Here is a 144179-nt window from a genome sequence, read left to right as displayed (position 1 = left end):
CCATTTTTTTATTGACCGAGTCACTGGAGCTTCCTGCAGGAACCAGGAGGATAGAATTATGGTCAGATTTACCAAATGGAGGGTGAGGGAGAGCTTTGTACCCATCTCTGTGTGTGGAGTAAAGGTGGTCTAGAGTTTTTTTCCCCTCTGGTTGCACATTTAACATGCTGGTAGAAATCAGGTAAAACGGATTTAAGTTTCTCTGCATTAAAGTCCCCGGCCACTAGGAACGCCGCCTCTGGATGAGAGTTTTCCTGTGTGCTTATGGCCGTATACAGCTCATTGAGTGCGGTCCTAGTGCCAGCATAATTTTTTGGGTGGTAAATAGACAGCTACGAAGAATATAGATAAAAACTCTTGGTCAATAGAGTATCTCATTTTTTATTTTACCTTTATTTAACTAGGCAAGTCAGTTAAGAACAAATTCCTATTTACAATGACGGCCTACCAAAAGGCCAAAGCCCTCCTGCATGGACAGGGGCCTGGGATTAAATTATTATACAATATAAATAAAAGGACAAAACACACATCACAACGAAACACACAATACTACATAAAGAGAGACCTAAGACAACATAAGGCAGCAACACCGCATGATAGCAGCACAAAAACATGTTACAAACATTGGGCAAAGTCAACAGCGCAAAGGTCAAGAAGGTAGAGACAACAATACATCATGCAAAGCAGACACAACCGTCAGTAAGAGTGTCCATGATTGGGTCTTTAAATGAAGAGATTGAGATAAAACTGTCCAGTTTGAGTGTTTGCTGCAACTCGTTCCAGTCGCTAGCTGCAGCGAACTGAAAAGTACAGCGACCCAGGGATGTGTGTGCTTTGGGGCCCTTTAACAGAATGTGACTGGCAGAACAGGTGTTGTATGTGGAGAATGAGGGCTGCAGTAGAATTCTAGGGGGAGTTTTTATAAATAAGCATCGACCAGTGGGTCTCGCGACAGGTATACAGAGATGACCAGTTTACAGCGGAGTATAGAGTGCAGTGATGTGTCCTATAAGGAGCATTGGTGGCAAATCTGGTAGCCGAATGGTAAAGAACATCTAGCCGCTCGACAGCACCCTTACCTACCGATCTATAAATTATGTCTCCGTAATCTAGCATGGTCATCTGAATCAGGGTTAGTTTGGCAGCTAGGGTGAAAGATGAGCGATTACGATAGTCTAGATTTAACTTTAGCCTGCAGCTTTGGTATGTGCTGAGAGAAGGACAGTGTACTGTCTAGCCATACTCCCAAGTACTTGTACGAGGTGACTACCTCAAGCTCTAAACCCTCAGAGGTAGTAATAACACCTGTGGGAAGAGGGGCATATTCTTCTTACCAAACCACATGACCTTTGTTTTGGAGGTGTTCAGAACAAGGTTAAGGGTAGAGAAAGCTTGTTGGACACTAAGAAAGCTTTGTTGTAGAGCATTTAACACAAGATCCGGGCAGGGGCCAGCGGAGTATAAGACTATCATCTGCATATAAAATGGATGACAGAGCTTCCTACTGCCTAAGCTATGTTGTTGATGTAAATTGAGAAGAGCGTGGGGCCAAGGATTGAGCCTTGGGGTACTCCCTTGGTGACAGGCAGTGGCTAAAACAGCAGATTTTCGGACTTTATACACTGCACTCTTTGGAGAAAGGTAGTTAGCAGACCAGGCTCATGACAAGCTGTAGACCACACTACCTCAGGTGAGCAAAACCTCAAGACTTTCTTAGATAATAGGCACCAGCTGCTGTTTACAAATATACAGACCACCACCCCTTGTCTTACCAGAGGCTGCTGTTCCATCCTGCCGATACAGTGTGTAACCCACTGTAACTATTCATGTCGTTGTTCAGCCACGACTCGGTGAAACATAAGATATTACAGTTTTTAATGTCCCATTGGTAGGATATATGTGCTTATAGTTTGTCCACTTTATTATCCAGCGATTGTACATTGGCCAATAGTAATGATGGCAAATGCAGATTAGCCACTAGTCGCCAGATCCTTACAAGGCACCCCGATCTCCTTCCGCGATATCTCCGTCTTTTTCTCCTGCGAATGACGGGGATGATGGCCTCGTCGTGTGTCTGGAGTAAATCCCTCTCGTCCGACTCAAAATTCTTTGTGCAGTTCAAGGTGGGTAATCACTGTTCTGATGTCCAGAAGCTCTTTTCGGTCATAAGAGACGGTAGCAGCAACATTATGTACAAAATAAGTTACAAACAATGCAAAAAAACAGCACGTTTGGTTAAGAGCCTATAAAAATGGCAACCATCCCCTCTGGCGCCATTACATTTATGGGGGTATAGGTTGTCTGAGGCCCTTTACGCATGAGGCAGCTGGTCATCGTTGTCTCTAATTGGAGATCATACTTAAGTAGTTGTTTTTCCCACCTGGGTTTGTGGGAGATTGTATTTTGAGTAAGTGCATGTTGCACCTCTTCGTCACTGTTTGTTGTTTTGTTCATTAGTTTATTTGTATGTCTTGCTTAGTTTCACATTTATATTAAAATGTGGAACGATACACACGCTGGGCTTTGGTCCCATTCTTCAGACAACCGTGACACTCAACCTGTACAGTACCCCTACCCCCTTAGATCACTGAGAGCCTAGTGTGCTTGATAGTGCAGGGGAGGTGGTTGGGGCTTGTGAGCGCCAAGGTACAGCCCAAAAAAGCATTTCACTCCGTCACCCCTGAGAGCAACTGCCACCAAACACTGATGTCATCATGGCAAACAGCAGGCTGAAGTGACCTTGCTGAGAACATGCTGGCTTGTTTTCAATGTCTGCTCAGCTGGAGTAAGACAATATAGATACCCTCACAGTTTATAGAGCTTCATCACAAAGACAGCGGCGATGATGAACAGGAATATTATCAGCATTGGTAGAATTTATAGCTACATCATCATGAACCTCAAATTTTAAAACCATTTTGTTTTGTTATCCAGTCATGAGAACACAGCACAAGAACTTAGATTATCATCAGATGGTCAAATTTTGTACACAATTGACAAGCATGGATTAATCTTTTTACCATAACGTATGGTAATATCTTGATCCAGTAGCCAGCACAAGAAAACTACATCATGCAGATGGTCACCTGCAGTTTAGTGGCCAGGTTGTGAGTTCTTGGTTGGTCATTTTAAAAGGTCACTCTCCCATTAGAAGGCAACACTGGCTGACATGCCCTCCAGACTCCTGTGTGTGTGTGCTCAGAGAGGAGAGGCCATGCGCAGTGACAGAATAGTGTGTAAGATACAACACAGTGTGGAAGGATGTGGTCATCTATATAGGGCCGGGACCATACAAGTATCGCAATATTTTTTCCATGTCAAAAAGGAAAACACTAAGCAGTCCAAAACTCTTTGGACCTTTAAAAACCTGCTGTTTCTAAAAATATTCTGTGCTAACTGCTAAAAACTAACTGGGAAAAATTGAAATGTTTTAATAATTTCCTTTTTTATATTTGTATTTTCAGTGTCATGTTTAACTCAGGCATTTTCATTAGGGGAGCAATGTTAAAACATAAGACAACTTTTATGGACTGTTGCAGTAATGAGAATTTTGTAGAAATTGTGGTAAAATACATGATAGCTGATTTCAAAAACATGATAAAATAGATAAATACAAATGCTAATCTCAGTGATCCAAGAGGAAATTCTGTGGAAAATGACACTTGAGATTTTGTTGGTCAAACGTCCGTTGTGAGAATGACCCAGTTGCACACTACCGTAACTAAACATGTTTAGCTGGCTAGCTAGCATTGCTAACTGTGCGGTGAAGTACATCCATATGAAATAAGTTAATAGCTCAGTGATTAAATCAGATGCGCTACCAGATCACCTTAGTTTTGTTACCAAATGCAAAGCCGTCTCCAAAACGGCAAGGTGTCTCTACAGTAATAAACCTAGCTGCCAAAAGGAATGTGCTTGTTGGCCAATGTGATACAAAATGCTGCAAAGTAATATGAAAACTACAATTCAGGTCATAATTATATTAGTGCTAATAGCAAGTGAAATTAGTTAATCCTTCAATTTTGCACTTCTGTATTTAGTAGAGTAACATTTTGTCCTCTCTTAATATTGTAGTTGCCTATACAGTGGGGAGAACAAGTATTTGATACACTGCCGATTTTGCAGGTTTTCCTACTTACAAAGCATGTAGAGGTCTGTAATTTCTATCATAGGTACACTTCAACTGTGAGAGACGGAATCTAAAACAAAAATCCAGAAAATCACATTGTATGATTTTTAAGTAATTAATTTGCATTTTATTGCATGTCATAAGTATTTGATCACCTACCAACCAGTAAGTATTCCGGCTCTCACAGACCTGTTCATTTTTCTTTAAGAAGCCCTCCTGTTCTCCACTCATTACCTGTATTAACTGCACCTGTTTGAACTCGTTACCTGTATAAAAGACACCTGTCCACACACTCAATCAAACAGACTACAACCTCTCCACAATGGCCAAGACCAGAGAGCTGTGTAAGGACATCAGGGATAAAATTGTAGACCTGCACAAGGCTGGGATGGGCTACAGGACAATAGGCAAGCAGCTTGGTGAGAAGGCAACAACTTTTGGCGCAATTATTAGAAAATGGAAGAAGTTCAAGATGACGGTCAATCACCTTCGGTCTGGGGCTCCATGCAAGATCTCACCTCGTGGGGCATCAATGATCATGAGGAAGGGGAGGGATCAGCCCAGAACTACACGGCAGGACCTGGTCAATGACCTGAAGAGAGCTGGGACCACAGTCTCAAAGAAAACCATTAGTAACACACTACGCCGTCATGGATTAAAATCCTGCAGCGCAAGCAAGGTCCCCCTGCTCAAGACTGTGCATGTCCAGACCCATCTGAAGTTTGCCAATGACCATCTGGACGATCCAGAGGAGGAATGGGAGAAGGTCATGTAGTCTGATGAGACAAAAATAGAGCTTTTTGGTCTAAACTCCACTCGCCGTGTTTGGAGGAAGAAGAAGGATGAGTACAACCCCAAGAACACCATCCCAACCGTGAAGCATGGAGGTGGAAAAATCATTTTTTGGGGACGCTTTTCTGCAAAGGGGACAGGACGACTGCACCGTATTGAGGAGAGGATGGATGGGGCCATGTATCACGAGATCTTGGCCAACAACCTCCTTCCCTCAGTAAGAGCATTGAAGATGGGTCGTGGCTGGGTCTTCCAGCATGACAACGACCCGAAACACACAGCCAGGATAACTAAGGAGTGGCTCCGTAAGAAGCATCTCAAGGTCCTGGAGTGGCCTAGCCAGTCTCCAGACCTGAACCCAATAGAAAATCTTTGGAGGGAGCTGAAAGTCCGTATTGCCCAGCGCCAGCCCCGAAACCTGAAGGATCTGGAGAAGGTCTGTGTGGAGGAGTGGGCCAAAATCCCTGCTGCAGTGTGTGCAAACCTGGTCAAGAACTACAGGAAACGTATGATCTCTGTAATTGCAAACAAAGGTTTCTGTACCAAATATTAAGTTCTGCTTTTCTGATGTATCAAATACTTATGTCATGCAATAAAATGCAAATTAATTACTTAAAAATCATACAATGTGATTTTCTGGATTTTTGTTCTAGATTCCATCTCACAGTTGAAGTGTACCTATGATAAAAATGACAGACCTCTACATGCTTTGTAAGTAGGAAAACTTGCAAAATTGGCAGTGTATCACATACTTGTTCTCCCCACTGTATGCCATTTTAAAGCTACCCATCCCAGCCCCCCTCTACTCTGCATAGCCACAGAAGTTAAACCACGGCCAGATAGATACAGGCAATTCCACAGTAACAGCGTGATGCTGAGACTCAGATTTTTCACTTTAAAATGTCAAACCAAAACCAATGATTGCAAAGTAAAACAAACCATACAACTCTATGCACTAGGACTACTTAATTTCCACAGAAAATGTTACAAAAACACATTTACTTGAAGAAAAGTGCAGATTAACAATTTAGACGCAAAGTTTGCAAGTAAATGTGTTTTTGGATATAACCTATATTATAGTATACACATTCTGTTACAGGAACACTTGTGTTATTATTTGGAGAATACAAGCCAACTAGTCACTTTGTACTCCATAAACATCAATAGTGTAATATCTGGATGAAGTAAATAATAAGGAACATACATTGTATACATATCACATGATGTGTATACATTGTAACATGTTTATTGATAGGCAATGCCTCTGGTACAGAGTCTGATTCATGATTTGACCAAGTAACAGCCTTATCCGAACCGGCTCATCAAAAACAAATGTGCAAGAAATTGGGCTATTGTATTATTATCTAGCTATAAAAATATTTGTCCACATTCCAGATATTGCCTGAATCAGTGATGGACACTAGTTGCTTTTCTTGGCTCCCTACAAAAACATTTAGGGCCAGCTAGTTGGGATACTTGTAAACATTACAGCTAGGTCGTTCCAGCTGTTGTTTCGTTAGCTAGCCAGGTAGCTGCTGCAGATGGCTAACAAGCTACTTTTCAAGTACAGTAGCTAGCTAGTATTAACGCTAAGCTCTGTATTCATCCTTGATCATTTAATTATGTTGCAGAAGAGGGAGAAAGAGATTGGATGGTCCTCTGCCTAGTTGTTAGCTGTGCCCCATAGTGATTAGCGAAGCTACCCTGATCCAGGGGTGTATTTATTACACGATTGTTACAAAATATTGTGGGTTGCAAAACATTTTGCAACAGAAACAGTTTACTCCAAACAGAAACAGTTTTGCAATTAAAACAGAGTTTATTGGACAAATTCAGGTAGGTCCCGCACCGTTCTGTTTGCTCTTGTTTGGTTCTTAAAAGATAAATGTTTTCCATTGCAAGACGTAATGAATATATCCCTGGCTTTTTGGTTTGTTTACAAATCGTGGAGTGTAGGCTGCCAGAGACCATATGGGCTGTGCACACGGAGGAAGATTGAGATGTGCACGGCAGGTTAATCAATAATAAGGAGAAATACATTCGTTTTCTGAGTTTGTAAACTAAACAAGCATTTCCACACTAGGACAAGAATTACGTCGAAAGAGTGGCAGAAAATTCCTCTGGATGGGTCCTTTAAGGCTTCGTAGAGTGTATCCCGCAAGGCTTTGCACTTTAAAGCAAACACTCCCACTCAAATGAGAGGATTTAAAGGAAAGTTCTCAGAGCTCTGAAAATTCTCTCGCCAAAGCCTTTGTTTTATCTGTTTGTGTACAGAACTTCAAAAATCACAGAGAAAGTTCCCTCTTGTACAATAATTATTGTGGACCTGTGGTGTTGAAGTGCTGCTGTGCTTGCAGCCTTGTGCCTCAGCTCTGAAATTATTCATTTCATCATAATTGGAACAGATGGTCTTCCCACCTATTTTCCCAAGTGTGAATAATGATGAACCATTTGCAGTGCACCTCAAAGTATAAGGTTCTCACCTAGGAAAGCAAGTGAAACTCATTCAAGTGTTAAACCATTAAGAGACTGTTAGAGCTTGAGTTGTTTGCCAAACTGTTATTTTCAACTATCAGACACCATTTGTAGCTCATCCTGATGTGCTCACATGGTGTGACAGCCTACTGCATCTGTCCAAATGGGCATCGTATTTCACTCTGTTCATCTGTCCTAAAACCCCCTCTGTGGGGTATGGATCACCTCCCTCTGCAGTCAGGACACCATCATTATCCATCATGTCTGAGGATTACCCACAAGGCCTGTCAGGAGGCTCTCGCGCACACACACACACACACACACACACACACACACAGTTCCACAGTCCACACATGTAATTTGACAAGCAGGAAACATGACTGGCTAGTGATTCATAATTTAGCTCAACAACTAAAGCCTTGAGTATACTAGCTACATCCTGAAATAAATATTGTGCACTTAAAATAGATATTTCTTCATGCAAGTTCATACTGCTTGATTGAAACATAAGATACGATTTATGAGCTAATCCAGTTACAGCATTGCTGATACGATTTAATTTCTCTTATAAAAGAGATCAGGAAAATGTAATTGCTCAGAGAGTGACTTCCTGGAAAGCTGTGGTAGAGCGAGACAGTACTACTGTGCTGCAATTATCTGACACATAATACGAACAATACATTCTCTCACATTCATGACTTTAAGCATGTAAGTTCATTGTAACAATCTCCCCCTTATTATGAATTATCTTCATTGTCCAATTCTGGTAATTTTGTTTATTTTGAAGAATTAGGTGGGTGTTACCTGGATAAGGGGGTACATATGTCTAAGGCAAGAGTGTGAAACTTATTTTTCCCCACAGGCCGAATCCGGTCTTCACCAGTTCGGAGTACCGCACTTAAAATTGATTATATTTCCTCGCCAAAAAATGTCTCTCCGTCGCTTTTGGAATTTCCGATGCTCCCTGACTGTCTAGCTTATGTTTTGATAACTGTTAGCAAGCTGGATATAGCGAAGAGACTAGAAATGTAGTTCCATTATCATTTCTCCACAGTTTCGATTTGGGTTAAGTCATTTCTAAGTACATATATTTTTTGTACTCAAACCACCTGCGGGCCGGATTGAATGGGCCGTACGTGGTTTGACGGGTCATAATTAAGAATTGTTACTAGTTCTGTAAAAACGTCCTTTAAAACACAAAAATGATCTTGATGATATAGACCTGACTGCACAGATGAATCTGCTGTGATATCAAGATAATTAAGTTGAGAGGTCTTATAAAACACTAGGACTAATTAATGCATGTCATCACATGACCTTTCATTACGGTCATTCTGATAGTCTCTGTCTATGCAAACCTATATCCTTTCAATTAAATATTAATCTGAGTGTTGTGGAGTTTGAATATTCAGTGAAACCGATTGAAATGTTTTCCTGAGAACAAGACATTTGCAGTCACACTTCTGCTCACAATATGCTTGACTTCTGCTCCTAATCAGGAAAACAGGGCACAAGTTTAGGAAACATATGGCCCCTGAGCGAGAGGAAAATCACCAAGTATTCACAAGACCAATTACCCCACAGCTGGAGAGCAATATGAGAAAAGTGCTACGCTGATGCCTTTGTTCAAACCACTCCCAGTCAAAGTTGCACCTGCTCGCATCTCCTACTGTACAATTACAACCACTGCATTTAACAGAGCCAAGTGAGCTAGAAACAATCATTAAAATATTTAATATTAAAATATCATGGACTTAGTTTGAAAGCAAGGTAGTGTCTGAATTTTATTTCAAATTAAATAAACATTAATTACATAACACAACCAGCCAGTATGCCTAAATTAAGATGATGTTTTTCTTTAGACTTCAAGATAGGTAGCCTAATGGTTAAAGCGTTGGGCCAGTAACTGAACAGTTGCTAGTTTTAAGCCCCGAGCCGACAAGGTGACAAATCTGTTGATGTGCCCTTGAGCAAGGCACTTAACCCTAAATGCTCCAGGCTCGCCGTTAATAAATGGCAGACCATGGCCGTGACCCCACTCTCTGAGGGTCTCAGGGGGAGTTGGGATATGCAAAAAAAACAAAACATTTCAAATCACAAATGTATATAATACACGTACGTATAACGTATACATCGTCCTGAAATAGGACAAATGAGCAATAATATACTGCTCAAAAAAAATAAAGGGAACACTTAAAGAACACATCCTAGATCTGAATGAAAGAAATAATCTTATTAAATACTTTTTTCTTTACATAGTTGAATGTGCTGACAACAAAATCACACAAAAATAATCAATGGAAATCCAATTTATCAACCCATGGAGGTCTGGATTTGGAGTCACACTCAAAATTAAAGTGGAAAATCACACTACAGGCTGACCCAACTTTGATGTAATGTCCTTAAAACAAGTCAAAATGAGGCTCAGTAGTGTGTGTGGCCTCCACGTGCCTGTCTGACCTCCCTACAACGCCTGGGAATGCTCCTGATGAGGTGGCGGATGATCTCCTGAGGGATCTCCTTCCAGACCTGGACTAAAGCATCCGCCAACTCCTGGACAGTCTGTGGTGCAACGTGGCGTTGGTGGATGGAGCGAGACATGATGTCCCAGATGTGCTCAATTGGATTCAGGTCTGGGGAACGGGCGGGCCAGTCCATAGCATCAATGCCTTCCTCTTGCAGGAACTGCTGACACACTCCAGCCACATGAGGTCTAGCATTGTCTTGCATTAGGAGGAACCCAGGGCCAACCGCACCAGCATATTGTCTCACAAGGGGTCTGAGGATCTCATCTCGGTACCTAATGGCAGTCAGGCTACCTCTGGCGAGCACATGGAGGGCTGTGCGGGCCCCCCCCAAAGAAATGCCACCCCACACCATGACTGACCCACCGCCAAACCGGTCATGCTGGAGGATGTTGCAGGCAGCAGAACGTTCTCCACGGCATCTCCAGACTCTGTCACGTCTGTCACATGTGCTCAGTGTGAACCTGCTTTCATCTGTGAAGAGCACAGGGCGCCAGTGGCGAATTTGCCAATCTTGGTGTTCTCTGGCAAATGCCAAACGTCCTGCACGGTGTTGGGCTGTAAGCGCAACCCCCACCTGTGGACGTCGGGCCCTCATACCACCCTCATGGAGTCTGTTTCTGACCGTTTGAGCAGACACATGCACATTTGTGGCCTGCTGAAGGTCATTTTGCAGGGCTCTGGCAGTGCTTCTCCTACTCCTCCTTGCACAAAGGCGGAGGTAGCGGTCCTGCTGCTGGGTTGTTGCCCTCCTACGGCCTCCTCCACGTCTCCTGATGTACTGGCCTGTCTCCTGGTAGCGCCTCCATGCTCTGGACACTTCGCTGACAGACACAGCAAACCTTCTTGCCACAGCTCGCATTGATGTGCCATCCTGGATGACCTGCACTACCTGAGCCACTTGTGTGGGTTGTAGACTCCGTCTCATGCTACCACCAGAGTGAAAGCCCCGCCAGCATTCAAAAGTGACCAAAACATCAGCCAGGAAGCATAGGAACTGAGAAGTGGTCTGTGGTCAACACCTGCAGAACCACTCCTTTATTGGGGGTGTCTTGCTAATTGCCTATAATTTCCACCTGTTGTCTATTCCATTTGCACAACAGCATGTGAAATGTATTGTCAATCAGTGTTGCTTTCTAAGTGGACAGTTTGATTTCACAGAAGTGTGATTGACTTGGAGTTACATTGTGTTGTTTAAGTGTTCCCTTTATTTTTTTGAGCAGTGTATTATTATTTAAGTGTTATTGTGTGTTGTAGAGTTTGTATAATTTCCCCCCTTTACAGGTCCAGTTCCCCATATCTCAGACAGTGTGAATGAAATGAATCATAATCCTAAATGTGCTTCCTCCCACTAAAACAGACTGTGTCTCAAGGAACCATGGGCCTGAAGGGAAACCGCTTGAAGGAAGAAAAAGGCCTCGTTCAAGTCCCATCCGTCACACCTGGGACAAAGGTTGACTGGGGGAATAGCAAGAGCGCTAAGAACTTTTGTTAGCGAATACATCATGAATACCAGGGCTACACAAGCTCCATGTTGAGTTTATGGGCATGCAGCACAGTATGGATGTATGTTTACCCTTGTAATGTAATGACACTTAGGTCAAAACCACTGCAATGATATTAAAGAATTTAATAATATGACAACCTGAGGGAAGCCAGTCGACGGAAACGGAAAACGTGCCCTGACAGACTAAATACAACATTTGCACATATTCGCCCTGCCACCTCCCTGCCAGAGAGGCTTATGGGAACAGACTCACGTATCCTGGGAAATATATTTTATTCATTTCTTGCATATGCACATTTACTGAAGCTCTCACAGGGGACGAGGGCCTTTCACTGAGAGGCTGGGATGGGCTGTCATATGCTGGGCTGGAGGACTATGCACAGGAGATTCAGACCTAGGGCTGAATGGCATGTGCCCAGTTCTGGCTGACCATGTGCCTGACCAGCCAGGGGAGGCGTGGCAGAGTGCCACCTCTCTGGGACGGGAGGGCAGTTGTAATTCTCTGTGCCCTCTAAGCCCTACAATTAGCAATCTGTTTACCATGCATGTAGGGAAGCATTTACATAAATGGAGACCAGGAATTCAAAACGTACAAGAGGTTATTAGCTACTTTAAAACAATCTCTTTAAAAAAGGTGGTTGTTGCGGATGTTGACCTACTACTGCTGTTTACTTTGCACATCCATGTCATCTCGTTGAGTCCTTTACCTTTAAGAACTTTAAGTGCTAATACTCCCAGAGTGTGTCCTCCTCATCCCGGTCACAGATGCATGTCACCCTGGAGTGTCTGCTCTGTACATCCCTCAGTACCAGTCTGGTTAGATGTGTAGGATTCTAATCTGACAGTGAGGAGCGAGAGCCACGTCCAATCAGCTCAGTCACCAGGCATTATGCAAGTGTCTGCCTGCTGTCCCTGACCTCTGGGTGGTGCCACCCACAGCAGTAGGCGGGAACACGTCCCAGCCATCACTTTCAGTCAATTCGTTTAAAAAGAGACAAAATCGGGGACAGCTGACAAACTGGTGGAAATCTGCATTGCACCATTACCTACTGTTGGGACAGCTTTAACTAAGTGTTCGGCGGAAAACAAGGTTATATTTTGAACCTTTCCCAAATCGCCTACACAATAGAAACGCCTAGAAATAATGCAGGTGTGTAGTGTAAGGGATTTATACACATACACACACACAGTGGGAGGAAAAGAGTATTTGATCCCCTGCTGATTTTGTACGTTTGCCCACTTACAAAGAAATTATCAGTCTATAATTTTAATGGTAGGTTTATATGAACAGTGAGAGACAGAATACATTTTTTTTTTTTTTTAAACGCATGTCAAAAATGTTATAAATTGATTTGCATTTTAATGAGGGAAATAAGTATTTGACCCCTCTGCAAAACATGACTTAGTACTTGGTTGCAAAACCCTTGTTGGCAATCAGAGGTCAGACGTTTTTTGTAGTTGGCCACCAGGTTTGCACACATCTCAGGAGGGATTTTGTCCCACTCCTCTTTGCAGATCTTCTCCAAGTCATTAAGGTTTTGAGGCTGACGTTTGGCAACTCGAACCTTCAGCTCCCTCCACAGATTTTCTATGGGATTAAGGTCTGGAGACTGGCTAGGCCACTGCAGGACCTTAATGTGCTTCTTCTTGAGCTACTCCTTTGTTGCCTTGGCCATGTGTTTTGGGTCATTGTCATGCTGGAATACCCATCCACGACCCATTTTCAATGCCCTTGCTGAGGAAAGGAGGTTCTCACCCAAGATTTGACAGTACACGGCCCCGTCAAATGATGCAGTGAAGTTGTCCTGTCCCCTTAGCAGAAAAACACCCCCAAAGCATAATGTTTCCACCTCCATGTTTGACGGTGGAGATGGTGTTCTTGGGGTCATAGGCAGCATTCCTCCTCCTCCAAACACAGCGAGTTGAGTTGATGCCAAAGAGCTCCATTTTGGTCTCATCTGACCACAACACTTTTACCCAGTTGTCCTCTGAATCATTCAGATGTTCATTGGCAAACTTCAGACGGGCATGTATATGTATTCTTGAGCAAGGGGACCTTGCGGGTGCTGCAGGATTTCAGTCCTTCACGGCGTAGTGTGCTACTAATTGTTTTCTTGGTGACAATGGTCCCAGCTGCCTTGAGATCATTGACAAGATCCTCCCGTGTAGTTCTGGGCTGATTCCTCACCGTTCTCATGATCATTGCAACCCCACGAGGTGAAATCTTGCATGGAGCCCCAGGCCGAGGGATATTGACAGTTCTTTTGCGTTTCTTCCATTTGCGAATAATCGCACCAAATGTTGTCACCTTCTCACCAAGCTGCTTGGCGATGGTCTTGTAGCCCATTCCAGCCTTGTGTTGATCTACAATCTTGTCCCTGACATCCTTGGAGAGCTCTTTGGTCTTGGCCATGGTGGAGAGTTTGGAATCTGATTGATTGATTGCTTGCTTCTGTGGACAGGTGTCTTTTTTACAGGTAAGAAGCTGAGATTAGGAGCACACTCTTAAAAACCTCTTGGGGCTAGGGGGCAGTATTGAGAATTTTGAAAAATATATGTGCCCATTTTTAACTGCCTCCTACACCAACTCAGAAGCAAGAATATGCATATTATTGTTCAGGTTTGGATAGAAAACACTGAATTTTCTAAAACTGTTTGAATGGTGTCTGTAAGTATAACAGAACTCATATGGCAGTCAAAACCCTGAGACAAATTCTGACAGGAAGTGGATACCTGATGTGTTGAATTACCTTTAAGCCTATGCCATTGAAACACACAGGGGCTTATTAATTTTTGAGCACTTCCTATGGCTTCCACTAGATGTCACCAGTCTTTAGAAAGTGTTTTGAGTCTTATACTGTGAGAACTGACCGAACAAGAGCCTTGGAACGGTGGTGGCCAATTAGGCTCTGGCGCGCGAGTTCATGTTTGGTACTCTCGTTCCAAAATGTTTTAAAAGAGAATGCAAACGTCCGCCTTGAATATTATTCATGTTCTGGTTAAAAAAGGCATTAATGATTTATGCTATACAACGTTTGACATGTTTGAACGAACGTAAATCTATTTTTTCCCCCTCGTTCATGAAGACAAGTCCGGCAAGCATAGATCATGTGCTAACAACACAGAGCTTTTTGGACATAAATTATGAGCTTTTTCGAACAAAACTACATTCGTTATGGACCTGGGATTCCTGGAAGTGACATCTGATGAAGAGAATCAAAGGTAATGGATTATTTACATAGTATTTTCGATTTTAGATCTCTCCAACATGGCGGTTAGTCTGTATCGCAAAGCGTATGTTTCTGGGCGCAGTGCTCAGATTATTGCAAAGTGTGATTTCCCAGTAAGGTTATTTTTAAATCTGGCAATCCGGTTGCGTTCAAGAGATGTAAATGTATAATTCTTTGAATGACAATATAATATTTTACCAATGTTTTCGAATAGTAATTATTTAATTTGTTGTGCTGCTTGACTGGCGGTTATTGGAGGGAAACGATTTCCTCAACGCCATAGTAAAACGCTGTTTTTGGATATAAATATGAACTTGATAGAACAAAAAATGCATGCATTGTCTAACATAATGTCCTAGGAGTGTCATCTGATGGAGATTGTCAAAGGTTAGTGCATCATTTTAGCTGGTTTTCTGCTTCTGGTGACGCCCGTCTTTGAATTGACAAAACATTACACAGCTATTGTCAATGTACTCTCCTAACATAATCTAACTTTATGCTTTTGCCGTAAAGCCTTTTTGAAAATCGGACAACGTGGTTAGATTAAGGAGATGTTTATCTTTCAAAGGGTGTAAGATAGTTGTATGTTTGAGAAATTTTAATTATGACATTACATTTTTTTCAAATTTGGCGGTCTTGATATTTCACCTGTTGTTGATTGGGTGTACCAGGGGTGGGACGCTTGCGTCCCACATAGCCCATAGAGGTTAAAGGGAGTGCTCCTAATCTCAGCTCGTTACCTGTATAAAAGACACCTGGGAGCCAGAAATCTTTCTGACTGAGAGGGGGTCAAATACTTAATTCCCCTCATTAAAATGCAAATCAATTTATAACATTTTTGACATGCATTTTTTCTGGATATTTTGGTTGTTATTCTGTCTCTCACTGTTCAAATAAACCTACCATTAAAATTATAGACTGATCATTTCTTTATCAGTGGGCAAACGTACAAAATCAGCAGGGGATCAAATACTTTTTTCGTCTGTCTGTCTATATTTACACACACACACACACACACACACACACAGCTCAAACAAATAAAGGGAACACTTAAACACGTCCTAGATCTGAATGAAATAAATTCTTATTAAATACTTTTTTCTTTACATAGTTGAATGTGCTGACAACCAAATCACACAAAAATAATCAATGGAAATCCAATTTATCAACCCATGGAGGTCTGGATTTGGAGTCACACTCAAAATTAAAGTGGAAAACCACACTACAGGCTGATCCAACTTTGATGTAATGTCCTTAAAACAAGTCAAAATGAGGCTCAGTAGTGTGTGTGGCCTCCACGTGCCTGTATGACCTCCAATGCCTGGGCATGCTCCTGATGAGGTGGCGGATGGTCTCCTGAGGGATCTCCTCCCAGACCTGGACTAAAGCATCCGCCAACTCCTGGACAGTCTGTGGTGCAACGTGGCGTTGGTGGATGGAGCGAGACATGATGTCCCAGATGTGCTCAATTGGATTCAGGTCTGGGGAACGGGCGGGCCAGTCCATAGCATCAATGCCTTCCTCTTGCAGGAACTGCTGACACACTCCAGCCACATAAGGTCTAGCATTGACTTGCATTAGGAGGAACCCAGGGCCAACCGCACCAGCATATGGTCTCACAAGGGGTCTGAGGATCTCATCTCGGTACCTAATGGCAGTCAGGCTACCTCTGTCGAGCACATGGAGGGCTGTGCGGCCCTCCAAAGAAATGCCACCCCACACCATGACTGACGCACCGCCAAACCGGTCATGCTGGAGGATGTTGCAGGCAGCAGAACGTTCTCCACGGCGTCTCCAGACTCTGTCACGTGCTCAGTGTGAACCTGCTTTCATCTGTGAAGGGCACAGGGCGCCAGTGGTGAATTTGCCAATCTTGGTGTTCTCTGGCAAATGCCAAATGTCCTGCACGGTGTTGGGCTGTAAGCACAACCCCCACCTGTGGACGTCGGGCCCTCATACCACCCTCATGGAGTCTGTTTCTGACAGTTTGAGCAGACACATGCACATATGTGGCCTGCTGGAGGTCATTTTGCAGGACTCTGGCAGTGCTCCTCCTGCTCCTCCTTGCACAAAGGCGGAGGTAGCGGTCCTGCTGCTGGGTTGTTGCCCTCCTACGGCCTCCTCCACGTCTCCTGATGTACTGGCCTGTCTCCTGGTAGCGCCTCCATGCTCTGGACACTTCGCTGACAGACACAGCAAACCTTCTTGCCACAGCTCGCATTGATGTGCCATCCTGGATGACCTGCACTACCTGAGCCACTTGTGTGGGTTGTAGACTCCGTCTCATGCTACCACCAGAGTGAAAGCCCCGCCAGCATTCAAAAGTGACCAAAACATCAGCCAGGAAGCATAGGAACTGAGAAGTGGTCTGTGGTCAACACCTGCAGAACCACTCCTTTATTGGGGGTGTCTTGCTAATTGCCTATAATTTCCACCTGTTGTCTATTCCATTTGCACAACAGCATGTGACATTTATTGTCAATCAGTGTTGCTTCCTAAGTGGACAGTTTGATTTCACAGAAGTGTGATTGACTTGGAGTTACATTGTGTTGTTTAACCTGTTAGGGCTAGGGGGCAGTATTGACACGGCCGGATAAAAAACGTACCCGATTTAATCTGGTTACTACTCCTGCCCAGTAACTAGAATATGCATATAATTATTGTCTTTGGATAGAAAACACCCTAAAGTTTCTAAAACAGTTTGAATGGTGTCTGTGAGTATAACAGAACTCAAATGGCAGGCCAAAACCTGAGAAGATTCCATGCAGGAAGTGGCCTGTCTGACAAGTTGTGTTTCATCTTGTCTCTGTTTATTGAAGACTGAGGATCTTTGCTCTAACGTGACACTTCCTACGGCTCCCATAGGCTCTCAGAGCCCGGGAAAAAGCTGAACGATATCGAGGCAGCCTCTGGCTGAAACACATTATCGCTTTTGGCAAGTGGCCGATCAGAGTACTGTGGGCTTAGGCGCGTGCCCGAGTCGACCGAATGATTTATTTTCTTTCGTCTGTTTACCTAAACGCAGATTCCCGGTCGGAATATTATTGCTTTTTTATGAGAAAAATGGCATAAAAATTAATTTTAAACAGCGGTTGACATGCTTCGAAGTACGGTAATGGAATATTTAGAATTTTTTTGTCACAAATTGCGCCATGCTCGCCACCCTTATTTACCCTTTAGGATAGTGTCTAGAACGCACGAACAAAACGCCGCTGTTTGGATATAACGATGGATTATTTTGGACCAAACCAACATTTGTTATTGAAGTAGAAGTCCTGGGAGTGCATTCTGACGAAGACAACAAAGGTAATAACATTTTTCTTATAGTAAATCTGACTTTGATGAGTGCTAAACTTGCTGGGTGTCTAAATAGCTAGCCCTGTGATGCCGGGCTATCTACTGAGAATATTGCAAAATGTGCTTTCACCGAAAAGCTATTTTAAAATCGGACATAGAGTGCATAGAGGAGTTCTGTATCTATAATTCTTAAAATAATTGTTATGCTTTTTGTGAACGTTTATCGTGAGTAATTTAGTAAATTCACCGGCAGTGTTCGGTGGGAATGCTAGTCACATGCTAGTCACATGCTAATGTAAAAAGCTGGTTTTTGATATAAATATGAACTTGATTGAACAAAACATGCATGTATTGTATAACATAATGTCCTAGGAGTGTCATCTGATGAAGATCATCAAAGGTTAGTGCTGCATTTAGCTGTGGTTTGGGTTTATGTGACATTATATGCTAGCTTGAAAAATGGGTGTCTGATTATTTCTGGCTGGGTACTCTGCTGACATAATCTAATGTTTTGCTTTCGTTGTAAAGCCTTTTTGAAATCGGACAGTGTGGTTAGATTAACGAGAGTCTTGTCTTTAAAATGGTGTAAAATAGTCATATGTTTGAAAAATTGAAGTTTTTGAAGTTTTTGAATAACGCGCCACGGGATTACACTGGCTGTTACGTAGGTGGGACGATTTGGTGCCACCTACCCTAGAGAGGTTAAGTGTTCCCTTTATTTTTTTGAGCAGTATATATATATATATATATATATATATATATATATACATATATACACATACACATACACACACACACACATATATACATATACTGCTCTAATAATATATAGGTAAATACATATACCTCTCTAGAGGTATATATATATATGTATATATATATATGTATATATATATATATATATATATATATATATATATATATATATATAAAATTTGAAGGCCAGAGCAGTTGATCACATCGTCCCTTGAGTTTGCAAGCTGTTTGAGATCCATAAACTACAGTGGAATATTCAGGAGGTTCCTGAAACCCAGGAAATCGAATGTGCGGGTGGCACTGTTATCAAAGTGCAAAACCCCCACACGTCAAAAAGAAACGGAAACACTTCTGAACTTCACACTAGTGAGCGTGCTCCACTCCTCTATGTGACAAATGGAAAAATAACAAGAGGTGTCAGAGTGGCGCAGTGGTCTGAGGCACTGCATCTCAGTGCAAGAGGTGTCACTCCAGTCCCTGGTTTGAATCCAGGCTGTATCACATCTGGCCGTGATTGTGTGTCCCATAGGGCGGCGCACAATTGCCCCAGCGTCGTCCGGGTTTGGCCAGGGTAGGCCGTCATCGTAAATAATTTGTTCTTAACCGACTTGCCTAGTTAAATAAAAGGTTAAAAATCCCCAAAAGCTCCCATTCCATCAATCATCTGCAAAGTTTCAAATATATAGTGTCACCAACTCTCAACCATGAGCTAACTCCACCTAGCCCACAGCATGAGGTATCTGGCAAAACTCATGGGCACTCCGACTCTCAGAGACCTACTCAGATGCCCACCGCTGCTTCTATGCCCATTGCACAGTCATGCCCCAGGACAGTTGGCACAGCTAGGACAGTATGTCGGTGGATCAATGTGGGGCTTAGGGTGATTAATCAGATTAGTGCATATGGCTGCATCAGTAGGTTACTGGAATATAATCAATCACAACCCTGGTGGTTTACTTAGGCAGATGTCTGTGGCAGTGGCGGCCACAGATTGGCTGAATACTCGAGGTAGTTGGAGTTGTCAACAAAGCAGCATGACAGAAATATGATGCCAAGTTTTTGAACTACAGGTAGTTTCTTTGAGAAGATACACTACACAACCAAAAGTATGTGGACACCTGCTTATCAAACATCACATTCCAAAATCATGGGCATTAATATGGAGTTGGTCCCCCCTTTGCTGCTATAACAGCCTCCACTCTTCTGGAAAGGATCTTCATTTGATATTGGAACATTGCTGTGGGGACTTGCTTCCATTCAGCCACAAGAGCATTAGTGAGGTCGGGCACTGATGTTGGGCGTTTAGGCAGTTGGCGTTCCAATTCATCCCAACAGTGTTAGATGGGGTTGAGGTCAGGGCTCTGTACAGGCCAGTCAAGTTCTTCCACACCGATCGACAAACCATTTCTGTATGGAACTCGCTTTACACATGGGGATTTGTCATGCTGAAATAGGAAATGGCCTTCCCACAAGTTCTATAAAAGGTTAAGCAAAAAAATTCATAATAATAATCCCAAAACTGTTGCCACGAAGTTGGAAGTACAGAATCGTCTAGAATGTTATTGTATGCTGTAGCATTGAGATTTCCCTTCACTGGAACTAAGGGGCCTCATCCACAAAACTTTAGTTGGAACTATTCATTCGGGCAGGTAGCATTCTCCGGGAATACGCCAAACCCAGATTCGCTGGCGGACTGCCAGATGGTGAAACGTGATTCATCACTCCAGAGAACGCATTTCCACTGCTCCAGAGTCCAAACACCACTTCAGCCAACGTTTGGCATTGTGCATGGTGATCTTAGGCTTGTGTGCGGCTGCTCGGCCATGGATACCCATTTCATAAAGCTCCCAGCGAACAGGTCTTGTCCTGAGACAGTTTGAAACTCGGTAGTGAGTGTTGCAACCGTGGACAGACGATTTTTACGCGCTATGCGCTTCAGCACTAGGCGGCCTCGTTCTGTGAGCTTGTGTGGCCTACCACTTCGCAGCTGAGCCGTTGTTGCTCCTAGACGTTTCCATTTCACAATAACAGCCCTTACAGTTGACCGGGTCAGCTCTAGCAGGGCAGAAATTTGACAAACTGACTTGTTGGAAAGGTGGCATCCTATGACGGTGCCACGTTGAAAGTCACTGAGCTCTTCAGTATGGGCCATTCTACTGACAAATGTTTGTTCTTTGGAGACTGCATGGCTGTGCTCTTGATTTTATATATAGCGATCTGTGCATTTTGAACAACAGCATAAATACACCTATTTAACTTTTGCATGTCAAAAACCGAATGACCACTGCTACACATGCTGCCGGCGAGGGAGGGCTTTGTATGCATTGCGGAAGTTAGAGTAGCAATGATCCAGAATGCTACCAGCTCGCATTCGATATGCTGATAGAGTTTAGGAAGTCTTGTTCTCAAGTTAGCTTTGTTAAAATCCCCAGATACAATAAATGCAGCCTCAGGATGTATGGTTTCCAGTTTACATAGAGTCCAGTAAAGTTCTTTCAGGGCCGGCGAGGTATCTGCTTAGGGTGGGGATATACACGGCTGTGACTATAATCGAAGACAATTCTCTTGGAAGATAATGTTGGCGGCATTTGATTGTAAGGAATTCTAGGTCAGGTGACCGAAAGGACTTAAATTCCTGTATGTTGTTGTGATTACACCATGAGTCGTTAATCATTAGGCATACACCCCCGCCCTTCTTACCAGAGAGATGTTTGTTTCTGTCGGCGCGATGCAAGAAGAAACCGGGTGGCTGTACCGACTCTGACAACATATCCCGAGTGAGCCATGTTCCGTGAAACAGAGAATGTTACAATCCCTGATGTCTCTCTGGAACGCAACTCGTGCCCTAATTTCGTCCACCTTGTTATCTAGAGATTGGACATTGGTGAGTAATATGCTCGGAAGCGGTGGATGGTGTGCTCGCCTTTGAGTCTGACCAGTAGGCCGCTCCGTCTGCCTCTCCTGTGGAGACCGCTTTGTTTTTGGTCGGCCTCTGGGATAAGATCCCATGTCCAGGGTGGAGGTCTGAACAAAGGATCCACTTCGGGAAAGACGTATTCCTGGTCGCAATGTTGGTAAGTTGATATCGCTTTTATATCCAATAGTTCTTCCCGGCTGTATGTAATATCACTTGAGATTTCCTTGGCTAACAATGTAAGAAATAATACAATAAAAAAACTAAACTGCATAGTTTTCTATGGAAGTGAGGCGACCATCTGTCGGCGCCATCTTACTAAGATGGTAAAGTACAGATAGATTATACTATTTAGCTGTGGTGTAAAGTATTTAAGTAAAAATACTTTAAAGTACTAGTCGTTTTCTGGGGTATATGTACTTTACCATTTATATTTTTGACAACTTTTACTTCACTACATTCCTAAAGACAATTATGTACTTTTTACTCCATACATTTTTCCTGACCCTCAAAATAGCTAATTAAAAAAATGTTTATGCTTAGCAGGACAGGAAAATTGTCCAATTCACACACTAATCAATAGAACATCCCTGGTAATCCCTATTGCCTCTGGCGAACTCACAAAACATAAATTCTTCATTTGTAAATTGTGTCTGAGTGTTGGAGTGTGCCCCTGGCTATCTGTCAATTAAAAAGGTTTGCTTAATATAAGGAATTTGAAAGAATTTATACTTAAGTATATTTCAGCAATTAATGTAACTTTTAATACATAAATCTAATTTTATTTGTCACATGCATATGGTTAGGAGATGTTAATGCTAGTGTAGCGAAATTCTTGTGCTTCTAGTTCCGACCATGCAGTAATATCTAACAAGTAATCTAACAATTTCACAACAACTACCTTACACACACACACACACGTGTAAAGGAATGAATAAGAATATGTACATAAAAATATATGGATGAGCGATGGCCGAACGGCATAGGCAAGATGCAGTAGATGGTATAGAGTACAGTATATACATATGAGATGAGTAATGTAGGATATGTAAACATTATATAAAGTGGCATTGTTTAAAGTGGCTAGTGATACATTTATTACATCCAATTTGTAATTATTACATCCAATTTGTAATTATTAAAGTGTCTAGAGATGAGTCAGTATGTTGGCAGCAGCCACTCAATGTTAGTGATGTCTATGTAACAGTCTGATGGCCTTGAGATAGAAGCTGTTTTTCAGTCTCTCGGTCCCAGCTTTGATGCACCTGTACTGACCTCGCCTTCTAGATAATAGTGGGGGTGAACAGGCAGTGGCTCAGGTGGTTGTATATTTAAAACCAAAGACTTTTAGATTCCTACTCATGTAGTATTTTACTAGGTGACTCACTTTTATTTGAGTCATTTTCTATTAAAAAAGGTATCTTTACTTTTACTCAAGTATGACAATTGGGTACTTTTTCAACCACTGCCATTTAGATCGAGAAGCCAGCTCATCAACGAACGCACCAGGGACAATGCAACAAGCATGCTGAAACAAGTGAACACACATGATCTAACTGGGCTTGCTAGCTAACATAATGTCACAAACTATGATGCGCTAGCCAGTTAACTTTCATTCTGAAATTACTTCATATTTATAAGTTAGTCAGATATTAGTTTAGAAATACTTAAAATTGGCATGGGAGCTAATTAGCTATCAAACTAACAGCTAACTATACCATGCCAAAGTCAACTTGCAGGCACCTGACTCGCCACAAGGAGTCGCTAGAGCGCGATGGAACAAGGAAAAACGGCCAAACCTTCCCCTAACCCAGACGATGCTGGGCCAAATTGTTCTGCCGGTCACGGCCGGCTGTGACACTGCCTGGGATCGAACCTGGGGCTGTAGTGACGCCTCAAGCACTGCAAGGCAGGGCCTTAGACTGCTGCGCCACTCAGGAGGGTACATTTCCCTCACTTTTACGAGCATTTAAAAAATATATTAAAAAATAATAATTTCTACAAATCACAAGTGGGGTGCCACCCCTAACGCACTATTGGGCAGGCAGCCACTGGTGTCTGTGGTTGATTGATGCTATATTCTAGCCTTAAACGGATGTTTCAAAGCACTGTGTACTACTCACTTTAACAGACAATTCATAACATTAATTAATCCACTGCTTCATTCACACAACAGTGTAAGTGATCTAGGATAAAAAGCAGTGACATTCAGATGACGATGAGGAGTGTGCTAGCGGAATAGATCCCCAATTAACTTAATCGTATGGCTTCGTGGAGAGGCCCAGGAGTTATAATAATCCCACCGGAGAGCAGCCTGTGCTGGGCATATGGCAGCTCACACACCCCTGAGGAGGACGAAGGGGGTTGCAGGTGCTACTGGCAACAGGACTGGAGGAAATTAAGATGGCTAACAACTCAAGCCTGAACATGGTAACTCTGCTGTTTCTACTGAACACTTTAAAGCAGGGGTGTCAAACTAATTTTTCCCGCAGGCAGCATTTGGTCTTCACGGAGGTTCAGTGAGCTGCACTTAGAATCCGAAAAATAAATAAAACAATTAAATTGTCCTCTATCCATTGCTTTTGGAATTTGATGTTCCCTGACTGTCAAGCTTTTTTTCCAATGACTGCTAGCAAGCTGGACATAGTCAAGATACTATAAATGTGGGTCTATTATCATTTCTATAGAGTTTCGATTTGGTTTAAAATCATTTCAATGTTGATCGAGATTTTTTTTATAAATGAAATAATATACTCAAATGGGCTCGCGGGCTGGATCCGGCTAACGGCCTCGAGTTTGACACATGCTTTAAAGAGAAGTCAGGTGCTTTTATGGACTTTTAAAAAGTTTAGTTGAAGCTGACTAGAGGAAGTCTGTAGTGCATTACGGAATTTTTGTTTGGCGGTATGGCAAAAGAGTGAAGAGCTGGTGTTCAATTGAAAGTCTCAAAATTGGAATGGGACCTCTTCTGTTACAGCATGGAATCATATATTGGAATACTGTCAAGCTAGATACAATGTCTCCAAAAAGTCTTGAACCAATTTTGCTGCCTTAACATTTTATATAAAAAGGTTGACATTTGTTTTTCCCCCTACAGATCTACACAACCTACTCCACATTTTCGAAGTGAAAGAAAGTTATAGAACATTTTCCAAATTAAAAAAAATATAAGCTGAAATATCATAATTGGATAAGTCTCCACCCCCGAGTTAATACTTGGTGGAAGCACCCATCACAGCTGTGAATCATTTTTGTTAAGATTCTACCAACTTTGCACCTCTTAGGGCAACATATATCCATAATTTTTGTCACAATTGCTCAGGCTCAGTGAATTTAGTTGGGGCTCATTGATGGAAAGGGATACTTTGTATTTTCAAGTATTGGGGTGCTAGCATCAAGTTACAGAGATGCTTGTCGTCGGCAGGGACTGGCGAGTTTGTCAGGATCAAAATAAATATGAAAAGAGCAAAGCCCAAGTCTTCTGAAAACATAAATACAACTTAATTCCAGGGTTTTCATCAAGACAATTGCAAAAAAATGTATGCTGAAGACTCACCAAAATGGGTTTCCAAGAGGTGTTAAAAGTTCCTGAGTAGTCTAGTCTGTCTGTCTTAACTGAAATTTGCTTGAAAATCAGAGACAAGGTTTGAATATTGCTGTCCATCAATGACTCCCAACCAAATGTTCTGAGTCTTATTAATTTTGACAAAAATGATGCATATACTGTGTGTACAAAACATTAGGAACTGCTCTTTTCATGACATAGCTTTCACTTGGATTCACCTGGTCGGTCTATGATCCCTTATTGATGTCACCTGTTAAATCCACTTCAAAAATCAGTGTAGATGAAGGGGAGGTTTTTTTAAGCCTTGAGACATGTGTGCCATTCAGAGGGTGAAGACAAAATATTTATGTGCCTTTGAATGGGGTATGGTAGTAGGTGCCGGGACACACCAGTTTGAGTATGTCAAGAACATGTTTCTACATCTGCATTGCTTGCTGTTTGGGGTTTTAGGCTGGGTGTCTGTATAAGCACTTAGTGACATCTGCTAATGTAAAAAGGACTTATAAATACATTTAATTGAATAACTGCAACGCTGCTGTGTTTTTCATGCTCAACAATTTCCCGTGTGTATTAAGAATGGTGTCAACATGCTTCCCACATTCGACACCTTGTAGAGTCCATGCCCCAACAAATTCAAGCTGTTCCGAGGGCAAAATTGTGCGCAACTCAATATTAGGAAGCTGTTCCTAATGTTTTGTACACTCAGTGTACTGTATGTTGCCCTAAGAGTTGTGCAAAGTTGGTAGAATCTTAATAAAAATGATTCACAGCTGTAATGGCTGCCAAATGGTGCTTCCAAAGTATTAAGCTCAGGGGGGTTGGAGACTTAGCTTCCATGTCTCTTAATTTCACCAATGTTTTGTAACATTTTCACTTTGAAAATATGGAGTAGGTTGTGTAGATCTGTAGGAAAAAAATTTAATCCTTTTTAGACTTAATTGTAAGGCAGCAAAAATGTAGATAATAGGCAGAATCTACCGCACACCCAAAGCTGATTTGTGAAGGTGCTGGAGCCAAAAATTGGGGACAAAAATAATAATTATACAATTTTTTTTTTTTTTTTATTCTCCGCACACTTCCCGTTTCTTCAAGGCAGCAAAATGTGAAAAAAGTTCAAGGGGGTCTGTACTTTCTATGCATTTTCTTGTGGTTAGAGGAATCTTAGCCTTAACAGGGTAAAGGCTGACTCAAGCCACTCCAGGGACAAATACAATTCTGCAGCAATTCAAAACATGTCACAGGCAATTATTTATTCATTTGTAGAGGGCAAATAGGGTCTCTTGAAGGCATCGGGCAGAATTTTATTTGATTCCAGTAAGACAAATTAAATTAGCATAAATGTCAACAACAAAAAATGTACTCATTATCTTGTCGAAATACACTGTATGGGAGCAGTACGCAGCATAGAATACAGTATTCTGGATGTTGCTCCTAAGGCGCGCTATCACCACTGTATACATAGAGTAGTGATAGCGCCTTTGGGATTCTCTCGGTAGGAAATCAAACCGCACAATCTTGTCATGCTATGAGCCATGTCTCATTGGAAGCTACTGGAAAACAAAACAAATCTACAAAAACATGTCTGAAAATGTAATGGAAAATAATCCTTCTTTGGCTATTAGCCTATAGTAGGCACTCGTACTTGACCAAGGACATATCGTTCTCTCTGTGCTATATCCTGTGTAGAACAGAGTAGCTCTCGAACTCATCTATTCACCGACGGCTCTACTAACCTGGTTCCATTTCCATCCGTTACAGAAAAATAAGCTGTCAAAGCTACCTCGTAATATATTGCAATGTGTTCTCAGGGTAATTTGTATTATTCTGTATGTAAATCTGTGACCCTCCATTTAGTATGACATATTACATTATATTATGAATGGAATAGCAGTCGTACAAAATCAATCATAGTGTCATACATCTAACCCAGTCGTACAATAGCATATTAATTGGATGATTTAACTGATTATACATATTGGAGGATGTATAGTATTATACATCTTTCTCTGAAACAAGGTTGCTTGTTGCGCCGTTACAACAAAGGAGAATTACGGGGAGAATTTACACTACCGTTCAAAAGTTTGGGGTCACTTAGAAATGTCCTTGTTTATGAAAGATTTTTTTTGTTGTCCATTAAAACATCAAATTGATCAGAAATACAGTGTAGACATTGTTAATGTTGTAAACGACTATTGTAGCTGGAAATGGCAGATTTTTAATGGAATATCTACATAGGCGTACAGAGGCCCATTATCAGCAACCATCACTCCTGTGTTCAAATGGCATGTTGTGTTAGCTAATCCAAGTTTATCATTTTAAAAGGCTAATTGACCATTAGAAAACCCTTTTGCAATTACGTTAGCACAGCTGAAAGCTGTTGTACCGATTAAAGAAGCAATAGAACTGGCCTTTAGACTAGTTGAGTATCTGGAGCATCAGTATTTGCGGGTTCGATTACAGCCTCAAAATGGCTAGAAACAAATAACTTTCTTCTGAAACTCGTCAGTCTGTTCTTGTTCTGAGAAATGAAGGCTATTCCATGCGAGAAATTGCCAAGAAACTGAAAATCTCGTACAACACTGTACTACTCCCTTCACAGAACAGTGCAAACTGGCTCTAACCAGAAGAGGAGTGGGAGGCCCCGATGCACAACTGACCAAGAGGACAAGTACATGCGAGTCTCTAGTTTGAGAAACAGACGCCTCACAAGTCCTCAACTGGCAGCTTCATTAAATAGTACCCACAAAACACCAGTCTCAACGTCAACAGTAAAGAGGCGACTCCGGGATTCTGGCCTTCTAGGCAGAGTTCCTCTGTCCAGTGTCTGTGTTCTTTTGCCCATCTTAATCTTTTATTTTTATTGGCCAGTCTGAGATATGGCTTTTTCTTTGCAACTCTGCCTAGAAGGCCAGCATCCCGGAGTCGCCTCTTCACTGTTGACGTTAAGACTGGTGTGGGCGAGAGTAGGTAGGCATGTGGGTGTGTGCATGTTTAGTCGTTTGCTTTGTTCCTCTCGACTTTATCCCGGTCTGTACGCTGCTACTTATCCCTGATGAGTCTTAGAGATGAGAGAACTCTCCCGCTTCTCACTGGTTTATCTAGCACTCCACACAGGCTCTCTGTTTGCCTAATTAATCTGGAGTTACATCCCATTGCTTCTAATTACAAGGTTAATACTATAATCCAGGAGAGAATATGGTAATTATTATTGCCCTGTGCTGCTTGGGCTTCATCTGTGAACCATATATAATAGCAGTTTCACCCTCACAATCTGTGGTAGTAGTCATGACAGCAGGAGGAGCAGGACTGTGTGTTCATGAGACTCAGATGATTCATCTGGCTTTCTCAGAATAAAGTGGAATTTTCTTTTCATACACAGAAATTACTCTTTTTCCAACCACGCTGAACTTGACTTATGGTGGGATGCTGAGTGAGCCAAAACAGACCTCTCCACCTCATATTGTCAATGTGCTTACTGTCACAGTTTGACAGTCACAGGCTGGTTTTTCTGAGCTCAGAAGAGACCTGACATACAGGAACAAGTACGAAGCACCATACAACATTGCTCGTGTCAAATGGAAGGCACAATTGACCACCTAAGATCAATGAACTAACTAATCAATTAAGTTAAAGCTTTACAGATGGATATTCAAACCTAAAACAATAATACCATTCAAAGAAACCATAAACTATACACAATGTCCGTTTGTTTGGCAGATCTAACATCATAATCTACTAATTCCACACAGCACAGTCTGCCACAGCAGTGACTTTGGAGCCCAACCCCCAAGGAGAGGCTCAGAACAAGGAAAGGTTGTCATCATCAAGGAGCTGCCATGAGTCAATAGATAATCTGACCATCCTGTCCCCATGGTACTCATTCAGCAGCGAGAGAGACTGCTATTAACAGTCTGTTGAGCTGGAAACTTGGATTCTTCACAATTTACAGAATGACTTCTCAGAAAACGCTCCACATATTTGGACATAACAATCACCTACTGTCTCTGGCTGTGAAACATCAAGTAAAATGATTATTTTTTTAACTATGGGGATTAACGTCAATCAGTGCAGTACAGATGGGTGGACAGGCAGATTTATCCAGTACACTGCAAAGAGAAAAGCCTTAGCTTCAGCGCTAGAGAGAGCATGTGAGAGCTTAGAGCAGAAGCACAACACCCATTAAAAACCTCCTCCTGGTTCATTTGCCATTCACGGTTAGAATATAATAAAACCATGGGGAGTTACAAGCACTAACAACAGCTTCAATGGAATCAAATGGTTCATGACCTAGTTCTCTTTCAAATCAAGCAACATTCACAGTTGACAGGCTGGGGGCATCTATAGCAAAGCCTCCCTTGCTGCGCACATCTGCATCTCACGGACAGATTACCCCAACATAATCTACTGTGAAATCCATCAAGTCAAAAATGACACGTGTTTTATGATCTTTTGATTGTGCATATTCAGCAGTATATCCAGCTGTGAGAAAGCCTAATTTGATCACTGACCTCTCAAGGAGAACGGAATTTTAATGTACACATCAATGGAGGAAATGAACAGTTCCCTTATAACCTTAACTTCTCAAATCCCATTACAAGGCATTTCATATTTGTAATGAGTGAAAAACTTTGCTAGAAAACAAGATTGAACTTTACATTTCTCCTAGTTGTTTGTAATCACTGGATTCAGTCGGATCGGTGTCAACCTTAATGTGGAGGGATGCACTCGCATCATAATCTATATAATCATAGACCAATCAAGCAAGATTAACAGGGAGCCGCCTTGATATCCCACTCTTCCTTTGTCTTTCCTGTTGCCTACAAGTGGAAAACATATCGTATCATCTGGTCTCACATTCTAACAAACCCCCTCTCCTCATTAACAGCTGGGAATGAGGTAATCTAAGTCCTAGCTCAATAGGAAATACAGATCTATTCATGGGCAATACCACACCAGAAGGAGCAGAAAATATTTTTGGTATCTCAGATTGTTCTGGCAATTCTCACATAGAAATTTAAAAAGGGAGGAACAATGTTTGAAACGTTTTTTACATTTGTATCACAAACTATTTGGAGAAAATCCCGACCTAGACATAGCTTTTGCGATCTACCTATGATCTGTGAAACGTAAATGATACAGAAAACATATTGGTATCATTATACTCCTTAGTGTGCTATAAAATAAGTATGCAATAAACTTTACAAGTATATCAAATGGGCTATCTGCTAATTCTGAAGGTGTGATACATTTTATGAGCACCACCAACACAGTGAATGGGAAAATGGAATCAAAGGGAGCATCCTCTGCTTGTCACTTGCTGAATGCGCAATCCTAAAGGATTTCTATGTACATATATAAAAATGGGTCATATCATTAAAAGTACCAAATAAAATGTTATTTGTCACATGCGCCGAATACAACAGGTATTTACAAGCCTGGCCGTGCAAGCCTGGTTGTGCCTGGCCGTGCAGTCATGAGTGAACAGGGAGTACAGGAGGGGACTGTGTTGAGGATCAGCGTGGTGGATGTATTGCTACCTACCCTTACCACCTGGGGGCAACCCGTCAGGAAGTCCAAGATCCAGTTGCAGAGGGAGGTGTTTAGTCCCAGGGTCCTTAGCTTAGTGATGAGCTTTGAGGGCACTATGGTGTTGAACGCTGAGCTGTAGTCAATGAATAGCATTCTCACGAAGGTGTTCCTTTTGTCCAGGTGGGAAAGGGCAGTGTGGAGTACAATAGAAATAGCATGATCTGTGGATCTGTTAGGACGGTATGCAAATTGGAGTGGGTTTAAGGTTTCTGGGATAATGGTGTTAATGTGAGCCATGACCAGCCTTTCAAAGCATTTCATGGCTGCAGACGTGAGTGCTACGCGTCGGTAGTCATTTAGGCAGGTTACCTTAGTGTTCTTGGGCACAGGGACTATGGTGGTGTGCTTGAAACATGTTGGTATTACAGACTCAGACAGGGAGAGTGTCAGTGAAGACACTTGCCAGTTGGTCAGCACATGCTTGAAGTACACATCCTGGTAATCCTTCTCACCCTGCGGCCTTGTGAATTTTGACCTGTTTAAAGGTCTTACATCGGCTACGGAGAGCGTGATCACACAGTCGTCCGGAACAGCTTATGTTCTCATGCATGTTTCAGTGTTACTTGCCTCGAAGCAGGCATAAAGTAATTTAGCTCGTCTGGTAGGCTTGTGTCACTGGGCAGCTCGTGGCTGCGCTTCCCTTTGTAGTTTAATAGTTTGCAAGCCCTGTCACATCCGACGAGCGTCAAAGCCGGTGTAGTACGATTTCTTTTTAGTCCTGTGTTGACGCTTTGCCTGTTTGATGGTTCGTCGGAGGGCATAGCGGAATTTCCTATAACGTTCTGGGTTAGAGTCCCGCTCCTTGAAAGCGGCAGCTCTACCCTTTAGCTCAGTGTGGATGTTGCCTGTAATCCGTGGCTTCTGGATGTACGTACAGTCACTGTGGACGATGTCATCGATGCACTTATTGATGAGCCAGTAACTTATGTGATGTACTCCTCAATGCCATCGGAAGAATTGCGGAACCTATTCCAGTCTGTGCTAACAAAACAGTCCTATAGCTTTTTGTTGACCGAGTCACTGGTGCTTCCGGCTTTAGTTTGTTTGTAAGCAGGAAGATTGAAATCTGGCCATAATTCTCTTTGTGGTGGTAAAAAGACAGCCACGAAGAATATAAACTCAGCAAATAAAGAAACGCCCTCTCATTGTCAACTGCGTTTATTTTCTGCAAACATAATGTGTAAATATTTGTATGAACATAAGATTCAACAACTGAGACAAATTGAACAAGTTACACAGACATGTGACTAACAGAAATAGAGTGTGTGGGGGGGGAATCAAAAAGTAACAGTCAGTATTTGGTGTGGCCACCAGCTGCATTAAGTACTGCAGTCCTCCTCCTTATGGACTGCACAAGATTTTCCATTTCTTGCTGTGAAATGTTACCCCACTCTTTCACCAAGGCACTTCCGGACATTTCTGGGGGGAATGGCCCTCTGATCCAACATGTCCAAGACGTGCTCAATGGGCTTGAGATCCGGGCTCTTTGCTGGCCATGACAGAACACTGACATTCCTGAGCTTGCAGGAAACCACGCACAGAACGAGCAATATGGCTGGTGGCATTGTCATGCTGGAGGGTCATGTCAGGATGAGTCTGCTGGAAGGGTACCACACGAGGGAGCAGGATGTCTTCCCTGTAACGCACAGGGTAGAGATTGCCTGCAATAACAACAAGCTCAGTCCAATGATGCTGTGACACACCGCCCCAGACCATGACGGACCCTCCACCTCCAAATTGATCCCGCTCCAGAGTAGAGGTCGGCCGATTATGATTTTTGAGACGCCGATACCAATACCGATTATTGGATGGCCAAAAACCCGCTGCCGATTAATCTGCCGATTTTTTAAATTATTTGTAATGATGACAATTACAACAATACTGAATGAACACTTATTTTAACTTAATATAATACAGCAATAAAATCAATTTAGCCTCAAATAAATAATGAAACATGTTCAATTTGGTTTAAATAATGCAAAAACAAAGTGTTGGAGCAGAAAGTAAAAGTGCAATATGTGCCAAGTAAGAAAGCTAACGTTTAAGTGCCTTGCTCAGAACATGGGAACATATGAAAGCTGGTGGTTCCTTTTAACATGAGTCTACAATATTCCCAGGTAAGAAGTTTTAGGTTGTAGTTATTATAGGACTCTCTCTCTCCATATACATACACACATAATATATATATTATGTATGTATGTATGTATGTATGTATGTATATATATATATATACACATATATATATATATATATATATATATATATATATATATATATATATATATATATATATATATATACACATATATATATATACACACACACACACACACATATATACACACACACACACACACACACACACATATATACATATACACACACACACACACATATATATATATACACACACATATATATATACATATACACACACACACACACACACACACATATATACATATATATACATATACACATATATATACATATACACATATATATACATATACACATATATATACATATACACATATATATACATATACATATACACATATATATACATACATACATATACACATATATATACATATACACATATATATATACACATATATATACATATACACACATATATATACACATATATATACATATACACACACACACACACACATATATATACATACACACACACACATACATACACATATATATATATATATATATATACACATACATACATACATACACACACACATATATATATATATATACATACACATACATATATATATATACATACACACACACACGTCTAAATATTCCTGTTACATTGCACAACCTTCAATGGTATGTCATAATTACATAAAATTCTAGCAAATTAGTTCGCAACGAGCCAGGCAATGAACGCAAGAGCAGTGACACAATTAGCAGGCAATATTAACTAAATATGCAGGTTTAAAAATATATACTTGTGTATTGATTTTAAAAAATGGCATTGATGTTTATGGTTAGGTACATCCCAGTCCCGTGTGGCTCAGTTGGTAGAGCATGGTGTTTGCAACGCCAGGGTTGTGGGTTCGATTCCCACGGGGGACCAGTACGGATAATTTTTTTTAATGAAATGTATGCATTCACTACTGTAAGTCGCTCTGGATAAGAGCGTCTGCTAAATGACTAAAATGTAAATATATGTACATTGGTGCAACGACAGTGCTTTTTTCGCAAATGCGCTTGTTAAATCACCCGTTTGTCGAAGTAGGCTGTGATTCGATGAGAAATTAACAGGCACCGCATCGATTATATGCAACCATGTGTAGTTAACTAGTGATTATGTTAAGATTGATATCTTATAAAAAACTAAGTTTAATGCTAGCTAGCAACTTACCTTGGCTTCTTGCTGCCCTTGCGTAACAGGTAGTCAGCCTGCCATGCAGTCTCCTTGTGGAGTGCAATGTAAGGCAGTTGGTTAGAGCGTTGGACTAGTAACCAGAAGGTTGCAAAAACAAATCCCCCCTGAACAAGGCAGTTAACCCCCGTTCCTAGGCCGTCATTGAAAATAACAATGTGTTCTTAATCTGACTTGCCTAGTTTAATAAAAGGTGTTTAAAAATAAAATAAAAAAATAAACAAATTATAAGAGGAAAAAAAGAGAAAAAATAATTATAAAAAGAAAAAATAAATTAATTTTATTTTTTTTTCTTTTTAAATAGGTGGCCAAATATACCGATTACCGATTGTTATGAAAACTTTAAAATCGGCCCCATTTAAAAATCGGCCATTCTGATTAATCGGTCGACCTCTACTCCAGAGTACAGGACTCGACGATAAATGCGAATCCGACCATCACCCCTGGTGAGACAAAACCACGACTCGTCAGTGAAGAGCACTTTTGCCAGTCCTGTCTGGTCCAGTGACGGTGGGTTTGTGCCCATAGGCGACGTTGTTGCCTGTGATGTCTGGTGAGGACCTGCCTTACAACAGGTCTACAAGCCCTCAGTCCAGTCTCTCTCTGCCTATTGCAGACAGTCTGCGCACTAGATGGAGGGATTGTGCGTTCCTGGTGTAACTCGGGCAGCTGTTGTTGCCATCCTGTACCTGTCCCACAGGTGTGATGTTCAGATGTACCGATCCTGTGCGGGTGTTGTTACACGTGGTCTGCCACTGCGAGGACGATCAGCTGTCCGTCCTGTCTCCCTCTAGTGCCGTCTTAGGCGTCTCACTGTATGGACATTGCAATTTATTGCCCTGCAGTCTGCAGTCCTCATGCCTCCTTGCAGCATGCCTAAGGCACGTTCACACAGATGAGCAGGGACACTGGGCATCTTCCTTTTGGCGTTTTTCCAGAGTCAGTAGAAAGGCCTCTTTAGTGTCCAAAGTTTTCATAACTGTGACCTTAATTGACTACCGTCTGTAAGCTCTTAGGTGCATGTTCATTAATTGTTTATGGTTCATTGAACAAGCATTGGAAACAGTGTTTAAACCCTTTACAATGAAGATCTGGGAAGTTACTTGGATTTTTACGAATCATCTTTAAAAGACAGGATCCTAAAAAAGGGACGTTTCTTAGAAAGTTTAGATAAACTCTTGGTAGATAGAGCATCTCATGATATGCTGTAGACCACACTACCTCAGGCGAGCAAAACCTAGAGACTTCCTTAGATATCGCGTACCAGCTGTTGTTTACAAATATACATAGACCACCACCCCTTGTCTTACCAGAGGCTGCTGTTCTATTCTCCCGATACAGTGCATAACCAGCCAGTTGTAGTTCATCCACTTTATTATCTCACGATTGTACGTTGGCCAATAGTACCAATGGCAAAGGCAGATTACCCACTCGTCGCCGGATCCTTACAAGGTACCCGATCTCCTTCCGCGATATCTCCGTCTCTTTCTCCTGCGAATGACAAGGATAAGGGCCTTGTCAGGTGTCTGGAGTAAATCCCTCTCGTCCGACTCAATTCTTTATACAGTTCAAGGTGGGTAATCGCTGTCCTGATGTCCAGAAGCTCTTTTCGGTCATAAGAGATGGTAGCAGCAACATTATGTACAAAACAAGTTACAAACAATGCGGAAAAAAAAACTAAATAGCACAGTTGGCGCCATCTATCAACAGATAGCCCATTCTGGAAATTGTGTTTAAAGAGTATATTGTTCCAAACAAAAAAAATAAGCAAAATCAAAAAGGGTAGTTGAGATATTAATGTTGAATAAATGGATGTGAATAATGTTATTTAAAAATCTACACACACTTCATATTTTAGAGCAGCACACTATAAGGAGTATAATGACACCAAGATGTCTATCATACACGGTTCACAGATCATAGGGTCTAACAGGAGGCATGTATACAATGCATTTCAATAAGTATTCAGACCCCTTGACTTTCATTTTGTTACGTTACAGCCCATTTCTAAAATGGATTAAATTATTCCCTCAATCTACACACAATACCCCATAATGACAAAGCAAAAAGTTTATTTTTGAAAATGTTTAAAAAACGAAATCTCACATTTACATAAGTATTCAGACCCTTTACTCAGTACTTGATGAAGCACCTTTGCCAGCGATTACAGCCTCGAGTCTTGTTGGGTATGACGCTACAAGCTTGGCACACCTGTATTTAGGAAGTTTCTCCCATTCTTCCCTGCAGATCCTCTCAAGCTCTGTCAGGTTGGATGGGGAGCGTAGCTGCACAGCTATTTTCAGGTCTCTCCAGAGATATTCGATCAGGTTCACGTCCGGGCTCTGGCTGGGCCACTCAAGGACATTCAGAGACTTGTCCCGAAGCTACTCCTACGTTGTCTTGGCTGTGTGCTTAGGGCCGCTGTCCTGTTGGAAGGTGAACCTTCACCCCAGTCTGAGGTCCTGAGCGCTCTGGAGCAAATTTTCATCAAGGATTTATCTGTACTTTGCTCCATTTAGCTTTCCCCTCAATCCTGACTAGTCTCCCAGTCCCTGCCGCTGAAAATCATCCCCACAGCATGATCCTGCCACCACCAAACTTCACAGTAGGGATGGTGCCAGGTTTCCTCAAGATGTGATGCTTTGCATTTTGGCCAAAGTGTTCAATCAGACCAGAGAATCTTGTTTCTCATGGTCTGAGAGTCCTTTAGGTGCCTTTTGGCAAACTCCAGGCGAGCTGTCATGTGCCTTTTACTGAGGAGTGGCTTCCGTCTAGCCACTACCATAAAGGCCTGATTGGTAGAGTGCTGCAAAGATGGTTGTCCTTCTGGAAGATTCTCCCATTTCCACAGAGGAACGCTAGAGCTCTGTTAGAGTGACCGTTGGGTTCATGGTCACCTCTCTGACCAAGGCCCTTCTCCCCCGATTGCCGTTTGGCCGGGCGGCCAGCTCTAGGAAGAGTCTTGGTGGTTCCAAACATCTTCCATTTAATAATGATGGAGGCCACTGTGTTCTTGGGGACCTTCAATGCTGCAGACATTTTTGGTACCCTTCCCCAGATCTGTGCCTCAACACAATCCTGTCTCGAGCTCTACGGACAATTCCTTCGACCTCATGGCTTGTTTTTTTGCTCTTACATGCACTGTCAACTGTGGGACCTTTATATAGACAAGGGTATGCCTTTCCAAATCATGTCCTATCAATTCAAGTCAGGTGGACTCCAAGTTGTACAAACATCTCAAAGATGATGAATGGAAACAAGAGGATGCACCTGAGCTCAATTTCAGGTCTCATAGCAAAGGGTCTAAATACTTAAGTAAATAAGGTATTTCTGTTTTAAAAACCTTGTTTTAGCTTTGTCATTATGGGTTATTGTGTGTAGGTAGCTAAGGCTTTTATTTAATACATTTTAGAATAAGGCTGTAACGTAACAAAATATGGAAAAAGTCAAGGGGTCTGAATAGTTTCCGAATGCACTGTAGGTCTAAAAAGGGCCTAAAATTGACAATTTGTAAACAGCATGTTAAAACATCCTTCCTTTTGCACAAAGTTACTATGTAAGAATTACCAGAACAATCTGAGATATGTTTTTATTTGAAACAACAAGAGATGGCAGAGGCTTTTGAAGATGGCAGAGAATCACTTCAGTGTTTCCACAATGGTTAATTTCAAGGTGGACTATCCCTGTTGACTGTAGTGAGTTTCATGCGCCCCAAGCTTAGTGTCTACATGGCTTCACCCCGGTGGGTGCTACATGTTTTTGCGGAGGGGTTTACCAAAAAGTTTACACCTTTGAGAGGGCAAGAGGTGACTTGTGACTTTTTTTCCTCCTGGATCTGACCATCATTTCCCCCTGTTCAACCCTTTATCTGGGCCTCAGTCGGAAGAGACATGTACGGCACGGGTGAGGAAGGTGTGCATGAAGAGTGAATCGGACACAGGATGTGACCTGTTGCTTTCACCTGCCTCTGTGGATGACTGGAAGATTTTCCACCCAGAACAGTCAATAGGCTAACTAAAATGTTTTGTTTTAAGAGCATCTGAGATTCTTGCTGTAATGAAAAGCGCTATACAAATTCAAATCTAAATATTTTCTGCTCCCGCTTGTGTGATATTGCCCTCACATGTGACACACAGACAAACAGTCGGCAAATGTGTGAAGCTCTCAATACATCAGAAAAGGGTTTTGATAGAACTTTCGCAGGGTCGATAAATAATACCAAATTATTTCACAGCACTGATATAAAGATGGTACTTATTTTCTTTTGAAAAATGCTCTCTCTGTACAGCCAAATCAAGACCTTCTAAAACATCCGATTGTCATTTTCTTCATTGTCATTCAAAACATAGGCCTTCTATTTCAAGTACCACAGCATTCCCTTTCTACAGATTCCATCTCCTTTGTGATTATGACTTATTTTCAGTTTCCAATAAAAGGCTCCAGGAGAATGAAATGTGAAAGGGTGTTGTGTGTCATCTTAACGCAACCATACAAATGCATTGAAAAACAGGGCAAAGATCTTCCTCAGGCACATTCAAATTACACAAGTCAAGCAAAAGTGACATAATGAGCTGACCCATAATAAATTACTGGCACTGCAGCGCACTTGAAAGTGGTGAATGTAAAAAGCCCTGATAAGATTGTCATAGTATTCCAACACCATGCTGATTGATTCCTTCTAGGAGTAGGAGTGAGGAAATGGAATGAAAAAAGAATACGTCATTTCTGCTCGATGCAGCATTATTCACCCTGAAGACACACAACAAAAGATCAGCTGCTTTCCTGTTGCCCCCCACCCCCCCCCTTTTCCTCAGTCACTTTTACCTACAGTTTATAATACTCAATCTCCCATTTCATTTTGAAGCTCTCACTACTGTTGTACTGAATCCATGGGCAACTAAAATGTTGGTGAGAGACGGTTATATTCTAGATAGTTCATTCTGGGCATATTGTGGTAGCAATTGAATGGCATGTTTGCAAGTGGCACTTGAAACCTGAGGAATAATGTGTGCTGCAAGAGCGAGTCATCAGTGTGGTAACTATGGCCAGAGCGTTTCCAGGGCGACCTCTGCGAAATCTGGACCAACAGAGTGAATTGAACTAAGATCAGTTTATGTCAGACTCAATAAGGGAGGATGTGCTGGTAATTGAAATGTCCTCGTCCGTTTCAAGCCCGAGTGGTGCAGCGGTCTTAGGCACTGCATCTCAGTGTTAGAGGTGTCACTACAGACCCTGGATCAATCCCTGGCTGTATCACAACCGGACGTGATCGGGAGTCCCATAGGGTGGTGTACAATTGGCACAATCATCCAGGTTAGGGGAGGGTTTGGCCGGGGTAGGCCGTCATTGTAAATAACAATTTGTTCTTAACAGAGTTGCCTTGTTAAATATAAAAAAATGAATAAAATAAAAAACACTGCCTCGTCACAGGATACAAACTCGGAGCAGGCTGCCGTACCGTGTCATTCTCCTCAGATGACAATGTAATCAGACATTTCAGACAAGCGTGAAAACCGGACTCCCTGCTTTTAATGGATTCTGAGGAAATAAGCCCCTCTCAGGCAGAAGGCACTGACACTTATCTTACAAACAGGAGGAAGGGACCATGCGAAATGTAGATGCCCTGATCTGTGTGGTCTGGTTTAATAAAAAAGTGTGCTTTCGCCTTACGCAATGATTACTTTAAGTTTATGATTACTTTATGAAACTTGTCACATCAACTGTATCCCCAAAATTAATATATATATATAAAAATAACCAAAATGTTTTACTTTGCACTATTACACTAGTAATTTTTTATTTTATTTTTTAATTATAGATACAGCACGTATGAATACAATATGCACAGTCTGCTCTGCTGTATGTTCCACAGCAGTGGTATTCAAAGTTGAGGTTGTGACTGCTAGTGGGGTCATGGGGGAACAAGAAAATTAAGAGTACAGATTATTTTATGGGACAATATACAAAAGTTGAGAACGATAATTTGAATAATACAATATTAATGAGAAAATGTATTTACTCATTTTGATAAGAGATGAAAATGCAATGGACTGAAGGTTATTGTTGATGTAAAAATCAAAATGTACCAATTTAAGGTTGTGTGGATTTGGTGTGGGGTCACAAGAAAAGTTTGAATACCACTGTTCTACAGAGTGGTCTGTAAAGTGTGTGAACTGCAAGGCAGGCAAGATGACCTGAGAGAAAGTTGGAAGGATACTTATTTTTTTATTTATTCACACACTATTTTTTTTTTTTTTACCAACTTGGTGACACATTGCTTAGGTAAGAGTGAGACACATACTTTATGCATGAGGAATCCTCCCCCCTTACTCTGGAGGAGGTGGGTGTGGAGTGGGTCATAACTCCAAAATGCTCCTGACTGTCCCCTATGGAGGGTGAGTCCATTATGAACCTCCCAAGGGGGGGTTCTGGATCAACTGCAGTGGCAGTCCCTCTTATCTTTAATTAAAGATTAGCGTTATAGGTCTAGTGAGGGCCAATCCAGCTGCTGAGAGGACCCTTCAGCATTTTAATCATTTGGCGCGGGCCTCAACGTTCCCTGTCAGCTTGCCTTGGGAACAGGGTTGGGTGGTATCTAATAGGAAACATTCTTAACCTCCTAACGCAAGACCTGACATTCCTTCTACTGTACACATGAAGCACAAACTGCTGTCATGTACTGAATGTTTGATGAACAGGCACTCGCGCACGCACACACACACACACTATAGTCCACTGCAAAGATGTGAAACTCCATGGCATCTCTCATTTTATCATAAAGGGCGAAATTGGACATAGACCTACACATTTTTGTGAGAATTAGCCTATAGGCATTAAAGGTCTTTTGAGGTCCCACAGTTTCTCAAGCGATCTCCTCAGCTCCCTGCGTGCTAACAGATATCATTGACAACATAAACAGACCCATTCCCAAGAATGTAACATGGCACCAGCTACAGTGGTGCATCTATGGGAGTACTTGCCAAATGCTCCAAGTGCTAAATTTACTCATCAGCTCACCACCAGCATTTGTGTCACTCTGCACCCTGACCTCCAGTGTGAAGTGCACTGCACTAGTTCCTAGCTATTTGTATATGTCCATCATGTTGTATTAGTGTAAACTATTAATCCTCTTTTAGCATGGTGTTTAAAGCATTGCTTAACTCCTCTAACTGTACTTGGACAGGACAATATCAAATACTTTGAATTTAACACGATGTGGTTAAGATTGATTATCACATTACATGGAATAGTTTTGATTACATTTTATTTTACAGTGGGTCACCTAATGTAAACACATTTTCGGGATGGAAAACCGCTTTCGGTGTAAACTTTAAAACGACTAAAACCAGATAAAGTATGTAGAAAAGATAATGGACCTACAGATTTAAAAAGATAATCTTTGAGAACTAACAAATCACCTAAATAAAAGCTAGACAGTGAGGGAGAACTGAATTCAAAATAAAATAAACTGAATTTAGCAGGTATAGAATTTGAGTTGTTTGAGCAAAAGACCATGGCACTAGCCGTGGCAAAATGCATTGAATTGCAGGAAATTTGCTTTAAAAAAAACGCAAAAATGTCTCTCAGCTCCATGGAGAAATGAGAAGAATTGCATGAAATTGGCTTAAAAATGCAACAATTTCTTTACACCGCCAAGATGAGGTCCTATACAATTCTCTAAAATTCACCCGCACAGACCGCACTCCATGCCATGCCCACCACCTAAGCCCATTTTTGAGCCAGAAAAAACCCAGAGTACATAAATTCCTGAATTATAGTTGCGCCGGTATAGTATGCATTGGTTAAAGCTCAATGTTAAATTCAAATCTCCCTGCCATCATCTGTAAACCAATATGACACCGATGTCTACAAAAATTTGCAAATCAACGTGGAGGTACACAACACACTCCCCTTGTCATGATCCATCCAGACGTTATCTGGAATAGTGGTTCTCGTTTTTTTGACAGGGTCGTAAGCATTAGGGTGGTCAGAATTATTTTGGCCCAAACCTCTCAAAATCTAGATGTCGGATTAAACGAGGCTACAGCGTCCATAAGGTGACCATTAGACTTAGATCCATGTGGACTGAATAAGCTTGTAGGTACAACATATTTAATAAAAAATAAAAAAACATTTACCAGTCTCACATTTCTGCCCCATAAAAAAATTAAAATAAAAGCGCTACCTTTTTGTAGCATTTATGACCATGCTAACATCTTTTCAGCCAAATCTCGGAGTTCTAACACCACGTGCAACTCAGTTGCTGCGCAACAGTAGCAGCTAGCTAGTAGAAGGCTAGCAGCTGTAGCTAGCTAGCTTACACCAGTTGGATGAGAAGCAAATAGTGTAGTCACAATATCAGAATTTTTACTTTGATACCAGGTTAAGTATCGCACTACTTGATACCAAAATAATACCAGGGCAAAATAAGAAGGCATATTAGCCAAAGTCACAGAATGGCATTTGATCCAGACATAAGCTACTGCTCTGTTCAATGGTTGGGCATCTTTTGAGTTCAATATCATTACATTTCTATATTTTTACATACATTTTTTCCAACAGCCATGTATGCATTAATGAATCAATTATACAAACAATTTGAATTTGTTTTTACCAAGCTAACTACATAATGGTAATAATTTATTTGAAAGGTAAATCTCTATTGATAAAGTGGATAAATCAAGACGTAACATAGGCCTAACCACAATACAGGTGTATGCATATTCAATAGGTGTGCGCATGCATTGCATTATTTTGCTTGTTTTAGCTGATTTCACAGAGCTACCAATGTCAAACAATCCGTTTCCCTTCGATTTGGGACTGATTTTTATTGTACTGATCAACAAAAGAAAAATGTGCGCTCTCATTCACGAGGCAATCAGTTCATGGAGGCAATGGGAGAGAGACACCAAATAAGTGAATGAATAAGGCAATCAGCTTTGAAATCAGCACATTTTGCATTATGGATTATAACAAACAAAGTACTAGGGTAGTGAAGTTAGCTTTATCTGTCAACTAGCAAGGAAAGTTTGCCTACAAAGCTAGAAGCTACCAGTATCTTCATCCACTGTAAAAAGTCTATGGACATTGTTAACTGCTGTTTGCAAAACAGTTTTAACATTTCTACATGCAGTGTCACATTATTAAAGTGTTTTAACTTCATTGCATCATGAGTAGGGAGCGAACATGATGCATCCCAGACTCCCAGCGCAGGATAGCAATGAGTATGTGGAGGGGTCGGCCGAGCTAATAGGACAGGCTTGATCCGTGAGACACATTTGACAGAAGTGCCGAAAGTAACACATTCTAGTACCAAACCATCTTCATGTTGTAGTATCGAAAAAGTAACGAAGCTTCGGTATACCGTGCAACACTAGAAGCAAAAGTTAGGTAACTAGCTAGCTAGGTATATTTTGCTATGGAAGTTTTTTCATAGGTCTGAAGTCAGCTGTGTAAACTGCTGACCTAGACACTTGCGTGTAATCGGTGCTAAAACAAATGAGAGCAAATGTCCTTGTTTGCTATTATAGCCAGTTAGATACATCAAATTTCAGGAGGTTTGGGAAAACTGCCACGTTGCTCATTTATAATACACGCACACCAGAACAGACACGTCGCGGTTAGAAGATCCAATTCAGTACGCTCGCTCCCTCTGTCAATAACATTTTCTTCTTGTCATTAGAACACAAGTTACTTTTCAATGTGTTACCGAAAACCTGAATTTTCCACCGACAAGTAAAAAGTAGCAGGGGTGCAGATTGCACACAAGCATCCAGATAAAACATAATGATCATTGCTTGCGAGACCTGTGCGCAGTCAAAAGAAAATGTCATGCTTGCTAACTTGGTTAGCTATGTGATAAATTAAACCGTTTAACCCATCAACTGTCTTAGACTTTACATTTCTTACCAAGCAAGAGAAAAACATTCCACCAGTACGGAGTTAATAAACAAAACATTTTTGCAATGAACGCATGCTGTCATCACCAGACTGTCCATTTAAGTAGTGTCAAGTTGACGCATCTATAACAGGGGTCGTAGTGTAACAGTTAGCGTCACCGCCCTGGGTTCGCCTACCGAAGTGGATATTTCAACCATTCCATTTCGTAATTTATTTTTTTTTTTTACCCTTTCCCGACACACAGGCGCACCAGTTGTGTGCTTATTTTCAAAATTAGGTGTCTCTTAAAAGAGCCTTTGGGTTTGTTGGGCATTGTCAAGTGGCAAGAAACAGGGAGTGTGACGTGTACTAGTGTGAACGATAGAGAGACCAGCTCTCAAACTCTCAAGAAAGACGTTGTTGCCCTCATCCGTCAGATGCATGCCATCCTTACGGTACAAATGCATGCGATAAGGTGCACAGGTAGTAAACATTTCTCCTTTTCAGGTGCCTCTGTCATTTGAGAAATTTGTCAAGCTGCCCCATGTGGCGCTGACAAACGACTTACGCTTATTCATATGCACACATTACTTCGTACACTATCAGTAGCACTTATGCACGGGCTGTTCCAAATCCTATCTGTTTTCATATTTATACTGCCATTTACAAAATGTGGGGATGTGTGCTCTTTTACTGGAGTTGGACAGCTGTGTAGAGCATTACTAAGAACATTGGTAGCTGAAGGATTTAAAGCACCTATCCAATGTCAGATTTGTAAATATGTATTCTTAAAAAAGTGTTTTGTACTAGTCTAATGACTTTGTATTTTACAGGTTTTTCTCAGCAGTTTCATTTGTCACAGTGTTTGTACCAGGAGTTAGCAAATTTGCTATTGACGAGCCACAGGATTATACAGACTTTTTTTGTTCAAGCCCAGCGCTACCACACCTGATTCTACTACTCAGCTGTTCAAGACCTCAGCTGTTCATCGATATCTTGAAAGGTAGAATCAGGTATGGTAGAACTGGGCTTGAACAAGAAAGCCTGCATAACCCTGCAGCTCTTCAAGAGTAATTGTGGCCAGCCCTGAATTGTATGAAAAACATTTACTATGAGATTAATGATTTTACATTTTATATTTTGTAATAAGTCTATTGTTTACAGGTAATGTAGTACTAGGACTTTCTTCAGTAAACTACAAAAGTACATTTTCATGTAAATAATTAGTGAAACATGATTATTTAGAGTATATTCCAGCAGCTTTCTCGATTGTCTTGTTAAGAGATCAGGGGAGGGAAAAAAAATCCAGTTTACTCCAGATTGTCTTCCCTCAGATCAGCTGTTGACATTAAATAAATACTAATAACTATTATTTCTGTTGCCATTATTAATATAATTTTTCCCTCCTTTTTCTCCCCAATTGGTTGTTACAGTCTTGTCCCATCGCTGCGACTGCCGTACGGACTCGGGAGAGGCGAAGATCGAGGGCCATGCGTCCTCCGAAACACGACCCTGCCAAGCCGCACTGCTTCTTAACACACTGCCCGCTTAACCTGGAAGCCAGCCGCACCAATGTGTTGGAGGAAACACCATACAACTGTCCGGGTTAGGGGAGGGTTTGGCCAGGGGGGGCTTTACCTCGCTCATCACGCTCTAGTGACTCCTTGTGGTGAGCCAGGCGCCTGTAGGCTGATTTCGGTCGTCAGTTGAATGGGGTTTCTTCCGACACATTGGTGCAGCTGTCTGGCTTCCGGGTTAAGCGAGCGGGTGTTAAGAAGTGCGGCTTTGTGGGTCATGTTTCGGAGGACGCATGACTCGACTTTTGCTGCACCTCCCCAACGGGAACGGGAGAGGCTATGAGACAAGATCGTAGTCACGAAATTGGGGAGAAAAAGGGGGTAAAATTACAAACAAATAAAATATTGCCTACCAAGTTCTCATAATAACTTTACAGAGAGTAGGCTACTGAGACAGACAGTAATGTGGTACTCAGTGGTGAGGCTGAGGCAGGCTGCAATGCATGCAGGAAGCAGCAGAGTAAAAAACAGAGAGAGAGGAGTCAAGCACAGAGAGAGGCTAGTACAGTGGTTCCCAAACTTGGAGTCGGGGCACCATGTGGGGTCCCCTGAGAAAATATGTACTAATCTTATCAAACAAGTTAGGAACTTTAAAAAAGAAGCCATGTCTAATATGAACATCTCCACATGGCCTATATTCCCTATAAGCCAACATTAAAATGCAATCAATACAGTTCTAAAAATCACCAATGCTACATGTATGTGTGAATAATTTCTCATATTTCCCCCTTTCAGGGTTATAACCAGTGGGGTAAAGTACTTAAGTAAAAAAACTTTAACGTACTACTTAAGTATTTTTTTCGACAACTTTTACTTCACTACATTCCTAAAGAAGATAATCTACTTTTTACTCCATACATTTTCCCTGACACCCAAAAGTACTCATTTCATTCTGAATGTTTAGCAGGACAGGAAAATGGTCCAATTCACCACTTATCAAGAGAACATCCCTGGCAGACTCACTAAACACAAATGCTTAGTTTGTAAATGATGCCGGAGTGTTGGAGTGTGTTCCTGGCTATCCATACATAAGTGAAACAATTCTGCTGTCTGGTTTGCTTAATATAAGGAATTAGAAATTACTACATTTTTACTTAAGTATATTTAAAACCAAATACTTTTAGTTTTTTTCTCAAACACTTTTTTCCCCTAGGTGACTTTTACTCAAGTATGACAATTTAGTCCTCTGTTTGTAGAACGACTGAGGTGAATGAAGCTACATCAGCCAAGGTGATGATGGCTAGGGTAATTTTTTCTTGTTTTTGCTGTTGTCCAAATAACATTTAAAAGTTGTTTTATTGTATAGAAATGCAGTAAATGAGCTTCAACTAAAAATATGATTTATTTAGTAGTACTAGTAGCACCCCCCACCCTTTTGGACCTCACTAAAACCCTGGTTATGGCACTGTGTGTTATAATTTAACCTTTGTTTTTTGGAAATTATTTCTCGCTGATATGAAATATACGTTCCTTGTGTTTCCAAAACCTTACCGCAAGAGATGCATGTTAACATTTAGTCTAGAACAAGCGTCGGGGCTTTTAACCAAAACTCCCTGCCAAAATATACTATCGTCCATATGCGCTAAAGGTAGTTCGTGTCTATGAATAGGCTAACCTTGGATATGTTGGTTGACCACATTTTCCAGTCGGTCCAGTCGCTCTATAATCTTCAGACTTTCTCCCTTGTTGTCATCTTCAAACTTCCTCTCCAGTTCGGGCTCTGGGACTTTGGTGTTCACATTGGCCACATAATTAGTGATCCAGCCGACGTAGAGAAGACAGACAATATTGGTCATGCCACTCAAAATAACACATGTCGACACCAAAGTTTTGGTTCTCCTAGAGCAGACCATCATCGCGATATCCCTCCATACGGTCCAGTGCGCATACAACCACAATAGAAAATACTTACAAAACGGTAGCTTCAGTGCAGGATTATAACATTGCAGCAAAGGGCTAAAAGCCTTCCAGCTGCTGAGACTGACAGCAACGCTAACAGAGAAACGTAAATTAGTAGATGCAATGTTCAATACTGCATGTACTGGGCACCACCTGAAAGACGCTGCTACAAATTAATCACAGAGGCACAGAGCAGGCGGCCAATGAAATCCTCTGGAAATGTACACTGCATATCCATCCGATCATTACACAATCCAATTGGAGCGTGGGACGCGTGTTCTCCACAATTCTCTCGTCCTTCAAATAGGGGAAGGTGCCGTGAGCTTTATAGATCACCTGAGTCAAGCACATCGACCCGTTGGAATTCCATTGAAGTGTGGAACAGGTGTGTGTGTGTGTGTCTGTCTGGTATGTGGGTAAAGATAATGTCTCAATACCGTAGTAATACAATTTCATCAATAATTGACTGCGATTTTTGTAAAGGTTCTTATCCATCTCCTCATCAATAAGATTGGACATTATGATGTATTACTTTTTGAGGCCACACGAGGCCTCCTTTTATAGACTTTATTGGTACCCAGTAATTAGTAATCTAACGTCAGGCCCCCCTTCACATCCAGTAAGTGTAACAGTGTAGGTTCCGTCCCTCTCTTCGCCCCAACCCGGGCTCGAACCAGGGACCCTTGCACACATCAACAACTGACACCCCACGAAGCATCGTTACCCATCGCGCCACAAAAGCCGCGGCCCTTGCGACGCAAGGGGAAACCCTACTTCAAGTCTCAGAGCGAGTGACGTCACCGATTGAAACGCTATTAGCGCGCACCACCGCTAACTAACTAGCCATTTCACATCGGTTACATAAGCATACTATATAGACCTTCAGAGTATTACGACTGTCACAATTTTGATTTGATTTATTAGGATCCCCATTAGCCGACACCAATGGCGACAGCTAGTCTTACTGGGGTTCGACACATAACGAAAAATACATTATGGACAAAAGTCTACAATATTCACTACCATTCAAAAGTTTAGGGTCACATAGAAATGTCCTTGTTTTTGAAAGAAAAGGCATTTTTTTGGTCCTTTAAAATAACATCAAATTGATCATAAATACAGTGTAGACATTGTTAATGTTGAAAATGACTATTGTAGCTGGAAACGGCAGATTTTTAATGGAATACAGAGGCCCATTATCAGCAACCATCACTCCTGTGTTCCAATGGCACGTTGTGTTAGCTAATCCAAGTTTATCATTTTAAAAGGCTAATTGATCATTAGAAAACCCTTTTGCACCTTTGTTCGCACAGCTGAAAACTGTTTTCCTGATTAAAGAAGCAATTAAACTGGCCTTCTTTAGACTAGTTGAGTATCTGGAGCATCAGCATTTGTGGGTTCGATTACAGGCTCAAAATGTCCAGAAACAAAGTACTTTCTAATGAAACCCGTCAGTCTATTCTTGTTGTGAGAAATAAAGTCTATTCCATGCGAGAAATTGCCAAGAAACTGAAGATCTGTGTACTACTCCCTTCACAGAACAGTGCAAACTGGCCCTAACCAGAATAGAAAGAGGAGTGGGAGGCCCCGCTGCACAACTGAGCAAGAGGACAAGTACATTAGAGTGTCTAGTTTGAGAAACAGATGCCTCACAAGTCCTCAACTGGCAGCTTCATTAAATAGTACCCGCAAAACACCAGTCTCAACGTCAACAGCGAAGAGGCGACTCCAGGATGCTGAGTTCCTCTGTACAGTGTCTGTGTTCTTTTTCCCATCTTAATCTTTTATTTTTATTGCTGTTTTTATTGCTTTTTATTGCCATATCTTGCAGTCTGAGATATGGCTTTTTCTTTGCAACTCTGCCTAGAAGGCCAGCGTCCCGGAGTCGCATCTTCACTGTTGACATTGAGACTGGTGTTTTGTGGGTACTATTTAATGAAGCTGCCAGTTGAGGACTTGTGAGGTGTCTCTTTCTCAAACTAGACACTCTAATGTACTTGTTCTCTTGCTCAGTTGTGCACCGGGGCCTCCCACTCCTCTTTCTATTCTGGTTAGAGCCAGTTTGTGCTGTTCTGTGAAAGGAGTATGTCACATGTGCTCCCTCTCCGGCCTCTAGGTCACCAGGCTGCTCATTATGGCGCACACCTGTTACCATCATTACGTGCACCTGCACGTCATCAGACTCACCTGGTCTCCATCACTTCCCTGATTACCTTCCCTATATATGTCTCTCCCTTTGGTTCCTTCCCCAGGCATTATTGTTTCTGGTCTGTGTGTTCGTGGTTCTTGTGTTGTTTTATGTTGCGTTTATTTATTACAGCACTCACTCCCTGAACTTGCTTCCCGACTCTCAGCGCACATCGTTACAGAGTAGTACACAGCGTTGTACGAGATCTTCAGTTTCTTGGCAATTTCTCACATGGAATAGCCTTTATTTCTCAGAACAAAAATAGACTGACGAGTTTCAGAAGAAAGTTCTGTTTCTGGACATTTTGAGCCTGTAATCGAACCTATAAATGCTGATGCTCCAGATACTCAACTAGACTATAGAAGGACAGTTTTATTGCTTCTTTAATCAGGAAAACAGTTTTCAGCTGTGCTAACATAATTGCAAAAGGTATTTCTAATGAACAATTAGCATTTAAAATGATAAACTTGGATTAGCTAACACAACGTGCCATTGGAACACATGAGTGATGGTTGTTGATTATGGGCCACTGTACGCCTATGTAGATATTCCATAAAAAAATCTGCCGTTTCCAGCTACAATAGTCATTTACAACATTAACAATGTCTACACTGTATTTCTGATCAATTTGATGTTACATTGTTGGAATCCAAGATGGCATAGCAGTCAGACGTCATTTGTCCTTGTCTTGTCGTGTCCCGTTTATATATATATATATATATTTACATATTTTCTTCGCATATATTTTTATATATTTTTTCTTCTAAAAACTCAACTTCAAATCACCCTCCTGCAACCCGCCTCACCAATTAAAAAAAAGTATTATTTACCTCAAATCTGAAATCCACAACAAAAGCTAGCCAGAAGTTAGCCAGAAGTTAGCCAGTTCACTAGCTAACGTTAGAATTCAGCTAATCACGGTTGGCGGTCATCAGCTACCCCTTAGCTCAAAAAACTATCGCCAGTTTTGTACAACGCGACTCAGACCAGAGCATACCGGACCTATTTTCTCTCCATATCCCCGGATTTCTACCGCAAGCTCTGGACATTTACACCTGGATCTTGCAGCTAGCTAGTTGCTATCTGAGTGACTATTGGCTAACGTCGGTCCCGGAGCGAACATCAATTATTCTGGAGCTAGCCAGCTGAAGAGTTCCATCAGCCACTCCTGGGCTACAATCACCTATCCGGACCCATTTTACTGCTGATGCGGAGCCCCATTGGGCCTTCATGACTGGACTACCGACGTTATCTGCCCAAGGGAGTTATCCAACTGGTCCCTCCATCGCGACGTAACCTAAACGCCCATCTGCGGCCAGCTAATCGTTAGCTGTCTTATCGGCTGCTATCTGAATAGGTCTATCGGCCAATTTTCTTGGGCCACTATAACTATATCTATTTTGCCAATTGGATTGGTCCCCTCTACCACACGGAACCCCACTAATCTACCGACGGAAACGCACGAGGTGGCTAAAAACAGTCCATCTTCTGCCAGCTTGCTACCCATGGCCCGGCTAGCTGTCTGAATCGCCGTGACCCCAACCAACCTCACTACTCACTGGACCCTTATGATCACTCGGCTAAGCATGCCTTTCCTTAATGTCAATATACCTTGTCCATTGCTGTTCTGGTTAGTGTTTATTGGCTTATTTCACTGTAGAGCATCTAGCCCTGCTCATTATACCTTATCCAACCTTTCAGTTCCACCACCCACACATGCGATGACATCACCTGGTTTCAATGATGTTTCTAGAGACAATATCTCTCTCATCATCACTCAATGTCTAGGTTTACCTCCACTGTATTCACATCCTACCATACCTTTGTCTGTACATTATACCTTGAAGCTATTTTATCGCCCCCAGAAACCTGCTCCTTTTACTCTCTGTTCCAGACGTCCTAGATGACCAATTCTCATAGCTTTTAGCCGTACCCTTATCCTACTCCTCCTCTGTTCCTCTGGCGATGTAGAGGTGAATCCAGGCCCTGCAGTGCCTAGCTCCACTCCTATTCCCCAGGCGTTCTCTTTTGATGACTTATGTAACCGTAATAGCCTTGGTTTCATGCATGTTAAAGAAGCCTCCTCCCTAAGTTTGTTTTATTCACTGCTTTAGCACACTTTGCCAATCCGGATGTCCTAGCCGTGTCTGAATCCTGGCTTAGGAAGACCATCAAAAACTCTGAAATCTCCATCCCTAACTACAACATTTTCAGACAAGATAGAACGGCCAAAGGGGGCGGTGTTGCTATCTACTGCAGAGATAGCCTGCAGAGTTCTGTCCTACTATCCAGGTCTGTACCCAAACAATTTGAACTTCTACTTTATAAATCCACCTCTCTAAAAACAAGTCTCTCACCGTTGCCGCCTGCTATAGACCACCCTCTGCCTCCAGCTGTGCTCTTGACACCATATGTGAACTGATTGCCCCGCATCTATCTTCAGAGCTTGTGCTGCTAGGTGACCTAAACTGGGACATGCTTAACACCCCAGCCATCCTACAATCTAAACTTGATGCCCTCAATCTCACACAAATTATCAATGAACCTACCAGGTACCACCCCAAAGCCGTAAACACGGGCACCCTCATAGATATCATCTTAACCAACTTGCCCTCTAAATACACCTCTGCTGTTTTCAACCAAGATCTCAGCGATCACTGCCTCATTGCCTGCATCCGTAATGAGCCAGCGGTCAAACGACCTCCACTCATCACTGTCAAATGCACTCTGAAACACTTCAGCGAGCAGGCCTTTCTAATCGACCTGGCCTGGGTATCCTGGAAGGATATTGACCTCATCCCTTCAGTAGAGGATGGCTGGTTATTTTTTTAAATGCCTTCCTCACCATCTTAAATAACCATGCCCCATTCAAGAAATTTAGAACCAGGAACAGATATAGCCCTTGGTTCTCTCCAGACCTGACTGCCCTTAACCAACACAACATGTGGCGTTCTGCATTAGCATCGAACAGCCCCCGTGATATGCAACTTTTCAGGGACGTTAGAAACCAATACACACAGGCTGTTAGAAAAGGCTAGCTTTTTCAAGCAGAAATGTACTTCCTGCAACACAAATTCAAAAAAGGTCTGGGACACTGTAAAGTCCTTGGAGAATAAGAGCACCTCCTCCCAGCTGCCCACTGCACTGAGGATAGGAAACTCTGTCACCACCGACAAATCCACTATAATTTAGAATTTCAATAAGCATTTCTCTATGGTTCTCCATGCTTTACACCTGGCTACCCCTACCCCGGTCAACAGCACTGCACCCCCCACAGCAAATCGCCCAAGCCTTCCCCATTTCTCCTTCTCCCAAATCCAGTCAGCTGATGTTCTGAAAGAGCTGCAAAATTTGGACCCCTACAAATCAGCCGGGCTAGACAATCTGGACCCTTTCTTTCTAAAACTATCTGCCGAAATTGTTGCAACCCCTATTACTAGCCTGTTCAACCTCTCTTTCGTGTCATCTGAGATTCCCAAAGATTGGAAAGCAGCTGCGGTCATCCCCCTCTTCAAAGGGGGGGGCACTCTTGACCCAAACTGCTACCGACCTATATCTATCCTACACTGCCTTTCTAAAGTCTTCGAAAGCCAAATCAACAAACAGATTACCGACCATTTCGAATCCCACCGCACCTTCCCCGCTATGCAATCTGGTTTCAGAGCTGGTCACGGGTGCACCTCAGCCACGCTCAAGGTCCTAAACGATATCTTAACCGCCATCGATAAGAACCAATACTGTGCAGCCATATTCATTGACCTGGCCAAATCTTTAGACTCTGTCATCACCACATCCTCATCGGCAGACTCAATAGCGTTGGTTTTTCAAATGATTGCCTCGCCTGGTTCACCAACTACTTCTCTGATAGAGTTCAGTGTGTCAAATCGGAGGGCCTGTTGTCCGGGCCTCTGGCAGTCTCTATGGGGGTGCCACAGGGTTCAATTCTTGGGCCGACTCTTTTCTCTGTTTACATCAATGATGTCTCTCTTGCTGCTGGTGAGTCTCTGATCCACCTCTACGCAGACGACACCATTCTGTATACTTCTGGCCCTTCTTTGGACACTGTGTTAACAACCCTCCAGACGAGCTTCAACTCTCCTTCCATGGCCTCCAACTGCTCTTAAATACAGGTAAAACTAAATGCATGCTTTTCAACCGATCGCTGCCTGCACCTGCCCGCCCGTCCAGCATCACTACTCTGGACGGTTCTGACTTAGAATATGTGGACAACTACAAATACCTAGATGTCTGGTTAGACTGTAAACTCTCCTTCCAGACTCACATCAAACATCTCCAATCCAAAGTTAAATCCTGAATTGGCTTCCTATTTCGCAACAAAGCATCCTTCACTCATGCTGCCAAACATACCTTCGTAAAACTGACCATCCTACCGATCCTCGACTTCGGCGATGTCATTTACAAAATAGCCTCCAATACCCTACTCAATAAATTGGATGCAGTCTATCACAGTGCCATCCGTTTTGTCACCAAAGCCCCATATACTACCCACCACTGCGACTTGCACGCTCTCATTGGCTGGCCCTCGCTTCATACTCGTCGCCAAACCCACTGGCTCCAGGTCATCTACAAGACCCTGCTAGGTAAAGTTCCCCCTTATCTCAGCTCGATGGTCACCATAGCAGCACCAACCTGTAGCACGCGCTCCAGCAGGTATATCCTTCTGGTCACCCCCAAAGCCAATTCCTCCTTTGGCCGTCTCTCCTTCCAGTTCTCTGCTGCCAATGACTGGAACGAACTACAAAAATCTCTAAAACTGGAAACACTTATCTCCCTCACTAGTTTTAAGCACCAGCTGTCAGAGCAGCTCACAGATTACTGCACCTGTACATAGCCCATCTATAATTTAGCCCAAACAACTACCACTTCCCCTACTGTATTTATGTATTTGTTTTATTTGCTATATTGTATTTACTTTGCCACCATGGCCTTTTTGCCTTTACCTCGCTTATCTCACCTCATTTGCTCACATTGTATATAGACTTATTTTTCTACTGTATTATTGACTCTATGTTTGTTTTACTCCGTGTGTAACTCTGTGTTGTTGTATGTTGTCGAACTGCTTTGCTTTATCTTGGCCAGGTCACAATTGTAAATGAGAACTTGTTCTCAACTTGCCTACCTGGTTAAATAAAGGTGAAATAAAAATAAATAAATAAATACATGTAAAAAACTTGATAGCAGCCAGAATAGCAATAGCTTTACCTTCTCTATCACTGTGTCTGTCATTACCCTGTATAATCAATATGTTATGAATTAGGATATGTTATGAATTAGGTGTAAACTATTGTGGAATCAACAAAGCTCCAAAATTTAAAATAATCTCTTGGGAAACCAGGTTGACTCATTTCACTCAAATTGATTTAATATCTCCAACCTGCAGGGGCTTTCCCGCTGTCAGACAATATCAGATGATTATGTTGGGTCATGCTCTGCCTTCCTTAAATCAAGCCCTGAGTGAATCAATTGAAAATCCCTCTGTCTTGATACGTGTTTACTCAGAGTGAAGCATCAGCCTGGCACTGCTCAGGAATCTAATCACATAATCAACCAGCATTGATGATGCAGACAGACTATAGAAGGTCACTGGTCAGGGATGAGTCAAGCAAAAGGCTCCCTCGATGCAATGTCACTCCTATCATCAGAAAATGTATTGAAACTGCTGAAATGGGCTGCTGTTTACATCAGCAGGAAATCATCCTAGCTATGCTATCGTTAACACTGTGGAGTAACCAGGGAAAAAGTTGCCCCAAATTTACACAGAAACCATTTGACTCTTGAGCATGAGATTGCCTCATGCAATGTTGGGCATGCAACTTGAAATTAGGCTATTTCATGAGGAAATAAGTCATTGTGTCTTTACCCTTCAGAAGTGCCCTGACCTGCAGTGTTGAATGATAGAAAATGCATTTAGCCTCCTCCTTTGTATTTCACTGTCACTTCAAGTATATCTTGAGATAAGCCAAGCAGCAATGACAGATCTTACAATGACTTTCACACTCAAGTAAGGGGACATACAGTATACTGTAAAACCATCATTCAATTTACTGTATGTATTAATTATGCAGGCCAGTCACAGAGCTCATGAAGCTCACCCAACAACGCCCATTGCCCAATCATAAAAATAAGCTCTCTTTCAAACTCAAGTTATTCTGTCTTTGAAATGAAATGTCTCTATTGAAACATTGGGGCTACATGATAATATATAGAGTATAATTATTTACTGAGCAGCAATTAATTTGATTCCAATACAATCTTTGTCATTTTCAATGTCTGCACTTCAGATTGAAAAAACATTTATGAAGTCTCTTGGAATGCAAAACCAATCTTATCAAAGTGATGTCAGATTAACTTTGTAAAATCGCAAGCCTTTCTAAAAGGTACTCCATAATTTCATCAAACTGTACAGTGCCTTTGCCAAAGCAATAATCATTTGAAAGTAAAGTGACCTGTCAGGAACCGAATGAAATGAAGAGCTCTGATTTGTATGAAGCTGACTGCTGTGGTTCAACCATACAGTTGAGTAAGTAAATTCCTTCGAACACCATTCAATCATTATTGAAATAGAATTAATTGCAGAAGGCTTACTTCTTCTTGACATCCACCAACACTCCCTGAGAAGGAAAAGATCAGGGCATCTACATTTCGCATGGTCCCTTCCTCCAGTTTGTAAGAAAAGTGTCAGTGCCTTCTGCCTGAGAGGGGCTTATTTCCTCAGAATCCATTAAAAGCAGGGAGTCCGGTTTTCACGCTTGTCTGAAATGTCTGATTACATTGTCATCTGAGGGGAATGACACATTAGTGTGGCAGCCTGCTCTGAAATTGGCTCCTGTGTCGAGGCAGTACTTTCCTGAAATGGACGAGGATATTTCACAATTACCTGCACATCCTCATTTAATTAACCTGATTGTCCCAAAGTGATCCCAGTGTAATTCACTCTGTTGGGCCAGGTCCTCTGGAGGAAATTGAAAATGCCCAGGGAATTCCAGAGCCATGGTAACTGGAAGGAGAGGTTGGCCCTGCTCTTACAGTTTAACAGCACGTGACCTATTCAAGCCTTTTATGTGAAATGCTTTCAAGAGGTAGGGGTTTGCCCATCACAACCACAGGTCTAAGCCATATCCATTGGCTGTTAGGACTCCATGCAATTGACCTCAAAGTGCCCAATAATTATTTTATTGTGTTGATTTCCCTATGGTTGGAACAGCTTACCCACAACATCACTGCCTCACTATGCTCACAATGCAGTTCAGTGTTCTTACTTACCCCTCTGGATTTATTTCACAGGGCCTACGCAATTAAAACAAACATTTTACAAGAAATGTGAAGCATTGTACTAGATTTAGCTAAATAGCTAGTTAACATATCCAGTCCCTAAACAGGTGAATAAAGGAATGCTCAGGAAGTACTTTCTTATGCAATTCAGGAGCCTAATTCTAGAATAAATTCAGATTTTGTATATGATCCACTGATGTGCTATCACGGATCTAACGTAGTTACCCCTTTCATATTATTACATCTTTCCCATTTACATTTTGAGAGCTGCAAAAGAAAATTGGATGATAGATTGCCAATAACTATCCAAGTTATAGAACACAAACCTCAATGAAGCATTGGAGGAAGAAGTATAGTAATTTTGTGAGGGAGCAGAGCAGAGCACTCATGAATGTGCATTTGTGATGCAGCCTGAGTCTAATTAAATATTGGGTAGAACCACCAGAGATCTCTCAGTAATGAAAACTCTCAATTTAAATGACACGAGAGAGCAAATATTGTGCCGAAATATTACAGTGATACATAATGTAAGCTTTTCATTAACACATATCTCAGCAGGCAACCAAACAAAGTCTGCCCTGGAACTTCAAGAATCTGAACCACTACTATTCTCCACTGTCTTTCAGGTGTGTAGAGAAGCGGTTCCTCAAACGCTTTTGTGCTGTGACCCACCTAAAGCTTTTTTAGGTTTTCTTGCGTGTGTCACGTTCGTCGTAAGGATGGGACCAAGGCGCAGCGGGAATGTGTATACTCATCTACTTTATTTCGAAGAAAACCAAAATAAACACTTAATCAAAAAACAATGACGAGAAACAGTCCTGTAAGGCACACAGCTACACATGGAACAACTACCCACAAAATGCCCATGGAAAAACACCTCTACTAAATAGGACCTTCAATTAGAAGAACAGCTGCCTCCAATTGAAGGTCAACCCAATAAACTACACATAGAAATAGAAAAACTAGAATGAACATAGAAAGATACTAACATAGAACATTAACCAAAAAACCCCGAAACACAAAAAAACAAACACCCCCTGCCACGCCCTGACCAAACTATAATAACAAACAACCCTTTTACTGGTCAGGACATGACAGTACCCCCCCTCCCCAAAGGTGCAGACCCCGGATGCACCTCAAACAAAAATCACAAAAATAAACCCCAAAACAAAATAATCCCAAACTAAAGGGAGGGAAGGGAGGGTGGCCACCGTCACCAACGGTTCTTGTGCTACACCCCCCCTCCCCAATCCTCCACTATGGAGGTGTCTCAGGCTCCGGCCTTAGTCCCCAACCAACCCTGTCCACCCCCGCTGAAGGCTCAGGGCTAAGGCGCGACTCTGGGAGATGCGCCGGACTGGAGGGCGACTCTGGCTGCTGCGCCGGACTGGAGGGCGACTCTGGCTGCTGCGCCGGACTGGAGGGCGACTCTGGCTGCTGCGCCGGTTCCGGACTGGAGGGCGACTCTGGCTGCTGCGCCGGTTCCGGACTGGAGGGCGACTCTGGCTGCTGCGCCGGACTGGAGGGCGACTCTGGCTGCTGCGCCGGTTCCGGACTGGAGGGCGACTCTGGCTGCTGCGCCGGTTCCGGACTGGAGGGCGACTCTGGCTGCTGCGCCGGTTCCGGACTGGAGGGCGACTCTGGCGGCTGCGCCGGTTCCGGACTGGAGGGCGACTCTGGCGGCTGCGCCGGTTCCGGACTGGAGGGCGACTCTGGCGGCTGCGCCGGTTCCGGACTGGAGGGCGACTCTGGCGGCTGCGCCGGTTCCGGACTGGAGGGCGACTCTGGCGGCTGCGCCGGTTCCGGACTGGAGGGCGACTCTGGCTGCGCAGGCTCCGGACTGTGGGCCGTCTCTGCAGGCTACGGACTGTGGGCCATCTCTGCAGGCTCCGGACTGTAGGACATCGCTGGAAGCACTAGAGGGGGAACTGTCGCTGGAAGCACTAGACGGGGAACTGTCGCCGGAAGCTCTGGACGGGGCACTGTCGCCGAAAGCTCTGGACGGGGAACTGGCATCGAAAGCTCTGGACGGGGAACTGTCGTCGAAAGCTCTGGACGGGGAACTGTCGTCGAAAGCTCTGTACGGGGAACTGTCGTCGGAAGCTCTGGACGGGGAACTGTCGTCGGAAGCTCTGGACGGGGAACTGTCGTCGGAAGCTCTGGACGGGGGCTGCACACTGAAGGCCTGATGCGTGGGGTTGGAGGCGCCAGACTATTTTCACGCACCACAGGGCTAGTGCGAGGAGCAGGAACAGGAGCAGGACGAACTGGACTGGGCTGACGTACTGGAGGCCTAGTGCGTGGGGCTGGTACTGGAGGTAACAGACTGGAGACGCGCACCACAGGGCTTTGTGAGGAGCAGGAACGGGACGTACTGGACTGGGCTGACGCACTGGAGGCCTGGTGCGTGGTGCTGGCTTTGGAGGCGCCAGACTAGAGACACGCACCTCAGGGCTAGTGCGAGGAGCAGGAACAGGGTACACTGGGCCATGAACAAGAACTGGAGGTCTGGAGCGCACAGCCTGCACCACATGTCCTGGCTGGGTAGTCACAGTAGCCCTGCATGGGCGGATTGCTGGGACAGGGCGAACTGGGCTGTGCAGAGGCCTGATGGCTGCCGTGCGTAGAGCAGGCGCAGGGTAGCCTGGGCCTAGGAGACATACTGGTGGCCAGATGTACTGCTCAGGCATACTCCTACCTGGCTGGATGCCCATTCTAGCACGGCACTTGCGAGGGGCTGGGATCGCTCGCACCGGACTGTGCGTGCGCATGGGCGAGATCGTGCTCACTTCCGCATAGACCGGCGCTCTCATGATCCGCTGCTCCCCATAATAAGCACGGGGAGTTGGCTTAGGGCTCACCCTTGGCCCAGCCAAACTATCCGTGTGCCCCCCCAATTTTTTTTCTTGGGGGTGACTCTCGTGCTTCCGTCGTTGGGCTCGCTCTTCGTACTGTCGGCGTTCCTCCCTCGCTGTCTCCACCTGTTTCCATGGCAGGGTCTTGTCCCCTGCCATTACCTCCTCCCATGTCCATGACGTCCTCCACTCCCTTCTTTCCCTGGCCCAGGATCCTTGCTCCTCCTGGGCCCGCTGCTTGGTCCGTTGGTGGTGGGTAGTTCTGTCACGTTCGTCGTAAGGATGGGACCAAGGCGCAGCGGGAATGTGTATACTCATCTTCTTTATTTCGAAGAAAACCAAAATAAACACTTAATCAAAAAACAACGACGAGAAACAGTCCTGTAAGGCACACAGCTACACATGGAACAACTACCCACAAAAACCCATGGAAAAACACCCCTACTAAATAGGACCTTCAATTAGAGGCAACGAGGAACAGCTGCCTGCAATTGAAGGTCAACCCAATAAACTACACATAGAAATAGAAAAACTAGAGTGAACATAGAAATATACTAACATAGAACATTAGCCAAAAAACCCCGAAACACAAAAAACAAACACCCCCTGCCACGCCCTGACCAAACTATAATAACAAACAACCCTTTTACTGGTCAGGACGTGATAGCGTGACCCATTGTGTAAACAAAACACAATCTAGCCAGTCAGTCCTCTGACCTTACACTTGGAAAACACTAGTTTAGATATTTTGGACATGAAATTCACTTCTTTGTCAGTTATTACTAAGTGAACTCTTTAGTTGTCCTGCCAACAACTAAAATATTTGCATGTAATATTTAGTTGGGTACCTTACCTTTAAAAGGTAAAGCCACCCATCATTGCATTCATAAATTAGGGCTCACTATCTCCCTCTCCCAGACGAGACTGTCTGCAGATTGCTGAGGAAATAGTGTTAAAAGTGAACGCATCACTGTCTCCATATTAATGAGGTCATTACCGGTTCCTGACGTGCTCTGCTCTGAATGGCAACAGGAAGAAAGCAATATCTAATTTCATGTTCCAAACCACCCCACCAGTCCAGACATATCCTGTCAAAGAAGGAAATCCAGATGATTACTGACACAATAAATATTTGTGTCACGTTCTGACCTGTAAAGGTGTTAATTGTTAGTGTTTAGTTTAGTCAGGACGTGGCAGGGGGTATTTGTTTTATGTGGTTCAGGGTGGTTGTGTGTATGTGTCCATGTAGAGAGGGGTATTTGATTTATTTGTCCAGGGTTTTGGTTATTGTTCTATGTTAGTTTATTTCTATGTTCTGTCTAGTCATTTGTATTTCTATGTTTAGTTAATTGGTGTTGGGGCCTTCAGTTGGAGGCAGCTGTCTATCGTTGCCTCTGATTGAAGGTCCTATAATTAGGGGTGTGTTTGTATTGTGGATTGTGGGTAGTTGTATTCTGTTTTGTGCTTGTCACCTGACAGAACTGTTAGTGTCGTTTCTGTTAATTGTATACGTGTTTATTTTGTTTCTCCTTCATATATATAAAAAAAAAAGATGAGTATATATTCCCTGTTGCGTCTTGGTCGTCCACACACGACAATCGTTACAGAACTACCCACCACAACCGGACCAAGCAACAGAAGAGGGAGCAGCCAAGGAGGCAGGAGGACTACAGAGAATCGTGGTCATGGGAGGAAATCCTGGCGGGAGAAGGTCCGTGGCGAAGGAACGGTGAGGACCGGGAGAAGTACGTTGGGACGAGGCTAGCAAGGAAGCCTGAGAGGCAGCCCCAAGAAATGTTTTGGGGGGGGGCACACGGGGTGGGTGGCTGGGCAAAGGATGCCCCTAAAGCCAACACCTCATGCTTATTATGGGGAGCACATGGAGTGGAGAGCGCCGAAGTACGAAGAGGTACGCAAGATCTCGCACATGCGCACGCACAGTCCGGTGCGTGTGATCTCTGCCCCAAGCAAAGGCCGTGCTAGAGTGGGCATCCAGCCTGGAAGGAGGATGCCAGCCCAATACGTCTGGCCACCAGTACGCCTCCGAAGTCCAGGCTACAGGACACCTCCTCTACGCACGGCGACCATCAGGCCCCTGCATGTAGTAGCCCTGTACCAACACCCCGAACGTACAGGGCTACTACTGCCATCCAGCCAGGACGGGTTGTGCAGGAGGTGAGCTCGAGACTTCTAGTACTCACCCAAGGACCGGTGTATCCTACAGGTGCGTGTCTCCAGTCTTGCTCCTCCGAAGCCAGCACCGCGCACCAGGCTTCCCGAGCGGCAGCTCAGTCCAGCTCGACCTATTCCTCGCCACGCCCCTGTGTGTCTCCAGTCTGCTCTCCAAAGCCAGCACCGCGCACCAGGCTTCCCGAGCGGCAGCTCAGTCCAGCTCGACCTATTCCTGCGCCACACACAAGCCTACAGGTGCGTGTATCCAGTCTGGCTCCTCCGAAGCCAGCACCGCGCACCAGGCTTCCCGAGCGGCAGCCTAGTCCAGCTCGACCTATCCCTGCTCCCCGCACAAGCCTACAGGTGCGTGTCTCTAGTCTGACTCCCCCGAAGCCAGCACCACGCACCAGGCTCCCAGTGCGGCAGCCCAGCCCAACTCGTCCTACTCTTGCCCCTAGCACTAGCCCTGAGGTACGTGGGCCGAGTCCGGCGTCCCCTACGCCAGCCCCACGTACCAGGCCTTCAGTGCACGCACCTCGCACAGCGACAGCGTCTCGCCCAGAGAACCCAGCGACAGTGCCTCAGCCCGAGTGTCCGGCACCTATGCCCGAGAGAGAAGTGTCCCACAGTCCGACGCAGCCAGAGTCGCCCTCCAGTCCGACGCAGCCAGAGTCGCCCTCCAGTCCGACGCAGCCAGAGTCGCCCTCCAGTCCAGTGCAACCAGAGTCGCCCGTAGCGAGGATCCCAAGTCCGAGGTCGACAAAGAGAGACCTCGCCCCAGAGTCTGCAAAGAAGAGGGGTGAGCAAGTGGCGGAGCGAGGGATACGACCCGCTCCAGAGCCACCTCCGTAGGGACTAGTATGCGGGAAGGGGGAGTGTTGCAGAGGCATCATCGGTGACGGTGGCCGCCCTCCCTTCCCTCCCATATAAGCTGGGAATTTTTTTGTTTTGGGGTTGATTTTTGTATTTTCTTTTTGCTTGGTGCATCCGGGGTGTGCACCTTTGGGGGGGGGTACTGTCACGTTCTGACCTGTAAAGGTGTTATTTGTTAGTGTTTAGTTTGGTCAGGAGGTGGCAGGGGGTATTTGTTTTATGTGGGTCAGGGTGGTTGTGTGTATGTGTCCATGTAGAGAGGGGTATTTGATTTATATGTCCAGGGTTTTGGTTATTGTTCTATGTTAGAAATAAACTATGTTCTGTCTAGTCATTTGTATTTCTATGTTTAGTTAATTGGTGTTGGGGCCTTCAGTTGGAGGCAGCTGTCTATCGTTGCCTCTGATTGAAGGTCCTATAATTAGGGGTGTGTTTGTATTGTGGATTGTGGGTAGTTGTATTCTGTTTTGTGCTTGTCACCTGACAGAACTGTTAGTGTCATTTCTGTTAATTGTATACGTGTTTATTTAGTTTCTCCTTATATATTAAAAAAAGAAGATGAGTATACACTTCCCTGTTGCGTCTTGGTCCTCCACACACAACAATCGTTACAATTTGCTTGTAGGCTACTCACTGAGTATAAGACAGCCATTTCATACCATTAGGGCATTCATCTTGAGATAACATGACAATTCATGTTCATTAACGCCTTAAGTATTGGTCATTGTACCGTAAAGTGTGCAATAGTATTGCTGTTAAAGTGTATTTTCATTATATTATAGCGACCTTAACCCAACACCTAGCAACCTCATCAAGGGTTTAGGACCTCTTGGTTTAACAGTTAAGGCGTTGGCTTGGCAGTTATTAGACCTGGGTTTGAATCCCAGTCGGGGCTACCCCCTGAATTTGTTACACTGGTGTCAGAACTGAGATGGTGCCTGTGAGGCCATCTGAGTGGCATGTACACGTGAAGAACTTGGTATAGAGAATCGTGGGGACACTCTCCTGAAGAAAGGAGGTAAGGTTGCTACTTTAACCTAACTCCTAATGACCTCAACAAGCGGTTTGGACCTCTTTGCAATGGTTAAGGTGTTGGCTTGACAGTCACTGTACCTGGGTTTGAGTCCCAGGTGGGGCTACCCCCTGATTTGCTAAAATATGACGTGCCCAAAGTAAACTGCCTGTTACTCAGGGCCCAGAAGTCAGGATATGCATATAATTGGTAGCATTGGATAGAAAACACTTTGAAGTTTCTAAAACTGTTAAAATAAAGTCTGAGACTATAACAGAATTTATATGGCAGGCGGAAATCCCAATTAGATATTTTTTTGCTTCCAGGCTCCAATAATGGGAACCTATTGTTTCTATGTAAATCCGTCTCCCAGATTGCAATTCCTATGGCTTCCACTAGATGTCAACAGTCTTTATTCAAGGTTTCAGGCTTGTTTTTTGAAAAACGAACAAGTATTTTGAGTTTTTGTGAGAAGAGCACCGGAACAATATCAGTCTTACAGCGCGAGAGAGAGAGGGCATGCGCTTACTAATTTTCCTTTCCTATTGAACATACTACTTTCTGTATGAAATATTATAGTTTATTTACATTTTAGAGTACCTGATGATTAAATAGAAATGTTGTTTGACTTGTTTGGACGAAGTTTAGCGGTAGCTTTTTGGACTCCTTGGTCTGCACGTTGAATGAGTGGATTACTGAAATCGATGGCACCAAATAAACTGACTTTTGGGGATATAAAGAAGGATTTTATCTTACAAAATGACCATTCATGTTGTAGCTGGGACCCTTGGGATTGCAAACAGAGGAAGATCTTCAAAAGTAAATTATTTCTTTAACCGCTATTTGTGATTTTGTGAAGCCTGTGCTGGTTGAAAAATATGTTGATATGGGGCACCGTCCTCAGACAATCGCATGGTATGCTTTCGCCATTAAAAAGCCTTTTTGAAATTGGACAACGCAGTTAGATTAACAAGAATTTAAGATTTTAAATGATATAAGATGTTCATGAATGTTTAATATTACGATTATTTATTTGAATTGCGCGCCCTCCAATTTCACCGGATGTTGTCGGCTTGTGTCCCGCTAGCTGGACGCCTATCCCTAAGATTAAAAGGTGTGAATGGTTTATGCTTGCCTTTCTGACTTTTCATTCTACATCCCTTATCTAGAAACAATTGATCCTTGATTGCGATATGGTTTTGAAAACCCTGTGTAAATCTAGTCAGGGTGGCCCACGATCTAGTGCTTCATATAAGGAATATCGCATCAAATATTTCATGCTTGGGGTCTGATGACGCTATGAGCACACAGTAATTCTCTCAGGAGCAGCGGGGACCTTTAGAAGCTCCATGTGCAATAAGGTCACACACATCAAGCACAAACACAAACCACACTGTTAAGGCCATGCGTGTAAAAGTAATAGAGGAAGATGCTGGCAGTGCAACTCATCTGACTCCAACCATGTTAACAGCCATGACACCATTGGAGAACTGTTATAACATGACTCCAGGCCCACGAATCAGATTAACCTCCTTTGTAGCCTTGTTTTTTCCTTCATGGCACATCAGTGTAACTGGCAGTCAGTTACTGTACATAGTAGTATATATGACAGAGGCATTCATTGAATGTATCTTTTCTCCCTCAGATCTGCTGCCCAAGTATTGTAGGCATACACGGTGTATGAAACAATGACTTCCTATCAAAGACGACAAGTGCTATTGTTGCCAAACTGTGAAAGAAAGGAGCAACCTACTTTCAGAAAATTAAGCATGTGTCTGAATGACTAGCAGGCAATCAATACAGATGTCCTCTCTTAATTTGATCACTCTCTTGTCACAGATCATTTTCCTATGCAGCAGGAAATGCAAATTGTAGTGTATTCCGGTTTTAAAAAGGCTTCTTGGAAAGACATATTGATTATACCGGACCAGGCCCAAATCTCTGACCCTCGAAGGAGGAGACGGCGCAACAGAAGCTGGCGTGAGGGATACCTGACGAAACTACATTGGAGAGTGGATAAAGCGCCTCTACACTCTGTTCTACTGGTGAATGTGCACTCACTGGAAAATAAACTGAATGAGCTCTGTTCGAGACTATCCTATCAACGTGATCTAAAGAACTGTAATATCCTATCTTTACATCGGCAGGAGAGAACGGTGGCATAGGGGAAACTGTGTCTCTTTGTTAATAACAGCTGGTGCACAATCTCTCATATTAAGGAAGTCTCGAGGTTCTGCACGCCTGAGTTATAATACCTCATGATAAGCTGTAGACCAAGAGAGTTTTCATCTGTATTTTTCATAGCTGGCTATTTACCACCACAATCCGATACTGGCACTAAGACCACACTCAACGAGCTGTAAGTAAACAAAAATATGCTCATTCAGAGGTGGCGCTCCTAGTGGCCGTTGACTTTAATGCAGGTAAACTGAAATCCGTTTTACACAACTTCTACCAGCATGTCACCTGTGCAACTAGAGGCGAAAAAACTCTAGAGCACCTTTACTCCATACACAGAAACGCATAATGGGTTTCCCCGATGCCACCATTCTCTCTATAAACACCCGATGCCACCGCTCTCTCTATAAACACCTCCCTCAGCTGTTCCAGACGACTGTGTGATCACGCTCTCTGTAGCCGATGTGAGTAAGTCTTTTAAACAAGTTAACATTCACAAGGCCGCAGGGCCAGACGGATTACCAGAACGCGTACTCAGACCATTTGCTAACTAACAAGTGTCTTCAATGACATTTTCAACCTCTCCCTGACCCAGTCTGTAAGACCTACATGTTTCAAGCAGACCACCATAGTCCCTGTGCCCAAGAATGCCAAGGTAACCTGCCTAAATGACTATCACCCCGTAGCACTTGCATCTATAGCCATGAAATGCTTTAAAAGGTTGGTCATGGCTCACATCAACACCATCATCCCAGACACTGGACCCACTCCAATTGTCATACCACCCCAACAGATCCAAAGATGACGCAATCTCTATTGCACTCCACACTCACGTGACAAAGTTTATTTGTCACGTGCGCCGAATACAACAAGTGTTGACCTTACAGTGAAATGCTTACTTACAGGCTCTAACCAATAGTGCAAAAAGGTAATAGGATTAACAATAGGTAAGTAAAGAAATAAAACAACAGTAAAAAGACAGGCTATATACAGTAACCTTTCCCACCTGGACACCTATGTGAGAATGCTGTTCATTCACAACAGCTCAGCGTTCAACACCATAGTGCCCTCCAAGCTCATCACTAAGCTAAGGACCCAGAGATGAAACACCTCCCTCTGCAACTGGATCCTGGACTTCCTGGCGTGCCGCCCCATGTGTTGAGGGTAGGCAACAACACATCCGCCACGCTGATGCTCAACACGGGGGCCCCTCAGGGATGCGTGCTTAGTCCCCTCCTGTACTCCCTGTTAACCCACGACTGTGTGGCCACACATGACTCCAACACTATCATTAAGTTTGCAGACAACACGATGGTGGTAAACCTGATCACCAATGACAACAACCTCTCCCTCAACATCAGCCAGACAAAGAAGCTGATCGTGGACTATAGGAAACGGAGGGTACGAGCATGCCCCCATCCACATCCAGGAAGCTGTATTGGAGCAGGGTGAGAGCTTCAAGTTCATCGGTGTCCACATCATTAAGGAATTATGGTCCACACACACCAACAGAGGGTAGTGTGTACGGCCCAGTATATCACTGGGGCCAAGCTCCCTGCCATCCAGGACCTCTATTTCAGAGGGAGGCCCTAAAAATTGTCAAAGACTCCTGCCACCCAAGTCAAGACTGTTCTCTCTGCTACTACACGGCAAGCAGTACCGATTCACCAAGTCTGAAACCAACAAGACCCTGAACAGCTTCTACCCCCAAGCCATAACACTGCTAAATAGTTAGTTAATTAGTTAACCAATAGGACTCCCGAGTGGTGCAGTGGTCTAAGGCACTGCATTGCAGTTGCTAGCTGTGCCACAGCTAGCCTGGACTCCTGGTTCGAGTCCAGGGTTTTTCGCAGCCGGCCGCGACTGGGAGACCCATGGGGTGGCACACAATTGGCCCAGTGTCGTCCGGGTTAGGGGAGGGTTTGGCTGGCAGAGATGTCCTTGTCTCATCGCACTCTAGTGACTCCTGTGGCGGGCCGGGCTCATACACACTGACACAGTCGCCAGGTGTACGGTGTTTCCTCCGACACATTGGTGCGGCTGGCTTCCGGGTTAAGCGGGCGTTGTGTCAAGAAGCTGTGCGACTTGGTTGGGTTGTGTTTCGGAGGATGCACGGCTCTCGACCTTCGCCTCTCCCGAGTCCGTAAGGGAGTTTCAGCGATGGGACAAAACTGGATACCAATTGGATACCATGAAATTGGAGAGAAAAAGGGCAAAAAAATATATATGTATATATTTTTTTTCCTCATCAATCTACACACAATACCCCATAATGACAAAGCAAAAACAGCTTTTTAGAATTTCTTTGCAAAAAATAAATAAAAATAAACAGAAATACCAAATTTACATAAGTATTCAGACCCTTTATTCAGTACTTTGTTGAAGCACCTTTGGCAGCAATTATAGCATCAAGTCTTCTTGGGTATGACGCTACAAGCTTGCCACTAGAGGTCGACCGATTAATCGGAATGGCCAATTAATTAGGGCTGATTTCAAGTTTTCATAACAATCGGTAATCTACATTTTTGGACACCGATCATGGCCGATTACATTGCACTCCTCGAGGAGACTGCGTGGCAGGCTGACTACCTGTTATGTGAGTGCAGCAAGGAGCCAAGGTAAGGTGCTAGCTAGCATTAAACGTATCTTATACAAAACAATCAATCTTTACATAATCACTAGTTAACTACACATGGTTGATGATATTACTAGTTTATCTAGCTTGTCTTCCCTTGCATATAATCGATGCGGTGCCTGTTAATTTATCATTGAATCACAGCCTACTTCGCCAAATGTGTGATTTAACAAGCGCATTCGTGAAAAAAGCACTGTCTTTGCACCAATGTGTACCTAGCCATAAACATCAACGCCTTTCTTAAAATCAATACACAAGTATATATTTTTAAACCTGCATATTTAGTTAATATTGCCTGCTAACATGAATTTCTTTTAACTAGGGAAATTGTCACTTCTCTTGCGTTCTGTGCAACAGAGTCATTGTATATGCAGCAATTTGGGCCGCCTGGCTCGTTGCCAACTGTGTGAAGACTATTTCTTCCTAACAAAGACAGCCAACTTCGCCAAACGGGGGACGATTTAACAAAAGCGTAATTTGCGAAAAAAGCACAATCGTTGCACGAATGTACCTAACCATAAACATCAATGCCTTTCTTAAAATCAATACACAGAAGTATATATTTTTAAACCTGCATATTTAGTTAAAAGAAATTCATGTTAGCAGGCAATATTAAACTAGGGAAATTCTGTCACTTCTCTTGCGTTCATTCCACGCAGAGTCAGAGTATATGCAACAGTTTGGGCCGCCTGGCTTGTTGCGAACTAATTTGCCCGAATTTTACGTAATTATGACATAACATTGAAGGTTGTGCAATGTAACAGCAATATTTTGACTTATTCTTCTTTTTTTCTAATTTTGAATAAAAACTCCTCACGTTTAAGTGCATTTGTTGATGCCTCTTTTCAAAAAGACAACTGTAATGGAACTTTTATGTATCTTGAGCATTTCCCCATCTTACGGCCTTCTGAACTTAGCCAAAAGTCAGATGCTATCAGCTCTACCCCTGGTGGGCGTGAATGGAGTGGGATTGGATCCAGGAGGAGGAAGAGACCCGTACCCCAGCGGTTCGTTTTTTTCTCGCAGTGTCGTGACATTAAACTCTCAAATTGTGACATTAAACTCTGATTAAACCCTCAAGAACTCTCACTGTCCCCACTGTCTTCCTCAGGGCGTACGGACACTAGGTACGCATATGCTGTAGCTTTGACACTGACGACCACCCCCCCCCGCAATCGGGATCTACTCGGCAATCGGGATCTACTCCCCAGCCGATTTCTGCGGCTCTTGTCGCTGATCGGAGATACGGTAGTGGCGCTCATCATCTGATTGGCGCTCATCATTGGAAGCTCAATGGTAAGGAATATCGCCTTGCCAGGGATTAGAACCCTATGCTATCCGGGTGCAAAGTGAAGGATATCACTACGCTACTTCCTGAAGCCAAAAACCAAAATCCACAGACAGATACTGTTATAGTACAGTTGACGTCGGAAGTTTACATACACTGTCAGGTCCTGACCAGCAGATGGAGCTATTGTATTAGTTTTGGGGTCAGGACGTGGCAGTTTTGTGTGTGTGAATGTTTGTGTTGGTGATTGGGACTTCCAATTGAAGGCAGGTGTGTTGAGTTGCCTTTGATTGGGAGTCCTATATAGGTGTGTGTGTTTTTCTTTGGGGTTGTGGGTAGTTGTTCTTGCACTGCGTTTTTGTATGCCTGTAAGACTGTTCCTGTCGTGTGTATTGTTTTTCCAGTGGAAAAAAAGCTGTCCTTGAAACAGTCTTGATATGTTCTTCAAAAGAGAGATCAGGGTCCAGAGTAACGCCGAGGTCCTTCACAGTTTTATTTGAGACGACTGTACAACCATCCAGATTAATTGTCAGATTCAACAGAAGATCTCTTTGTTTCTTGGGACCTAGAACAAGCATCTCTGTTTTGTCCGAGTTTAAAAGTAGAAAGTTTGCAGCCATCCACTTCTTTATGTCTGAAACACAGGCTTCTAGCGAGGGCAATTTTGGGGCTTCACCATGTTTCATTGAAATGTACAGCTGTGTGTCGTCCGCATAGCAGTGAAATTTAACATTATGTTTTCGAATGACATCCCCAAGAGGTAAAATATATAGTGAAAACAATAGTGGTCCTAAAACGGAACCTTGAGGAACACCGAAATGTACAATTGATTTGTCAGAGGACAAACCATTCACAGAGACAAACTGATATCTTTCCGACAGATAAGATCTAAACCAGGCCAGAACTTGTCCATGTAGACCAATTTGGGTTTCCAATCTCTCCAAAAGAATGTGGTGATCGATGGTATCAAAAGCGGCACTAAGATCTAGGAGCACGAGGACAGATGCAGAACCTCGGTCTGACGTCATTAAAAGGTCATTTACCACCTTCACAAGTGCAGTCTCAGTGCTATGATGGGGTCTAAAACCAGACGGAAGCGTTTCGTATACATTGTTTGTCTTCAGGAAGCCAGTGAGTTGCTGTGCAACAGCTTTTTCTAAAAATGTTGAGAGGAATGGAAGATTCGATATAGGCCGATAGTTTTTTATAATTTCTGGGTCAAGATTCGGCTTTTTCAAGAGAGGCTTTATTACTGCCACTTTTAGTGAGCTTGGTACACATCCGGTGGATAGAGAGCCGTTTATTATGTTCAACATAGGAGGGCCAAGCACAGGAAGCAGCTCTTTCAGTAGTTTAGTTGGAATAGGGTCCAGTATGCAGCTTGAGGGTTTGGAGGCCATGATTATTTTCATCATTGTGTCAAGAGATATAGTACTAAAACACTTTATCTCCCTTGATCCTAGATCCTGGCAGAGTTGTGTAGACTCAGGACAATGGAGCTTTGGAGGAATACCCAGATTTAAAGAGGAGTCCGTCTGCCAGGGTCAGCCCGAGTGGCCCGTCTGCCCGGCGCAGCTAGCGACGCCACCGAAGTGGGCGACGCCGAAGGTGGAGCGAGGTCCACGTCCTGCACCTGAGCCACCTACAGGATAGGTGGGTTGGGGAGGGGGGGTGTAGCACAGTGCCGTCGTTGACGGCAGCCACCCTCCCTTCCCTCCCTTATTGTTTAGGGGTTATTGTTTAATGGGTTTTTGTTGGGGATTTTTTGTTGTTGGTGTTTTCTGTTGGTAGGTGCATTCCGGGGTCTGCACCTTGAGGGGGGGGGTACTGTCACGTCCTGACCAGCAGATGGAGCTATTGTATTAGTTTTGGGGTCAGGACGTGGCAGTTTTGTGTGTGTGAATGTTTGTGTTGGTGATTGGGACTTCCAATTGAAGGCAGGTGTGTTGAGTTGCCTTTGATTGGGAGTCCTATATAGGTGTGTGTGTTTTTCTTTGGGGTTGTGGGTAGTTGTTCTTGCACTGCGTTTTTGTATGCCTGTAAGACTGTTCCTGTCGTGTGTATTGTTTTTCCAGTGGATGCTTTACTCCTTTTTTTTAAATTAAAATATGAGCATCCATATTCCCGCTGCAGTTTGGTCTATTCAACACGGCTCTTTTTGTGACATACACCTTAGCCAAATACATTTAATCCGTTTTTCACAATTCCTGACATTTTATCCTAGTAAAAATTCCCTGTCTTTTGTCAGTTAGGATCACCACTTTATTTTAAGAATGTGAAATGTCAGAATAATAGTAGAGAGAATGATTTATTTCAGCTTTTGTTTCTTTCATCACATTCCCAGTGGGTCAGACGTTTAGATACACTCAAATAGTATTTGATAGCATTGCCTTTAAATTGTTTAACTTGTATCAACTGTTTCGGGTAGCCTTACACAAGCTTCCCACAATAAATTGGGTGAATTTTGGCCCATTCCTCCTGACAGAGCTGGTGTAACTGAGTCAGGTTTGTAGGCCTCCTTGCTCACACACACTTTTTCAGTTCTGCCCACAAATTCTCTATAGGATTGAGGTCAGGGCTTTGTGATGGCCACTCCAATACCTTGACTTTGTTGTCCTTAACCCCTTTTGCCACAACTTTGGAAGTATGCTTGGGGTTAATGTCCATTTGGAAGACCCATTTGCGACAAAGCTTTAACTTCCTGACTGATGTCTTGAGATGTTGCTTCAATATAGCCACATCATTTTTCTGCCTAACGATGCCATCATATTTTGTGAATTTCACCAGTCCCTCCTGCAGCAAAGCACCCCCACAACATGATGCTGCCATCCCAATGCTTCACGGTTGGGATGGTGTTTTTCGGCTTGCAAGCCTCCTCCTTTTTCCTCCAACCATAATGATGGTCATTATGGCCAAACAGTTCTATTGTTGTTTCGTCAGACCAGAGGAAATTTCTCCAAAAAATGTGCAGTTGCAAACCGTAGTCTGGCTTTTTTATGGTGGTTTTGGAGCAGTGGCTTCTTCCTTGCTGAGCGGCCTTTCAGGTTATGTCAACATAGGACTCGTTTTACTGTGGATATAGATACTTTTGTACCTGTTTCCTCCAGCATCTTCACAAGGTTCTTTACTGTTGTTCTGGGATTGATTTGCACTTTTCGCACCAAGGTACGTTCATCTGTAGGAGTCGGAACGCTGTCTTCCTGAGCGGTATGACGGCTGCGTGGTCCCATGGTGTTTATACTTGTGTACTATTGTTTGTACAGATGAACGTGGTACCTTCAGGCATTTGGAAATTGCTCCCAAGGATGAACCAGACTTATGGACGTCTACAATTGTTTTTCTGAGGACTTGGCTGACTTCTTTTGATTTTCCCATGATGTCAAGCAAAGAGGCACAGAGTTTGAAGGTAGGCCTTGAAATACATCGACAGGTACACCTCCAATTGACTCAAATGATGTCAATAAAGGTAAATAAAGGTATAATAAATTAGCCTATCAGAAGCTTCTAAAGCCATGAAATCATTTTCTGGAATGTTCCAAGCTGTTTAAAGGCACAGTCAACTTAGTGTATGTAAACTTCTGACCCACTGGAATTGTGAATTATAAGTGAAATAATCTGTCTGTAAACAATTTTTGGAAAAATTACTTGCACAAAGTAGATGTCCTAACTAAAAAACTATAGTTTGTTAACAAGAAATTTGTGGAGTGGTTGAAAAACGAGTTTTAATGACTCCAACCTTAGTGTATGTAAACTTCCGACTTCAACTGTACATGTGGGATTTAATGACACTAAATTGGCCAGGTCTGAACAGTTTAAAAGTGACTTCATGGAACGAATTGCAAAATTGAAATACCTAAACAAGCGTCTCATTATTTTGAGTCCCATACTCACGATGAGACGTGGATATGGTAGATTCAGTAGGTTGCTATCACTTCAGGTCTGGCTAAATAGTTATTGTAACTCTGTCAATGTTGTCTTTACTTTTTGGAAAGAGAAAAGATTCTACAATGAAGACGGAATTCACCCAAACTATCTCGGGGTTTATATCTCGGGGCGGCATTAAATCCCTGAGCTGACAAGGTAAAAATCTGTCGTTTTGCCCATGACCCACTGTTCCCCGGTAGGCCGTCATTGTAAATTAGAATTTGTTCTTAACTGACTTGCCTAATTAAATAAAGGTTAAATAATTTTAAGGCTGCTCTGAGAGACTGACTGGTATATAACCTGCACTCTACCCAGGTTATCCCAACCACCATCACACATCAAACTGTTTCTGATGTTAAATACTCTAGTCAAGTCAAGGAAATCTACATTATCCCTGTCTTAATTTCAATAGGTTTTAAACAGCCACCAAAAAGATGCATCGGGGCAAGCTTTGATAACTTAATTGCTATCCTATGAAATCTCCAGACTTAATGTTTATAATGACCTGGTTAGGGTAAATATGGACATTCCTGCTGTTTTTAATTCATTTAAAGGGCTGGGTTTGTTTAATTTAAATGTGATAAGTATGATGTCAAAATGGACTTTATCGATATCTGGATGCATGACACGAACACAGACATTCTTGTTTTAAATGAGACTTGGTTAAATGATTCAATCATGGATAAGGACATTGATATTGTTAATTACGACATTTTCAGATGTGATAGGCAGAGAAAAGCTGTAGGGGTAGCGATTTATGTGAAATCCACTTTTGTAGCATTGTGTGCTCTTTATATCACCATACCCCAGAAATGTGAAATCCTGGTTTTACATGTGACCATGAGCCAAAACGTGCATGTATTTGTTGCTGTAGGGTATAGGCCTCCTGCTGCTTTACTTGATGCGATTAGTATCATAGCTGAGCATTTAAAACCTTTTCTATCATCTGAACTGGTGGTCTTAGGTGTCAGCCAGTCCAAGTTAAAGTCACCTATCTCAGACAACTTTAAGAACATTTATCTTGATCTTAATCTAACCCAGCTAATCACAAAACCCACTTGGTTAAATGTGAAAAAATATAGATAGATCCTCATTATTAGCTTTAATTCTCACAAATACATGTGAGAATTAGTACATATCTTTTGGTGTATTTGTAAGTGACCTTAGTGATAATTGTCCTATTATTAGAGATAACAGACAGCATAATTCTGATCCACGTATTATTAGGAAGAGACATTTTAAAAACTTTTCTCCCCAAGCGTTTATGCATGACTTGTATTTTTCTGAACTTTTCTCCATCAAAGGTATACCTGACCCTGAATTACCTCTTGAGCATTTCTCAACTATTATTATATCACTGGCAGATAATCACACTCCTTTTAAACGCTATATATAGTCCTCTTGCTCAGTTGTGCACCGGGGCCTCCCACTCCTCTTTCTATTCTGGTTAGAGACCGTTTGTGCTGTTTTGTGAAGGGAGTAGTACACAGTGTTGCACAATATCTTCAGTTTCTTGGCAATTTCTCGCATGGAATAGCCTTCATTTCTCAGAACAAGAATAGACTGACGAGTTTCAGAAGAAAGTTAATTGTTTCTGGCCATTTTGACCCTGTAATCAAACCCACAAATGCTGATGCTCCAGATACTCAACTAGTGTCACGTCCTCACCAGTAAAAGGGATTATTTGTCATTATAGTATGGTCAGGGCTTGGCAGGAGGTGTTTGTTTTGTGTGTTTTAGATTTTTGTTCTATGTTTTCTATATCTATGGTTAAATCTAGTTTTCTATTTCTATGTTGGTTTTTGGGCATGACCTCCAATTAGAGGCAGCTGGTTGTCGTTGTCTCTAATTTGAGGCCATATTTAGTTGATGTTCTTTCACTTGTGTTTTGTGGGTGGTTATTTTCTGTATAGCCTGGATGCCTTATGGAACTGTTCTTCGTCGTTTGTTTATTTTGTTTAAGTGTTTTCATCGAATAGATTAAGTATGAGCACTTTACCCGCTGCGCCTTGGTCTGTCCCTTACGACGTCTATGACAACTAGTCTAAAGAAGGCCAGTTGTATTGCTTCTTAAATCAGCACAACACTTTTCAGCTGTGCTAACATAATTACAAAATGGTTTTCTAATGATCAATTAGCCTTTTAAAATGTTTATTTTATTTATTTTTATTTCACATCTATTTAACCAGGTAGGCCAGTTGAGAACACATTTTCATTTACAACTGCAACCTGGCCAAGATAAAGCAAAGCAGTGCGACAAAAACAACACAGACAATTACTTGACAATTATATCGAGTGGTATCCAATTGGTATCATGGCGCCGGAGAAGATGGCTGACGTTTTACGTGCTCCTAACCAACTGTGTTTCTGTTCGTTTTTTTGCATTGTTTGTAACTTATTTTTTAACTTATTCTAAACATAATGTTGCTGCTACCGTCTCTTATGACTGAAAATATCTTCTGGACATCAGAACAGCGATTACTCACCAAGAACTGGCAGAAGCTTTTTTTTCCTTTAAAGAGTGTGATAGAAAAATTACATATTTACCTGATTTGTTTGATATTAATAGTTAGAAATTGATACTTAACAAATAGGAGGATATTTCTGTCCTGTTAGTGTCTGTGAAATTCGCTCAGGCTATTTCGTTCGGATTTCAGAGCACTGGTTTGAATGTACCAGAGCGCAGAATAGCTGATGAATTCACAAATGTTCAATGCCGGTTGAATATGGCCGGTATAAGTAAACGTTAGGGAAATAACGTAATTTCAATTATTGTCAGCCGCATAGTTAGTCACCAACGTTTTGAATAAACATGAAAAAAGCCTAACCAGCTCTGCTAGGTGAAAAGAATGGAGAGTGAAGATGTATTCTCTTGTGTCTGGAAGTAGCGTTAGCTAGCCAACTTTAGCTAGTTAGCTTGGGTGCTTGACTGCCTTGTGGCAAGTAAAGTATTATGCATTATGAATCAGAGAGCTTGGCTCAACCCTGCTCCTTATTAGATTTTGGGGTTGAATAATCCTTGTGAGAATCAAGGACAGTGGATATTAGGTAACATATTCAAATTGGCAGTATATATGGGCAAGAGCACAAACAATTTTACGAATAGTCAAACTTTGTATCACGCCAGTGAGCGTGTAGATTTGGTGATTCTGTGTTGATACAATATGTAGTGAATTTGTTATGGCGTAAAACCTGTGAACAGACGTTATGTTTGTTTTGACTATCATTTCATACTTTTGGCATGTTTGTTCTTAGATATAGCAGCCAGTGTTTGTTTTAAGATGCAAACTGAACGTTTTAAAAGCTTGCTTGGTTCAAATTGAAAGGCTCAATTATTCAACATAAATAGCAAGGCGATTTCGAGGTTAAAACATTGTGTGGCCTAAATGGTCTTTTGGAATAACCTAGTGCGAATGGAGTCATATTTGAAACATTGAATCATGAACTGAATGTATGCTTGTAAACAATTGCAAGTGTTTGTTTTCTTACCTGTAGCCTACTCAGAAGACAGTTGCCTAAATCTAATGTATTCTAAAATTATAATCTGTTTCCATTACATGGAACAGTGTCCAGTAATTAAAGCAGATTTAAATAAGTATTGACTGTTAAGCTGATAAAACAGTACCAACTTTTTGAAGGTTCTACATTTGTTAAACAACAGTTTTATATTTTTACTAAATTAATGCAACAGGTTAAACTGATAAGATTACTGGAAAGGGGCTCTGGGATTGTTTATTTTAGACGGGGTCGGTTCCACTTAATGGAACACGGTATTATCTGATGTGTCTTGAGTAGGATTCTTGCAACCAGTACTGATGGAAGTCCAATAGAGTATGTATGTTAATTAAGGGTGACGTAGGAGAACACGCTCAAACAACTTTTTAATAGATGCCTGGGATCAAATATCACTGATTCCTTACGCTGAGAAATTCACTACATTTGCGACAGAAAAAAGTATTACATTTAGAGGGGTAACAGGAACAATCTAAGGCGAAACAGCTATTACATATGTTGTTGGACATTGGTCTAATAACGATACCAGGATAATTTTACAAAGAGAGACCAGTCATATAATACGATATGGGAGTGAATTGTTAGACTCGGTGGTGAGATACATGTTGTCGTGTCTAAGGGTAAAGCATGTTAAATTAAGCGCACATAAACGTTGGGGTACATTAAAACAAACGATTAATGATTTGAGGGAGTACAATGTACTTGTTTTTACCATGTTTTGTTTGTTGTTAAAACCTTTGGGTTGCTGATTATGATATTAGTATAGTAAATGCTAAAGAAATGGACACTTTCTCTTCCAGGAGAATGGGGGTGGTCATTTTCTCTCTCTTTGAAACGTTTCCTGAGGCTATGGTCTTGGAAGAGCGGTAAGTGAAATTCGGCAGTTTTATAGCTATAAAGGTATCCGGATTCGGTGGTAAAGAGGAGTTAACAAATTAAATAAGGCCTGGCCATTTGTTTGTTTTTGCCATATGGTTTGCCACACACACCAGCATGCACACACAACTTACTGGTTATGAATATGGGTTAGTGCTGAGGTATCTTAAAGGGGCACACACACATTGAATTTTATATTTTCTAAGTTTTAATTGAACATGTGAATTATTCTTATAAAAACATGTATTGAAGAAACTTACTGTGAACCTGGAAATTGAAATGTATGAAATGTTTTTATATAGAAATTAGTCATAGACTGTTCTCTCTGCTACCGCACGGCAAGCGGTACCGGAGGGCCAAGTCTAGCTCCAAGAGGCTTCTAAACAGCTTCTATCCCGAAGCCATAAGACTCCTGAACACCTAATCAAATGGCTACCCAGACTATTTGCATTCCCTCCCCCCTTCTTTTACACCGCTGCTACTCTCTGTTGTTATCATCTATGCATAGTCACTTTAATAACTCTACCTACATGTACATAATACCTCAACTAACCAGTGCCCCTGCACATTGACTCTGTACCCGTACCCCCTGTATATAGTCTCGCTATTGTTATTTTACTTTTGCTCTTTAATTACTTGTTCCTTTTATTTCTTATTTTTATTTTTTAAAACTGCATTGTTGGTTAAGGGTTGTTAGTAAGCATTTCACTGTAAGGTGTTGGATTTGACGCATGTGACTACTAAAATTTGATTTGATTTGAGTAATATCCCTTGAATTTGGAAAGCGGCCCATGTGCTTCCTGTACACAAAGGTGAGGACCCGAGTGATCTAAATAATGATTGCCCCATTTCCAAACTCTCTTGCCTAGCAAAAATCCTGGAATCTTATTCAGAAACTCTACAATTGGCTGCTCTACAATTGGCTGCTGGTTTCAGAATAATTTAAAAGACAGAACACAGTGTGTACTTACTGACAGCTTTAAATCAGGATTTATAGACGTAACAAAAAGTGTCCCACAGGGTTTGATTCTTGGTCCATCTTTTACAAATATATTTTATTTTATTATTTTCCACTAACCCTACCACCCCTCCCCTAATTGGAGTAAACTAATGAACAACAACACTTAGGCTTCTACCTACTATATAATTGTATGTATTTATTTCCCCTTTTTCTCCCCAATAGTTACTGTCTTGTCTCATCACTGCAACTCCCATACGGACTCGGGAAAGGCAAAGGTCGAGAGCCATGCGTCCTCCAAAACACAACCCAACCAAGCCGCACTGCTTCTTGACACAGCGCACATCCAACCCAGAAGCCAGCTGCACCAGAGGAAACACATACACCTAGCAACCTGGTCAGCATGCACTGCACCCAGCCCACCACGGGAGTCACTAGTGCACGATGAGACAAGGATATCCCTGCCAGCCAAACCCTCCCTAACAACGCTGGGCCAATGGCGCGTCGCCCCATGAGCCTCCCGGTCACGGCCGGCTGCGGCAGAGCCTGCGCTTGAACCCAGAGTCTCTGGTGGCACAGCTAACACCGGGAGGCCTGTACTATATACATTTTACAGAGACAATCTATTTTACAATAGTTATCTTTTGTTTGTTTTTACTCCTATCCTTCCTCTACCCTCAACCCCTCTCATCTATTTTTGAAGACCATCAGATTTGATTTATTTTTGCCCTATATTTTTAACTGTGCTGTTTCACAAAAGTTCTGACCCTATATACATTTTACAGACTTTCAATTAGTTATCTTGTTGTTATTAGTCCCACCCTTCAGCTCCATTCAACCCTTCCCATCTATCACTTAACACCATCCATATTGGATTTCTACTTGCCATATATTTTTCAACTGTCCTGTGATATTTTACAAATGTTCTGAACCTTTCTATTCTCATAGTTTCTACAGATTGTAAATTAAAGATAAACATTTTTGGTAAAAGTATTATTATAATATTTATCGATTGACTATGACTTTTCCAATCAGCCAGTAGTGCTATCTGCAGAGTTAGCGCCAGGTAAAAACTGCATAGTTAGTTAAGGGCTTGTAAACATTTCACAGTAAGGTCTGTTGTATCGGCAAATGTGACAAATAACATTTGATTTGTTTCCCCTGGAAGGAAGCCAATGAATTGATGTCACAGATAGTTCTGCTTATTGTTGTTTCTGGCACTCATATCACCTTAGGGCCCTTTAACCCATGTCTTTCTGGCATGCTTATTATTCCCCCAATTAAGGTGGCAGTCCACGGATCCCTGTCCACCCACAAACACTGGACTAGCAGGGGAACTAGTGTTTTCATCCATACCTGGCAAATAGATTGTGTTATATTGAGTGTGCCCAGTGCCCTTTCAATCATACCATGAGACTATCTGCCTTGACAGAATCTCCAGCCTACCGAAAGTGCAGTCTGGTTGAGGGAAGCTGCAAACTCCTGTCGTGGAGTGTAGAACTGAGGGTGAAATGTAAAAAAGGTGAATTATTTATGAAGGTAAAATATGTTTGTAGTGACACTGGTTGACTTGCAACAGTTAATCTATGTTTACAAAGGCAGCCCAATTCTGATATTTTTTACACCAAACTAGTCTTTTGACTAATCACTTCAGATCTTTTCACATCAGATATTTTTCACAGCTGATCTGATTAGTGAAAAAAGATCAGAATTGTGCTGACTGTGTAAACACCGCCATAGAGGCAGATATAGCATGAGAGAGAGATGAAACCCAGGCTTTGAAGCAACCTCCTTTTGTTTGCAAATGGAGCACAATTATTGCCAAGTGTTGTGAATGAAAAGGCTGCACTTCTAAAATTTGTTATCTAAGCCATGTATGTTTTCAGTGTTTCATCTTCATAGGAGAATCAGACATAAGATACCAAAATAATTCCTCAGTAAGCCTACAATGGCATAGGCAATGGCCCTGACAAAACTGCCCTGGCAATACACAACACATTTGAAGGCCAAAACCCACACATTTCCAGTCTGATTATTAAATCTGCTACATGTTATTCCTAATCATAACATATATGGCAACCAATAATTTGTGTGTGTGGTGTGGGTGTGTGTGCATGTGCGAGAACCTCCTGACAGGCCTTGTGGGTAATCCTCAGACATGATGGATAATGATGGTGCTCTGAGTGCAGAGAGAGGTGATCCATAGCCGACAGAGAGGGCTTTAGGACAGATGAACAGAGTGAAAAACAATGCCCATTTGGACAGATAAATAAAGCCCTTGATGCTTTCTGATCTCAACAAGATAAGTAATACATTCTACGTAATGATGCCACATCAAAACTTGAGCCATAAGTTTAAAGTCACCTTGGTATTGGCAGGTAGTCTACCGGTTAGAGCATTGGGCCAGTGAACATAAGGTCACTAGTTTGAATCCCTGAGCCAACAAGGTGAAAAATATGTCGATGTGCCCTTGAGCAAGGCACTTAACTTAATTGCTCCAGGGTTGCTATTGATAATGGCTGGCCGTGACCCCACTCTCCGAGGGTGTATCAGGGGCAGTTGGGATATGCCAAAAAACACATTTCCAATTCACACGTGTATAATGCTGACTTGTACATGTGTAATATAGGACAAATATTATTATTTTTTAATTTGTTACCCCTTTTTCTCCCTAATTTTGTGGTATCCAATTGGTAGTTATAATCTTGTCCCATCGCTGCAACTCTCATACGGAATCAGGAGAGGCAAAGGTCAAGAGCCGTGCGTCCTCCGAAACACAACCCAGCCAAGCCACACTGTTTCTTGACACAACACCCACTTAACCCAGAAGCCAGCTGCACCAATGTGTCAGAGGAAACACCGTACACCTGGCAACTGTGTCAGCGTGCATTGCTCCCAGCCCGCCACAGGAGTCACTAGTACACCGGCTGCAACAGAGCCTGGACTTAAACTAGGATCTCTAGTGGCACAGCTAGCACTGCAGTGCCTTAGACCACTGAGCCACTCGGGAGGCAATATAGGACAAATATAAGCACCCACCTTATTATTATTATTATTATTATTATTATATTGGATGTACATCCTTTAACATTCACAACCCTTTACAGTAAGCATAAGGTGATTCTTTGCTCTGCTAAATTAGATCTATGGTGTTTAAGGTCTGACAGTAATACACCATGATTCCTTGCCTTCACACTACATACAATATTGTTCTCTCTTGTAACGTTAAACGGATTCATCAATGGACATTGCCCATTGGACAATCAGAAGAATCTGTCAAATGTTTTAGGATAAACGGCCAAAGATTCTTGCATCGCAAGATTCTCTGAATACGTTGGTGCTGTTACATTGGCTTCTTTGTAACATATCAATCTAAAAATCTCTCCCTGTAACTGTAGTCTTCTGAAGGACACATTTCCATATCTTTCATCAACCCCAGCCCCGAATGGAAAGCATGAAACAAAGGATAATGAGAGAAGGCAGAGAGATAGGTGACATGTCAATCACAACACCATCAGCACCTTTCAACTTCAAGACAAAAGAGATCCCATGAGCACCTATTTCCCGGTGTGAATCATTTCTACAGAGACCATGAAATGACATTGGGTGTCCTATTCTTATTCTGTACCTGGTTGTATAGAGAGGTGGAAGAAGAATATCTAACCCTCTGGCTGAACCCCCCTTCCCCCCTTTAGACTCTTTTAAGAAATGTATTATAATCTACATTAAGAACACCTTCCCTCGATCCTTTGCCCTCAGAACAGCCGCAATTTGTCGGGGCATGGACTAAACAAGGTGTCGAAAGCGTTCCACAGTGATGCTGGCTAATTTTGACTCCAGTGCTTCCGACAGTTCTGTCAAGTTGGCTGGGTGATGGACCATTCTTGATATACATGGCAAACTGTTGAGTTTGAAAAACCCAGCAGCATTACAGTTATTGACACAAACCGGTGCGCCTGGCATCTACTACCATATCCCGTTCAAAGCCACTTAAATATTTTGTCTTCCCCATTCACCCTCTGAATGGCACACACACAATCCATGTCTCAATTGTCTCAAGGCTTAAAAATTATTCTTTAATTGTCTTTGCCCCTTCATCAACAGTGATTGAAGTGGTCTTCAAAAAGAAAGGAGGACCAATGACCAGTGATTGAAGTGGATTTAACAAGTGACATCAATAAGGGATCATAGCTTTCACCTGATTTGATTTGGATTCATCCAGTGTTCATAATGTTTTGTACACTCAGTGTATATACAAACAGATAAGTAAACAAACCCTGTTATTGCATGTGATACATGCAATCATGGGAAACCTATGTTAAAGGCCCAGTGCAGTCAAAAACCTGATCTTCCTGTGTTTTATATATATTTCCACACTATGAGGTTTGAATAATACTGTGAAAATGATAATAATGCCCTTTTAGTGTAAGATACGTTTGAAAAGAATGTCTGAAATATCAGCCTGTTTTAGTGGGATGGAGTTTTGGCCTGCCTGGTGACATCACATGGTGGTAAATTAGTTAATAGACCAATAAGAAAGAGTTCCAAAACTCTCTGCCAACAACAGCTAGTTTTCAGTTTCCCCTCCTCACTCAGACCACTCCCAGATAATCCTAGCGAAATTCTTGCTTGAGAAATTGCTCTTTACTAAGAATATTTTTTCTTCTTCTATTTGACCATTTTAATTGAAAACAATCACAGTAAGGTACTTAATTTTTACTCAGAAATTATTTGATATTGAGATAAAAATGGCTGCATTGGGCCTTTTAACATGTTAAGTGATACACTGATGTATCCCATTTAACCTATAGTAGCCCTAGAGTTCCAATTAAAAGTTAGACCATGGAGAGAGACAGGAGGACAGGGATTGGTATTTCAACAGAATATTAATCAGACAGTGAAATAGATTTGGAAAACAATCCACCATGAATACGTTAGCATTCGGTATATGACATTGCCCTGTTGATCCCGAGTTTACAGGTCGCCATGGCCAACAACTGGAGGCAAAAGGTGATCTAATGCCTAGGATGTCTTAGGCATAAATACTTACTGTTCCTTTCTACAGAGTGGAATGTTAGCTAAAGAGACTGGTACTCAGGCTACAGTCTGCCTGGTAAGAAATGACATTGGGCTGCCTAGATGGCTCTGGCGTAGTAAATGTAAATGTGCCAGTGAGCCTGAAAAATGATGACAATATGTCAGAAGAATTATTCAGCTGAGTGAAATGTAATAAAGCAATATGAAGGATACCAAGCCACAGCGGACAACCCCTGGCATCTGGCGATATGTGTATTCTTCATTTTATGGCTCTCAATTCATCATAAGCTTGCATTTATATGAATGTTGTTATTCTGAGCTGTGCCTTGGCCGCCAAGTGTTAATTACCCAAGCACCCACGACTTAACGGTAATTTATTGTTGCAATGGAACACTAAGTCAAAGTTGCTAATTAGTAAGATGGGGATGAAATGCTTCTAGATCTACATTTGGATGTCTTCCATTCCAATGTGATGGCTACAATACCTAAACCTAAACCTGAATAAGATCTGTAAAATAAACTATAAACCCAACAGTTTTGAGTGTGTTTGTGGTGTTTTTCACCTAATCCCGATAGGAGTGGCTACTGGCTACAGCACTTTGCAAAAGAAAGAAGACAGAAATTATACTAGCAATGCTATCCCTTAATCAGTCGTTAATGTATTTGATTTGGGAGCGCCGAGAGTGTTTCCATCCCTTTAATGAGAGAAGAAGTTGTATCTAAAGAAGAGGAGAAGGCCACTGGGCAGACTGTAACAGGAAGGGGAAATGAGACAGTTGGATGTGTCTGTGTGGCTGTCAGGTGCCTAATTTGCTCCTATGTGAATCTTGTGGAAACCTTGGCAGAGCCTCTTCCCCCAGTCTTTAATTAAGAGTAAGTGGCCTTGCAGTGCCCTGCATTCACACTCCATGCTTCTGTAGTCTTTCTGAGCATAAATACCAACTCATGTTGCTCTGGCCGGCTGTATTTAATCATGAGATTTTCACTGGTCTGCTTGACACTTGTCCCGTGCTTCCAAATGTTGAACAGAAATCTCCACAAGTGAAGGTTTGCTGCTGAGATTTAGCTGAACAAATATTGAAACATTTTTATTTCAGTAAGTTTGTGACTAATACTAGTCCTAGATGGTTGAGGAGCCTACTGGAACAACGTCAGATAGCACAGTTGAGATTAGCAAAGATTGTCCATAGATTTTCCAGCGCAGCCAAGAGGATTACTCTGTTCCAAGGACTTTTAGATTGTATCTCCGGAATGAGAAGGACTACTTTTAGTTAAAGATGAGGACACCTGATGTAAGGTCTATCCCTACGCAAGTCTAGTCCTGATCAATATCTTGTGTAAGAGTATCCCTCTAGAAAGTAAACATGTTTGTGAATGTGTACATCCAATGATCCGCCCATGTTGGACAGCACGATGAATTCAATAAATACAATCTTACAGTGGAAGTCCTTGGCAGTCTGGAACAACTTGCAAAAAGACATCAGCCTTTTAAAAACGTACTTGTAAACACAAACAATCAGGTTCTGCTTGACTTGAATTTACTACCCTACTCTCAATCTCACATTCAGTTTTGTCTGTTCATACTTCACTATGTACTAGAGTTCCCATGTTATATTGACTTTGACAGGCCAAATTCCCTTAATACAGCTAATTAGTTAGAAAAACAAGGACAGCAATGTAATAATGAGTAGGCATTGCCTCTTTCTTAAAGCAGACTACTGTGATGTTCAGGTAAGTACGACACGTTTTAAATACAATGTAGCCAGGGCAACAGTGTTATGAAACCAGAGTATGTTTGATGGATGTGAGATTGGATGCGGGATTTGACATCTAGGTTGAGAGCCTGGGCACAGCTAGTTTCTATAGCACTTTAGACCACAAAAGCAGTGACAATGCTGAGGAAAGGAAAAACACAATACTTGATATGGTAATTGACCAGGTGTAGAGAAACCCTTACTTTTCTATTTTATTTTTCTATTTTATTTTATTCCTATACATTGCAATATAATACTAATAATAGTGTTCAGATAATGATGTACTGTAGGATAAATCAGTCATTGTGCAAAACAGTAAGTATTTTTGCCTGCAGTGCATCACTAATAAATCAAAGCCTTTATAAACATTAGGGAAGTTAATGGCTTTTTTAATGTTGAAATGGGAGGATTATTTTCTCTTTGTATTCTGTTAATAACATTAAATTCTAAAAGTCAAAATAGTCCTTTTTTAAATCAAATCTTGATATATTCTGTCTGTAAGACTCTAACCAGCCCCAGGCATTTTACAAAGAGATTCAAATTTGGGCTAATGAATATAGATCCTACACATAGACAGTAGTTTAATCGAATAAGTCCTCACAGTAGATGGTGTGTTGTTCAAAGGGTTTACCAACTGAGACATAGTTCACCTTGGGTGAGAGTTTCTGAATATCACATAAGCAATAGGAGGAAAGGTTAATTGGCACACTGATAACCCAGCACAGCATGGTACAGGTACATACTGTAGCTGCTATCCTCATTTTTGTAAATGAATGATGTTCATTAAATAGGCTTTTGTTTAACAACACAACAAAAATTGTATTCAATGTAGGCAGTGAACGCTACAGACAGTCAGTAGGCAACAGCTTGCTGTTATGAAGTGCTGTCAACTCGGGTTCATAATCTGGCAAGTGCCACACACACACACACACACACACACACACACACACACACACACACACACACACACACACACACACACACACACACACACACACACAGAGATTATTTAAATCTTAGTTGAGTATGTTTTCTTAGAAGTCCTGTGGTTCGCCATTAAGGATTATTTCTATAGTGCAATGTAATGAAGAAGAAATGATGCAAATTATCCTGCAGTTCTCTGTTACACACTGTGCAGCTGATGAGAACAACCACCATCGCCTATAGTGCGCCGAGCCATAAGTCAAAGGGGTACCGCTTCACAGCCAGAGCCACCTGAAAATAAAACAAGGCAACAGCAAACATGTCGTCCCCCACGAATGATGCAGTACCCCTATGGGCCTTGGGACATTTTGTAAATTACGGAGCTCTATGGCTAAAAACATAATTCACCCAAGTTTCATCAAAATCGGTCCATTGGTATCTGATATATCACGTGGGTTAGCTAGACTCATATCCCTGAGCATGTGTGCCAAATGTCATCACTCTGAGTCAAACAGACCAAGAGATAAACATGTGCCTGTTATAGCTCCACCGTGAGGTCGATATGAATGTTCTTGCATATGTTGAGTCTTGCCAGTGTTTGCAATATGTGTACCAAATTTTGTTACAATACGAATATCATTGACGGATTTATATGCATTTATGTGCCAGACCATGCAAACGTGAATGTTTATTGGTCAATAACGGCCATGTTGTTTTAGGTACTAGTGTGGAAAATATTGCGTTGAGAGACCTTTGTCCATAGATGCCACATATCAAGTTTCGTGCAGATCGGTCATTCGGTGAAAGAAAAGTAGCATTTTAAGTGTTCTTTCACAAAATGGAGGAAAATGAGGGGCGTGACCTTGCAAAGTTTGCATTTTCAATCTTTTGTTATAGCGCCAACATCTGGCCAAACAGATGCATCATTCACCCAGTTCTGTCTGAGATATCGCATGTGACGAACATACGAACAAACGTACTAACATACTAACGTCATAACAGACGGACACTGATCAACAGTCCCCTCCACGATTTCACAGTGGGGGAGAACAAAAGGAAATATTTTTACTGGATGTCAGAAAAGCCTACAAAATCCTTAATTTCCACCGAGCTGCACGAAAGGGATCCATTTTAGACAGAACGTCAGCCAAGCAAATGCCCCCTTGTTTTGTCCACAGTGAAGTGGAAAGTGATGAGATGAGATGTGATGAAGGTACTGTGGACAGACTGGACTGCATCTGTGGTTTATTGTCTTGTCGCCAACTCAATCGTTATTAGACCGGGGTCACACTGAGCTGCTCCTGCTGGGGTAGTGACACAGCCTCGTTAAAGAGCCCATTTTCCTCTCCCCTTCTGGGAGGGCAAAGATAGAAAAACATCCTGAAGAGATCTGTCATCATTACTCTCAAATACATCAGTACACCTCAGTAAGACCACGACCAAGTGCAACAAGAAGTTGATGAAGGTTTGGAGAAAGTGAACTACATGAGCACTGAGCAGATGTCAGTGTGTTGTAACATTGAGTATTTGATTTATTTAGGCATCTCAAAACAATATCAGACTTATGAGATTACAACGAACAATAGACCAGAGTGTCACAATTCTTATGCAGAGAGAAACATTGCAGTTTCAACTTAAGACATCTGTGGCATTGTGTTGTGTGACAAAGCTGCACATTTTAGAGTGGCCTTTTATTGTCCCCAGCACAAGGTGCACCCGTGTAATGATCATGTTGTTTAATCAGCTTCTTGATATGCCACACCAGTCAGGTGGATGGATTATCTTGGCAAAGGAGAAATACTGACTAACAGGGATGTAAAGCTTTTTGTTCGCATGGAACATTTCTGAGATCTTTTATTTCAGCTCATGAAACATTGGACCAACACTTTATATGTTGCGTTTATATTTTTGTTCAGTGTAATTTACTGCAATTCTACACATTTTGCCATGGGGCTGAGAAAGAATTTGCTGTTCTAAACAAATTTCCTGCAATTATACACATTTTTTCCATGGCTTACGCCATGTTCTTATGCTACCTAAGTGACTCAAACATGGCCCCATTCAATGACATTTCTTTTACATTTTAGATTCTCCCTGACTGTCAAGTTTTTATTTTGGTAATTGTTAATTCACAAAGATGATCTTATTTTAAAATATATTGCTCCATTATCTTTACTATATACTTTATATCTGGTTTTAATCATTTAAGTTTACACTGAAAACATTTTACCATCCCCAAATATATATATATCTTTTTGCAGTGGTGGCCACAATTTAGCAGAGGCAGTGCGCTGCTGCTTAATGCATATAGCGGAAACACTGCTTATGCTAAGTGATACATGTGGAGTCTGATGTTCTATTCCTAGTTCTATAGACTTCCACATGACTGGAGGTCAGCAGTTTATACTTGAGACCAAGGACAAGACATACTGTATGTCTAAGAGTAGTGAATGACTGTATATACACAGAAAACATATAAACGCAACATGTAAAGTGTTGGTCCCATGTTTCATGAGCTGAAATAAAAGATTCCAGAAATGTCCAATATGCACAAGAAGTTTATTTCTCTCAAATGTTGTGCACAAATTTGTTCACATCCCTGTTAGTGAGCATTTCTCCTTTGCCAAGATAATCCATTCACCTGACAGATGTGGCATATCAAGAAGCTGATTAAACAGCATGATCATTACACAGGTGCACCTTGTGCTGGGACAATAAAAGCCCACCATTGTGAACGGTGCCCCATGGTGGCGGTGGGGTTATGTATGGGCAGGCATAAGCTACGGACAACAAACACAATTGCATTTTATCGATGGCAATTTGAATGCACAGAGATACCGTGATGAGATCCTGAGGCCAATGTTGTGCCATTCATCTGCCGCCATCACCTCATGTTTCAGCATGATAATGCAAGGCTCCATGTCGCAGTTCTTCCATGGCCTGCATACTCACCAGACATGTCATCCATTGACCATGTTTGTGATACTCTGTATCGACGTGTACGACAGCGTGTTCCAGTTCCCGCAAATATCCAGCAACTTTGCACAGCCATTGAAGAGGAGTGGGACAACATTCCACAGGCCACAATCAACAGCCTGATCAATTCTATGTGAAGGAGATGTGTCGCGCTGCCTGAGGCAGGTGTTGATCACACCAGATACATACTGGTTTTCTGATCCACGCCCCTACCTTTTAAAAAAAAAAGGTATCTCTGACCAACAGATGCATATCTGTATTCCCAGTCAAGTGAAATCAATAGATTAGGGGCTAATTAATTTATTTCAATCGACTGATTTCCTTATATGAACTGTAAACTCAGTAACATTTTTGAAATTGTTGCATAGTGCGTTTATATTTTTGTTCAGTGTACTAACCATAAGGACTTGATATTTCATGATATTTCTGGAGGTACTGTTGTAGGGGAATATCCTGAATCAAACAGCAGCTGTTTGCTGTAATTTGATGTTTCATAACTTTTTAGATTACAGTGTATTGATTCAGAAAACAATCTATGAGAAAATAAATTGGTTTAGCTATATGAGCCAGTCAAGTGGGACAAATACTTTACTTGTGATTTGTTGATTAACTTCTCAGAACTGGTTGGGAAAGCCAAGCTTTAGCAAGAGACGTTATTATTTTTTCATTTTACTTGTACAGAAACTGTCTTTAGTCAGCAATGTGTTCTGTGTGTAATAGCTGTAGGGGGTAATGTGAGAAACAAAGTGTTACAAAGTCAAAGGTGAGCATTTCATTCCCATTTAGTTTAGGGTAAAGTACAGAACAAAAACTGCAATCCCTGTCTATCTGTGTAAGTGAGGGTCAGAGAATGATCATACACATGTACTGTATGTCCATGGGACATTTTTCGAGTTATCAAATCAAATGTATGGCATAAAGTATAAACTGGCAGTGAACCAACTAAAACCATGGACTGTTTAGAGTTCTGTACAATACAGTAAGGATCCAACCAGAGAGGAGGGGAACTAGAAATACTGAATGTGTTCTGTTCTGCCAAAGCAGTGGGCCTTCGGGCTCTGCTTATACAGCGTACAGTGGGAAAGAGAGCATCTGCACACTGCATATCAAAGCTCCTCACCACACACAATCCATTTTTAATTCCATATCATCAATATCCCGGAGGAAAACATCAGCGTTCACATGAAAAGCGTTCTTCACTCTGACCACATTTGATCAAAGCACAAGAGCATCTGAATGAATAAAGATTTTTCTTGTATTATTGGAACTGCCAAATCTCCTAAAACTAATATCCATGAAATGGAAATGTTTCAGTAACATTGACATACAGTGTTATATCTTCTGGGGTAAGGCAGGTAAGGAGTTGAGAGTATTTGGTTTGAATAATAAACAGACATGAATGTCAAATAGGATGACACAAAATGTATAAATTACTGGTATATGTTCTATTAAATGCATGAACAACTGCATACAGTTTAAAATCACTTACTGGATCATATTGTATCTCCTCCCACAAGCAGATTTTAAATGCGGGTTTTCATTATAAACTTCACCACCAAAGCTATGGTCAAATAAAGTTTAATTAATGAATTCAGCAGGGTTCAAGACTCCAGAGCACCTGTACTCTGATGATTAGATGGCTTACTTTATCGGAAATGGACCATACAGTATAAATTGCCTTACCTATGTTGGTTCCGTTTTTCTGTGCTCCGGTTTATTTACTTAACAAATAAGGAACACTCAAAATGTGCACTTATAAATCATAACAATTTTAATCAAAATACAGCTGTAGACAGAAGTCAAAGATCAAACATCACACATACAACTGATGTCTCTCATGAGTTCTGCCCCATAGGAAAAGTCCAAGTTGCTTTTATCATGCTTGTAGTCAACCCCCTGTGATGTCACTGCATACGTCATTACCTGCTACTCCTCAGACCAAGCCCATGCATACACAGCTATACAAACTTGCAAGAGATACAATAGTTCCAGTGTTTTCTAAGGCCTCAGCAGTAAATGTCCACTCCCCCAAGTTGATTTATAGAGGTATGTCTGACTAGCCTCTTATCTCTCCTACTCCCCTGCAGGGCTCTATGTTTATCTTTGAAGTGCTTTCTCACAGACCCCATGCAAGAATTCACACATTATTCTCAGACCATTTCTTTATAAGAGGCAGAGTCTTAGAAAAGACTGTGGAACAATTCTAAAGCCTTACAATGAATATAGATATATTGTTAATCTGTAGTCTAGGACCCTATAAATGTAGAGGAGGAGGGGTCCCATAGCCCCTCCCCTTCTATTAATACAACATAAGCATAATGAATTATTATAATACATCAAACATTTAGTGCCTATCATGACCCCAATTTAACCCCATCACCTATAAGCCAATTAAAGTACCCAGACATTCACTTAACTGGACAACCATGAGTAAACAATTTTGAGTTGAGCATGCTTTTGCGGCATAGTCGATAGCGCGCTGGACTTCGGGCTAGAAGGTCGAGGGTTCGAGACCTGCTCCCTTACGTTTCATTACATTGGTGTCAGAAGTGGGATCGGACCTTTCATCCATGACAGTGCGTGTGCTTGGCCGGTGAGCGCATTCCTGTAAGACCTGTGTGGCTCAGTTGGTAGAGCATGGTGTTTGCAACGCCAGGGTTGTGGGTTTGATTCCCATGGGGGACCAGTATGCAAAAAAAATAAAAGTATGAAATGTATGCATTCACTACTGTAAGTCACTCTTGATATGAGCGTCTGCTAAAATGTAAAATGAGTTCTCACATGCAAAACTTTTAATTGCTCTAAAATCTGTTTGGCATGTTAAACACAGTTTGTGTGTTTGTCGGCCTGCGTTTACACAGGCAGATAATTAAGATTTTTCCCTCCACTAATTGATATTTTTTCAAATCAGATATTTTTCAGAAATCAGAATTGGGCTGCCTCTGTGCAGCCTAAGATCAACGCATAATGTGAAGCAATGGATAGGAAAACACTATGACTGTGTTTACACATGCAGCCCAATTCTGATTTTTTTCTCACTATTTGGTATTTTGACCAATCAGATCTGCTGTGAAATAACTCTGATGTGATTGGTCAAAAGACCAATTACTGGATTAAATCACAATTGGGCTGCCTATGTAAACATAGCCTATGTAGTTTGTAGAACCATACAAGACATTACTTTTTTCGTGTCTCGTCAAAAATTCACAACTGTAATTGCATCTTAATAATATTTTCTACTCTGGAAACATCTGAACATACTGCTCCAGAGACTTCTCTGCCCTAGTTTCCTCCTCCAATCATTGAAGGATTATCTCAAATGGTTGCACCTGAGTAAATTCCACTTTTCTGGTTGTGATTACCACCAGGTTTAGCTGCTTGAGAAGTTGACAAATATACTTCCCATGACACCAACCAAATGTTTCTGTCAGCACAATAATCTGTGGTGTTAAACACACATTTTTGGAAGCAGATAACAAAACACCAGCATAGCTTGTGTGCTGCAGCTCATTCAAGATGGCTGTGCCTGTCTACCTTTTAAGGTAACTATGTTTCTATTTTAGTTTTTTTCTTCACTTCTAAATTTCAATTTGATAGCCTAGTAATTATTTTGAAGTGATTTCTGTCCTCTTTTGCAGCATGGTTCTGTTTTGCCTGTTAAGTGTGGCAGTAAACTGCATGTTTTCCAAGAGGTATGGGTATGTCCAATTGTCAATAAAAGCTCCAAAAAGCTACAATCTGGGATTGTCACATCCATGAAAATAATGATTATTCTTGAAGAATATACGCTTAAATGTTTAGTACAACTGTTACCCCCCATTGAACCCAAAATAGAATTTATGCTGTTTGTAAACAATTTGTTTACAATGATATTATATAAAGCGTTAACATGGTTAACTTAGATTATTATTTCGATCTCATGGACTTTCAATCCCTGCATCTAGACTACAGTCTTTGAATTTGAGGGATTACATTTTCCTAGCTTCATTCCTCAGCTGATTAATGTAACAAGTGGTGGAATGGCTTCTTTAGAAAAATGTCATCCCAGGATGAGCCTTTTTAACCACTAGGAGATTGCACATAATCTTTGAAAATCTGCATTTATTTGAATCTCCTAGTATGTTATACTAAAAGTGTTCATTTATTTCAGGCTGCAGTTATGGCAATGCTGAGAGCGGCCAGCGTCTCACTGAGGATACCCAATACTACAGAGCTGCACGTTACCCCAGCCAGCATGGCCAGGTCCACAGTTCCTCAGCCTGGAGTAGCACTTAAAAAAAAAAATATATATATATATTATAATTTTTTATATTTAACCAGGTAGGCTAGTTGAGAACAAGTTCTCATTTACAACTGCGACCTGGCCAAGATAAAGCAAAGCAGTGCGACAGACACAACAAGACAGAGTTACATGGAATAAACAAGCGTACAGTCAACACAACAGGAAAAAAAGAGTCTATATACAGTGTGTAGAAATGGCATGAGGTATGGCAATAAATAGGCCATAGTAGCAAAGTAATTACAATTTAGGAGATTAACACTGGGGTGATAGATGAGCAGATGATGGTGTGTAAGTAGTGATGTGTGCAAAAGAGCAGCGAAGTAAATAAAAACAATATTGGAATGAGGTAGGTAGATTGGGTGGGCTATTTAAAGATGGATTATGGATCTCCTAGTATGTACTTTTCCTGCTGACCTCCGGTCAAAAAGTGCTCCAGTAGATTTCCGCCTAGCTATACCCTTCCAACGCCTCAAGTCCACCGACAACCTCTACCAGTAGTCCTGGCTCTAATCAGAAAGGCGCCCCTTGTGCTGGTCCTGCTCAGGGTGGCCCAGACCCAAACCAAGATGAGTTTGCCCCCAATGGCTCTGACACCCAGAGAGAAGTTTCCCATAGCCCCATTGGAAAGATCCAAGGTGTAAAGGGCCGTTGGGTTTTTATCCCAGATAAGACGGCGCTAACTGATTTGACCAAAACCCAAACTGGAAAGACAGCCCTATTCCCTTAGCCACTGGTCCCCCCCAGTATGAGACAAATCCCAGTGGCTATTACTCGCATACCACAACTTTCCCCATGTATTATCCAAACCCAACTTCTTCAGTTTACCCTGTTCCAATGTGGTATGGTCCCACTCAGGATGTTAAGGTTCCCAGTGGTTATAACCCAGGTGAGGTAAAGCCGCCCACCTCTAACTTTGGCAAAGGCCCATTTCTCCCAAACCAATCACTGCAGCTGGTCCTGCACCGGTTGGCTCAAGTACCCCTCAGCCTGGAAATGTTCCCAGTGGACATTACCAATATCTGAAGAACCCCACTACCACCCAATTTGGGACACCCCAGACTGGAGGAGGACAGGCTGATAAGAAACCCTCTCCTGTCCAGACAAGAAGTAAACCTGATTCCTCCAGAATGGAAAGCTCTCAAAACCGTAGACCTGCACTCCAGAAATATACCCCCAGCTATGGCCCTCCTTATAGTGTAGGTCAATATAAACCCCCAACTCCAATCAAACCTGACCCTGTGCCCACCAATGTTGGCTATGGCCAAAATGGAGGAGCTCCTAGTGGTTACTACTACCCAGGTCAGGAAACCTCTCCCTGGTTATTTTGGCAAAAGACTGACTGAACAAACTATGCCTCCAAAACCTACTGTTGACCCTGTGCCCAATACCTCTGATCCTACCCACTATGGAAACCATTTTCTAGTTCAGACTAAACCTTCCATCTCAAATTCAGGAATAGGCTGGGCTGGTAAGAAACCTTCAGTCCAGAAAGGTAGTGAACTTGGTCCACCAAGCCCCCAAATAAGACCTGCCCCCCCAGAGTTATACCCCCAGCTATGGCTCTCCTTACAGTATGGATAGCCAATAAACATTCAAACCCCCCGGCAGAAAAGACCCTCCACTTCCCATTCAGGAAGAGACCAGGATGGTAAGAAACTCTCTCCTGTACCAATTTCTGGCCCTGTTTCTGCACTCGATCATTCCATCACAGGAGGTTCAGACAGCAAACCTGCACCGCAAAGTTATACCCCCACCTACGATGCTCCTTATAGTGTTGGTAGCCAATATAACTGCCAAAGGCCAGTCAATCCTGACAAAACAGACTATCATTGAGGCCCTGTGTACGCCAATGTTGGCTATGGCCAAAATGTAGCTCCTAGTAACTACTACTCTGGTCAGGAACAACCCTCTACCAGTTATCTTGACAAAGTACAGACTGGACAAACCAGGCCTCCCAAACATGTCATTGAAGCAAAACCTTGCCACGGCACAAGGTACAGCTGACCCAAGTAGAACCTCTGCTGCCTGATCTTCTGCCAGCTCTACTGGCCCTTACAGTATGTAAGATCAGTATAATTATCCAAGGCCAGTAACACCTGACCAACATAAAGGAGCTTCTAGTGGCTACTACTCGGGTCAGCATCAACCCTCCACCAACTATTTTAGTCATGGACCGACTTGCCAACCTATGCTTCCCATATCCATATCTGATGTCGACCCTGTCCCCTATCCTACCCACTATAGAACATTTTACCCATGGCAGATGCAACTGTCCACCACCAATTCAGGAGGAGGTGGCCAGGTTGGTAAGAATCCCTCTCTAGGTCAGCAAGGTAGTGAACATGGTTCCCCAAACCGCAAATACAGCAGACCTGTGCCCCATACTTATATCCCCGTCTATGGCTCCCCTCATAGCGTAGGTGGCCAAAATGCATATAACCTCCCAACGCCAGTCAAACCTGACACTGTGCCCAACAATGTTGGCTATGGACAGAAGGTAGGTACTCAAAAACAGCCTGCACAAAAAATGCATACAAAAGTAATTGTAACTGACCTTGTGCCTAATTTGTTTCTTACTCGGCATGGAAACTATTACCCAGGTTTCTGACCTATTACCCAGGTCAGAAACAACCCTTCAACCCCAATTTGGGAATGGGCCAAGCTGGTAAGAAACCCTCTTCTGCGCCAATGACTGAACCTGTTTCTGTTGACGGCCAGAGATGGTGAACTTGTTTCCTCCAGCTTTGAAAGCCCTCAAGGCAGCAGACCTTCACCCCCACATTATATCCCCAGCTGTGGTGTTCCTTATAGTGTGGGTAGCCAATATAACCTCCGAAGGCCAGTCAATCCTGACAAAACAGACTATCATCGAGACCTTGTGCCCTCCAATGTTGGCTATGACCAAAATGTAGCTCCTAGTAGCTCCTACTCTGGTCAGGAACGACCCTCTACCAGTTATTTTGACAAAGTACAGACTGGACAAACCAGGCCTCCCTAACGTATCATTGAAGCAAAAACTTACCCCAGCCAACATTCCTCGGCACAAAGTACAGCTGACCCAAGTAGAACCTCTGCTGCATGACCATCTGCACAGCTATGCTGGCCCTTACATGTATGGTCAGTATAATTATCAAAGGCCAGTAACATCTGACCAGCATAAAGGAGCTTCTAGTGGCTACTACTTGGGTCAGCAACAACAATCCATCAGTTATTTTAGACAGCCCAAACCACACGTCCCATACCAATCATTGATGCTGACCCTGTCCCCTATGCTTCTAACCTCTATCAAACCTATTACCCAGGGCAGACCCAACCTTCCACCACCAATTCAGGAGGAGGCCAGGCTGGTAAGAAACCCTCTCCAGGTCAGCAAGTTACTAAACATGATTCCCCAAAAGCAGCAGACCTGTGCCCCATAGTTATAACCCTGGCTATGGTTCCCCTTATAGCACAGGTGCCCCAAGGCCAGTAACTGCCAAAACAGACTACCCTGTGCCATCCAATATTGGCTATGGCCAGAATGGAGAAGTGCCTAGTAGCTACTACTACTCAGGAAAACCCTTCCACCAGTTAGTTATATTGAACAAAACAATCCTCCCAAAGCTTTCATTAAAGCAAAACCTTACCCCAGCCAACATTCCTCTACACAAAGTATAGATGACCCAAGTAGAAACTCTGCTGTCCAACCTCCAGCCACCTTTTCACAGCACTTGGGCCACAAACCTGCTTTGGAAGTCAACATGTTTGCACCTTTTCACAGTGGATTAAACCCAAATGCAGCCAACCAGTTTGCCCAGATTATCAGTGACTCAAGCAACATGGAGGCTGAGAGTGGTGAAGAGCCTAGTCCTGTCCAACCCACTCCTGAATCAGATGAAGGTGCAGGTCCCAGAGGATTTATGCAACAAATACTTCCTCAGAGAAACTACCTCCTGGAGTGGAGGCTCCTGTGGTGATGTCGTTCCAGGAAGACCTGAATTCAGGATGAATTAAGTGCAGGTATGATGGGCTTATTGACATCACCATTTTATTTAATCTGTTTCTTTCCATGCAGTTTCAAGATTAAGTTAATTTGTCTGTGTATTCCATAGATGGAAAGAGGACTAATATTTGTTTCTGTGCCATTACAGTGTCTGTGATGGTACCATTGTGGCCATCTCCATTTTAAAGTAGTGAATTTTCATATTGTTTTAAAATAAACAAAATAAATGTAATGCTAATAAGGTATGCACAGCATGCAGTGCTGGAGTGCTGAGCCAAATCTTGTCATTTATTGTGGTCACTAGATTGTGGTGATGCAGCTTAAAGACAGTTACAATTCATGAGCAACCCAATTTTAAAGAATGCTCTGATCATTTGCTAATCACTCCCAACCTATAGGAATCACCAACCCAGTTGACTACTTTAAATTGGTGGAAGCCCTCAATGGCAATGTCATGCTATGACTGGTTGTATCAATCTAGAGCCTTCTTTCTACCTCTATGGTCTATTCACATGTAATTCTGGGCACATTCATATAGCAGAGTAAGAGTGGTGCTCTGGGATCGGTTTTAGATTAAAATGAATGGACAATGGGGACCTCATTCTAGATCGGCACTCTTACTCGGAGACAGTTTCTTATGGTCTAAAGGTATTCCAATTTATGCTGTATCTTATTGTGTACTATATTAACTATACTTTGTATCTGACAGGCTCGATGATCTCCTGACCATGGACTTCAATTCTCTACAGCACTTTGATTACTAATAAACCAATATTTCACTGGAGGTCCTTTGTCTAACTATGTGGGCTATTGGCTCTGATTAGTAAGAAACTTGGTCTAATCATGGCTCTTAAAGCTTTAGGGGCTTTGCGTGTCAAGAGTATCCAATATGCGTTACACTCAACCCAAGTTAGAGAAATCTTTCTTTAGTTGGTTTAAATGCATCTGCAGGGGTCTCATTACTTGCTTTATTCTTTAGTAGTAAATGCACTTTAATTTAATTAAATCTTTCAGATTTGTTCAGCCAAAGCAGTGTTGGGGGAAACTGCATGTTAAAGGCCCAGTGCAATCAACAAGGTTTTTCTGTGTTTTATATACATTTCCACACTGTGGTTGGAATAATGCAGTTTTGAAAAGAATGCCTGAAATTTCAGCCTGTTTTGGTGGGATTTAGTTTTGGAAGTTGGACCAATTACTTTCAAACCTCTGTCAGTAACGGATAGTTTTCAGGTTACAGATCCCTCCAATAAGTCCTAGCAAAGTTCTTGCTTGAGAAATTGCTCTTTGCTAAGAAGCTTTGCAAAACCCATTAATGACCATATCAATTGAAAATAACAGTATGAAGGTACTTCAGTGGTACCGGAATTATTTTATATAGAGGTAAACTGCTGCATTGGACCTTGAAAGAATGGCCTAAGCTGCACTAGGTGTGAGGAATGCACTAGGTGTGAGGAAATACCATTTTATTTTTGTTCAAACATCCTTAACATTTCTGGGATTACATCTTTATAATGAGGACAAGAAGTAACTCCACAGGGCTTAAGCTAACACTGCAATTATCAACTGGAATTCAGATTTGTTAAATACAATGGATGTCAAAGGTTGTCATGCGGTGCCTTGCTCTATGGTCCATATCAGCTACTAGAAACCTTTTGGCACCATTACAAATGAGGATATTGTCTATTCAACCATGTATGATTTTGTCACTCAATGAGTTGTAGCTGTGGGAGGCAGGTGTGGTAATTTGATTTGTCAAGTGTATGACATTTGTGATAAGATGTTGCACAGCACAGTTGTTGACATTGCATAGAGGGTGTGTTCAAAAGAACTCCAGATCAAAGAAATGCTCTTTTATTGGGGCGTCTCACAGGAGACATGTTAACTTCAAAGACGAACGAGTTGGAGCTCTTCCTTTGCTTGTTGCAATAGGTCTGGGCGGCATCACTGAAGCACATCAGCTGTAAACAAACCCTGCATATTCATAGGAACTGACATACCATGTCATCATTCTTGTCTAACATGAGCCCCCACCTGTTTGGTCCTGCCTCACTTGTTACTGCTCTGGCTGCTAGCTACTGTATGAGAACATTGTCAGCTAGCTACATAGTGAGGATAGTGGTATTTTGAATGTAACTGTTTCAGTGTTTTGTTTTGTGGACTCCAGGTAGAATTGCTTTGGCGAAAGCTAATGGCGATCTGAATAAAACTTGCTTCTAATTCCTTGTATCTTAAATGGGCTAAAAGTTTAGTTGTGTAAATGATTTATTGGGAATCTACATAACACCTGCCACACAGATCAATCACTATCCATAAAAGTATGACTGACGCCACCTGCTGTTTAGAAACTGATGCATAGAGTATACGAGCTAATGGAAAGTAAAATTATTACACAGTCCACTTTTTTTAAGTTTCACTTGATAAGACATCTGTCTGCAGAAGGGTTGCCCAGGAAGCAGATGTTAGCAATAAGAAGAGGAAGGTAACAAGCGTTTGAAAGAGAAAAAGGCTGTCAGTGAGGGGAAGAGACTGGCTGAAGAGAGGAGTATGAAATTAGAATGTGAGAGAGGGGAAGGAAGGATGGATGGTTGGATTGGAGGGCAAAAGAGAGGTTTTAACACTGTTCAAGAAGTATGACTTGAATTCAGGTGAGGGAGTGTCCAGTTAAGCTTTGAGCAACAGAAAGAGCATAAAACTAGTCTGAGGAGCATAATTGTGCTGTCTCCATCGTACAGGGCTTTTGGGACCATTGTGGAATATGAGCTTGCCAAGTAACAAGCCTTTTAAATAGTAAGAAGAAAAAGTGTTTTTTACGACAAACGATGCAAGTGGTTTCCTCTGCCCTGAATTCAAGTTTCGATTGTCCTCCAGTCACAATAAGGTCCTCTCACTTCTCACAACTAGGGTTGGGTGGGCCTAAACTAATGTCCCAGCAGGGTTAAACAGGAAGGTATGGGCAGTGTCTGCATGAGAGTTTATGTATGCAACTCAACAAAAAAGCACTTAAAGGGATGCTTCTGGATTTTGGAGATGAGGCCTTTATCTACTTCCCCAGAGTCAGATGAACTCCTGGATACAATTTTTATGTTTGTGTCCAGTATGAAGGAAGTTAGCGGTAGTTTCGCGAGCCAATGCTAACTAGCATTAGCGCAATGACTGAAAGTCTATAGTTATCTGCTAGCATGCTTACAATTCTTAAATGGTATCCATGAGTTAATCTGACTCTGGGGAAGTAGATAAAGGGCCTCATTGTCAAAATCCCAAAGTATCCCTTTAAAAAAACGATTGTTTAAAAAAGAAAATCCACTCAATGTTCTTCATGCCTACAGTATTTTCAAGGCTAAAAACGATATAAGCACAAAGGTGCTCCTTTAAGTTAGCAGTTGGATGGTATGTTGGGGTCTCCATCTGTGGGTGAAGGCTTGACGCAGTGCCCTGCCTCAGGGGTCAAAGTCTGTCCCACCGTGTCACAGCACCAACTTCCTGTCTGGGTGATTGGCACGGCTTGAGCGCTGGTGGTGCACCTCCAGGTGTTTGCTCTGCACCCGGTCAAAGTGGTGCAACAGGTCATTGTAATCCATGTAAGCGTATGCCAGAAGCTTGATGCTAAGAGACTTAGACTCAATGTACTTCAACTCATCCCTGAAACCAAAAACATGGGGATGAAATAAATAACTGTATAGGGAATAATATTGTAGTGGCAGTGGCCATGGGAATGGAATGCTGCACAGTGTAGGCACACCACATTAACACAATCATTAGTACTACTCACACTGTCCTCATGAGCTCTGGGTTAGGCATACAGCACAGGGAGTGAGAGAGAAGCTGGAAGGCCTGGCTCTGAAGAAGCAGCATCAGCAGGCCGTACAGTGCCTTGATCAGGTACGGATTGTTCTCCACATCCAGCAGCTGAAGATGTAAATCTAGACAAACACAGAAAGATGAGAGACAGGTGTGTGTGTAGTGCTGTGTGATGCGGTTCAGTGTGTGTGTTCAGGTCTAATATTGGTGCTGTGAGACTCACAGGTAAAGATGGAGCTCTTGATCAACTGAACGAGCTTGTCCACTTCCATGAGGAATTCCACAGTCACCTCCAAGTCACCACTTCATGGCTAACATAAAGGAAATATAGTACAACATACACACCAATAGACATACACTATGAGGTGCAATAATGCTGATATGCAAAATGTATATCAAAGACAAGCAGAAAGGATACAACTTCTGGATGAGGTCGTAGGCATGGCGATAGTTCTTTGTCAGGAAGCAGTGGGACACGGTGGCCACAGGGTTGTGACACCAGGAGCGGTACAGGCAGCAGAACAAGGCATTGCTCTTCTGCAGGGGGCGCCAGACACACACAAGGGCACCAGACACACAGTACAACTCAATCCATTCAATAAGTTCATTGAAATTCAAGTCCTATGTCACTTTTTCCCAATTCTTAATTTGTTTTATTTGGGAACTTCCTGAATTGAAAATGACCCAGATCCAGGTGGCCAGCCATACAGAATCATCCCCTCAGATATTACAGCTCTGATTTCAACACCATAGTGCCCTCAAAGCTCATCCCTAAGCTAAGGACCCTGGCACTAAACACCTCCCTCTGCAACTTGATCCTGGACTTCCTGATGGGCCTCCCCAGGTGGTAAGGGTAGGTAATAACACATCTGCCATGCTGATCCTCAACACTGCGGCCCCTCATGGGTTCGTGCTCAGTCCCATCCTCTACTCCCTGTTCACCCATAACTGCATGGCCAAGCACGACTCCAACACCATTATTAAGTTTGCCGACGACACAACAGTGGTTGTCCTGATCACCAACAACGATGAGACGGCCTATAGGGAAGAGGTCAGAGACCCGGCAGTGTGGTCCCAGGATAAGAACCTCTCCCTCAACGTGATCAAGACAAAGGAGATTATCGTGGACTACAGGAAAAGGAGGGCCGAGCACACCCCCATTCTCATTGACGGGGATGTATTTTGTATTTGTATTTATTATGGATCCCCATTAGCTGCTGCCAAAGCAGAAGCTGCTCTTCCTGGGGTCCAGCAAAATTAAGGGAGTTTTAAAAACATTACAATTCATTCACAGAATTCACAACACACTGTGTGCCCTCAGGCCCCTACTCCACCACGACCACATATCTACAGTATTAAATCCATGTGTATGTATAGTGCGTATGTTATTGTGTGTGTATGTGCGTGTGTGTGTGTGTGTGTGTGTGTATGCCTGTGTCTGTATGTTTGTGTTGCTTCACAGTCCCCGCTGTTCCATAAGGTGTTTTTTTATCTGTTTCTTAATTAAATCTAATTTTACTGCTTGCGTCAGTTACTTGATGTGGAATAGAGTTCCATGTAGTACTGTGTGCCTCCCATAGTCTGTTCTGGACTTGGGGACTGTGAAGAGACCTCTTGTGGCATGTCTTGTGGGGTATGCATGCGTGTCCGAGCTGTGTGCTAGTAATTTAAAACAGACAGCTCGGTGCGTTCAACATGTCAATACCTCTCATAAATAAAACTAGTGATGAAATCAGTCTCTCCTCCACTTTCAGCCAGGAGATATTGACATGCATATTATTAATATTAGCTCTCTGTGTACATCCAAGGGCCAGCCGTGCTGCCCTGTTCTGAGCCAATTGCAATTTTCCTAAGTCCTTTTTTTGTGGCACCTGACCACACGACTGAACAGTAGTCGAGGTGCGACAAAACTGTAGGACCTGCCTTGTTGATAGTGTTGTTAAGAAGGCAGAGCATCGCTTTATTATAGACAGACTTCTCCCCGTCTTGGCTACTACTGCGTCAATATGTTTTGACCATGACAGTTTACAATCTAGGGTTACTCCAAGCAGTTTAATCATCTCAACTTGCTCAATTTCCACATGACTTATTACAAGATTAAGTTGAGGTTTAGGGTTTAGTGAGTGTTTTGTTCCAAATACAATGCTTTTAGTTGTATAAATATTTAGGGCTAACTTACTCCTTGCCACCCACTCTGCAGCTCTTTGTTGAGTGTTGCAGTCATTTCAGTCGCTGTAGTAGCTGACGTGCATAGTGTAGAGTCATCCGCATCGCTTAAAGTCAGTGGCATGTCACTAGTAAAAATGTACACAAGGTCCAAAAGGAATTTGGCTTCCGCTCTAGCCCTAAGACTCTTTTACAAGTGAGAGTCAGAGGCGAGGTCTGAAAACACTACCTGCTGCCGTAAAAGGGAACATGCATTGGCCGGGAATCGAACCCGGGCCTCCCGCGTGGCAGGCGAGAATTCTACCACTGAACCACCAATGCTTAGACAGAGCTTTAAAGGGGGTTCCCGGACTCAAACAACGCGAGTCCATGGAGTGACTAAACGAAACAGAAGAAAATCATTATCAGGGAACAAGGAATTTCTCAAAGTCCATTGTACCCGTTTTTCCCTTCAAACTTCTTCTTCCTCATTCCAATCCGTTGCTGTAGCTTCTCCCACTCTCGTTCTTAGAATTGAGAGTGAAAAATGTTGATAGATTCCATCTTACCCCCCTCCCCTTGTGCTTCTCTGCCTGTGTGCGCAGTTACTGTGACCGTTGCAGGGACTGTGAAGAGACCTCTTGTGGCTTGTCTTGTGGGGTATGCATGCGTGTCCAAGCTGTGTGCTAGTAATTTAAAACAGACAGCTCGGTGCGTTCAACATGTCAATACCTCTCATAAATAAAACTAGTGATGAAATCAGTCTCTCCTCCACTTTCAGCCAGGAGATATTGACATGCATATTATTAATATTAGCTCTCTGTGTACATCCAAGGGCCAGCCGTGCTGCCCTGTTCTGAGCCAATTGCAATTTTCCTAAGTCCTTTTTTTGTGGCACCTGACCACACGACTGAACAGTAGTCGAGGTGCGACAAAACTGTAGGACCTGCCTTGTTGATAGTGTTGTTAAGAAGGCAGAGCATCGCTTTATTATAGACAGACTTCTCCCCGTCTTTGCTACTACTGCGTCAATATGTTTTGACCATGACAGTTTACAATCTAGGGTTACTCCAAGCAGTTTAATCATCTCAACTTGCTCAATTTCCACATGACTTATTACAAGATTAAGTTGAGGTTTAGGGTTTAGTGAGTGTTTTGTTCCAAATACAATGCTTTTAGTTGTATAAATATTTAGGGCTAACTTACTCCTTGCCACCCACTCTGCAGCTCTTTGTTGAGTGTTGCAGTCATTTCAGTCGCTGTAGTAGCTGACGTGCATAGTGTAGAGTCATCCGCATACACATGGCTTTACTCAAAGTCAGTGGCATGTCACTAGTAAAAATGTACACAAGGTCCAAAAGGAATTTGGCTTCCGCTCTAGCCCTAAGACTCTTTTACAAGTGAGAGTCAGAGGCGAGGTCTGAAAACACTACCTGCTGCCGTAAAAGGCAACATGCATTGGCCGGGTATCGAACCCGCACCTCCCGCGTGGCAGGCGAGAATTCTACCACTGAACCACCAATGCTTAGACAGAGCTTTAAAGGGGGTTCCCGGACTCAAACAACGCGAGTCCATGGAGTGACTAAACGAAACAGAAGAAAATCATTATCAGGGAACAAGGAATTTCTCAAAGTCCATTGTACCCGTTTTTCCCTTCAAACTTCTTCTTCCTCATTCCAATCCGTTGCTGTAGCTTCTCCCACTCTCGTTCTTAGAATTGAGAGTGAAAAATGTTGATAGATTCCATCTTACCCCCTCCCCTTGTGCTTCTCTGCCTGTGTGCGCAGTTACTGTGACCGTTGCAGGGACTGTGAAGAGACCTCTTGTGGCTTGTCTTGTGGGGTATGCATGCGTGTCCGAGCTGTGTGCTAGTAATTTAAAACAGACAGCTCGGTGCGTTCAACATGTCAATACCTCTCATAAATAAAACTAGTGATGAAATCAGTCTCTCCTCCACTTTCAGCCAGGAGATATTGACATGCATATTATTAATATTAGCTCTCTGTGTACATCCAAGGGCCAGCCGTGCTGCCCTGTTCTGAGCCAATTGCAATTTTCCTAAGTCCTTTTTTTGTGGCACCTGACCACACGACTGAACAGTAGTCGAGGTGCGACAAAACTGTAGGACCTGCCTTGTTGATAGTGTTGTTAAGAAGGCAGAGCATCGCTTTATTATAGACAGACTTCTCCCCGTCTTTGCTACTACTGCGTCAATATGTTTTGACCATGACAGTTTACAATCTAGGGTTACTCCAAGCAGTTTAATCATCTCAACTTGCTCAATTTCCACATGACTTATTACAAGATTAAGTTGAGGTTTAGGGTTTAGTGAGTGTTTTGTTCCAAATACAATGCTTTTAGTTGTATAAATATTTAGGGCTAACTTACTCCTTGCCACCCACTCTGCAGCTCTTTGTTGAGTGTTGCAGTCATTTCAGTCGCTGTAGTAGCTGACGTGCATAGTGTAGAGTCATCCGCATACACATGGCTTTACAAGTCAGTGGCATGTCACTAGTAAAAATGTACACAAGGTCCAAAAGGAATTTGGCTTCCGCTCTAGCCCTAAGACTCTTTTACAAGTGAGAGTCAGAGGCGAGGTCTGAAAACACTACCTGCTGCCGTAAAAGGGAACATGCATTGGCCGGGAATCGAACCCGGGCCTCCCGCGTGGCAGGCGAGAATTCTACCACTGAACCACCAATGCTTAGACAGAGCTTTAAAGGGGGTTCCCGGACTCAAACAACGCGAGTCCATGGAGTGACTAAACGAAACAGAAGAAAATCATTATCAGGGAACAAGGAATTTCTCAAAGTCCATTGTACCCGTTTTTCCCTTCAAACTTCTTCTTCCTCATTCCAATCCGTTGCTGTAGCTTCTCCCACTCTCGTTCTTAGAATTGAGAGTGAAAAATGTTGATAGATTCCATCTTACCCCCTCCCCTTGTGCTTCTCTGCCTGTGTGCGCAGTTACTGTGACCGTTGCAGGGACTGTGAAGAGACCTCTTGTGGCTTGTCTTGTGGGGTATGCATGCGTGTCCGAGCTGTGTGCTAGTAATTTAAAACAGACAGCTCGGTGCGTTCAACATGTCAATACCTCTCATAAATAAAACTAGTGATGAAATCAGTCTCTCCTCCACTTTCAGCCAGGAGATATTGACATGCATATTATTAATATTAGCTCTCTGTGTACATCCAAGGGCCAGCCGTGCTGCCCTGTTCTGAGCCAATTGCAATTTTCCTAAGTCCTTTTTTGTGGCACCTGACCACACGACTGAACAGTAGTCGAGGTGCGACAAAACTGTAGGACCTGCCTTGTTGATAGTGTTGTTAAGAAGGCAGAGCATCGCTTTATTATAGACAGACTTCTCCCCGTCTTTGCTACTACTGCGTCAATATGTTTTGACCATGACAGTTTACAATCTAGGGTTACTCCAAGCAGTTTAATCATCTCAACTTGCTCAATTTCCACATGACTTATTACAAGATTAAGTTGAGGTTTAGGGTTTAGTGAGTGTTTTGTTCCAAATACAATGCTTTTAGTTGTATAAATATTTAGGGCTAACTTACTCCTTGCCACCCACTCTGCAGCTCTTTGTTGAGTGTTGCAGTCATTTCAGTCGCTGTAGTAGCTGACGTGCATAGTGTAGAGTCATCCGCATACACATGGCTTTACTCAAAGTCAGTGGCATGTCACTAGTAAAAATGTACACAAGGTCCAAAAGGAATTTGGCTTCCGCTCTAGCCCTAAGACTCTTTTACAAGTGAGAGTCAGAGGCGAGGTCTGAAAACACTACCTGCTGCCGTAAAAGGGAACATGCATTGGCCGGGAATCGAACCCGGGCCTCCCGCGTGGCAGGCGAGAATTCTACCACTGAACCACCAATGCTTAGACAGAGCTTTAAAGGGGGTTCCCGGACTCAAACAACGCGAGTCCATGGAGTGACTAAACGAAACAGAAGAAAATCATTATCAGGGAACAAGGAATTTCTCAAAGTCCATTGTACCCGTTTTTCCCTTCAAACTTCTTCTTCCTCATTCCAATCCGTTGCTGTAGCTTCTCCCACTCTCGTTCTTAGAATTGAGAGTGAAAAATGTTGATAGATTCCATCTTACCCCCTCCCCTTGTGCTTCTCTGCCTGTGTGCGCAGTTACTGTGACCGTTGCAGGGACTGTGAAGAGACCTCTTGTGGCTTGTCTTGTGGGGTATGCATGCGTGTCCGAGCTGTGTGCTAGTAATTTAAAACAGACAGCTCGGTGCGTTCAACATGTCAATACCTCTCATAAATAAAACTAGTGATGAAATCAGTCTCTCCTCCACTTTCAGCCAGGAGATATTGACATGCATATTATTAATATTAGCTCTCTGTGTACATCCAAGGGCCAGCCGTGCTGCCCTGTTCTGAGCCAATTGCAATTTTCCTAAGTCCTTTTTTTGTGGCACCTGACCACACGACTGAACAGTAGTCGAGGTGCGACAAAACTGTAGGACCTGCCTTGTTGATAGTGTTGTTAAGAAGGCAGAGCATCGCTTTATTATAGACAGACTTCTCCCCGTCTTTGCTACTACTGCGTCAATATGTTTTGACCATGACAGTTTACAATCTAGGGTTACTCCAAGCAGTTTAATCATCTCAACTTGCTCAATTTCCACATGACTTATTACAAGATTAAGTTGAGGTTTAGGGTTTAGTGAGTGTTTTGTTCCAAATACAATGCTTTTAGTTGTATAAATATTTAGGGCTAACTTACTCCTTGCCACCCACTCTGCAGCTCTTTGTTGAGTGTTGCAGTCATTTCAGTCGCTGTAGTAGCTGACGTGCATAGTGTAGAGTCATCCGCATACACATGGCTTTACTCAAAGTCAGTGGCATGTCACTAGTAAAAATGTACACAAGGTCCAAAAGGAATTTGGCTTCCGCTCTAGCCCTAAGACTCTTTTACAAGTGAGAGTCAGAGGCGAGGTCTGAAAACACTACCTGCTGCCGTAAAAGGGAACATGCATTGGCCGGGAATCGAACCCGGGCCTCCCGCGTGGCAGGCGAGAATTCTACCACTGAACCACCAATGCTTAGACAGAGCTTCAAAGGGGGTTCCCGGACTCAAACAACGCGAGTCCATGGAGTGACTAAACGAAACAGAAGAAAATCATTATCAGGGAACAAGGAATTTCTCAAAGTCCATTGTACCCGTTTTTCCCTTCAAACTTCTTCTTCCTCATTCCAATCCGTTGCTGTAGCTTCTCCCACTCTCGTTCTTAGAATTGAGAGTGAAAAATGTTGATAGATTCCATCTTACCCCCTCCCCTTGTGCTTCTCTGCCTGTGTGCGCAGTTACTGTGACCGTTGCAGGGACTGTGAAGAGACCTCTTGTGGCTTGTCTTGTGGGGTATGCATGCGTGTCCGAGCTGTGTGCTAGTAATTTAAAACAGACAGCTCGGTGCGTTCAACATGTCAATACCTCTCATAAATAAAACTAGTGATGAAATCAGTCTCTCCTCCACTTTCAGCCAGGAGATATTGACATGCATATTATTAATATTAGCTCTCTGTGTACATCCAAGGGCCAGCCGTGCTGCCCTGTTCTGAGCCAATTGCAATTTTCCTAAGTCCTTTTTTTGTGGCACCTGACCACACGACTGAACAGTAGTCGAGGTGCGACAAAACTGTAGGACCTGCCTTGTTGATAGTGTTGTTAAGAAGGCAGAGCATCGCTTTATTATAGACAGACTTCTCCCCGTCTTTGCTACTACTGCGTCAATATGTTTTGACCATGACAGTTTACAATCTAGGGTTACTCCAAGCAGTTTAATCATCTCAACTTGCTCAATTTCCACATGACTTATTACAAGATTAAGTTGAAGTTTAGGGTTTAGTGAGTGTTTTGTTCCAAATACAATGCTTTTAGTTGTATAAATATTTAGGGCTAACTTACTCCTTGCCACCCACTCTGCAGCTCTTTGTTGAGTGTTGCAGTCATTTCAGTCGCTGTAGTAGCTGACGTGCATAGTGTAGAGTCATCCGCAGTCAGTGGCATGTCACTAGTAAAAATGTACACAAGGTCCAAAAGGAATTTGGCTTCCGCTCTAGCCCTAAGACTCTTTTACAAGTGAGAGTCAGAGGCGAGGTCTGAAAACACTACCTGCTGCCGTAAAAGGGAACATGCATTGGCCGGGAATCGAACCCGGGCCTCCCGCGTGGCAGGCGAGAATTCTACCACTGAACCACCAATGCTTAGACAGAGCTTCAAAGGGGGTTCCCGGACTCAAACAACGCGAGTCCATGGAGTGACTAAACGAAACAGAAGAAAATCATTATCAGGGAACAAGGAATTTCTCAAAGTCCATTGTACCCGTTTTTCCCTTCAAACTTCTTCTTCCTCATTCCAATCCGTTGCTGTAGCTTCTCCCACTCTCGTTCTTAGAATTGAGAGTGAAAAATGTTGATAGATTCCATCTTACCCCCTCCCCTTGGGCTTCTCTGCCGGTGTGCGCAGTTACTGTGACCGTTGCAGGGACTGTGAAGAGACCTCTTGTGGCTTGTCTTGTGGGGTATGCATGCGTGTCCGAGCTGTGTGCTAGTAATTTAAAACAGACAGCTCGGTGCGTTCAACATGTCAATACCTCTCATAAATAAAACTAGTGATGAAATCAGTCTCTCCTCCACTTTCAGCCAGGAGATATTGACATGCATATTATTAATATTAGCTCTCTGTGTACACCAAGGGCCAGCCGTGCTGCCCTGTTCTGAGCCAATTGCAATTTTCCTAAATCCTTTTTTTGTGGCACCTGACCACACGACTGAACAGTAGTCGAGGTGCGACAAAACTGTAGGACCTGCCTTGTTGATAGTGTTGTTAAGAAGGCAGAGCATCGCTTTATTATAGACAGACTTCTCCCCGTCTTTGCTACTACTGCGTCAATATGTTTTGACCATGACAGTTTACAATCTAGGGTTACTCCAAGCAGTTTAATCATCTCAACTTGCTCAATTTCCACATGACTTATTACAAGATTAAGTTGAGCTTTAGGGTTTAGTGAGTGTTTTGTTCCAAATACAATGCTTTTAGTTGTATAAATATTTAGGGCTAACTTACTCCTTGCCACCCACTCTGCAGCTCTTTGTTGAGTGTTGCAGTCATTTCAGTCGCTGTAGTAGCTGACGTGCATAGTGTAGAGTCATCCGCAGTCAGTGGCATGTCACTAGTAAAAATGTACACAAGGTCCAAAAGGAATTTGGCTTCCGCTCTAGCCCTAAGACTCTTTTACAAGTGAGAGTCAGAGGCGAGGTCTGAAAACACTACCTGCTGCCGTAAAAGGGAACATGCATTGGCCGGGAATCGAACCCGGGCCTCCCGCGTGGCAGGCGAGAATTCTACCACTGAACCACCAATGCTTAGACAGAGCTTTAAAGGGGGTTCCCGGACTCAAACAACGCGAGTCCATGGAGTGACTAAACGAAACAGAAGAAAATCATTATCAGGGAACAAGGAATTTCTCAAAGTCCATTGTACCCGTTTTTCCCTTCAAACTTCTTCTTCCTCATTCCAATCCGTTGCTGTAGCTTCTCCCACTCTCGTTCTTAGAATTGAGAGTGAAAAATGTTGATAGATTCCATCTTACCCCCTCCCCTTGTGCTTCTCTGCCTGTGTGCGCAGTTACTGTGACCGTTGCAGGGACTGTGAAGAGACCTCTTGTGGCTTGTCTTGTGGGGTATGCATGCGTGTCCGAGCTGTGTGCTAGTAATTTAAAACAGACAGCTCGGTGCGTTCAACATGTCAATACCTCTCATAAATAAAACTAGTGATGAAATCAGTCTCTCCTCCACTTTCAGCCAGGAGATATTGACATGCATATTATTAATATTAGCTCTCTGTGTACATCCAAGGGCCAGCCGTGCTGCCCTGTTCTGAGCCAATTGCAATTTTCCTAAGTCCTTTTTTTGTGGCACCTGACCACACGACTGAACAGTAGTCGAGGTGCGACAAAACTGTAGGACCTGCCTTGTTGATAGTGTTGTTAAGAAGGCAGAGCATCGCTTTATTATAGACAGACTTCTCCCCGTCTTTGCTACTACTGCGTCAATATGTTTTGACCATGACAGTTTACAATCTAGGGTTACTCCAAGCAGTTTAATCATCTCAACTTGCTCAATTTCCACATGACTTATTACAAGATTAAGTTGAGCTTTAGGGTTTAGTGAGTGTTTTGTTCCAAATACAATGCTTTTAGTTGTATAAATATTTAGGGCTAACTTACTCCTTGCCACCCACTCTGCAGCTCTTTGTTGAGTGTTGCAGTCATTTCAGTCGCTGTAGTAGCTGACGTGCATAGTGTAGAGTCATCCGCATATGCCTTTACAAAGTCAGTGGCATGTCACTAGTAAAAATGTACACAAGGTCCAAAAGGAATTTGGCTTCCGCTCTAGCCCTAAGACTCTTTTACAAGTGAGAGTCAGAGGCGAGGTCTGAAAACACTACCTGCTGCCGTAAAAGGGAACATGCATTGGCCGGGAATCGAACCCGGGCCTCCCGCGTGGCAGGCGAGAATTCTACCACTGAACCACCAATGCTTAGACAGAGCTTTAAAGGGGGTTCCCGGACTCAAACAACGCGAGTCCATGGAGTGACTAAACGAAACAGAAGAAAATCATTATCAGGGAACAAGGAATTTCTCAAAGTCCATTGTACCCGTTTTTCCCTTCAAACTTCTTCTTCCTCATTCCAATCCGTTGCTGTAGCTTCTCCCACTCTCGTTCTTAGAATTGAGAGTGAAAAATGTTGATAGATTCCATCTTACCCCCTCCCCTTGTGCTTCTCTGCCTGTGTGCGCAGTTACTGTGACCGTTGCAGGGACTGTGAAGAGACCTCTTGTGGCTTGTCTTGTGGGGTATGCATGCGTGTCCGAGCTGTGTGCTAGTAATTTAAAACAGACAGCTCGGTGCGTTCAACATGTCAATACCTCTCATAAATAAAACTAGTGATGAAATCAGTCTCTCCTCCACTTTCAGCCAGGAGATATTGACATGCATATTATTAATATTAGCTCTCTGTGTACATCCAAGGGCCAGCCGTGCTGCCCTGTTCTGAGCCAATTGCAATTTTCCTAAGTCATTTTTTTGTGGCACCTGACCACACGACTGAACAGTAGTCGAGGTGCGACAAAACTGTAGGACCTGCCTTGTTGATAGTGTTGTTAAGAAGGCAGAGCATCGCTTTATTATAGACAGACTTCTCCCCGTCTTTGCTACTACTGCGTCAATATGTTTTGACCATGACAGTTTACAATCTAGGGTTACTCCAAGCAGTTTAATCATCTCAACTTGCTCAATTTCCACATGACTTATTACAAGATTAAGTTGAAGTTTAGGGTTTAGTGAGTGTTTTGTTCCAAATACAATGCTTTTAGTTGTATAAATATTTAGGGCTAACTTACTCCTTGCCACCCACTCTGCAGCTCTTTGTTGAGTGTTGCAGTCATTTCAGTCGCTGTAGTAGCTGACGTGCATAGTGTAGAGTCATCCGCATACACATGGCTTTACTCAAAGTCAGTGGCATGTCACTAGTAAAAATGTACACAAGGTCCAAAAGGAATTTGGCTTCCGCTCTAGCCCTAAGACTCTTTTACAAGTGAGAGTCAGAGGCGAGGTCTGAAAACACTACCTGCCGCCGTAAAAGGGAACATGCATTGGCCGGGAATCGAACCCGGGCCTCCCGCGTGGCAGGCGAGAATTCTACCACTGAACCACCAATGCTTAGACAGAGCTTTAAAGGGGGTTCCCGGACTCAAACAACGCGAGTCCATGGAGTGACTAAACGAAACAGAAGAAAATCATTATCAGGGAACAAGGAATTTCTCAAAGTCCATTGTACCCGTTTTTCCCTTCAAACTTCTTCTTCCTCATTCCAATCCGTTGCTGTAGCTTCTCCCACTCTCGTTCTTAGAATTGAGAGTGAAAAATGTTGATAGATTCCATCTTACCCCCTCCCCTTGTGCTTCTCTGCCTGTGTGCGCAGTTACTGTGACCGTTGCAGGGACTGTGAAGAGACCTCTTGTGGCTTGTCTTGTGGGGTATGCATGCGTGTCCGAGCTGTGTGCTAGTAATTTAAAACAGACAGCTCGGTGCGTTCAACATGTCAATACCTCTCATAAATAAAACTAGTGATGAAATCAGTCTCTCCTCCACTTTCAGCCAGGAGATATTGACATGCATATTATTAATATTAGCTCTCTGTGTACATCCAAGGGCCAGCCGTGCTGCCCTGTTCTGAGCCAATTGCAATTTTCCTAAGTCCTTTTTTTGTGGCACCTGACCACACGACTGAACAGTAGTCGAGGTGCGACAAAACTGTAGGACCTGCCTTGTTGATAGTGTTGTTAAGAAGGCAGAGCATCGCTTTATTATAGACAGACTTCTCCCCGTCTTTGCTACTACTGCGTCAATATGTTTTGACCATGACAGTTTACAATCTAGGGTTACTCCAAGCAGTTTAATCATCTCAACTTGCTCAATTTCCACATGACTTATTACAAGATTAAGTTGAAGTTTAGGGTTTAGTGAGTGTTTTGTTCCAAATACAATGCTTTTAGTTGTATAAATATTTAGGGCTAACTTACTCCTTGCCACCCACTCTGCAGCTCTTTGTTGAGTGTTGCAGTCATTTCAGTCGCTGTAGTAGCTGACGTGCATAGTGTAGAGTCATCCGCAGTCAGTGGCATGTCACTAGTAAAAATGTACACAAGGTCCAAAAGGAATTTGGCTTCCGCTCTAGCCCTAAGACTCTTTTACAAGTGAGAGTCAGAGGCGAGGTCTGAAAACACTACCTGCTGCCGTAAAAGGGAACATGCATTGGCCGGGAATCGAACCCGGGCCTCCCGCGTGGCAGGCGAGAATTCTACCACTGAACCACCAATGCTTAGACAGAGCTTTAAAGGGGGGTTCCCGGACTCAAACAACGCGAGTCCATGGAGTGACTAAACGAAACAGAAGAAAATCATTATCAGGGAACAAGGAATTTCTCAAAGTCCATTGTACCCGTTTTTCCCTTCAAACTTCTTCTTCCTCATTCCAATCCGTTGCTGTAGCTTCTCCCACTCTCGTTCTTAGAATTGAGAGTGAAAAATGTTGATAGATTCCATCTTACCCCCTCCCCTTGTGCTTCTCTGCCTGTGTGCGCAGTTACTGTGACCGTTGCAGGGACTGTGAAGAGACCTCTTGTGGCTTGTCTTGTGGGGTATGCATGCGTGTCCGAGCTGTGTGCTAGTAATTTAAAACAGACAGCTCGGTGCGTTCAACATGTCAATACCTCTCATAAATAAAACTAGTGATGAAATCAGTCTCTCCTCCACTTTCAGCCAGGAGATATTGACATGCTTATTATTAATATTAGCTCTCTGTGTACATCCAAGGGCCAGCCGTGCTGCCCTGTTCTGAGCCAATTGCAATTTTCCTAAGTCCTTTTTTTGTGGCACCTGACCACACGACTGAACAGTAGTCGAGGTGCGACAAAACTGTAGGACCTGCCTTGTTGATAGTGTTGTTAAGAAGGCAGAGCATCGCTTTATTATAGACAGACTTCTCCCCGTCTTTGCTACTACTGCGTCAATATGTTTTGACCATGACAGTTTACAATCTAGGGTTACTCCAAGCAGTTTAATCATCTCAACTTGCTCAATTTCCACATGACTTATTACAAGATTAAGTTGAAGTTTAGGGTTTAGTGAGTGTTTTGTTCCAAATACAATGCTTTTAGTTGTATAAATATTTAGGGCTAACTTACTCCTTGCCACCCACTCTGCAGCTCTTTGTTGAGTGTTGCAGTCATTTCAGTCGCTGTAGTAGCTGACGTACATAGTGTAGAGTCATCCGCAGTCAGTGGCATGTCACTAGTAAAAATGTACACAAGGTCCAAAAGGAATTTGGCTTCCGCTCTAGCCCTAAGACTCTTTTACAAGTGAGAGTCAGAGGCGAGGTCTGAAAACACTACCTGCCGCCGTAAAAGGCAACATGCATTGGCCGGGAATCGAACCCGAACCCCAGCCGTGCTGCCCTGTGCTGAGCCAATTGCAATTTTCCTAAGTCATTTTTTTGTGGCACCTGACCACACGACTGAACAGTAGTCAAGGTGCGACAAAACTGTAGGACCTGCCTTGTTGATAGTGTTGTTAAGAAGGCAGAGCATCGCTTTATTATAGACAGACTTCTCCCCGTCTTTGCTACTACTGCGTCAATATGTTTTGACCATGACAGTTTACAATCTAGGGTTACTCCAAGCAGTTTAATCATCTCAACTTGCTCAATTTCCACATGACTTATTACAAGATTAAGTTGAAGTTTAGGGTTTAGTGAGTGTTTTGTTCCAAATACAATGCTTTTAGTTGTATAAATATTTAGGGCTAACTTACTCCTTGCCACCCACTCTGCAGCTCTTTGTTGAGTGTTGCAGTCATTTCAGTCGCTGTAGTAGCTGACGTGCATAGTGTAGAGTCATCCGCAGTCAGTGGCATGTCACTAGTAAAAATGTACACAAGGTCCAAAAGGAATTTGGCTTCCGCTCTAGCCCTAAGACTCTTTTACAAGTGAGAGTCAGAGGCGAGGTCTGAAAACACTACCTGCTGCCGTAAAAGGGAACATGCATTGGCCGGGAATCGATCCCGGGCCTCCCGCCTGGCAGGCGAGAATTCTACCACTGAACCACCAATGCTTAGACAGAGCTTTAAAGGGGGTTCCCGGACTCAAACAACGCGAGTCCATGGAGTGACTAAACGAAACAGAAGAAAATCATTATCAGGGAACAAGGAATTTCTCAAAGTCCATTGTACCCGTTTTTCCCTTCAAACTTCTTCTTCCTCATTCCAATCCGTTGCTGTAGCTTCTCCCACTCTCGTTCTTAGAATTGAGAGTGAAAAATGTTGATAGATTCCATCTTACCCCCTCCCCTTGTGCTTCTCTGCCTGTGTGCGCAGTTACTGTGACCGTTGCAGGGACTGTGAAGAGACCTCTTGTGGCTTGTCTTGTGGGGTATGCATGCGTGTCCGAGCTGTGTGCTAGTAATTTAAAACAGACAGCTCGGTGCGTTCAACATGTCAATACCTCTCATAAATAAAACTAGTGATGAAATCAGTCTCTCCTCCACTTTCAGCCAGGAGATATTGACATGCTTATTATTAATATTAGCTCTCTGTGTACATCCAAGGGCCAGCCGTGCTGCCCTGTTCTGAGCCAATTGCAATTTTCCTAAGTCCTTTTTTTGTGGCACCTGACCACACGACTGAACAGTAGTCGAGGTGCGACAAAACTGTAGGACCTGCCTTGTTGATAGTGTTGTTAAGAAGGCAGAGCATCGCTTTATTATAGACAGACTTCTCCCCGTCTTTGCTACTACTGCGTCAATATGTTTTGACCATGACAGTTTACAATCTAGGGTTACTCCAAGCAGTTTAATCATCTCAACTTGCTCAATTTCCACATGACTTATTACAAGATTAAGTTGAAGTTTAGGGTTTAGTGAGTGTTTTGTTCCAAATACAATGCTTTTAGTTGTATAAATATTTAGGGCTAACTTACTCCTTGCCACCCACTCTGCAGCTCTTTGTTGAGTGTTGCAGTCATTTCAGTCGCTGTAGTAGCTGACGTACATAGTGTAGAGTCATCCGCAGTCAGTGGCATGTCACTAGTAAAAATGTACACAAGGTCCAAAAGGAATTTGGCTTCCGCTCTAGCCCTAAGACTCTTTTACAAGTGAGAGTCAGAGGCGAGGTCTGAAAACACTACCTGCTGCCGTAAAAGGCAACATGCATTGGCCGGGAATCGAACCCGAACCCCAGCCGTGCTGCCCTGTTCTGAGCCAATTGCAATTTTCCTAAGTCATTTTTTTGTGACACCTGACCACACGACTGAACAGTAGTCGAAGTGCGACAAAACTGTAGGACCTGCCTTGTTGATAGTGTTGTTAAGAAGGCAGAGCATCGCTTTATTATAGACAGACTTCTCCCCGTCTTTGCTACTACTGCGTCAATATGTTTTGACCATGACAGTTTACAATCTAGGGTTACTCCAAGCAGTTTAATCATCTCAACTTGCTCAATTTCCACATGACTTATTACAAGATTAAGTTGAAGTTTAGGGTTTAGTGAGTGTTTTGTTCCAAATACAATGCTTTTAGTTGTATAAATATTTAGGGCTAACTTACTCCTTGCCACCCACTCTGCAGCTCTTTGTTGAGTGTTGCAGTCATTTCAGTCGCTGTAGTAGCTGACGTGCATAGTGTAGAGTCATCCGCACACATGCTTTACTCAAGTCAGTGGCATGTCACTAGTAAAAATGTACACAAGGTCCAAAAGGAATTTGGCTTCCGCTCTAGCCCTAAGACTCTTTTACAAGTGAGAGTCAGAGGCGAGGTCTGAAAACACTACCTGCTGCCGTAAAAGGCAACATGCATTGGCCGGGAATCGAACCCGAACCCCAGCCGTGCTGCCCTGTGCTGAGCCAATTGCAATTTTCCTAAGTCATTTTTTTGTGGCACCTGACCACACGACTGAACAGTAGTCAAGGTGCGACAAAACTGTAGGACCTGCCTTGTTGATAGTGTTGTTAAGAAGGCAGAGCATCGCTTTATTATAGACAGACTTCTCCCCGTCTTGGCTACTACTGCGTCAATATGTTTTGACCATGACAGTTTACAATCTAGGGTTACTCCAAGCAGTTTAATCATCTCAACTTGCTCAATTTCCACATGACTTATTACAAGATTAAGTTGAGGTTTAGGGTTTAGTGAGTGTTTTGTTCCAAATACAATGCTTTTAGTTGTATAAATATTTAGGGCTAACTTACTCCTTGCCACCCACTCTGCAGCTCTTTGTTGAGTGTTGCAGTCATTTCAGTCGCTGTAGTAGCTGACGTGCATAGTGTAGAGTCATCCCGCAACACTGGCTTTACTCAAAGTCAGTGGCATGTCACTAGTAAAAATGTACACAAGGTCCAAAAGGAATTTGGCTTCCGCTCTAGCCCTAAGACTCTTTTACAAGTGAGAGTCAGAGGCGAGGTCTGAAAACACTACCTGCTGCCGTAAAAGGGAACATGCATTGGCCGGGAATCGATCCCGGGCCTCCCGCCTGGCAGGCGAGAATTCTACCACTGAACCACCAATGCTTAGACAGAGCTTTAAAGGGGGTTCCCGGACTCAAACAACGCGAGTCCATGGAGTGACTAAACGAAACAGAAGAAAATCATTATCAGGGAACAAGGAATTTCTCAAAGTCCATTGTACCCGTTTTTCCCTTCAAACTTCTTCTTCCTCATTCCAATCCGTTGCTGTAGCTTCTCCCACTCTCGTTCTTAGAATTGAGAGTGAAAAATGTTGATAGATTCCATCTTACCCCCTCCCCTTGTGCTTCTCTGCCTGTGTGCGCAGTTACTGTGACCGTTGCAGGGACTGTGAAGAGACCTCTTGTGGCTTGTCTTGTGGGGTATGCATGCGTGTCCGAGCTGTGTGCTAGTAATTTAAAACAGACAGCTCGGTGCGTTCAACATGTCAATACCTCTCATAAATAAAACTAGTGATGAAATCAGTCTCTCCTCCACTTTCAGCCAGGAGATATTGACATGCATATTATTAATATTAGCTCTCTGTGTACATCCAAGGGCCAGCCGTGCTGCCCTGTTCTGAGCCAATTGCAATTTTCCTAAGTCCTTTTTTTGTGGCACCTGACCACACGACTGAACAGTAGTCGAGGTGCGACAAAACTGTAGGACCTGCCTTGTTGATAGTGTTGTTAAGAAGGCAGAGCATCGCTTTATTATAGACAGACTTCTCCCCGTCTTTGCTACTACTGCGTCAATATGTTTTGACCATGACAGTTTACAATCTAGGGTTACTCCAAGCAGTTTAATCATCTCAACTTGCTCAATTTCCACATGACTTATTACAAGATTAAGTTGAAGTTTAGGGTTTAGTGAGTGTTTTGTTCCAAATACAATGCTTTTAGTTGTATAAATATTTAGGGCTAACTTACTCCTTGCCACCCACTCTGCAGCTCTTTGTTGAGTGTTGCAGTCATTTCAGTCGCTGTAGTAGCTGACGTGCATAGTGTAGAGTCATCCGCAGTCAGTGGCATGTCACTAGTAAAAATGTACACAAGGTCCAAAAGGAATTTGGCTTCCGCTCTAGCCCTAAGACTCTTTTACAAGTGAGAGTCAGAGGCGAGGTCTGAAAACACTACCTGCTGCCGTAAAGGCAACATGCATTGGCCGGGAATCGAACCCGAACCCCAGCCGTGCTGCCCTGTTCTGAGCCAATTGCAATTTTCCTAAGTCATTTTTTTGTGACACCTGACCACACGACTGAACAGTAGTCGAGGTGCGACAAAACTGTAGGACCTGCCTTGTTGATAGTGTTGTTAAGAAGGCAGAGCATCGCTTTATTATAGACAGACTTCTCCCCGTCTTTGCTACTACTGCGTCAATATGTTTTGACCATGACAGTTTACAATCTAGGGTTACTCCAAGCAGTTTAATCATCTCAACTTGCTCAATTTCCACATGACTTATTACAAGATTAAGTTGAAGTTTAGGGTTTAGTGAGTGTTTTGTTCCAAATACAATGCTTTTAGTTGTATAAATATTTAGGGCTAACTTACTCCTTGCCACCCACTCTGCAGCTCTTTGTTGAGTGTTGCAGTCATTTCAGTCGCTGTAGTAGCTGACGTGCATAGTGTAGAGTCATCCGCAGTCAGTGGCATGTCACTAGTAAAAATGTACACAAGGTCCAAAAGGAATTTGGCTTCCGCTCTAGCCCTAAGACTCTTTTACAAGTGAGAGTCAGAGGCGAGGTCTGAAAACACTACCTGCTGCCGTAAAAGGGAACATGCATTGGCCGGGAATCGAACCCGGGCCTCCCGCGTGGCAGGCGAGAATTCTACCACTGAACCACCAATGCTTAGACAGAGCTTTAAAGGGGGTTCCCGGACTCAAACAACGCGAGTCCATGGAGTGACTAAACGAAACAGAAGAAAATCATTATCAGGGAACAAGGAATTTCTCAAAGTCCATTGTACCCGTTTTTCCCCTTCAAACTTCTTCTTCCTCATTCCAATCCGTTGCTGTAGCTTCTCCCACTCTCGTTCTTAGAATTGAGAGTGAAAAATGTTGATAGATTCCATCTTACCCCCTCCCCTTGTGCTTCTCTGCCTGTGTGCGCAGTTACTGTGACCGTTGCAGGGACTGTGAAGAGACCTCTTGTGGCTTGTCTTGTGGGGTATGCATGCGTGTCCGAGCTGTGTGCTAGTAATTTAAAACAGACAGCTCGGTGCGTTCAACATGTCAATACCTCTCATAAATAAAACTAGTGATGAAATCAGTCTCTCCTCCACTTTCAGCCAGGAGATATTGACATGCATATTATTAATATTAGCTCTCTGTGTACATCCAAGGGCCAGCCGTGCTGCCCTGTTCTGAGCCAATTGCAATTTTCCTAAGTCCTTTTTTTGTGGCACCTGACCACACGACTGAACAGTAGTCGAGGTGCGACAAAACTGTAGGACCTGCCTTGTTGATAGTGTTGTTAAGAAGGCAGAGCATCGCTTTATTATAGACAGACTTCTCCCCGTCTTTGCTACTACTGCGTCAATATGTTTTGACCATGACAGTTTACAATCTAGGGTTACTCCAAGCAGTTTAATCATCTCAACTTGCTCAATTTCCACATGACTTATTACAAGATTAAGTTGAAGTTTAGGGTTTAGTGAGTGTTTTGTTCCAAATACAATGCTTTTAGTTGTATAAATATTTAGGGCTAACTTACTCCTTGCCACCCACTCTGCAGCTCTTTGTTGAGTGTTGCAGTCATTTCAGTCGCTGTAGTAGCTGACGTGCATAGTGTAGAGTCATCCGCACTGCTTTACCAAAGTCAGTGGCATGTCACTAGTAAAAATGTACACAAGGTCCAAAAGGAATTTGGCTTCCGCTCTAGCCCTAAGACTCTTTTACAAGTGAGAGTCAGAGGCGAGGTCTGAAAACACTACCTGCCGCCGTAAAAGGCAACATGCATTGGCCGGGAATCGAACCCGAACCCCAGCCGTGCTGCCCTGTTCTGAGCCAATTGCAATTTTCCTAAGTCCTTTTTTTGTGGCACCTGACCACACGACTGAACAGTAGTCGAGGTGCGACAAAACTGTAGGACCTGCCTTGTTGATAGTGTTGTTAAGAAGGCAGAGCATCGCTTTATTATAGACAGACTTCTCCCCGTCTTTGCTACTACTGCGTCAATATGTTTTGACCATGACAGTTTACAATCTAGGGTTACTCCAAGCAGTTTAATCATCTCAACTTGCTCAATTTCCACATGACTTATTACAAGATTAAGTTGAGGTTTAGGGTTTAGTGAGTGTTTTGTTCCAAATACAATGCTTTTAGTTGTATAAATATTTAGGGCTAACTTACTCCTTGCCACCCACTCTGCAGCTCTTTGTTGAGTGTTGCAGTCATTTCAGTCGCTGTAGTAGCTGACGTACATAGTGTAGAGTCATCCGCAGTCAGTGGCATGTCACTAGTAAAAATGTACACAAGGTCCAAAAGGAATTTGGCTTCCGCTCTAGCCCTAAGACTCTTTTACAAGTGAGAGTCAGAGGCGAGGTCTGAAAACACTACCTGCCGCCGTAAAAGGCAACATGCATTGGCCGGGAATCGAACCCGAACCCCAGCCGTGCTGCCCTGTTCTGAGCCAATTGCAATTTTCCTAAGTCATTTTTTTGTGACACCTGACCACACGACTGAACAGTAGTCGAGGTGCGACAAAACTGTAGGACCTGCCTTGTTGATAGTGTTGTTAAGAAGGCAGAGCATCGCTTTATTATAGACAGACTTCTCCCCGTCTTTGCTACTACTGCGTCAATATGTTTTGACCATGACAGTTTACAATCTAGGGTTACTCCAAGCAGTTTAATCATCTCAACTTGCTCAATTTCCACATGACTTATTACAAGATTAAGTTGAAGTTTAGGGTTTAGTGAGTGTTTTGTTCCAAATACAATGCTTTTAGTTGTATAAATATTTAGGGCTAACTTACTCCTTGCCACCCACTCTGCAGCTCTTTGTTGAGTGTTGCAGTCATTTCAGTCGCTGTAGTAGCTGACGTGCATAGTGTAGAGTCATCCGCATACACATGGCTTTACTCAAAGTCAGTGGCATGTCACTAGTAAAAATGTACACAAGGTCCAAAAGGAATTTGGCTTCCGCTCTAGCCCTAAGACTCTTTTACAAGTGAGAGTCAGAGGCGAGGTCTGAAAACACTACCTGCTGCCGTAAAAGGGAACATGCATTGGCCGGGAATCGAACCCGGGCCTCCCGCGTGGCAGGCGAGAATTCTACCACTGAACCACCAATGCTTAGACAGAGCTTTAAAGGGGGTTCCCGGACTCAAACAACGCGAGTCCATGGAGTGACTAAACGAAACAGAAGAAAATCATTATCAGGGAACAAGGAATTTCTCAAAGTCCATTGTACCCGTTTTTCCCTTCAAACTTCTTCTTCCTCATTCCAATCCGTTGCTGTAGCTTCTCCCACTCTCGTTCTTAGAATTGAGAGTGAAAAATGTTGATAGATTCCATCTTACCCCCTCCCCTTGTGCTTCTCTGCCTGTGTGCGCAGTTACTGTGACCGTTGCAGGGACTGTGAAGAGACCTCTTGTGGCTTGTCTTGTGGGGTATGCATGCGTGTCCGAGCTGTGTGCTAGTAATTTAAAACAGACAGCTCGGTGCGTTCAACATGTCAATACCTCTCATAAATAAAACTAGTGATGAAATCAGTCTCTCCTCCACTTTCAGCCAGGAGATATTGACATGCATATTATTAATATTAGCTCTCTGTGTACATCCAAGGGCCAGCCGTGCTGCCCTGTTCTGAGCCAATTGCAATTTTCCTAAGTCATTTTTTTGTGGCACCTGACCACACGACTGAACAGTAGTCAAGGTGCGACAAAACTGTAGGACCTGCCTTGTTGATAGTGTTGTTAAGAAGGCAGAGCATCGCTTTATTATAGACAGACTTCTCCCCGTCTTGGCTACTACTGCGTCAATATGTTTTCACCATGACAGTTTACAATCTAGGGTTACTCCAAGCAGTTTAATCATCTCAACTTGCTCAATTTCCACATGACTTATTACAAGATTAAGTTGAGGTTTAGGGTTTAGTGGTAGTAATTTAAAGAGACCTCAAATTGAGTCATAGTGAGCTGCGGTGAACAATGACAGGATTTGGGAAGTACATTGCCTTGATTAAATTCTCTTCCCTGTTCACCTTGGAATTAAGGACCATACTATACTTGTCATCCAGGCCAATTTAGACACAAATTAAACCATGCATCACTAGTGGTAAGTTACATGTTATTGTCCCCCTCAGTCTTTGGCAGAATATCTTCTCTGGGTGGGCTGTTACCGCTTCCATCTTCTTCATCTTCAGGGGTCACCAGCTTCCAAAAACCCAGAACTCCTGCGCCATCTGTTGGCCAGATATTACATAAGCAAGCACTTGCTCTTGTGAAATTCCTATCATATAGTACATTTCCCAACTTATATTACCATTATAAACCGGGTGGTTCGAACACTGAATGCTGAATGGCTGACAGCCGCGGAATATACCACAGGGATGACACTTTTTTTTACGGCTCTTAATTACTTTGGTAACTAGTTTATAATAGCAATAAGGCACTTCTGAGGTTTGTTGTGTATGGCCAATATACCACGGCTAAGGGCTGTATCCAGGCACTCCGCGTTGCGTTGTGCTTAAGAACAGCCCTTAGCCGTGGTATATTGGCCATATACTATAACCCCCTCGGGCCATAATGCTTAAATATACAACCATTACCAAGAATCTGTGTTATAGGCCTAATAGTTACTGTTCTATGCTAGTTTATACACAGTGCCTTAGGAAAGTATTTTCTACATTTTGTTAGGTTATAGCCTTATTTTCCCCCATCAATCTACACACAATACCCCATAATGACAAAGCAAAAACAGGTAAAGAAATGTTTGCTGATTTATGAAAAGAAAAAAAGAAAAATGAAATATTATATTTACATAAGTATTCAGACCCCTTTACTCAGGACTTTGTTGAAGCATCTTTGTGAGCAATTACAGCCTCAAGAACATTCAGAGACTTGTCCCGAAGCCACCACTGTGTCGTCTTGGCTGTGTGCTTAGGGTTGTTATCATGTTGAAAGTTATACTTTCCCCCCAGTCTGAGGTTCTGAGGGGTCTGCTTTTCATCAAGGATCTCTCGGTACTTTGTTCCGTTCATCTTTGCCTTGATCCTGACTAGTCTCCCAGTCCCTGCCACTGAAAAAACATCCCCACAGCATGATCCTGCCACCACCACCGTGCGTCACCGTAGGGATGGTGCCAGGTTGCCTCCAGATGTAACGCTTGGCATTCAGGCCAAAGAGTAATTTTGCTTTCATCAGACCAGAGAATCTTGTTTCTCATGATCTGAGAGTCTTAAGGTGCCTTTTGGCAAACTCCAAGCGGGCTGTCGTGCCTTTTACTGAGGAGTGGTTTCTGTCTGGCCACTACCATAAAGGCCTTTTCGTGGAGTGTTGCAGAGATGGTTGTCCTTCTGGAAGGTTCTACCATCTCCACAGAGGAACTCTGGAGCTCTCTCAGAGTGACCATTGGGTTCTTGGTCACCTCCCTGACCAAGGCCCTTCTCCCCTGATTGCTCAGTTGGGCCGGTCAGCCAGCTCTACGAAAAGTTTGTGGCTCCAATCTTCTACCATTTAAGAATGATGAGGCCACTGTGTTCTTGGGGACCTTCAAAGCTGCAGACAGTTTTTGGTACCCTTCCCCAGATTGGCGCCTCGACACAATTCTTGTCTCGGCGCTCTACGGACAATACCTTCGACCTCATGGCTTGGGTTTTGCTCTGACATGCACTGTCAACTGTGGGACCTTATATAGACAGGTGTGTGCCTTTCCAAATCATGTCCAGTCAATTGAATTTACCACAGGTGGACTCCAATCAAGTTGTAGAAACATCAAGGACGATCAATGGAAACAGAGCTCAATATTTTTTCGGTTTTCGCTTTGTCATTATGGGGTATTGTGTGTAGATTGCTGAGGAATTATTTTTATTTAACCCATTTAGATTAAATTTTCTAAAACTATTTGAATGGTGTCTGTGAGTATAACAGAACTCATATGGCAATCAAAACCCTGAGACAAATCCTGACAGGAAACTGAAATCTGATGTGTGGATATCACTTCAAACATTTGCCATTGAAACACACAGGGGCTTGTGATTCATTTAGCACTTCCTATGGCTTCCACTAGATGTCCCCAGTCTTTACAAAGTGGTTTGAGCCTCCTACTATCAAAATTGACTGAAAGAGAGGATGTTTACCTTGGTCATAGGGGATGGGCCATTACCATTGTGACGTCAGCGCCCATGGGTACTCTCCCTTTTTGAAACGTTTTGAAAGACAATGCAACCGTCCCAATGGAATATTATTGAAGCCCTGGTTGAAAAAGCCCCTAAAGATTTATGTTATACAACGTTTGACATGTTTGAACGAACTTAAATATATATTTTTTGCTCATTCCTGACGACAAGTCAGACTCACACGGTACATTTTCACTAGCCTTCGGAGCTCGCTAACACTATTGGGACATAAATTATTAACTTTTTTGAACAAAACTACATTTGTTATGGACCTGGGATTCTTAGAAGTGCCTTCTGATAAAGATAATCAAAGGTAAGGGATTATTTACAATAGTATTTTTGATGGTTGATCGTTCCAAGATGGCTCCAACATTTATAGCCTAGACTTTTTTTCTGGGCATACCACGTCGTTTATTGCAAAGTGTGATTTCCCAGTAAAGTTATTTTTAAATCTGGCAAAGAGATGGCATTCAAGACATGTTAATCTATAAGTCTTTGAATGACAATATTACATTTTAACAATGTTTTCGATTAGTAATTTTGTAAATTGTAGCGCTGATCATCGGAAGCATTTGAGGGAAAAGATTTTCTGAACGTCATGCGCCGATGTAAAATGCTGTTTTTATATATAAATATGAACTTTATCGAACAAAAAATGCATGTGTTGTGTAACATGATGTCCTAGGAGTGTCATCTGATGAAGGTTGTCAAAGGTTAGTGCTGCATTTAGCTGTGTTTTGGGTATTTGTGATGCATGCTAGTTGCTTTGAAAATGGCTGTGTGATTATTTCTGGCTGGGTACTCTGCTGACATAATCTAATGTTTTGCTTTTGCTGTAAAGCCTTTTTGAAATCGGACAACGTGGTTCGATTCAGGAGAGGTATATCTATAAAACGGTGTAAAATAGTCATATGTTTGAGAAATTGAAGTTATAGCATTTATGAGGTTTTGCATTTAGCGCGACGCGATTCCACTGGCTGTTGATTAGGGTGGGACGCAAGCGTCCCACTGGCCCAGACAGGTTAACCTGTTGGGGCTAGGGGGCAGTATTTGCACGGCCGGATAAAAAAACGTACCCGATTTAAACTGGTTACTACTCTTGCCCAGAAACGAGAATATGCATATAATTAGTAGATATGGATAGAAAACACCCTAAAGTTTCTAAAACTGTTTGAATGGTGTCTGTGAGTATAACAGAACTCATATGGCAGGCCAAAACCTGAGAAGATTCCATACAGGAAGTGCCCTGTCTGACAATTTGTTGTCCTTCGGTTGCATCTCTATCGAAAATACAGCATCTGTGCTGTAACGTGACATTTTCTAAGGCTTCCATTGGCTCTCTAAAGCCACCAGAAAATGGAATGGGGTGTCTGCTGTCTCTGGGTGAAGAACAGCAGCAGAATTTGTGAGTGGTCAGCCTGGGGACAGTGACACTGGAGATGCGCGGTCACGAGACTACTCAATTTTTTTCTTTCAGCCTTTGAATGAATACAACGTTGCCCGGTTGGAATATTATCGCTATTTTACGAGAAAAATAGCATAAAAATTTATTTTAAATAGCGTTTGACATGCTTCTAATTACGGTAATGGAATATTTTGAATTTTTTTGTAACGAAATGCGCTCGCGCGTCACCCTTCGGATAGTGACCTGAACGCACAAACAAAACGGAGCTATTTGAATATAACTATGGATTATTTGCAACGAAAACAACATTTGTTGTTGAAGTAGAAGTCCTGGGAGTGCATTCTGATGAAGAACAGCAAAGGTAATCCAATTTTTATAATAGTAATTCTGAGTTTAGGTTGTCCCAAACTTGGTGGGTGTCAAAATAGCTAGCCGTGATGGCCGAGCTATGTACTCAGAATATTGCAAAATGTGCTTTCGCCGAAAGCTATTTTAAAATCTGACACCGCGATTGCATAAAGGAGTTCTGTATCTATAATTCTTAAAATAATTGTTATGTATTTTGTGAACGTTTATCACGAGTAATTTAGTAAATTCACCGGAAGTTTTCGGTGGGTATGCTAGTTCTGAACGTCACATGCTAATGTAAAAAGCTGGTTTTGATATAAATATGAATTTGATTGAACAAAACTTGCATGTATTGTATAACATAATGTCTTAGGAGTGTCATCTGATGAAGATCATCAAAGGTTAGTGCTGCATTTAGCTGTGGTTTGGGTTTTTGTGACATATATGTTTGCTTTGAAAATGGCTGTGTGATTATTTTTTGGCTGGGTACTCTCCTGACATAATCTAATGTTTTGCTTTCGCTGTAAAGCCTTTTTGAAATCGGACAATGTGGTTAGATTAACGAGAGTCTTATCTTTAAAATGGTGTAAAATAGTTGATTGTTTGAGAAAATTGAATTGTGGTATTTTAGTTGGTTTTGTATTTCGCGCCGTGCGATGCCATTGGCTGTTGGCTAGGGGTTCCGCAGGCGGAACGGGGTTCCGCTTGCGGAACGTCTGTCCTCAACAGGTTAAACCACTGCCTTTGCCATTAGAAAAGCTGAGAGAGTCATTTGGGTCCACATTATCCACTGCAAGAAGGTATGTACAACATATGAGCACTGCTGATTACACACAGAGTTAGGAGAAGAACCGAGTACCAACAGGGTCCGGGGGTTACCTCCATACATGAAGGGAACATTTCGGCATTTGCTGTATGAATAATGAGAAAGTCCATATTGCAAATGTACGGTCCCTTACTAGACGTCCGCAAACGTTTATAAAATTCGCGGACGTTGTTGGGCCGTGCACCGGGGACGGATCTTCCGGGAAGTCATCGAACGGAGTCTCTCGGACATTCGGTTTCCGTTTTATAAAATGTTCAAATTTTGGTCATTTCTCACCTGTCCCGGATTATACCACAGGAGGGCGAATGGAATCATATTGCAAATGTAACAAACATCACCAATCACGACGTGGCCTTTTCTCCTAAACGGAAAAGACTTCGAAGACGAAACTTGGTGAGCATTGGTTTGGCATAATGGGCAGTTGGCCCCGAACAAGATGGAGTCGAGGCCTCAACGCTTTTTGAGTTAAGGCCATTTTTCTGGGATTAAAGGTCAAAAATGAAAATAGAGCGCTAATTTGACCGCTTCACGTCAAAGTACATGAGCCTACGGTGTCAGGAAAAAAAGAACCAGACATTTATCTATCGTCATTTAATATGCGTGCTGCACACAGCCTAGTTCTAGTGGAATATCATCTGCAGGCAGCAAGAGTGTGCAGATCACAAATGGTTTTGGCATGGAGCAGCTCACAGAAGAATGACATCGGTCACCGGTAGGGTAGGAACAGTGGCGACCCCCACATTTTTTGCTAAAATAAATAAATACACGTTTTTGGGGGGTTGCCTGTTTTTCATGTTATTTTGGCATGAATATGTGCCACATAACAGTTTGCAATCAATGTAAAAAATAATAATAATTGAGTTAATAAAGCCGCATATAAACACGGTCTCTTTTTTGCTTTCTTGTGTAAGGTAGCTCCAAAATGCAGTTGTTTCAGCCTAGCTCAGTACTTTCTGTGGTGGTGGGGCAGCCAGCGGAAAATACAAAGTGTAGGGGTTGGTAATGTACTCCAGTTGCACCGTGATTGGCTCAGTATTCTGTCCCTCATGGGGACACTACTTCACCGCCAAATCTAAGGGTAGAGCTCGAAAATTCAAGCCACGTGGGTGCTGCCATAGAGTTACATTAGAAGTGCCCATCCAAGAAGGCTCAAGGTCATTGGCCATAGATAAAATGACATCAAATCACGTTATATCTACAGTAGCTTTGATTGGACTGATCATGTCAACATCATACTTTCAAAATCTTAGCTAGCAGTCATCATCATGAATCAAGTTGACAATCTACTGGCAAATCCTTTTTAATCCTTGTCACATGAAGGTAAATAATGAAGAGCAATTATAGATAAAACATATCTGAAACAAGTTCTGAACCTATATACATTTTACAGACCCCGTATGTTTTACATTGGTTATCTTGCTATTAGTCCCACCCTTCAGCTCCATTCAACCCCTCCCATCTATCACTCAACATCATCCATTTTGGATTTCTATTTGCCATATATTTTAACTGTGCAGTGATGCTTCACAAAAGTATTGAACCTTTCTATTCTCATAGCTTCTACAGATTGTAAATTAAAAATAAACATTTTTGCTAAAATAATTATTATATTATTGATTGATTGACTATGGCTTTTCAAATCACCCAGTATTGCTATCTGCAGCATTAGTTCTAGGCAAATGTTGCAATTCTATAGCCAGTCCTGGACCTGTGACCAAAAACAAGCTATATATGGACAATACCAAAATAAATGATCTAATGACTCTGCCTCCTCACAGCAGAATCTGCAGAGGTGGGAAGATTGTATCCCCCATATATATAACATTCTATTGGTTGCAAGAATTTTGCATAGTAATTTAAATTGAAAAATTTGAGTTTTGAATCCGGCGTTGTTTTGCGTATCAATTCATAAACCATGTGCCATGGAATGGGTACATCGAAAATCTCTTCCCAACTATTTTGCAATTTATATGGCACAGCTGTCAGTTTTTTGTTCCTTAAATGAAATTGGTGTATGTTTTTATTTATCACACTTTTCTTTAACCATTTATGTTCTTTAATACAGGGCCGACATACAAGTTCCTTACTTTTTCCCATTCTACTTGCATCTTACATTTCTGTGGTAATGCTGCAATTAATTGGTTGTAATTTTGGATAGAGCAGACATTTCCATATGTCTGTGTTAGCTGTATGTGTGACATAACTCCACCATTCCTATTTACGATATCATTCACTAAAATGATCCCTTTTTAAAAATATCTTCGAAGAATCCGTTTTTTTTATCAATTAGTATACTTGAGTTTAACCACAATATTTGTTGTATTCTCGTTCTGTCTTTTCAGGTGGATTAAAACTGAAATTGCAACCAACTTTCTAAGGCTTGTTTAAAAAAGAACGATATTTTGTAGATTATTTCCTTTTCAAACAACCGAAAGTGAGTAGGTGTAATCTGAATAAAGGGAAAAAGGCCCTTCTTGAACATAGGATGAGAAATTCTTACCAATTTACTAGAGAACCAGTTTGGATTTAAGTATAACTTTTGTATGACTGATGCCTTTAGTGAGAGGTCTAATGCTTTAATATTTAATAATTTCTGCCCTCCAAATTCATATTCGTTATATAAATAGGCCCTTTTAATTTTGTCTGGCTTGCCATTCCAAATAAAATTGAATATTTTTTGTTCATATAAGTTAAAAAGCAGGTCACTAGGTGTAGGCATACTCATAAGCAAATAGGTAAACTGTGATATGACTAAAGAGTTAATCAGGGTGATATTTCCACAAATAGACAGGTATTTTCCTTTCCATGGTAGCAAGATCTTATTCGTTTTTGCTAACTTTCTATAAAAATGTATTGGAGTGAGATGATTTCTTTCTTTGGGATTTGTATACCAAATATGTCCACATCTCCGTCAGTGTCACATCCTGACCAGTATAGGGGTTATTTGTTATTGTAGTTTGGTCAGGACGTGGCAGGGGGTATTTGGTTTATGTGGTTCGGGGTGTGTGTCTATGTAGAGGGGTGTTTGATTTATGTATTCCGGGGTTTTTGGGCACTGTTCTATGTTAGTGTATTTCTATGTTCTGTCTAGTCTATTTCTATGTTTAGTTTATTGGGGTTGGACCTTCAATTGGAAGCAGCTGGTTATCGTTGCTTCTGATTGAAGGTCCTATAAGTAGGAGTTTGTTTTCTTGGGGGTTTTTTGTGGGAGATTGTGCTGTGTATAGCTTTGTGCGTTTATTCGTCGGTGTGTTTTTGTGTACGTGTTTGTTTCGGTTTACCTTCTTTGTCCTCAATAAAAAGAAGATGAGTGCACATATTCCTGCTGCGTTTTGGTCCACTCTACCCTACGACAACTTTGACAGTCAGACCATTTAATTTGTAAACTACATGGTAATGTAAATTAGCATTTTTTTGTGATCCAATACGTAATATCATAATTTGGTTTTAATCCAGAGAGGATAGCAAAAGTATCTAGATCCTCTGAGGTCGTGGAGAGATTCTAATTGTGGTTTTAAAAGAAAACATGAATCATCAGCGTACAATGACACCTTAGTTTTTAAGCCACAGATTTCTAATCCCTTAATAATATTATTGTTTGATGTAATTTTAACAGCTAACATTTTGATGGCAATAATAAATAGATATGCCGATAGTGGACAACCTTGTTTTACTCCTCTAGATAGTTTAAAACTTTCTGAGATGTAGCCATTATTTACTATTTTACACCTAGGGTTACATAATTTTAATCCATTTTATAAGGGATTCCCCAAAATTAAAATATTCTAGGCATTTATATATAAACTCCAGTCGTACTTTATCAAAAGTCTTTTCAAAATCAGCTATGAAAACCAGGCCTGGTGTCTCCGCTATTTCATAGTATTCCATTGTTTCCAGTACTTGTCTTATATTATCTTCAATGTATCATCCATGTAAAAACCTGTCTGATTAGGATGAATAATATCTGACAATACTTTTTTAATTCTATGCACCAAGCATTTTGCTAGGATTTTTGCATCACAACACTGAAGTGTAAGAGCTCTCCAATTTTTTAAATGGACTGGATCTTTAAATATACCTTTTGGGTCCTGTTTCAGTAATAATGATATCAGACCTTCTTGTTCTGTTCTGATAATCTACCATTTATATAGGAGTGGTTAAAACATGCTAATAATGGTCTTCTGAGTATATCAAAAAAAGTTTTGTATACTTCCACTGGTATGCCATGAGTCTTTCTGTACAGATGTTAATTTTACAATATTAGTAGGAAAGAAATCCATACAATTAGTTTCAGTTAGTGGAGATGGAGGAGACTGAAACGAAAACATATTCTTAAAGTACTTTATTTCCACTTTCAAAATATAATTTGGTAAATCATGCGTGACTCCATTTGTAACAAGTTATAAAAAACATTTTGGTAGCATTTCTATATTGAAGATTGAAAAAGAATTTGGTGCATTTTTCCCCAAATGTTATAATATTACACTGGATCTTTCTTGAATAAGTTCCTCCATTTCTTTTTGTTTTTCCTCTAACTTATTCGGTGCCTCTATGGTACAGTTTTTTTTATTGCTATCTAACTGTACTGTTAGTCCTTCAATTTCCTTTATTACTATGGTGTAACAATGCCTCCTAGCAGGAGGGGGGGTGTAGGAATCAGGAGCAGGAGAGCAAGAAGTTCCAGTGGCACACAACGTTTAATAAGGCAGTCCGAACTCACAATACAAACAAGTGGGAAAAACACGCACAAACGTAGTCGCCACCGACAGGGAATAAACCGCACACACGGAGGAGAAACCTCGACTCCAAAAACAAAGTCTCGAAAGCACACGTTAACATAAATTGAAATCCTGTGGTGCAGGCACGCACCCCTAACATGCAATACACACAAATAATCCCGCACAAAGCCTAGCATGCAGCGGGGTGTATATAAACCCACCGAAATCAACTTAACTGAACACAGGTGTGAAAAAACAGACAGACACAAACGAAAAGGAAAATGGGATCGGTGGCAGCTTGTAGGCCGGCGACGACGACCGCCGAGCACCGCCCGAACAGGGAGAGGAGCCACCTTCGGTGGAAGTCGTGACATAAGGACTCTTTTGATCTAAATTGCTTTTGTTTTATAGATGAGTACTGAATTGCATGGCCTCTAAAGGCACACTTAAATGTGTGCCATAAAATAAGGGGATCTGCTGTACCTATGTTATGTCTGAAAAGTCAGTCAAATTCTTCTGTCCTAGTTCTAAACAATTTATCATCTAGTAGGCTTTGATTAAATGTCCAATATCCTCGCCCACGTGGAAATTCTGTAAGAGTAATATATATTCCAATTATGTGATGATCCTATAAACTTTTGGTGCAGAGACAATGGCATAAGAAAGTAGTCAAGATGACTAGTTTGATTAAGCCTCCTCCATGTATATCTCACTAGATCAGGGTATTTAAGTCTCCATATATCCACAAATTCCAATATATCCATGACATTCATGAGTTCCTTAAGTGTCTGAGGGTGATAGTTTGTAGTGTGATTTCCTTTCCGGTCCATAGAGGTATTTAAGACCGTATTAAAATCTCCCACCATAATAGTAGAGTCTATAGTGTTGCTTGTAGAGTTGATAAATTCTTATATTTTCAAAGAAGCTTGGATCATCATTATTTGGACCGTATAGGTTAATAAGCCATATATGTTTAGTCCAATAAAATATTTAAAATAATCCATCCACCTTGATGATCTGTTTGGACAATTTACACATTTGGATAGAAATTACTGTTAATTAAAACCATCACCCCTTTTGAATTTCTTTGCCCATGGGATAAATATATTTCACCCCCCAAGTCCTTTTTCCACAAAACCTCATCTACAATTGTTGAATGGGTTTCCTGTAAACAATAGATATTAGATTCCTTCTCTTTTCGCCAGGTAAATACTGATCGCCTTTTCTTATTATCTGCTAGGCCATTACAATTGTAACTGGCTATACTTATTTCACCACTTACCATAATGAGACACAATTTTCAATTCTATTTATCAAAATATATGTTTGTAAACGTACCATTAAAAAGTAACATGATGATTGAGTGTCTATATAGCTGTACCATGATATTTGCATTGCTACTAAGTAAACCTCCAATTGGTCCCCACTATTCCACCCTCTAAAAGCCCTCCTCATCCCAAGTTGGGTTGAGACCACCCCCGACCCCCCGTATCACATAGCCCTGAAAAGACTGAGATCCATCCTTTGAAAAGAGCACACAGTGCCATTTACAGAACAGAAGTACAGTGAGGGAAAAAACGTATTTGATCCCCTGCTGATTTTGTACATTTGCCCACTGACAAAGAAATTATCAGTCTATAATTTTAATGGTAGGTTTATTTGAACAGTGAGAGACAGAATAACAACAACAAATCCAGAAAAATGCATGTCAAAAATGTTATAAATTTATTTGCATTTTAATGAGGGAAATAAGTATTTGACCCCCTCTCAATCAGAAAGATTTCTGGCTCCCAGGTGTCTTTTATACAGGTACCGAGCTGAGATTAGGAGCACACTCTTAAAGGGAGTGCTCCTAATCTCAGGTTGTTTCCTGTATAAAAGACACCTGTCCACAGAAGCAATCAATCAATCAGATTCCAAACTCTCCACCATGGCCAAGACCAAAGAGCTCTCCAAGGATGTCAGGGACAAGATTGTAGACCTACACAAGGCTGGAATGGGCTACAAGACCATCGCCAAGCAGCTTGGTGAGAAGGTGACAACAGTTGGTGCGATTATTCTCAAATGGAAGAAACACAAAAGAACTGTCAATCTCCCTCAGCCTGGGGCTCCATGCAAGATCTCACCTCGTGGAGTTGCAATGATCATGAGAACGGTGAGGAATCAGCCCAGAACTACACAGGAGGATCTTGTCAATGATCTTATGGCAGCTGGGACCATAGTCACCAAGAAAACAATTGGTGACACACTACGCCGTGAAGGACTGAAATCCTGCAGCACCCGCAAGGTCCCCCTGCTCAAGAATACATATACATGCCCGTCTGAAGTTTGCCAATAAATAAATTAGATATAATTTATTTTAAGAATTTAGTTCCCCATGATAGGACAATAAATACATTAAATGTATAATTTATTTGAAAACTGTTCCACCATGATAGGACAATAAATAAATAAATAAGACGTATCATTTATTATAAAAAGTATATCCATCATCTGAACAACATTGAAAGCTCTCTCACACCCCCGCTCACAGCAATACATTGGTTCTGGGATGTGCAACCATTGCCTTTCTCACTCAACGCCACACTTTCCCAAACATAACAAATAAAATAAAATAAAAACACACACACACCATCCACACATACTGTGCCTTCTGCTTACTGAATTTTTATCTTCACCATGTTGAATTTGTGTTTTTGTGTTCCAATTAGTTATATTTGAAGATATATAGAAAAGCTATATTTATTATTGTATTGTTACAATCCATAACCGGGATAAAATTGTGTTTCATTATTTTCCTTGTCTATGAGAACTTTGTAATTTTTAAAATAACCATGGAGTAGTCTTTGTGTCTCTGAACAAATGGTTATCAATATATAGTTTATCGACGACGAGAGCTACTCGTTTCCCTTTTAATCTATTTTCTTTGAAAATTGGATACAGAACTTTACGCCGTTCTGCAATTTCCTTCGGGAACTGATCATTCATGCCAATTTTGGTCCCAGCAAGTCTTTTACCCAGGCTTTTAACCATTATTTTATCTTTAAAGGAAGCAAATTTGGCAACGATTGGACGTTCATACCTCTGCCCTCTCTGTCCGAAGCGGTGTACACGTTCGAGTTGGATTTTGTCGATCGCTTCGCGTGGAATCTGAAGCGCTGTAAGGAGGAACTCTAACTACAGATTCAGAAACTTCTCCTTCTTTCTCTTGGATACCTGTAAGTACCAGAATCTCTCTCATGGATCTAGTCTGTATGTCAAGTAAGGCTTCTCTCAGAACGGTGTTCTCCTTTTTAAGTTCATTCACTTCGGTTTTAATCTTTTTGACTGTCCCTTTTAGCTTGTGTGTTTCCTTCTCCAATGTCGCAGCTTTTTCATCACTCATCTCGAGGCTTGCCTTCAACTCTTTTATATCCTTACTGACTAATTCAAGTATACCCAGTTTGTCATTTTATTGTTGCTTGTTTTCGTAATATTTGTCGATAAATGTCTCTAGTCTTAAGATTTGTTTTGTGTTATTATCCAGATTGAAGGTTGAATAGTGCTAATATTTAGTCTAACTTGCCGATATTGAATATTACGTTTTTATCTTGAGGTGCTCTACATAACTTTTCAGTCCGCCATTACCTGCCTCAGTCCCACCTCTAATCATCGAAAATTGTAAGAGCTTTCATTGTCTGCTTACAGTATATGCCCTTTATTTATCAAATCAAATTTCATTGGTCACACACACATGGTTAGCAGATGTTATTGCCAGTGTAGCGAAATGCTTGTGCTTCTAGTTCCGACAGTGCAGCAATATCTAACAAGTAATATCTAACAATTCCACAACAAATACCTAATACACAAATCTACAGTTGAAGTCAGAAGTTTACATACGCTTAGGTTGGAGTCATTAAAACTCGTTTTTCAACCAATCCACAAATGTCTTGTTAACAAACTATAGTTTTGGCAAGTCGGTTAGGACATATACTTTGTGCATGATACAAGTCATTTTTCCAACAATTGTTTACAGACAGATTATTTCACTTATAATTCACTGTATCACAATTCCAGTGCGTCAGAAGTTTACATACACTATGTTGACTGTGCCTTTAAACAGCTTGGAAAATTCCAGAAAATCATGTCATGGCTTTAGAAGCTTCTGATAGGCTAATTGACATAATTTGAGTCAATTGGAAGTGTACCTGTGGCTGTATTTCAAGGCCTACCTTCAAACTCAGTGCCTCTTTGCTTGACATCATGGGAAAATCAAAAGAAATCAGCCAAGACATCAGAAAATAAATTGTAGACCTCAATTGCTTGGACCATGTTCATTTATTGGTGATGTGGACACAAAGGAACTTGAAGCTCTCAACCTGTTCCACTGCAGCCCCGTCGATGAGAATGGGGGCGTGCTCGGTCCTCTTTTTCCTGTAGTCCACAATCATCTCCTTTGTCTTGATCACCTTGATCAGATCAAAACAATTCAGTTCAGTGCATTTCTGATTCAGGAAATCCAGACAAGCATTGACTATCTGACAAATTATTACTTCGGCCCAATATTCTTAATACAAATTTCTAAAACAAATGTCAAAAAGAATAACATCACATTCTGTTTAAAGAATTTTTCCAAATTGGTTTATACTCCCCATCACACTGTCAACCTCATCGCAGAGTCATAGGATCAGGAAATTAGACCGCTAATCCTTAAGGAGTAAACTCCATCATCCAGCAGACCCAGTCTGGTGAAATTTGTATCAAAACAAAACAAACAAACAACGCAACAATACACTCCTTCATATATCATTCGATACATTTCTATATATCACTTCAATCCAAAAACCTCAAAAGACTGGTATTTCCCCCATTTTGACACATAATTCACATAGTGACTGATGTGTAAAAACAACAACACTACTGGTTAAGAAATAGAACAATTTTAAAATAACAAATTGAATTAGAATCACTACCCATAATAACTCCACAAAGAAGAAATTGTACCCATAACTTGATTCAAGAAATAAAAATAATAACAGTTAATTATCGGTATTGTAAATTAACTTCAAATAATCATCCAATGTCTCTCAGCTTTCCAGCGACAGTGATAAAACCATACTAGAAAGTCAGGACAGAGGTCAGAGATCATTCAAACCCTTCAAATAAGTGTTACTTTCTCTATTAGACCAATTATCTAAAAACAGTCAAACATTTCATACATTTCGTATCCCAGGGTTACAGTAAGTTTCTTCAGTACATTTTTTATCAAAATAATTCACGTGTTCAATTAAAACTCAGAAAATAAAAACTTCTGGAAATTCCATATGTGTGTGTGCCCCTTTAAGATACCTCGGCACTAACCAATATTCATAACCAGTAAGTTGTGTGTGCATGCTGGTGTGTGTGTGTGTGTGGTAAATCATAAGGCAAAAACAAACAAAAATGGCCAGGCCTTATTTAATTTGGTAACTCCTCTTTACCACCGAATCTGGATACTTTTATCCCTATTAAACTGCCGAATTTCACTAACCCCTCTCCCAAGACCATAGCCTCAGGAAACATTTCAAAGAGAGAGAAAATAACTACCGCCATTCTCCTGGAAGAGAAAGTGTCAATTTCTTTTACATTTACTATACTAATATCATAATCAGCAACCCAAAGGTTTTAACAACAAACAAAACATGGTAAAAACAAGTCCATTGTACTCCCTCAAATCATTAATCGTTTGTTTTAATGTACCCCAACGTTTATGTGCACTTAATTTAGCATGCTTTACCCTTAGACACGACAACATGTATCTCACCACCGAGTCTAACAATTCACTCCCATATTGTATTATATGACTGGTCTCTCTTTTCCATAACCATGTAAAATTATCCTGGTATCGTTACTAGACCAATGTCCAACAACATATGTAATAGCTGTTTCGCCTTAGATTGTTCCTGTTAACCTTAACTGTTAACCAGTTAAGAACAAATTCTTATTTACAAATGACGGCCTACCCTGGCCAAACCCGGACGACGCTGGGCCAATTGTGCGCCGCCCTATGGGACTCCCAATCACGGCCGGATGTGATTCAGCCTGGATTCGAACCAGGGAATTTAGTAAAAATATAAACCTGTTGTTTAACAAATGTAGACCCTACAAATAAGAAAACAAGCACTTGCAATTTACACGCATACATTCAGTTCATGATTCAATGATTCTATTACAACTTCATTCTCACAAGGTTATTCCAGCAGACCATTTAGGCCACACAATGTATTACATCAAAATCGCCTGGCTATTTATGTTGAATAAATTAGCCTTTCAATTTGAACTAAGCAAGATGTTAAAACGTTCAGTTTGCATCTTAAAACAAACACTGGCTGCTATATCTAAGAACAAACATGGCAATATTTTAAATTATAGTCAAAACAAACATAGTAACTTCTATTCACAGGGAGGCCACTTTAATTACTCGTGACCCCTCCTACCTTTCGTCAATTCTATAAATCTATTTTAGAATAAAACAAAATAGTGTCGCACGAGATTAAAACCCCCCAGGGTTTTCCTGAGTTGCATTGTTCTCGAAACCCCCAAATATGTTATCTCTTGTTTCGCTGGTTGTACTTTACCATAAAATGCCTTGTAACCCTACTCTACCACATAGTTTACTAATGTGGCGATGTTTGGTATATGACTTTCTTCGTCTGTTTACGCCAATATGGTATATACTCCCAATTTGAATATGTTACCTAATCACAATGTCCATTGAGAACGTACAATTTAGCTAAGCTAAGAATGACGTGAATAATCAAACCAACAAGCACTGGGTAGTTGAATAGCATATAGTTAATATACGAGCTTGATGCAATGATATACTATGCAGTTCATAAGGATAGCGTAACCAACAAATGTGTCATACTTAGTTAAAACAAGACCAAAAAGCATACTACATACTCAAATTCACAAATAGTATGATTAGAGCAATTACGCTGATAGAACGCTACCATCAATACACTGGTGAATTGAGCTAATGATTCTTCTTTTATATCATTGTGCCAAGTCACAATTGCATCCCTGAATTCTCTATTAGATTGGAATTTTCCTGTCAGCAGGGAAATGCTGCCAAATTTGATCCATTATTAGATTTTTTTTCCCATATTCGAGCCGAATTGGTAGAATGCTCGTGCGCTACTATTAGTGTCTTTATGGCTTTGCTATAGTGTACCTCTTCTATGAATTTATTTACACTCCTCTCTCCTCGCGGTATATGCCAATCTTTTTCTGAGACTATCTCCCAGATCCTGTAGATAGTCATATACTGCTTTAACCTTATCTCTAACAAATGATCCATAAAGAGACCACTCTGAACCTACGTACAGTACGTCTACGTATGGATTGTTTAAGTTGCATCTCATTACTTCCTTATAAACTCCCTCACCGAATCCACATATACGTCGATATTATTCTCTGAGGCTACCAGGAACATATCCCAGTCCGCGTGATCAAAACAATCTTGAAGCGTGGATTACGATTGGTCAGACCAGCGTTGAATAGTCCTTAGGGAGGAGCAAAATGGAGTCATGGTCAGATTTGCCGAAAGCAGGGCAGGCTAGGGCCTTGTATGCATCGCAGAAGTTACAGTAACAATAGTCCTGTGTTTTTCCAGCCCAAGTGCTGCAGTCGAAATGCTAATAGAATTTAGGTAGCCTTTTCCTCAAATTTGCTTTGTTTAAATCCCTAGCTACAATAAATGCAGCCTCAGGATATATGGTTACCAGTTTGCATAAAGTCCAGTGAAGTTCTTTGAGGGCCGTTGTGGTATCGGCTTGAGGGGGGGATTTACACGGCTGTGACAATAACCGAAGATAATTCTCTTGGGAGATAATATGGTCAGCATTTGATTGTGAGGAATTCTAGGTCAGGTGAAGAAAAGGACTTGAGTTCCTGTATGTTGTTACAATTATACAATGAGTCATTGATCATGAAACATACACCCCCGCCCTTCTTCTTCCCTAAGACATGTTTATTCCTGTCGGCGCTATGTACTGAGAATCCCGGTGGCTGTACTGACTATTTATCCTATGGTTCTGACTTGGTGTAAGGGGGAACACTGTAAGAACGGCCCATGTTCTCAATTCTGTCAATGTACATTTCGAAAGTGCTGAACAAATAGTTATATTGACTACGTCCATCCTAGCTCGCTCATTAATGTCTTAATCGAAATTACGGATTCCCTCTTATCTGCTTGTCGTCCCCTTATGCCATAGTTTGTAAATCTCAATTGTCAGTAGAAACCACATTTAGAAAGAGGAGGAAGGGAAGCGCTACTAAGGTACACAATAGTAAATGTTGGTAGACAGAAGGTGCTCTTTGGTAAAAGGGTTGAGTTGGTCTTCAAAAAGAAAGGAGGACCAAGGCACTCTTCATATAATTTATTAAAATGCCTTTATTAGTATGGCATGTTCAATAGAAACAATGTTTTGGCTGCATGGCCTTCATCAGGGTGTACAAAGAAATAATACAATGTTCTCCATGTTTAACAGCTTTTCCAATTAACCCTAATTAGAAGGGGGAGTGGTTAAAATTGGTTGGACACCCCTAGTAAGCAATAGTATACACACTTTAAAGTGAAATGCTGCAGCTATGTTATCATAAAAATGTAACTCCAAACTAGAAGTATCAGAACACTTAGAAAGGTAGTTCTAACCTTAAATATGTCTGGGCGAAGTGTCAAGAATAAGAAAGCAATACATTCCATAGTACACTAGAACACAGCAAAACATGAACAACAAGAGTCTAAACATAGCTGAGGGCAATTGAGCAAAATATCCACTAGATGACAGCAAATGTACCCATCACAACCATACAGGAAGGGTGAGAAATCCATATCTTCATTTAAACCTGGGTATTTAGTGGCCTGTAGTTTGTAAATCCAAAAACTTTCCAACATTGTTTCTATTGAACATGCCATACTAATAAAGGCATTTTAATCAATTATATGAAGAGTGCCTTGGTCCTCCTTTCTTTTTGAAGACCAACTCAACCCTTTTACCAAAGAGCACCTTCTGTCTACCAACATTTACTATTGTGTACCTTAGTAGCGCTTCCCTTCCTCCTCTTTCTATTAGTTAAGCTTAGCACTTGGGTGGTGCTTAGAGGAAGCAGCTCCACAGTAATTTTTTCTGTGTTATTGGGGACATTTTTCAACTCAAACTATGGATTTTACCCAAGAGGCTACAAGATTTTCCTATTCCCATGAAGAGGTCCAAAGGATTATTACCACTACCTCATTGCTAGATGAGATGACAGCCACAGAGAATACTGGAATGGACTTAAACAAGGCTTACAGAGACTTGCAACACCTTATGGAGAAAGAAACAAAACTTGACCTCAATTCTATTACCTTGTCTGACTATTGGAGGAAAGGCCTAATCCCCAGAGGACTCCGTATTATGAAGTTTCCAGCTACTGGAGCACAAGGTAAAATTGAATTTAGAGATAAATGGGAGGCTATTCTCAACAAGTGTTCTTTTGACCTAATGCTACTTCTAATAGAAGAATCTAAAAAGGACAGACAAGTAGTCAGAACAGAAATTGAAGAAGTAAAAAAGAAAATCACAGAACACAGTGACAATTCCAACAAAGCACAATGTGATGAGATCTTGAAAGAGAAAGTAGACACATTCACTCTGACATTGAAGCAACATAAGTTAAGAAAATTTAGAAGAGATGAAGTAGACTATAGAGATGGCAAGGTCTTTGCCTGGAGAAAACCAACCCGCAAGAATTCAGAATCACATCTGCAGAGGAGGAAGCCTAGATCTGTCTCTTTCAACCTTACAAGCAGTGATGAGGAGGATCACCCCAGACATTCAGAGGCCAGCTCCTCCCAAGATTTTTTAGATCAGGAAGAGGAGTCACGCAGGTACCTCAACAAGAGAGGGAGAGGACGCGGAAGAGGCCAACACGGAGGGGGAGGAAGAAATCAAGACTACCCAACCACACGGAGCAGGACCAGAACAAGGCTGTGATCAACATTTCTGGAGAACCCCTTTCTGATGATTGCGTAAGGGTATTGTCTAAAGGACTGTCCTTTTCCCCCACATACTCAACTAATGAATTTAATACAAAGATTGACCTATTTCGTTTCTACAGGAATCTACATCTGAAGGCCTGGTATAAGCAAAACATCTCTCCAACTACAGACGCCAGTGTCTCAGGTCAGGCAGTTTCTGTTCCCTCAAAAACACCTTTTAAGCCCAAGTCCACCTTTTGTCCCA

The 144179-nt window shown here is 42.1% G+C and overlaps 2 protein-coding genes, 2 long non-coding RNA genes and 13 other non-coding genes across 17 annotated transcripts in view; 2 read left to right on the top strand and 15 right to left on the bottom strand.

Moving 5' to 3' along the window:
• Positions 1 to 47942, bottom strand: part of LOC106561452 (polypeptide N-acetylgalactosaminyltransferase 18) — a 114042-nt gene extending 66100 nt beyond the window's left edge. Inside the window, exon 1 of the mRNA XM_014125425.2 lies at positions 47266 to 47942. Coding sequence (XP_013980900.1) covers positions 47266 to 47506 — 241 coding nt within the window. The 5' untranslated portion in view covers positions 47507 to 47942. The remainder of the gene's footprint in view (positions 1 to 47265) is intronic.
• A 28470-nt stretch (positions 47943 to 76412) lies between these two features.
• LOC106561466 (uncharacterized) lies at positions 76413 to 81514 on the top strand. The gene is made up of 3 exons (XR_001318794.2): positions 76413 to 78073; positions 78281 to 78346; positions 79540 to 81514. It is a non-coding gene; the product is annotated as an uncharacterized lncRNA (long non-coding RNA).
• An 11941-nt stretch (positions 81515 to 93455) lies between these two features.
• LOC106561465 (uncharacterized) lies at positions 93456 to 94296 on the top strand. The gene is made up of 3 exons (XR_001318793.2): positions 93456 to 93547; positions 93644 to 93697; positions 94156 to 94296. It is a non-coding gene; the product is annotated as an uncharacterized lncRNA (long non-coding RNA).
• A 5421-nt stretch (positions 94297 to 99717) lies between these two features.
• On the bottom strand, positions 99718 to 106111 carry LOC106561451 (vac14 homolog (S. cerevisiae)). Its single transcript, XM_045688359.1, has 5 exons — positions 105419 to 106111; positions 102486 to 102604; positions 102291 to 102370; positions 102039 to 102189; positions 99718 to 101908 (listed from the first exon to the last, which is right to left on the bottom strand). Exons 1-5 carry the CDS (start codon positions 105461 to 105463, stop codon positions 101734 to 101736), a joined length of 570 nt encoding a protein of 189 aa, XP_045544315.1. The 5' UTR covers positions 105464 to 106111; the 3' UTR covers positions 99718 to 101733.
• trnag-gcc (transfer RNA glycine (anticodon GCC)) lies at positions 104484 to 104554 on the bottom strand. Its single transcript has one exon. It is a non-coding gene; the product is annotated as a tRNA-Gly (tRNA).
• A 734-nt stretch (positions 106112 to 106845) lies between the features above and the next one.
• Positions 106846 to 106916, bottom strand: trnag-gcc (transfer RNA glycine (anticodon GCC)). Its single transcript has one exon. It is a non-coding gene; the product is annotated as a tRNA-Gly (tRNA).
• Positions 106917 to 108026: 1110 nt separating this feature from the next.
• On the bottom strand, positions 108027 to 108097 carry trnag-gcc (transfer RNA glycine (anticodon GCC)). Its single transcript has one exon. It is a non-coding gene; the product is annotated as a tRNA-Gly (tRNA).
• Positions 108098 to 109208: 1111 nt separating this feature from the next.
• Positions 109209 to 109279, bottom strand: trnag-gcc (transfer RNA glycine (anticodon GCC)). The gene has a single exon. It is a non-coding gene; the product is annotated as a tRNA-Gly (tRNA).
• Positions 109280 to 110370: 1091 nt separating this feature from the next.
• Positions 110371 to 110441, bottom strand: trnag-gcc (transfer RNA glycine (anticodon GCC)). Its single transcript has one exon. It is a non-coding gene; the product is annotated as a tRNA-Gly (tRNA).
• Positions 110442 to 111531: 1090 nt separating this feature from the next.
• Positions 111532 to 111602, bottom strand: trnag-gcc (transfer RNA glycine (anticodon GCC)). The gene has a single exon. It is a non-coding gene; the product is annotated as a tRNA-Gly (tRNA).
• Positions 111603 to 112707: 1105 nt separating this feature from the next.
• trnag-gcc (transfer RNA glycine (anticodon GCC)) lies at positions 112708 to 112778 on the bottom strand. Its single transcript has one exon. It is a non-coding gene; the product is annotated as a tRNA-Gly (tRNA).
• A 1111-nt stretch (positions 112779 to 113889) lies between these two features.
• Positions 113890 to 113960, bottom strand: trnag-gcc (transfer RNA glycine (anticodon GCC)). The gene has a single exon. It is a non-coding gene; the product is annotated as a tRNA-Gly (tRNA).
• A 1091-nt stretch (positions 113961 to 115051) lies between these two features.
• trnag-gcc (transfer RNA glycine (anticodon GCC)) lies at positions 115052 to 115122 on the bottom strand. The gene has a single exon. It is a non-coding gene; the product is annotated as a tRNA-Gly (tRNA).
• A 1717-nt stretch (positions 115123 to 116839) lies between these two features.
• On the bottom strand, positions 116840 to 116910 carry trnag-gcc (transfer RNA glycine (anticodon GCC)). Its single transcript has one exon. It is a non-coding gene; the product is annotated as a tRNA-Gly (tRNA).
• Positions 116911 to 119286: 2376 nt separating this feature from the next.
• trnag-gcc (transfer RNA glycine (anticodon GCC)) lies at positions 119287 to 119357 on the bottom strand. Its single transcript has one exon. It is a non-coding gene; the product is annotated as a tRNA-Gly (tRNA).
• A 1715-nt stretch (positions 119358 to 121072) lies between these two features.
• Positions 121073 to 121143, bottom strand: trnag-gcc (transfer RNA glycine (anticodon GCC)). The gene has a single exon. It is a non-coding gene; the product is annotated as a tRNA-Gly (tRNA).
• Positions 121144 to 123518: 2375 nt separating this feature from the next.
• On the bottom strand, positions 123519 to 123589 carry trnag-gcc (transfer RNA glycine (anticodon GCC)). Its single transcript has one exon. It is a non-coding gene; the product is annotated as a tRNA-Gly (tRNA).
• Between the last annotated feature and the right edge of the window lie 20590 nt (positions 123590 to 144179).

Source organism: Salmo salar, chromosome ssa10 (assembly GCF_905237065.1).
Source record: "Salmo salar chromosome ssa10, Ssal_v3.1, whole genome shotgun sequence".
In the NCBI taxonomy this organism is placed as follows: domain Eukaryota; kingdom Metazoa; phylum Chordata; class Actinopteri; order Salmoniformes; family Salmonidae; genus Salmo; species Salmo salar.
This window is presented reverse-complemented; position numbering and strand designations above follow the sequence as displayed.

What these genes read in the sequence shown, in the direction of transcription:
- LOC106561451 (XM_045688359.1), bottom strand. Translation starts at nt 105,463, where the DNA reads ATGACTGCAACACTCAACAAAGAGCTGCAGAGTGGGTGGCAAGGA. An exon ending in TGCAGAGTGGGTGGCAAGGA is followed by an intron (nt 102,605 to 105,418) that starts GTAAGTTAGCCC and finishes CGCCCCCTGCAG; the next exon opens with AAGAGCAATGCCTTGTTCTG. An exon ending in TACGACCTCATCCAGAAGTT is followed by an intron (nt 102,371 to 102,485) that starts GTATCCTTTCTG and finishes TTAGCCATGAAG; the next exon opens with TGGTGACTTGGAGGTGACTG.